General features: G+C 32.2%; 5 protein-coding genes across 6 annotated transcripts; 3 read left to right on the top strand and 2 right to left on the bottom strand.

Moving 5' to 3' along the window:
• The first annotated feature begins 20,515 nt into the window (after positions 1 to 20,515).
• LOC115707982 (aspartic proteinase Asp1) lies at positions 20,516 to 23,549 on the top strand. 2 transcript variants are annotated; one of them, XM_030636109.2, is made up of 9 exons: positions 20,516 to 20,940; positions 21,125 to 21,242; positions 21,656 to 21,882; positions 21,979 to 22,206; positions 22,300 to 22,438; positions 22,524 to 22,718; positions 22,799 to 22,871; positions 22,957 to 23,044; positions 23,155 to 23,549. In XM_030636109.2, exons 1-9 carry the CDS (start codon positions 20,777 to 20,779, stop codon positions 23,258 to 23,260), a joined length of 1,338 nt encoding a protein of 445 aa, XP_030491969.2. In that variant the 5' UTR covers positions 20,516 to 20,776; the 3' UTR covers positions 23,261 to 23,549. The 2 variants fall into 2 exon arrangements, with proteins under 2 accessions (XP_030491969.2, XP_030491977.2); XM_030636117.2 differs by having other exon boundaries at positions 22,957 to 23,079; positions 23,202 to 23,549.
• Positions 23,300 to 32,655, bottom strand: LOC115707973 (kinesin-like protein KIN-7C, mitochondrial). The gene is made up of 26 exons (XM_030636098.2): positions 32,136 to 32,655; positions 31,924 to 32,021; positions 31,713 to 31,802; positions 31,500 to 31,552; positions 31,282 to 31,347; positions 31,147 to 31,200; positions 30,808 to 30,867; positions 30,458 to 30,536; positions 30,096 to 30,163; positions 29,190 to 29,252; positions 28,910 to 29,014; positions 28,528 to 28,632; positions 28,288 to 28,395; positions 28,044 to 28,190; positions 27,665 to 27,847; positions 27,379 to 27,549; positions 26,973 to 27,209; positions 26,330 to 26,470; positions 26,119 to 26,241; positions 25,859 to 25,909; positions 25,701 to 25,748; positions 25,341 to 25,619; positions 24,474 to 25,202; positions 23,985 to 24,074; positions 23,767 to 23,845; positions 23,300 to 23,650 (listed from the first exon to the last, which is right to left on the bottom strand). Exons 1-25 carry the CDS (start codon positions 32,441 to 32,443, stop codon positions 23,825 to 23,827), a joined length of 3,477 nt encoding a protein of 1,158 aa, XP_030491958.1. The 5' UTR covers positions 32,444 to 32,655; the 3' UTR covers positions 23,300 to 23,650; positions 23,767 to 23,824.
• An 8,300-nt stretch (positions 32,656 to 40,955) lies between these two features.
• LOC115707998 (replication factor C subunit 3) lies at positions 40,956 to 43,765 on the top strand. The gene is made up of 9 exons (XM_030636144.2): positions 40,956 to 41,331; positions 41,578 to 41,794; positions 42,032 to 42,111; positions 42,214 to 42,373; positions 42,682 to 42,763; positions 42,979 to 43,108; positions 43,203 to 43,266; positions 43,351 to 43,419; positions 43,534 to 43,765. The coding sequence occupies exons 1-9, from the start codon at positions 41,139 to 41,141 to the stop codon at positions 43,628 to 43,630; spliced, it is 1,092 nt and encodes a 363-aa protein (XP_030492004.2). The 5' UTR covers positions 40,956 to 41,138; the 3' UTR covers positions 43,631 to 43,765.
• A 206-nt stretch (positions 43,766 to 43,971) lies between these two features.
• Positions 43,972 to 53,616, bottom strand: LOC115707991 (protein CELLULOSE SYNTHASE INTERACTIVE 3). The gene is made up of 8 exons (XM_030636132.2): positions 53,461 to 53,616; positions 52,906 to 53,073; positions 52,597 to 52,696; positions 49,238 to 52,307; positions 45,513 to 48,057; positions 44,835 to 45,289; positions 44,636 to 44,752; positions 43,972 to 44,556 (listed from the first exon to the last, which is right to left on the bottom strand). The coding sequence occupies exons 3-8, from the start codon at positions 52,656 to 52,658 to the stop codon at positions 44,395 to 44,397; spliced, it is 6,411 nt and encodes a 2,136-aa protein (XP_030491992.2). The 5' UTR covers positions 52,659 to 52,696; positions 52,906 to 53,073; positions 53,461 to 53,616; the 3' UTR covers positions 43,972 to 44,394.
• A 34,031-nt stretch (positions 53,617 to 87,647) lies between these two features.
• On the top strand, positions 87,648 to 88,055 carry LOC133031691 (uncharacterized). Its single transcript, XM_061105222.1, has one exon. It carries the CDS (start codon positions 87,648 to 87,650, stop codon positions 88,053 to 88,055), a length of 408 nt encoding a protein of 135 aa, XP_060961205.1.
• Positions 88,056 to 116,518: the final 28,463 nt, after the last annotated feature.

Here is a 116,518-nt window from a genome sequence, read left to right as displayed (position 1 = left end):
AGCAGGTGCAGGTTTGGCTTCAGACTTTGGTTCCTCCTTCTTCAATTGGGGACAATCTTTCTTGAGGTGCCCCATTGATCCACACTGAAAACAAGCTCTCCGGTTGCAAGTCCCGGGATGATGTTTCTTACAGCGCGGGCACTCAGGATAGGAGTAAGTCTGACGTCTCCCTCTATTCTGGTTTCCTCAAAACCTTTTACCTTGCCCTGAACTCCCCGAAGATGGTAAAGTTCTCTTCTTTTGCTCAAGAGTAGAATCACAACTCTCTTTTCCAGGGCCAGAAATAGGGAGAGTAGTGGTCCCACCGACACTAGGAGTCTCTCGGGTTTCTTGCAAGAACTTAACTGCTCCTTCAGCTCGAAGAGCCTTGTCAACCATTTTAGCATAGGTTGTAGTGTCATTAGTAGTGATAACCAAATCATGCTTAATCTTGGCATTCAACCCTGCCAAGTACTTCTCCTTTTTACTGAAATCCGTTGGTACAATCCCATAGGCCAATTTAGCCAAACGATCAAATTTAGTTGTATATTCAGTCACTGACATCTTCTCGCCTTGTAACAATTCCATAAATTCCTTCCGCTTTGCACTACGGACCGCCTCATTGTAATATTTAGCATTAAACAAATCCCAGAATTCCTCCCAGGTCATTCTGGCAACATCCTTGGTGAGGGATACCATCTCTCACCACACCAAGGCATCCTCCTGGAATTGAAATGTGGCGCATGCCACTCTGTCATTTCCGACCACTCCCATGAAATTCAATATTCTTTTGATAACGGTCAACCACTGTTCAGCTTTAAGTACATCAGGACCTCCCAGAAACACTGAAGGTGCTTGCTTCCTGAACCTCTCATATAAAGGCTCCATACGGTTACCAGCAACGTACTGCTCAGCTGGCACCGCAGGAGCTGCAGGAACCGCAACAGGCGGTGTTGGGTTTTGTGCCCTAAATAAAACTCATTTCATATAATCAGATTTACTTATTAATAAAGATCATAAATAACATTTTATGTTGCATGGTTCACATGATTTATTTCATGATTATATGTATATAATGTATGAATTCTTTTTAAGTCCAGAACATATGAGTTTGTTAAAGATTATAGTGTTGTCAGCACAGTGGAATATAATCTTTATTATATGTTCAAAAGTTTATTCCCTGATTTGTTAGAACACTGGATTTAGACTGATATGGTATAATCAGCGATAGGTATTCGTACACCTTGGAAAAGTGTTATGTCCTTTCCAGGACATTGGCAAAGTTTACCAGTATCGGATGTATGGAGTATACATCGGAAGGGACCGATATTGAACTTTGATTAGATATATTAAAACTTACAGTAATATCTATTCAATTCAATATCACCTGTTGATCCTAGATCAAATGATCTTAATCCTGATATGGTTAGGTTCAATCTCAAGAGTGTTATCCGTGTTCTTTGATTTGTTAGTTAAGCCTACTTTTGGGTCAGGGTGATACGTACATTTTGGGAACACGGTAGTGCAATTGAGTGGGAGCGCTAACATAAATATGGAATCTATAGCTTCTGTCTGGCAAATAGAAGTAAAGGATGATTTCCTTCGAGCTTAACCAAACGAATATAAATGGTAGAGATCTCATTTCACTTAGCTGAAATATCTTTTATACAGGGTTAAGTGTTTTAAGGATAAAATACATTGTAGGGTGTTATGGTAATTTAATCCCTTTACAGTGTAAATCATCTATATAGAGTATCATTGATCACATTAGGGTTATAACAATGGATAACTAATGACGTGTCTATATCGTGGAACACATAGAGCGTTCTATATGACTGAGAGTGCAATTCCAAGTTCTAAGTGTGGATTCAATGAGGAATTAATAAGTTAAGGAATTTACTTGGTAAATTCGGTTCGACTTATTGGAAGCTCGATTATATAGACCCATGGTCCCCATACTAGTTGAGACCATACTGCTTGTAAGACTCAGTTAATTGATTGTAATTAATCAATTATAATTCTAAAAGTTATACTATGTCTACTTTATGAATTCTCACAGTTTAAGGATGAAATCGTAAAGAAAAGGGTTTCTAGGTTTAATTATTAATTAAGAGACTTTGTATGTCTAATTAATAATTATATTAAATGAAAATATTATTTAATAATCTATTTTAGTTATTAAATAATTAGTTTTGGCATTTAAATGATTAGAATTAGAAAAATGGCATTTTTGGAGAAATAGAAATAAAATTGAGGAAACTGTAAAATCCAAGTGAGGCCCATTTCACCCTATGGCCGGCCACCTCTTTGTGTGTTTCCCAATTATTATTTTCAATTTTAATTGCCATGTAATTGCTAATCAAAGCCTAGCAAAAATAGGAAAGTGGTGGATCACACTAAATAAGGCAGTTAATTGATTGCACAGTAATTAAGGAAACTGTTTTATTTGGAAAGTTGTGCTCTCCCTTCTCCCTATATAAAGCAACCCTTGTTCTCTTCTCTTGTATGCTTAAGACCACGAAATTAAGAGAAAAAAAGAGAGAAAATTTCGAAATCCTTGTGAGATGAGTAGTGCCCACACACATCAAGTGGTACCTCAATCATAGTATGTAAGACTATGGAAATTCTGCATCAAAGAAGGAGAAAAGAAGATCCAGGTTCAGATCTTGGTGATGCTCTGCTACAGAAAGGAATCAAGGGCTAGAGATCTGAACGGAAGGAGTCATATTATCTCGCTGCACCTACTGTAAGGTTTTCTAACTTTATATGTGTTTATTTTTATTGTTTTAGAATTCATATTAGGTTGTTAATCCAACATACATGATAGTAAATAGATCCTGGTAAAATAATTTCCAACAGGCGGTTGCGGGGTAAATTCTGCAGGAGCATCTCGCTGCTTGAGTTTTCGAATCTCATCTTCTTGTTGCTCAATTCTGGCTTGCATTTCAGCAAACTTTTGCTCCCAATCAACCGGGGCCTGAGGTGGATCCTCTTGACCACCTCTCGGTGCACGACCGCAGCCTCTACCACGTCCACGGGGGTTTTGGGATTTCTACCACCCCGACCACCTCCGGTCTCAACCAATTCACCATACCTTCTAACGTTTTGCTGGGTGTCCATTAGTTAGGACTTAGCCTGCGAACCTATTAGGCTAAAATTAGTCTAAGTTTCGGGTCATATTTTCGGTTAGTTTTTACTCTTTGTTTCTAGTTTTAGGGCTATTTTACGCTTAATTCTTTTGTTTAGGTCCTCGGGTGTTTAAAGAAAGTATGTACAAGAATTGAGGACAAGTGGTGAAGGAATTGAGAAGAAAAACCAAGAAAATGTGTGCTGCCTAATCCCATCGCGACGAGAAATGTCCCAGTCGCGACGGGGATTGGCAGAAAGAATTTCGAGACAAAGATGTTTAACCCCGTCGCGACGGGGGCATTGCCAGTCGCGACGGGGACCCCAGTGATGGGATTTTTGGGCAGTTTTGTAATTTCACGAATTTTAAAGATGAGACTTGGTTTAAATAGAGAGAGCTCGTGAAAATTAGGGATTATTCAGATTTGGAGCCCTAGAAACAAAGGAGGAGGCTAGAAGAGCGGCTTGTGGCGACCCGGATCAATTGCTTCAACTAGTTCTTTCTCTTCTCTTTAATTTTTCTATGCTATTTTCTGTTTCAATGTTAATTATGGATTTGATTATGGATGTTTTGAACTAAACTCCTATTTAGGGAGGATGATGCATGTTGTTTTAAGTTTTTCCTAGTTAATGAATGATTGCCATTCCTCCATCTTGATTGTGAAATTATCTATATCTGTGCTTAATTCCATGTGTAAGATTGATCACATTTTACATGTTTTATGATCTTAATTCAAAATCTAAAAAGTGAGAATTGAGAATGCTAAAATTGGATAATCTAGGTTTTGATGTGAAACGAAAGTATTTGCATAGCCTTTGTGACATTTAGATTATTGCTTAATGCTGATTTCATGTTAGTTTAATTAAGAGATTAATTAAAGAGCATGTGATTTAGAACCTAGAAGATCTGAAAAGAGCTAGGTTAATTTATAATCTGTCATTCACTTCAAGAAAAGGATAGCAATTAGGCATTAATAATTGGGTAAACAAACAACAGAATTCTCCTCCCTATTATCTCATCTTGCTCAACTTTCAACTGTGTTATTTAAGTTTTCTGAATTACTTTCATTCTTTTTAAATCATAAATACTTTTGATTTGCCAAATAGAATTATAAGTATAGTTTAGTAGTAATTAATCCAATTTCCTGTGGTTCGACCTCACTTGCGTGAGTATACTACTTGATTGCGTGCACTTGCGTAGTATTTAATAATTTTCGCAACAAGTTTTTGGCGTCGTTGCTGGGGAATTGTATAAAGATTGATATTACATAAAATTATACTAACTTCTACTTTGGTTAATTCTTTTTGCTTATTTCTAATCTCATTCTTTTAGAATAAATTTTGTAATATTATTAAAAATTAAATTTTGTTCTAATTTGGTTTTTCTTTTTAGTTTTAGTATTAATTTTGTTGTTTCAAATTTTTATCTTTTTAGTACTAATTTAGTTTTATTTTTTAATTTTACTACTGTTTTACTTATGAGTTTAACCTGCAAGATAAATCCAGATGCTATATCTTGAGGATTTTGCTCAACAACACAATGAACCATTCTATTCTGCTTGGAGGAGATTTAAAGAGCTTGGAGAGAGATGTTATCCCACTTTCTCAAGTGGATGTTTTACGTGGCTCTTTTATAATGGACTTAATGATGAAACAAGAAGTTGGGTTAATTATGGAGCAGAGGTCACTGGAGCGCCTCTATTAATGAGAGGCTATGACGTAATAGATCCATTGAATAATATGGCAGATTTTGATTACGACTGGCATTGGGATCCATCACTTCAGGGTTGGAGTCACCAATACCCACCTTATTGCCCAAATTCATCCCAACAAACTGAAAAAGAGGAGCAACTACTATCACTTCTACAATCACTTTCAGGAGAGATTAATCGCTTAACTGACATGGTGAGATCCTTATGTGATAATTCAATGACTCATGATTCAGAATGTAATAACTCCAATGATGAAAGTTATGAGAGTTGTTGGTACAATGAAGAAGGGTCATTATTTGAATACAAGGAAGATAATGAGCCTACAATTGAAGATCAAGATCCTTGTGAAGAGGAAATCATTGAATATGAAATCACAAGTGAGGGTATGGATAGCCAAGTGGAGAGTGAGCAACAAGAAGAAGAGTTGTCAGATGAAAGTGTAGAAACTGTGACATTGGAGGATGAAGAAGAACATGGCATCATTGATTCGACTTCATCAATGATATTGACTGATAAACCACCAATGAATCCATATATTTCATCAACATCATATTATATCCTCTACGAGCTACGAAAGGCTTCTCCCCAAGCACATCATCCAAAGTCTTATGTTGTTGGTGCTAATTTTAGTTCAAACTCATCACTTGCAAAGCTTGAAGGCAAGTACAACAACAATTTTCAAGTTGTCTTCCATGACGCTTATTACGGGCGTCAACCGCTTGTTGATGTGGCGCTCAGGTAAGTATCTCTCAACCACAATTTTATTTTAACACATTGGGGACAGTGTGCATCATTAGTTTGGGGGGAGAGATTTAATTTTTTTCAGTTTCGCTGGGCATCCATTAGTTAGGACTTAGCCTGCGAACCCACAAGGCATGTAGGTTAGACAGTGGTCAAAATATTTTTCCAATACCGAATTTAGGGTTTTAAAACATCTATTAATCATATATGCAATATATCTTAAAACAGTTTGCAAAAAGTAAAGCTTACATAACCGTGAGTTGAGCTCGACACTGGCCTTGATTGTACATATCTTGACGGTCTTCAATGAACAACCTGGTGGCTCTAATACCAAACTGTAACGCCCGTATTTATAATTTACTAAACTCAAAAGATAATTTTAATATATTATAACTTTATAAACATATGGGTCGGGATCCCGAGTATCAAAATACGATTTAAAAGTATTTTACTAATACAATATCCACTAGTAATATTTTTTTTAAAACAACAGGAAACTAAACTATACTTCAAAATATAATAAGACCCAGACCCTCCAAGTTGCACTACCGCGATATGTACAATCATTGCCAAGCTCCATCTCACTGTTCCTCCAGCTTAGCTTTTCCCTTACCTACACAAGGTAGCAAACTGATGAGTCAACAGACTCAGTAAGATATGCAAAACATGTATATAAGCAATGCTAAACTGGCTTAATGCTTAAGCCGCCCTGAGCCCAACAATGAGCTCACCAAATGATTAAGAACGTTCTTAAGGGAAGTACGACCTCTGTACCATATGCACCAAAGTACCAACTCTGTACTCGTGTTGGTAGAGTCATCAATGTACTACTGGGAATTACTAAGTGTTGTACCACATGCACGACGTACCCCCTGGTACTCGTGTTGGTAACACCGTAACCCCATCGATATCCTACACTATACTAACACCCTTAAAATCTCATAAACAATTAGTGTTAGTAGTGTAAATAATTAAAACAAGCATATATTCATATATACATTCTTATGCTATCTTACCTCGTTCCGTGCTCAAGTGTGCCGGTCAGCCTGAGTGGAAACGCAGCTCGACGCTTTACGGGGCCCTAAACCATAACGTTCAGAATTCGATGAGAGACACGCTAAACACTTATTGGGGATTTAAAATCAGAAATAAGGATAACCCTATCGATAAAAAGGATGCTAACACCTTAAATTACACGGAAACAAGAAAAACTAAGGTTCTGGAAAAAGCTCCAACCGGCAGACCGGTTCCCAACCGGAAGTCCGGTTCTTGGCACCAACCGGTCAACCGGTTGCTACAGGCCCCCAGGAATCGGAATTCCGGTTCTGAGCTGGGAACCCAAAAATTACTCCCCTTAATTCAATTCAATCCCGAATTTGCCCATAGCTTCCAGAAAACCTGTATGCACTATAATACACCAAACACAAGCAAAAGAATGCAACAATTTACACAAAATCTCATTCCACCATTAGAGCTCCAACTTGAGCTCTTAAACTCCAATTCTACCCAAACCTCACAATAACCAATCAATTCAGCTCTAATCACTCAAAATAATCAACATCTAACTCCAAAAAAGAAAATCAAATCAATTACATACTCACAGCCCCTAAACTTCCAAAAATCACATATCAAACTCAAAATAAAATCAAGGAACATTCAAGAGAACAAGCTAAAATGTCCTACCTTGAATTGGAGCTTTACATGAAGTTTGTGGTCGAGGATGAGATGAGTGAGAAGGCAGAGGAGATAAGATGAGTGAGAAGGCAGAGGAGATAACCAATCAATTCAGCTCTAATCACTCAAAATAATCAACATCTAACTCCAGAAAATAAAATCAAATCAATTACATACTCACAGCCCCTAAACTTCTAAAAATCACATATCAAACTCAAATAAAATCAAGGAACATTCAAGAGAACAAGCTGAAATGTCCTACCTTGAATTGGAGCTTTACAAGAAGTTTGTGGTCTAGGATGAGATGAGTGAGAAGGCAGAGGAGATAAGGGTAATGGAATATGTAAGGGCATGGTGGATTCGGATGAAGTGGATTTGGAAGAGGAGGCTGTGATGGATGGGGTGCGAGGAGAATAAGGGGCTGTTGTATGTCGTGAGTTTGGAACAGGAGAAGATGAAGCAGGTTCTTCTTGAAAGGAGGGTGAGTAACCAACCACGACATCTGTCACAACACCAGTAGCAGAATCGGACGTTACACTAGGAAGATATGGGAGCCATTGAGGATATTGAGTGGAGGTGATTGGTTGATCTGTATGGGCAGATGGATAAGTGAAACCACTGGCAAAAAAAAAACTCATCTTCATTGAAAGAGACACTACTTGCGACATAGACACGACCCGGAGAGTGGAAACACAGATAGCCTTTTTGACTTGGACTATATCCAAGAAAGACGCATTTGGCTGACCGAAACTGCAATTTGTTAGAGTTGTATGGACGGAGATAGGGATAACACGCACACCCGAAGGTCTTGAGGAACTTATAGTTAGGGGAGAGACCAAAAAGTTTCTGCATAGGACATTTATATTGTAGAACCGGTGTGGGTAGGTGATTGATTAGGAAGGTGGCTGTTTGGAAGGCTTCCCACTAGAAGCGTTGAGGCATACTAGAGTGTGCTAGAAGTGTTAGACCAGTCTCGACAATGTGTCGATGTTTATGCTCAGCTTTTCCATTTTGTTGATGAGTGTGAGGGCAAGGGTGTCTGAATCTAATTCCTATGGACTTGAGGTAAGGCTCAAACTTTCGATATTCTCCACCCCAATCTGTTTGGACAATTTTGATAGTGGTGTTTAGTTGTTTTTCAATTTGAGTTTGAAAAATTTTGAATGCTGGTAAGGCCTCATCTTTTGTTTTGAGTGGAAATATCCATGTATAACGGCTAAAATCATCTATGAAGTGTATGTAGTAGCGATAGCCATGTCTAGATATATTGGGGGATGGTCCCCATATATCTGAATGAATGAGTTCTAGAGGCTGCTTTGATTCCCTAAGGGAAAAGATATATGCTTTGTGATGAGCTTTACCAAGTTGGCAACTAGAGCAAAATTATATAGTAGAGGGTAAAGATTTTTTTTTCATTAATTAGAACATGTTTGAGTACATTAAGGGAAGGATGGCCTAGCCTAGAATGCCACAATCTTGACTCATTGACAGACACTTGAAAATAGGACTGGACTTACTCAAAACTAGAACAGACATTGGTATTGTTATTGGTTGACGAGACACTAGTTGGAGTGTGACTTGACGAGCATGCTACTGGTGCTGTGACTTGATAGAGTCTGTTGCTAACCTTCCCTTGAAGAAGAACCTTCTTCGAATCCATGTCCTTTAAAACACAAGAATCAGCACAAAATTTGGCGTAAGCATTGTTATCTTTGGTGAGCTGGGAAACACTTAAAAGATTATTAGCAATATCAGGCACACACAGAATATTGTTAAGTTTGACAGATAACTCTTCCTTGATTTCCTCTACCTCGGCCGCGACCACGACCGCGAAAGTTGGTGGATCTGCCAGAACTGGAGGGAACAAATGGTTTTTTGTTGCGAGCAGCAAAGTTTGCAGTGGGATTGGCAAGATCTGTGTTTGGAGCAGTGTTGGCTCTGAAGAAGATATTGAACCTCTGATAGAGTAAGTTGATCAGCTCTTGATGTAAGATTAATGAATACAGAGTCATACTCAGCTCTAAGACCACCGAGAATATAGAGTATGAGATCGTCATCACTGAAAGTTTGTCCAGCAGAGTTGAGACTAGCTGCTATGGCCTTCATTTTGAGGATGTAGTCGTGAATAGACATGGATCCTTTCTTGAGAGACTGAAGTTGATATCTCAACTGGAGGAGACGTGCTCGAGATTGAGTGGTAAACAGGTTCTCTAAGAGAGACCAAAGCTCATAGGAAAAATGACTACGCAGGACATGACCTAACATAGCCTCAGAGATAGATTTGAGCAGCCAACTTAATATTGCTTGGTCAGTTCTAATCCAAATAGTGTATAAGGGATTTACCTGCCTCTATATTTCTTGATTAGGAACAGGATGCATCTCGACGAACTGAGGAGGGCATGGTCTTGTGCCAAATAGGAAACCTTCGAGATCGTGAGCACACACAGCAGGAACCACATGTGACCGCCAGTAAGGGTAGTTATCTCTGTCAAGGCGAGTGGCTATAGGAGCAAAAGGCTGATGCAGAGGCGCCGGTAACGCTGGTACAGCTGCTGGAATGGGCGTTGCGTGGACTGGAGCTGGAGGTGGAGCATCGACGGCCGCTGGTCTGTCGTTGTTGACTGAAGAGTCACCTTTTGAAGCTGTAGAAGCCATTGGCTCTGATACCAAGAGAAAAAGAGTATAGCAGCAAAAACAAATAAAAGAGAGAGAGAAATTCTTTTTCTGTAGAATTTTGTATTGAATTTTTGAATGGATTGTACAGTGTGTACAACGGATATATATAGTACAATGACCCTAAAGAATATCAGGAATAATAAGGTATATTCTTTCCTATTCTAATTGGCTACAGAAAAGAGAATCCAATGCAATTGGTAATTCTAGAATGACCTAATATCACCTACTGCCAGCTCATAATTACAAAGTGATAAACATGTGACAATTCAATATTTCCAACAATATCACTATTGGTCCAACTAAATATCAGGTCTCATATAGTTTAATATAATAATTTGTAAGGAGTATCAAAATTCACTAGTCAATTACAAAGCGATATATCTAGAAAGTACTAAGCAACACTAATTCTCAATAAAAATGCTCATGTATAATATATGCTCAAAGATACAAATTTCCCAAGGTTCTACTCCAAGGTCATTCTCTTTTGAAACAATTATTTCATCTATGTACTCAATTATGACAAAATTTCCAAAAGTAAAGGGAACCTAACATATAAATTATCTATAATTAAAACACACCCTCCAAAAAGAAAAAGAAAACGATAAATAAATGCAATTTTTGTGAAATTTAGGAAAGAAAATGTGGAAAAAGTATGCTTTACTATTTTAATTTTAATTTTTTTTTTTTTTTTGAAATCATATGCTTTACTAATTAATAATAACCATGAAAGTCTTTCATATGTAACTAGATAAAGGAAAATAACTGAATGGTGGTTGGTTCTTATGACAAAAATAATTAAGGAAAGAATTCATTTGAGAAAATGGTATTAATTTTGAAAAAGTTACTATATATTGTAGGTTAATTGTTTTTTATTTTCTTTTACAACGGCTAATTTTAGAATTATTGTAGATTATAATAATTATTTTAAGAGTAAAATTCAACAATAAAGATTAGTAAAATTTATATCATTATTAGAAAATGAAAATGTACAAGAATAATTGTCCTAATGTTAAAAAACTCCTTAGAAAGTTTTGTTTTAAATCAGACCTAGCTATATGGAGCTGTTACATGTGTAAGAACTTCTTAGAAGGAAAAAAATGACAAAATTATGAAAATATTAGTTAAAATATAAAAATAAAAATAATTGGTAGGATAGGATGGCATGAATATGGTTAATTTAATGAAAAGAAAATGCATAGTCTTAATATTTGAGAGCTTAACACTACATAAGATGATATCTCAAATTTTTAACTTGAAGTATCTTATTGATTAATCTCTCAAAAAGATTACAAAATAATCAAAAAACAAGCATACAAAATATACACAAAACTATTATTAGTACAAGAAATCCAACTAATTGAAAACATATTAGAAATTTACATGATTTGAATGCAAGATCCTTCAATTAGATGGTCTATTTTGATGGAGGATCAATATTTAAGTTGACAATCTTAAAACAAATGAACTTTTATTATATTTATCGATAAAAAATAGTAAATACTATTTCGGATCTTGTATTTTGTAAATTTTATTGATTGGATAATTTATTTTGTTAAATGATAAATTCAACTTTGTGGTTTTTAAAATAGTACTAAATAATACCTTGAATTATTTTTATCAAAATAAAATTTAATAATAATCTGATGTAGAAGTATTATGATAAAACTGGTTATGTTTTTTGTATCTGTTCGTGTTATGAATTGTCTTCAAATTAGTTATATTAAAAAGATTGTCGAAAATTGAACTCAAGGTCATATTTATATTAATTTAAAAAATACAAAATCTATTTTATCATTTAACAAAACAGAATATCTAATCAATAATTCTTCTAAAATACAAGATTTAAAATTGTCTTAATCCTAAAAAATATGGTCTGTTAGACTTTTATTTGGGCTTACATTAAATTTTATTGGTTTTATTAAAACTTGGGTTGATTGGATAGTTCTTTGCTGTGGTAGCCCATATTGTTGGTGATCAATTGTTAATGGGCTTAGCATCTGTGTGTAAAGTCTAGGTGAAGCAGAAGTGTGGGCTTTTCTAGTTGACTGAAGCCTTTGATGAGCGAGCCCGGCCAACTAGGGTTTTGTAGCTAAGTCCCCTCCCTAACTCTATAAATACATATTGTCTCATCACAATTGTATACCTTTTGATAATCAGATAAAATAAACTGCTTCTGATTTAGAGATCTAGGGAGGAAGACTTAGTTGATAGTATTGCACTATCAAATTGGAATAACTGTTGTGGATCAAACAGAGATAATTGCTATGGATTAATCAGGTACACATACCTAATTATTATATATTACTATTGTGTTCTATGTTATATACAAATAGATCTTGGGTTTATTATTAATTTTTCTAACATGTGGTATCAGATTGCCTATTGTATATGATTTAGAACCTATAATTTTTATAACAATTAATATGTATATGTTACCTTTTTTTTTTTTCCAATTACATATTAATTTCGTTATTATTTTATGTTGAATTTTTTATTTTTCGATCTTAAAAGTTTAGGGGTTTTATTCCTCATTAAATTCTCTTGCTTTTGATATATTACTTGCATAAAATCATTGAGTAAATTAGGAGAATTTTAAGATTAAACTTTTAGGGTTTATATATTTTCTTTATGAAATTAATTTTGTGTTTTTCAATTCTATTGATTATAATCTGAAATTAATTGTACATATCTCATCAATCATTGATTTAAAATGTTTCTAAAAGTTTAATTTCCGAATTGGATCAAATTTTCGGGTTACTTTGCTTCTTTAGTTTTTAGATTAGTTTTAATTTAGATCTACTTAAGTTTATGTGTTGTTGCATGAAATTAATACCATAGATCTATTAGAAATCGTAAACCAATCAAAATCCCTCTTTTTCCCGTCCATTTCGTCACTTTTTTGGCCGAAATTTCGTCCCGACCCGCTCGGGTCTGAACCGGGTCGCACAAAATCCATTTTTTCAGCCATGGAGGTTGCTGGAGGTTGAAGACAACCTGCTGGGACGAAGCCCACTCGCGAGCTTGTGAGAGTGAGAGAGAGTGAGGTAGTTTCGTGACTCCGTTTTCGACGATTCTTTTTTTTCAACATTATTAGAATTTGATTTCTGAATTTTTGGTGATTTTTAATTAATTTTTTGACGCCGTTTAATAATTATTATTATTTTAATGATAATTATGCAGTTAAAAAATTATTAAAAATATTTTTTGATGATTTTTCGAAATCTGTCGATCATAGAAAATTTTTTGGGTTTCTTCTCGTTCCGTATGACATAGTCACTCTCTTATTTGATTTATCTTGACTATGTAATCTCCACCAATATTCTTTATTTCACATTTTTCCATTATTTGTTGTTCTAAAATTTTAAAACTTGATTGTTTGATGTAAAAATAATGTGTTATGGTGGACACTTTATTTTTTATTATCAATATATTACAAGCAATTTATATATAACTTTTTAGAAATTTGGTTGAAAATTATTAAATTTTTAATGATTATTTTATCACCAAATTTCATATGTTATAGAAAATATTTATTTTGGTTGGCTATATGTGTAATTACTTGCCCAAAGGTAGTAGTTATATATATTAGTTCACATTCCATGAAGTGAGTTAATATTAAATGTGTATATTTTAATTATTTGCCCAAAGGTAATAATTTAAATATATAAATTTATTATTATTTTTTGCTTGAATTAATACATATTTTTAAGAAATTTATTTGCCCAAAGGTAATAAAATTCTTAAATGATATGTATTTTTTCTTTGTTGTTAACTTCATGAAGGTAGATCATGTGTGTGTTATATTCTCACCCCAAAGGGGAGTTTATAATGACCAGTTGACTCTATAATATTTTTTAATGCATTGCTCATATTGCTTATTCAAGTTTTAATTTTTGGATTTTTTGGTCTCCTTTCTGAGAACATTAATAACGTTTTCATCTGAATTCTGAATGCTTCCAACTTTAAGACATGGAAACGAGATGTGAAAATTACTTTAGGCATAATAGATTTGGACTTATGCTTTCGAGAAGAAAAATCTGCTGATCTTATTCTAATATCAGAATTGTTGCCAAAAAAAAAAAAAAAAAATTCTTCATGCACATTGGAAAAATTCACATCATCTTAGTCTCATTTCTATGAACCGTTTAATTCCTGAACATCTTTTGGTGGTTTGCCAAACACCACAAATGCTAATGAATATTTCAAAGAAGTGGAAAACTATTTAACACTAGTGAAATCATTGCAGTTGGACATCTTTTGGATGCTATGACAATTATTCAGTATGATAAATCAACGGAGTGACAGGTTTCATTTTCAAAATTACTAAAGTTCAGTACAAGTTGAAAGATTATAATATTCCTCTTCCCGACTTTTACACTATTCTTCAAGTTCTTCATGCACTTCCTGCCTCTTTCAGCCTTATCAAGACAACCTAAACACTTATAGTAAAATATAAAGTGTTAGTAACCTTATTTCTCAGTATAAAGTTAAGCAAAGCAAGCTGTAAAATGAGAAGAATGAGTCTTCTCACTTTGTTTCTCAACTCAAGCCCAGCAAAGGATAAAGAAAATATGAAAAGAAGCAACCACAACCAGGGGCTAAGGGATCTCAGAAGATAAGTGAGAGGGAGTCAAAGCTTAAAGTGGCACTTATGTTAGAGTTGATGTTATCTATATTGGCACACTTATTCTTGAATTACAGCTTAGTGTTCAGATTGTTTTGAACAGTACTTTCTTGATTCTTACTTTTAAAGTAATTCAGTTTCGCTTCCGCTTCCGCTTTTAGTTAAACAATGATTTTCTTTTCGTTTTGCCAATTATAGTGTTGACATTATGCAAACTGTTTTTACTCTGATATTCTTTTCAAATTATCATTGACTTCCTTAGCTTCCTTTTTCAATGCTGTGAATATTGTGGGTAAGAAATCTTATATTAAAATAACATCCTTATTATTATGGCACGATATATTGGGACATATTTCTAAACAAAAATGATCGATTCCTTCTAGCTAAAATTCTTCCTCCTGTTGATGTTTCTGGTTGGGATACTTGTGTTGATTGTACTCGTGGAAAATTGACTAAAACAAGAAAGAAGACTGCAAACCGCAGTCAATCTTTATTGGAAATTATCCACACTGACATCAGTGGTCCTTATTCCACCACGTTGTGCAGAAACAAGTATTTTATCACTTTTATCAATGATTTTTCTCGTTATGGATTCACCTATTTAATTAAAGAAAAATCTGACGCCCTTGATAAATTCAAAATTTTTCGAAATGAGGTTGAGAAACAATTAGGAAGATTCATCAAAGTTGTTCATTCTGATTGTGGAGGAGAATATTATGGTCGTTATACAGAATCTGGACAACACATGGGGCCTTTTGCAGAGTACTTACAAGAAAATGGTATAGTTGTTCAATACACTATGCCTGGTTCACCTGAGCAAAATGGCGTTGCTGAAAGGAGAAATCGCACTCTCATGGATATGGTTAGAAGTATGATGCGTAGATCAAATCTTCCAGAGTTTTTTATGGGGTGAAGCACTTATGACTGCAACTTATATTTTAAATCGTGTTCCGAGTAAATCTGTTCCCAAAACCCCTTATTAAGTTGTGGACTGGGCGGAAGCCTAGTCTGAATCATCTTCGTGTATGGGGTTGTCCAGCTGAAGTAAAGATTTATGATCCTAATTTGAAAAAGTTAGATCCGAGAACAAATCGCTGTTATTTCATTGGTTATCCAATGCGCTCGAAAGGCTATTGCTTTTACTGTCCTACTCGTGGTACGTGAATTGTTGAATCTCAGACTGCTAAATTTTGATGTTGCTGAAAATATTCATTCACCATCTCTTGAAATGGGGGAGTCATCTAAAGGAATTTTTATTCCTATGTCTTTTTCAAGAGATGATAATAATAGCAGTCTTATTCTTACTCTAGTTGATAACGCTCACATTGCTGATGAATATATTGCTCCTACTATTTAAGATGACGAGGGTCCTACTATTGATGAGGAACCTATTATTGAAGAAGGTTTTGTTGTTGATGAGGGTCTTGTTATCAGAGAAATCTAATTGTGGAATATGTCATTCAAAATGATGGTCAATAAATAGAGGTTATTCCAGAAGTACCTCCTATATGGAGATCTCAAAGACAAAAGATGTCAATAAGATGTGATGATAATTTTATTTACCTTGGAGAAGGTGAATGTAATCTTGGTCATTTTGTGGAACCTCTCACTTATAGTGAAGCACCTAATTGTCCACATTCTTCATAATGGATAGAAGCTATGAATGATGAGATTAAGTTCATGGACAAAAATAATGTATATGAGGAAGTTAGTTTTATTACCTGATGGTTTCAAACCAATAGGTTGCAAATGAATTTTTTTAAGAACTAAAAGGGATAAAAAGGGACAGATTGAAAGGTTTAAAGCGTGTTTAGTGGCTAAAGGCTTTACTCAAAGAGAAGGTATTGATTACACTGAAACTTTCTCACCTGTTTCCACTAAAGATTCATTCAGAATTATTATGGCCTTAGTTGCGCATTTTGATTTAGTTGCATCAAATGGATGTTAAAACTATTGTTCTGAATGGAGAATTGAGTGAGCAAATTTTTTATGTCTCAATCTGAAGGCTTCGAGGAAAATGGAAATGACAACTTGGTTTGCAAGTTAAAACGATCCATTTATGGTCTCAAACAGGCATCTCACCAGTGGTACTTGAAGTTTGATAAGGTTGTGTCACTGTTGGGTTTCATCGAGAACAAGTTTGACTAGTGTATTTATATGAAGATCAGTGGGAGACATCATATTTTTCTTGTTCTTTATGTAGATGATATTTTACTTGCCAGCAGTGATTTGTCATTACTAAATGAGACCAAAAATTTTCTGTCTTCCAATTTTGATATGAAAGATCTTGGAGATGCATCCTATGTTTTGGGGATTGCGATCCATCGTGACAAAAATCGAAAAGTTCTTGGCTTATCTCAAGAAGCTTACATTAATCGTGTGCTCAAAAGGTTCAACATGGATTTGTGTAAAGTTGGTTCTGTTCCTATTCTGAAAGGGGACAAGTTCACTAAACAGCAATGTCCCAAGAACAACTTAGAAAGAGAAGCAATGAAGAATGTCCCATATGCAAGTGCAGTAGGGAGTTTGATGTATGCTTAGGTTTGCACTAGACCTGATATTGCTTTCATGGTCGATGTTCTTAGGAGATATATATCTGATCCTGGCCATGATCATTGGGTTGCAGCTAATAAAGTTTTGAGATATTTGCATAGAAGGAAGAGTTTTATGCTTGTGTATAAGCATGTCAACAATCTTTAAGTTGTTGGTTATTCAGATTCAGATTTTGGTGGTTATGTAGATGATTTAAAGTCAACTTCTGGCTATATTTTCACTTTTGTTGGTGCTGCTATTTCTTGAAAAAGTGTTAAATAGACTTTAATCGTATCATCTACTATATATGTTGAATTTGACGTATGTTATGGTGCATCTTTGCAAGCTCTATGGTTAAAGAATTTTTGTTTTTATAGATACGACTAGTTGATCCTATTTCCTCTCCTATACTAATCTATTGTGATAATAGTATTGTTGTTTTCTTTTCAAAGAATAATGAGATTAGTAGTGCTTCTAAATATAAGGAAATAAAGTATCTCACTATTAAAGACTTGGTTAAGAAAGGAGACATTGTGATAGAATATTGAAAGACCGAGTTGATGTTTGCAGATCCTCTAACCAAAGGATTAAGTGCCATATTGTTTGATAAACATGTTTTTGATATAGGCATTTTATAATCTTTTGTTCCTTTGGGTTAGTGGGAGTTTCTTGCTTTATCTTTTGAGATTACATTTATATGTAATTTACTTGTTGATGTTATGAACTACTTTGTGGGCCAATACTTTTTTTATTATTGGATGTTTATGCTTTCAGTTAGGCTTTGTTATATTCTCGAGAATAATTGAATTGAAAGCATGTAGTTCATATCTTGTTGTGATCATTGTATTTTAAGTATATTTGCTTAATAACAATGATATGTTGTTGGCTTAATTTTTTAAGCAAGTTTAGTGACACTTACTTATGTTAAGTGGTGTATGATGAATTTCACTGGCTTATTTATTAAGCATCACGGTATCAGTGAAATTGAGGACTGATAAGGATATTATGTTATTTTAAATTGATCACATGTTGAACATAATTCCTTACCACACTACTAGACTTATTGACCATGTCGATTTAATACTTTGGTATTTGTGATTATGAATGTCTTTTGTTGAGTTAAAAACAATATGACTGTCATAGTTCATTATCAAAGGTTAAATTGGACCGGTATGTTGAGATGCTATCAGAGAACTATCATTTTTTAAAGTGGCCACAAATGTTTTCTTGTTGTTCAACCCATGAGTCGTTTTCAAATAAAATTATTTTGATATATAATATATATGTATTAAAATCAATGTAGCCCAAGTGGGAGAATGTTAGACTTTTATTTGGGCTTACATTAAATTTTATTGGTTTTATTAAAACTTGGGTTGATTGGATAGTTCTTTGCTGTGGTAGCCCATATTGTTGGTGATCAATTGTTAATGGGCTTAGCATCTGTGTGTAAAGTCTAGGTGAAGCAGAAGTGTGGGCTTTTCTAGTTGACTGAAGCCTTTGATGAGCAGGCCCAGCCCAACTAGGGTTTTGTAGCTAAGTCCCCTCCCTAACTCTATAAATACATATTGTCTCATCACAATTGTATACCTTTTGATAATAAAATAAACTGCTTCTGATTTAGAGATCTAGGGAGGAAGACTTAGTTGATAGTATTGCACTATCAAATTGGAATAACTGCTGTGGATCAAACAGAGATAATTGTTATGGATTAATCAGGTACACATACCTAATTATTATATATTACTATTGTGTTCTATGTTATATACAAATAGATCTTGGGTTTATTATTAATTTTTCTAACATGATCACCTCATCTATCAATGTTTACACTACCAACAACACAATGACAACTTTAAAGCTCCATTTAGAAAGTTATTATGTAATTAAAATTGAGTATAATTAAAAGTAATTAATAGATTTAGCATATTTATTTAAACACAAAAATCACTTCTCATATATCCTTATAAGAGTGTATTTGATTTTGAATAGTCATCCTACAATTGGAATTGAGTATAGATTGCCGACAACTATTTCCAAACACACACTAATAATTGTATCAATGAAAATTATTTTAATATTTTAAAATAAAATAAGTAAAATTGCAATTATATATTAGTAATGTCTAACAACATTATAAAGTGGAGTTTTGGGAATGGTTGGAAATATTCTTGGAAAAATTAATTGTATGATCCTTAAAAAAAAACGTTTTTTTTTAGTAATGATGTATGTTGTAATTTTTTTAATCTATAAATTTTTCATAAAATTTAAATGGTTTACAATGCTAAAAAAAAGAAAAAATAGTCTCACATGTAATGAAATATTTCAACTCATATTTTCGACACTATAAAATTATTTGATTTTTTTTACAAATTTATAAATAATTCTAGATAATTATAATGTATAGAGAAAAATAAATTAAGAAAATTCTCGTAGATGTCGGAAAATATATAAATAATGTGCAAAAAACAATCCTTTTAAAAACTATACTATAAAATTATCCATAATTATTAAATTAAAATATATAGTTCCTACCTTAAAAAAAATAGGGGAGTTACTCTATATACTGTTTTTTTAACTTTTTTTTTCAAATTTACGGTTTGGATTTCTAAAGTGGTTTCTCCGATGATTTTTATGTGGGTTTCTATACGATTTTTTTGTTGCGATTTAGGTTGCAACGACAGTTGCAATAACGATTTCTATGTAGAATTCTGTAAAAATATATATAAAAAAAAATTGTTTTAGTGTATAAAAATTAAAAAAAAAAAAAAGCCTAAAAAAATATGCAGTGATCAATATTTGATTACACCAAATATAATATGACACTAGTTGTTTTTTTTTTTTTTTTTTTTTAAAGAAAACTTCATTAAACTAGAAAACAACTTAACATTTCTCTATTTTCTAGCAAAAGGGGTAATATAGACCTTTGCCCACACGCATTTGACTGGTCGACTCACTACACAACTCTCCCTATTTTTTTTTTTTCTTTTATGTAAGACTCCCTAATTTTCAATCGACCCATTTCCTCTTCTTTTCTACTTAAAAAAAACATTAAATATATAAAATATTTTTTAAAATTTTAAAAAATTTAACTAGCTAAAAATAGAATTTAAACAATTTGTTATATGTGAGATTTTTTATTTTATTTTGTAAATATGTAAAATAAAATATTTTAACTCTATTTTTAGTGTATTAATTTTTTTTTAATTTTTTAAAAATTTATAAACTATATTAAATAACTACAACGTAGACCACTATAAAAAAAAATTAAACTACAAAATTCTAAGCCGAAACAAAAAAAGAGTGCATCACAAAATATCTATCGTAGAATTTTTTTTATCATTTTTATTTATTTTTTATTTTTATTTTTCTGAAAAAATTATTTTTTCTTTCTAAAACACACATGTGTATTATGCCACGTGTGATTTTTGCTGATGTAGAACTAGAATAAACCAAAAGCACCACTTAAAACTTACAATTCTTCTTAACTTAGTCACTCACACTCCAGCTCACCAATCCATTTTCATCTGTCATTTTTTTTTTCTATTTTTTATCATTATTCTTTTACAATTTTTGGGATTAATAAATTTCCATTTTCCATTTGGAAATTACACAGAAAGCTTCTCAGGGATTCTTCCCTATAAAAGGACTGAATCCCCTCCACCCGAGTTTTTCAACTTTGACCATTATTGAAAAACCAAAGATTACTCAAAAAATGAATAGAATCAGATTCATTGTCCTCTTTTTTCTGTCTCTCTCTGCTGATTTTTTTCGACTCTCTTTCTCAGCTGCCAAACATCAACCACCCACAAAGAAAAACTCAGTTTCATCAAGAACTTCTGTTATCCTACCTGTTCAGGGCAATGTTTATCCACTTGGGTATGTGTTCTTTTGTTTCAATTTCTGCTATTTTCCTTTTTGTAATGTTTTTTTATGAGTAAAGTTTTAAACTTTTCATGTTTTTCTAACATGGGTATTGTTCTTTTTGGTTTGAACTTTATTGTAATGAAATGATTAAAAAAGTGACCTTTATTTGAATATATGAATATTGGGGTTTTGACAGGTACTATTCTGTTTCACTAAAGATAGGGAATCCACCCAAAGTGTTTGATTTTGATATTGATTCTGGTAGTGACCTCACTTGGGTCCAATGTGATGCACCTTGTACTGGTTGCACAAAGGTATGAACCAATTAACTATCTAACCCCTTTTTTCTTTTCCCCATTTTTAAGTGATATTTGTTAAGAGTTTTCTTTATAGAGAAAATGGAATGTAATGTTTTTAAGGATTAACCCAAGTGAGAAAAAACTCAATTGAGGGGAAAAGGGCAATGCTTTTCAAGGAAATCTATTTAGGGAGTGAAGTCATGTTGATTTTTGAATGTGTGTATAGAATAAAAGAATGAAGTTTTAAGTTTTTTATTCTTTTACCCATTTTTAAGTAATGTTTTTTTGCATTGCTTTTTCAAGGAAAACTATTTGAGGAGTTGATTTTTGAATGTGTGTATAGAATAAGAGAATGAACTTATTTAAGTATTTTGTTCATTTTGTAAAGTTTGATCTGAAAGGGGGTGGATTTTATCTGCATTTTGTAGCCTCGTGATAGCCTTTATAAGCCGAAGAACAATGTGTTGCGCTGCGCAGATCCAATTTGCTCGGCTGTTCAATATCCGGGGAATCAACCCTGCAACTCGCCAACCGAACAATGTGACTACAAAGTAGACTATGCTGATCATGGATCATCTTTGGGTGTGTTGGTCATGGATAGCTTTCCTCTCAAATTCTCAAATGGCTCAACTCTTGGCCCTCGTTTGGCTTTCGGGTAAGGACTATGAACAACAGTTACTATGAAATTTTGTGTTAGTTTTTGAATTTGAAAGAATAATGGAATTTTCTGTTACTGTTGTGCTCATATCAGGTGTGGATATGATCAGGAGTATCATGGCACACCACCTCCAACCGCTGGTGTTATCGGCCTTGGCAATGGCAAAGCCGGTATCTTGTCACAGCTTACTCAAATGGGTCTGACTAGAAATGTAGTTGGCCATTGTTTAAGCGAGCGCGGAGGAGGTTATCTCTTCTTTGGGGACGATTTTGTTCCTTCTTCAGGAATCTCATGGATACCAATATTAGCCAAACCTTCAGAGTGAGTAAATTCTAAGCTCCCAAACAGAACTTAATTGCAACATAATAAGAATTAGTTTCATAAGAAACAACACTGAATTGTTTGTATTTTCAGAGACTACTACTTATCAGGACCAGCAGAGCTTTACTTCGGTGGAAAGCTAACAGGACTAAAAGGCCTCGATGTGATTTTCGACAGTGGAAGCTCATACACCTACTTGAACTCCCAATCTTATGACGCCGTAGTTAGCCTGGTAAGCGAGCAGACAGCCGGGGCATAAGTTGATTTTGTATATTTTTTGGTGTTTTAGGAAAATTAAGTAGCAAAGCATGTTTCAGGTCACAAAGAGTTTAATTGGAAAGCCTCTCAAGAATGCAACCGATGATCGTTCCTTGCCTCTTTGCTGGAGAGGCAACAAAGCCTTCAAAACCGTTCAAGACGCTAAGACCTTCTTCACACCCCTCGTGCTAAGCTTTACCAACGCAAAAAAGGCTCAGCTGCAAATGCCACCAGAGTCTTATCTCATAGTCTCGGTGAGAATCTCCGACCATGTTTTAACTTTTAAAATCCCTTCTGTTCTGACCTTAACTCACTGGTTCTTTTTCCCTCTCAGAAATATGGAAATGTATGCTTGGGAATCTTGAATGGCTCTGAGGTTGGATTGGGCAACCTAAACATCATTGGAGGTAAGAAAAATTCCATCACTAGAGATCAAAAAACTACTCATTTCGGCTTCTTTCTTACAGGTACATCATTTTACATATTTTGCAGATATTTCGATGCAAGGAAAAATGGTGATTTACGACAACGAAAAGAAACAAATCGGATGGGGACCTGCAAATTGTGACAGGCTTCCCAAGTTCTGATCTTGAACCCTTTTCAATTATTATTATTGTAAGTTATTTTCAACATTTTCATTTGGTACTTTTCTCATCTTTATTATTTTTTGTCCCCTGTTTTTAAAAACAGTGTGGAAGGTGAATATGTTGAAGATATTCTCAAGCCATCATGTGCAGCTAATAATTTTGGGATAGCAGCAGAGAGCAACTGCCCTTCAGGTCTTCTTTTCGAATAAACAACTAAGTAGTTCTACAGAGGAAGAAGAGAAGGCAAATAAAGTCTAAATGAGTTCATCAAAATACATGTCAATAGATCAATAGAGTCAATACTTTTTGATAGGTTATATTAAGGTTGTGATATGAAGTAATATAACCTACATTACATATTATGAGTTTGATAATTATATATATATACGAATACACAATGAAATGATCATAATTTTTTTGTTACAAGGAAGTTTCATGTACAACAAAGCATTCTAATCTGTCAATGCTCAAATGGGATTTTCCTTTTTCTTGCAAAAATTACAGTTTCCTTGGTCATTTTTAGAAACAAATTGTTTCTTTCTAATTTCTAGTCACATTTCCTCGACTGTACAAAATGATGAAGAAGTGGTTAACAAAACCTGCAAAACCAACAAGTAAAGCTCATAAGAGATTTATATTTATGTGCATAAATCACCACATACCCTTTTAAGAGGTCTATTGCAATGTAGAAATTTTATTGGCAATTAAGACTAACCTTGCAATGTTAGAACTGTCAGTGGAGTAATTTTTGTACGGTGGTCAACCTCAGCATGCTACAATACACTATTTAGGCACTGCAGAAACGAAGATAAACGGTTAGTAGTCGTCATGGAATCGGTAAAGGCAATTGAGCATAGATTCACAAATGGTGCAGAAGCAGTAACAATAAGCTTGTAAGAAAAGAACCGAAAAATAAACCATAAGAGAAACTACCTTTGCGTGGCAAATCTTTGTTATAGCCTCCACATGGAAGTTCTGTAGTTCTTCAAGAGTTGTCACGTCCAGACCAGCAATATCTTCACCCTGGAGAACGAGTTTATGATTGAATTAGTAACCATATTGCATACATAAAAGAACTACATTGTAAAACCTTATTTCTACCAACTTTATTTGAATGAAAAACACCAAAATTCAAATAATATCACGCAAACATATAAAAGAGGCTCAGGACATTTACAGCATCTAAACAATGAAAAAAAAAAACACAGTAGATAGAAATAACTAAACTACTTTGAAAAACTAGTTTCCTAACAATATATGTGCACTGACAGATTATTGACCTTTGGTTTCGGTTATTAAGTCAAAGCCACAAAAACCAACTAGTTAGCATATTCTATATAGCTGAAGAAACATGACGCTACACAACATTAATTATCAAATTAGATCTGGCTCAGTACGAAATGGGGTTCGCTTTGTGCATACCTTCAATCTGGAAATATGGCTTTCTAGCTGCTTGCATTTTCTCCTTTCTTTCTGATACTTGGCTCTCAAATCTTCTAAACCTGCAGACTTTTTGCCGACTTCATCGTACATATCAGAATGGCCATTAGATGGTACAAATCCATTTCTAACTCTTGCTTGTGATGTATCAGCTGAATGAATCACTTCAGATGACTCTTCATCATTATTGTTAGGTTTTCTCAACTTTGCAACAAGAACCCACATATTTGCAAGCTCAGTTTCTAAATCTTCCTCGTGACGTTTCGCGTCATCAAGCCTCCTCCTTAGATCATCTTCTACTTTATCTCTTTCAGATAGGGCTGTTTTAAGTGCAGCTTCCATTTGGCATCTTGCATCAAGTTCTTTCTCCAACTCCTCGAAAATAACATCATCGTCTGGTCTTCTAGCGTAGGAATCAGTTCGACCTCTATTCAAACTATTTTGCTTGAGATTATTTGATGCTGGATTCTGGCAACAAGCTGATCGGCATCGAAGCTCTTGTGCAGCAGTAAGCTCGCCAGTCACCTTTGCATTTTCATATGAAAGCTTGGTTACTTCCTCGGCCAAGTTTCTGAGTTCAACTGCTGCAGCTGCAGCCAACTCTTTTGCATATGCCGCTTCCTCTACTAATTTCTTATTCTGAACTTCAAGCTCATCCTTTTCTTCAGTTAATCGCACACGATCTTGCTTTAGGTCCTCAATCTCTGCAGCCTGTTATAAAGCCACAGATTAGCAAACTCAACTGACTGAGCTGACCGCAAGGGACCACACATTTATAATAATGAAATAAGATAGAATATTAAGTTCTACTGTTACGAAAAAGAATTAATTGAAGAGATTTTGAATAACCTGAACATAAACTTGGGAATTATAAAATGTACTGTTGTTGCAGTCTTTGTCCTCGAGGGATAAAACTCTGTTCAAGCTCATGACACTAGTTGGTGTATTTTCATCGGCATAAGCTTCTCCGCATGAAGCAATTCTATTTTCTCCGAGCTCTGTTTCATTAGCTGAGGTAAGACCATTGCCAGCAATGATTCTTAAACCACTTGTACTTTTATCTGATAACGAATTGAGTTGCTGCCTAAGCAGAAGAATAGTCTCTTGCATCTCCACATTCTCTGATAGCTGATAAAAGTAAGAAGACAAGATAAACAATCCGCAACTCAAAGAAAAAAGGAAAACGGACCTTGCAGATTTATGCCTAACCTTCAATTGTAGTTGCTCCTGAAGTATCCTATTATCAGCAGATTTGATCTTGAATGATCAATCAAGAGAGAGACATTGACTTAGTAAACGATTTTTGCATTTCTTATATTTTATTGGGTTATCATTTAAATAGCTATAAAGTAAACATGAGAACAAACCTCCAGCTCAAATGTCTTTTCGTTTAGCTGTGTAGTAAGCTTGGACAGAGTCTACACAAAAGAAAGGAATACATCAGGAAGAACAACAATATTTACCAATTCCATTTCCAAAGAAGAAATCATGGAAAACCAGTCTTGATTGATCCATAATGTTCAGCAACAATACAAAGACTAAAATACAAGGCATTGAACTAAAAGAAAATTCTTACAGACAAAGCAAAAAGGTGCAATTGTTCAAGTGAAATTCCAATAGAAATTACCTGTGACAACTCAATGCTGTCTGTGTGTGGAATCATCTCAAATGATCCAATCATTCTCTGCTCCAAAATTCGTATTTGAAACTTCTTTTCACTGATTTCATCCTTTAACTTCTGCATTTTTTCCTAATGGCGAAGACGAACTTTATAATTAAGTAGGGAGGTGGGGAAATTAGATTGATACTTGAAAACAACACATCAAACAGCAGCTCACCCTAATTTGTGAATCATCAGGATTGTTAGCTGCTTGATCTGACAGTCTTTTCAGAGAACTTGTAGACAAAGCCACCTCTCCAGCTAACATTTTCACTTGTTCACGTAAAAGGTCCATTTGATCCGTAATAGTAGTACCACTCTGCAAGGTCATTATCAATAATGGTGGTAGTTAATTTTCATACATCAAACTCTGTAAAATAGTAAAGACCATGAAATACAATTCTTACAAGAGAGGAAAGCACACATACACACACACACACATATATATATATAAAATCTTTACTATCAAACTCCCATAGAGCCACTAAAATCTTTATTATCAAACTCCCATAGAGCCACCCCATACTTGACTCTATCCCCTAAAGACTCTAAACACTCCTGTAGATACCTTAGTGTTATGATTCTTATGTTTAAGAAACAAAATGATAAAATGTCCTAACAGAACTAAAGAAACCGAAGTTATCTTGTGATGTCAACAGAAACAAGTATTCTATGACAGCCTTAGACAACAGAATCGAAACATAACATTCTATAAAAAGCCAATTTATGTACTTGTATTAACCAATGGATTTAAGTTCTTGCTTGTATTCCTTCTAGAGAATATCCATAGCACCGAAAATAGCATACAGAATTTAACTTACCGGAGGAAGACAACGACCGCCGCTTGCTGCACTAAACAAGTCACCTGCCTGTGTCTTTCCTGGCAACGAGTCAACAACGGTAGGATCATCTCCCTTGTTACTGACTGATTTTCTTTTTCCATCTTTCATATCACTAAACATTACTCTCTGGGAAGATTTAGAGCAAGATGCAGGTGACCCACTAGCTGAGCTCTCACTATCAGCTGTTGATGATAATCCAATCGTATTTTCGGGTTTCTATACATAATATTTGAGATTAATCAGGGTATATATATTACTTGCCAAAAAATTAATCTAATTGCCAATGCATGATATGATACCGGTAAGTAGCAAGTTCAAACCATTAACAATAAGCACATTAAGTATAATCAGCCCTAAACAAATATATTAGAGTAAAAGTAGGTACTTTAAGTTTAAACCAGCTAAGCATCCCACGCTTTTTGTTCCTTCTGTAATCTTTGACCAACTCATCTAAACTAGTCACTTCATCTCTCACTTCCAAAGGAATCTCAGACCCATAGCTTCCAGCATCATCATCTACTGCGTAGTCTCGCTTTTTATCTGGTAAATATGCCAGCTGCATTGTGAAAGGATCAGCTGTATGTCTCAAGATGAAGCTACTAATTTAGGACTCTGAATGTGTTGCAAACTCATAAGCAAAGTTCTTAACTGCTGGATAAACTATCACATACCTCATCTTCCCCAAATGAATGTCTCCGTCTATGGCCAGGCCGCTCAGATATACTTGCTGGGATTACATTCTTTGTTGAAACTAATATCAGTTTAGTCAGTCGCTGAATTCTTCCCATTAGAGCTGCCTTGGCTTCTTCCTCTTCTTCCAGTCTTGACTTTAGTTTAGACTGACCAGCTTCCAGCTTCGCCAACATAAAAGAGAACAATTAGCGGGGGGAAAAGTCCACAAAGCATACCAAATACTTCTTCAAGGGGGTAGCAAAATAAAATTGTAGGACTGAATATTTCTACTAATATTAAGACACCTTGGAACTTGTACTATCTTTAGATATATCGGCTAATAATTCTAAAGGAGTTATCATAGTAGATCCCACAAACCTGAAGCTTCAAAGTAACCAGATCTTCTTGAGTAGATCCCGCATTATTTGGATTCTCCATCATGCCACGTCTTAATTGCTGAAGCTCCTCCTTTAAGCTGGAAATTTCTCTTTGATACTTTTTAATGAGAGACTTCTCATCAATAATCTGTAGGGGGAACATAAAAGAATGAGAAAATGAGTTAACAGTCTCAGAGCAAATTGCCAAAACAAGTTACCAAGAACATAAAAAACCTGACATTCACCTTATTTTGAGAAGCCTTTATTTCTACATGTTTGCTACGATGTGCAAACTTCAATGTGTTGTGTGTCTCCTCAGTATTGCTAGAGGCGGGAGTCACAGTGCAAATAAGCTACAATGACAACAATACATTCTCCCAAATAAGCAATACAATTATCTAGCCAGAAACGTATGACAGTTGAAGAAAGCCCCTACAGTGATGAATAAGAAGACAAGACAATATGAAATATGGCAATGAACTTACAGAAATCCGTCCATGACCACTAAGGGAAGACTGCAGTAGACGGGTGAGCTTTGAATCTCGATATGGAATATGGGTTGCTTTACCATCAGTTAGTTTGGAGATCACCTGTAAACAAGTGAATCAATGACAATGACCCAAAGAAGAACAGCTAAAATTTCATAAACTCCCCTCCCCCAATTAACCTCAATTTCTTCTAAATCCTTCTATTCCTTTCCAGCCATATGGCCCAACATATTGCAATTACTACTACCTAAGCCTACCCAGAGAGGATTAACATCAGAATCAAGCAAACAATCCAGCATATTTTAAGGATGAACATGAAGGCTAATTATGAAGAAAGATGTAGTTAGGCTACCAATCTACAGAGAGATATTGATCTTACAGTTCCAAGTGTCAGTAAACTTTTGTTGATGTATGAACCTTCCTTTCTACGCAATCCAGTTGTTTCAGTTTTAGAACTTTCAGAACCTGCAAGATCAATTAAGTGCTGCAACGACAATCCAAATTAGAATAGAACTTGGGTAACCCAATGAAAATTTCAGAACTAAAGTAATATCATATATGATAACAATATAACAGCAACACAACAACAATTATATTGTTATTGCTGCTGCTGCTATTAGTATATTATGCTTTCAAGTAGAAAGGCAAATGAAATTTACCAATTGGGACAACGTCACATCTTCTTCATTGTGATTTTCCCCACGTGGACTGCTTTCAACAGTCTGCAAGATAAAATATGAATTTAGCATACAAGATCTAGTGCCTTGATCAACAAAATATAATCAGCCAAAAACCACACTAAATCAAGGCTTTGGATGAAAATGTTAAATTTAAAAATAATGTACAAAAGACATCACCAGCTTAAAGGAAAAAAAAGGTGCATATCATGACAATCATCAACCCAAAGAGGTTTGTCACAAAAAGTCAGCAGGCAACATAAAGCAAAATACATACTGGAGAAAATCTAGTTGCAAAGGGCATATTCATATTAAATCTTTGAGGCCAAAACAAGCTGTTCAGACCAAGAGCTCGAGTCTCACATGGGCTTCTGAAGGTAGATTCATGTATGTAAAAGTGAGGATAAAATAAATGGCTATTTTACTAAGTTAGTGGCCGAGTATTTACAGTAAGTTCTTCAGACCAAGAAAGTTCACATGGCTTCTAAGGGTAGATTTTGGTACATATAAATATGATGATTACTTTAAAAAGTTATTTTACTAGGTGGTTGGGTATTTAGAAGAATATTCATCTCTCCAAATTCCCAAAGTGTCAAAATGCTCTAACTGCTTCATCTATGTGTCTTCAGTTATCTTTTTGGTTCAGAACAAATTCTATTGTTCAACCATAGCTGTTGCACAATGTACTAAAATAATAGCTACCACGATGTTCTAATTAATAAAAACAATTAAATATGGCACATTCTAAAGGAGCTAAAAGAAAAAACTAAAAACTAAACCATTTTCTTAATAAAGAATACATAAATAAAGCATATAACAACAAGAAGCTATTAAAGAAATTCTTATCCACGAAGCCCAGGTTTTTCATTATAATTTAAACATGATTACCAAGGTGAATATAGTGTGGCTCCGACTACTTAGCAGATTGAAGTTATTAGAACCCACATGCCTGTGCTCTGCACATAAATGGGAGTGATAAAAAATGTTAAAAAAGGTTGCATACAGATAGTGACAGACACACCAAAACAAAATCTAAAAGAACTAATATTACAAACAAAGGGATGTTGAGAAATGTGACAACAGTCGAGAAAGAAAGGAAAATAAAAATCAAGTTCGTATTCAAACACATTATAAATGTGTTTCAGACAAATTTCAATGCATAATATGTTGCCAAACTTTAAAAATAAAGAATATTCTGTTTTATAAAGATAACAACAATAAAATAAAATAAAAACTAAAAGGTGGCATACCTTCTCCAGTTGCTATAAGTGATAGGGCATGAGCTGGTGAAAGAACAACCTCTTCTTTTATTCCTTCAACATAAGTACCCTACCGAAAGATTAACAGTATATGAATTAGAAATTGGAAATACCGAACTTGAAATTAGACATTAAGATGACGCAGGTCATAAAATGAAAATAAAGTTTGTAACCAAAGTAAATGACAGCAAATCAACAATCCATGAACATGGTAGAGCTTATATAACAGTCTGAGCAAATAATGGAAAACTACATCAAAAAATTAATGTCACAATACTTATAGACATACATAAAATATTTTTGCACTATGTCCTGTTAAAGAAAATAATAATAATAAGCACCTGAGCATCTTCTCGAATTCGGAGATTTTGTCCAGTAGGATCAAGCAAATCGTTAATGACCTGAACATAACAAGTGAACCAAGGAAGGAAAACATATCAGTTTAGTATAACTATAGATTCAACGCAACTTAAGTACTGGAAAAAAATGTCAACAAAAAAGTGGAATGATACACGAATTTGAAACAAGTAAACATTGATTAAAACCAGCTTCACATTCTTTCACTATAGCTTCTGTATAAACTCAAGCATTTTAATCCAAAACCAAACCAAATTCTTGTAACAAACATAAAGCCCCAAGTCATCACAATGATGATCATAACAAAGTTAGGAAAGACTGACCTCATTGTAAATTTCCAAATATGAAACACGAAGAAGAAACTCTCGCCCAGGAGTCTGAAAATACAAAAGGCCAGAAAAATGTTATTCAATCAATGAAACATAAAACGAGAAGTAACCGATAAATTAATCCCCTACCTCTTGTATGATTCCAAAAACATCCTTCACTGCTAATGGAATGACACCAGGTGACTTTTGTTCTCCCTGAATAACAAGACAAGATATTTAATCTTTGTTATCATAGTCCTAATCATTCCTTGTTCAATAAAAACAGGGCAAGAAAATAGAAGAACCAACATCGATGCACACAGAAAGAAAAAAAAAAAACCACAAATAAGATGATCTCAGTCACTTACATGCATAGTGTGAGTCTTCCCACTACTGGTAACACCATATGCAAATACAGTACCTGCATAAATAGCAAATCACCAAGTTGAAATCATTTTCATATGTTTGTATGTTATGTATGAACTTAAGTAGCATAACATAACCAGATTTTATGTGGGAAAGGAAACATTATAGCCCACACGAAAACGGGATTCACATTAGTAAAATTAAATAAAAGTTACCATTAACCCCTTCCATGGCACCACAAACAACTTGCTGAGCAGCAACATCATAAACATGGCGAGTTGTTGTAGCTGGACCAAACACCTTATCTGCACCACTCCCAATTCTCAGTAATGGAAAAAAAAAAAAAAAAAAAGTTACGAACTTTATCTGACTGTCTTAATCAAAAACCCATAAAATTATATATTTCAGCATAAGAAAAAGACTAACCAAATCCATAAGCAATAGAAGGATTATACTCATTCCTCACTGTATTATCCCCATCTGCATACCAAGCAATCTCATCTCCTTTATTAATCTCCCGAGCACTGTTCAACCAATCACATTTACACAAAATCAAAAAAGAACAATCACATTCATCACACCAACTAAACAACTACTCAACCAACAGTTTCCAGTACAAAAATCCAAACAGAGTTTACCTAAGAGGTCGAAACCGAACAGTAACGGTAACATTCTCCTTAGCCTTACTAACATCAGGTCGGTCAATGGCGTGGATCGGAGCAGTAGGAGTATGAGCAGAAGCCGAGGCCGTGGGTGAAACAGAAAGCCGAGACGGAATAGGAGGAGAAGGCTGCTTAGACGAGGTAGAAGGAGTAGTCGGACGTCCGGCGGGTTTTGAGGTCGGCGCCGGTGATTTGCGGGAGGAGCGAAAGGTTGAGGTAGCAGTAGTGGTGGTGGAGGAAGGCCTTTGGGACCTGGAGGAGGAAGAGGTGGTAGCTCCGAACATGGGTAGAGAGAGAGAGAAGAGAGAGAAAGAGAAGGGTTTTGGGAAGAAGAAGAAACAGTCTTCTTCTCTCTCAGCTCAGCTATCTCTCCCTCCAAAAACAATACCAATTTTTTTATTTATTTATTTCAATTTCAATTTTTATTTTTATTTTTATTTTTGAATTTATTTATTTTAATTTTTTTGATTCTCTGAATTTTGTCTGCGCCTGCCTATGCCTTTATTTATTTTTATTTTTTAATATAAAGACCTCTGCCTTTTTTCTTGCGATTCTCTCCCTGGGTTTGTGTAATGACCAAATTGACCTTTTTTATTAGTTTTTAGTAGAATAAGGCATTATATCGCATTGCAATTGTCTAGCAATACTTTCTAAAAGTTATTATATAAAATTATGGGAACCGATACTTAGTTTGACCAATAGTAATATTGACATATAGGAGGGTATTAAGTACTACTAGTACTCTTTAGCATTTCTCGTAGATAATTGTAGTTAGCTTTTAGTTTATAATTGTCATAAATTTAATAATTTTTTAGCGATATAAATACCTAATGTTAGTTTAATTTTAATTTTGTCAATAGTTTCATTAATACATATTCTATTTTGAGTTTATTATTAAAAGATTTTAAAGTAACTTATACTATATATTTTAGTCTAGACTTAATAATTTATTATCAGGCTCTTACATGTATTTTGTGTAAGAGATTAACAAAGTCTATATTTAATGAAATTGGATAAAATTTATATTTTTACTAATATTATGTACTTATATTGCTAAAAAAATTATTGAATTTATTAATTCACTTTAAATACTTATATCACTATTTATTTTTATTATTATTATTATTATTATTATTATTATTATTATTATTATTATTATTATTATTATTTTAAGAGTGATAATAGCATTACTACTTTACTTTCTCTAGTGTATTTTTTTCTCAACTGTATAAAATTTCAATTTATGCCATAATTGTATTAAATTTTCTTATGCATTAAAGAAGGTAATATAATCCTAGTCATTTAGTCCAAAAATACAACATTGTTGTAAGAATAATCCAACAAGAGAAGAAAAAACAAAAAGAGCACCGCTTGAAGAGAGTCTAAGAACACCACTACATGATGGCAAGACCAATTCTTTTTTAAATTGCAAAAATTAGGCAAAATAACAAAGGCTTAAAGCATGATTGGTATTGTTTTCTGTTTTTTGTTTTCAAAAAATTAATTTTAGAAATGAGAACAAAAAATAGTTTTTGAAATTTTTAAAAACAAGTCATGTTTGGTTAGTGTTTTTTAAAAACAATATTGACCAAAAGTGAATTGGTTTTTAAAACAGAAAAAATTCTTGTTTTTTGTAACTTTGTTTTCTGAAAACTGTTTTCAAAAAATAAGGCCAAACAAGCCAAATTGTTTTTAAAAAATAATTTTCTGTTTTTAAAAACAGTTTTTTAATTATGATGTCAAACATGCACTTATTTACTCAATTATTTGATATTCATGATATTTTGCCTAATTTTATTATTTTTTTGATCTTTAGAATTCTAAATGAAACAACTCATATGCTAGCTATTTAGGCTGCTTTGTCAAATTTTACTAATTTTTTTGGTTTGAGAATGGTAGAACCCTTTGCTTCTATTAAAGTTAATTATTCTATTAAAAAAAAAATAGTACTATTCTATTAGAGAAATAAATTTTCCTCCTAACAGCATCACCAAGGAGGCTTCAAATTTGGTGATGCCGTGCAATTACTCCTCCAAGGTACCTGCAAACATTACATTAAATTGCCGTGTGTGCTACAGTGCACGGCATATATGCTGTGCACTGTTCACACGGCATACTTTTTTTTTGTTTTGTTTTTATATATATATAATTAATTTTTGTATATGTCTATATTATTAATTATATTTATTTTAAAAGTGGTACACTGATGTAATTCTATTTGTTTCAAAATTTGAGACTTTTTTTTATAGTAGCGTACATTATACTTATTTAAGACATCCAGCAAAATTTTAAAAAATTTGAATAAATTTAACACGCCGAAAATAAGGTTCAAACTGTCTATTACACGGGTAACTCTTTTTTTTTATATATATATATAATATATTATTAATTGAATTTATAAAATTATAATGTATTTTTTTAAAAGTAGTATATTTACTTGTTTTCGCATTTGAGAGATTTTTTTAGTCTATTTTTTTTTTATGGTTGTGTATATTACAATTACTTAAGATATTTTGTAAAATGTTAAAAAATTTAGAAAAATATTACAAGCGAAAAATAAAATTCAAACTATCTGTTACACGTGTGACTATTTTATTTAGAAGGGTGCATTTTAGTTTGTGGTGGTTTTAGTTAATTAATATAATATTATTTTTTTATTTTATTAAAAAATTAATATAATAATAAGGAATAATTTTTTAGTGTAATTTTTAGTGTTGTGGTTGGAGTGAAGATAGTTTTTAACATCAAATTTGGTGATAGTGTGACACCAAATTTGATGAGCTCCTTGGAGATGCTCTAAGCTAAACCCACATGAAAAGTAAATGGAGAAGTATCTCTTGTAATGCTATACAAACCCTATATAAGAGGTAAAGTCTTTAATAAAAATATTTTCTTACAAAATAAGCATTGCTTATTTATTCCAATCTCTTTCTATACTCTAAGCTCTTTAATTTAAGAGTAAGAGATTTTAGTATATCCTTGGCTTGGCCAACCAAGATGATTGTAGTTTGGCTATTTCTTTTACTCTAAATTCATTCATTTTATTTAAGAGTAATAAGAGATTTTAGTATCTTGGCTTGGTCAACCAAGGTGTTACTTTGACTATTTCTTTACTCTTTTCATTAGGAGTAAGAGATTTTATAGTATCCTTAGTTTGGCCAAGGTGATAGTTTGGCTATTCCACCATAATGGAGTTTTAATCTTTATATCGAAATAATGCCTTAAATTAGGCACATTTTTAGAATATAATTAGAGTAGTATTATGTTATAATAGTATTTTAAAAAATGTGTCAAATTTGATACATTTTAAAAGTTATACAAAATTTGATATAGTGTCACTAATTAATATAAATTATTAACTATTATAAAACTTTACATTATTATTTATCATATTCAATTTTTATACAGTTTTAATAAAATATTAAATAACCACTAATAATAAATATTTTTTATTTAATTTACATTTTTTTACATATTAATTTACATGTTTTATATGGAGTAATTGAAAATAATAGGTGTTGGAGATGATTATCTTATGTGATTCTTAGTTTTGTTCCTTCAAAAATAAAAAAAAATTAAAAAAAAAATATATATTTACAAGTATTAAATTAATTAACGAAGATAGTATCTTAAACAAGAGAGAGTACACCCCGCCAATTTTCTATTTGTTAAAATTATTTTCAAATATCTTTTGTTTGGGAGTAGGATTTTAAATATGTTTATACTATTATTGGACAAAAATGTGTTCATCATAGTTGATTTGGTGTGATTTTCTCACTACTTAAATGGCAAAATTGTCCTTGCTCAACTATTATTATTATTGTATAAAATTTCAAATTTTGGAATTATTTTCAAATATGTTCATCATTGTGATTCTCATTGTCTTTTAAATGTCCAAACTACCCTTTCTCAATTATTTTATTTTATTTTTATCAAAAACAAAATTATTCTATCATTTTAGGGTAAGTAGTAAAAGTAGTACCTACTACCTACTACCTTCTATCTTATAAAATGTCAAGCTTTGGAATTATTATGTTCATCATAATTCTTTTTTATTATAATTATTATTTTGTCAAATATATATTCATCATCTTTGATTCGGTTCAATTTTCTTATTCTTTTTTAAATGTCCAAATTGCCCTTGCTCAATTAATTTTTGTTTTTTATTATTTGGTAGTAATAGTAGTCACATTATATTCTCCAAGGTATTATATTGTATAATATTTCAATTTGTTGAAATTGCTTTCAAATATGTTCATCATATTTTTTTTTATAGTTAATGTTATTTTGAATTCTGTATTTTATAATTACTGATTAGAATGAATAAGACTTAAATTCAATTTTTGATAATTTTTTTTTAATAAAACTAATTTGAAGATAATTTTTAGCACATTTATATTAAGTTTTATTTAAAAAAAATAATAGTTTATTAATTTTTAGAATATTATAACTTGTCATTTTACAAAATAGATTATCAATAGTAATTTTTGTAAAACAAAAATCTATAATGGTATTTATTTTTTTATTTTTAATTATTATATTATATTTGGTTTGGTACGATTCTCACTATTATTATTATTATTATTATTATTATTATTATTATTATTATTATTATTATTATTATTATTATTATTATTATTATTATTTTGGGTAGTACCTTCTATTGTATAAAATGTCAATTTTTGGACTTATTTCCAAATATGTATCAGAATAAGATGCTGAAAAATACTTTTATAACATTTATATACATGTCAACTAGATCTATATGCATAATTTATTTTGTATTTATTTTTAATCCAACCAAACTCATATTTTTTACATATGACTCTCAAGATATTTTAGCAATCAAAATTTGTAGGTATTGAAGAATATTTGTTTTATCTCATTTAATATTTGTTATAGTATCAGACAAAAAAAATGTATTTTTTTTTATAGTAAATATTAAATAATACAAAATAAATGTATCACAACTCACAAGTTTCAGAGGTCCCAGAGAGAAAAAAAATAGTATTTTTAAACTTTTTGGTAAAGATTTATATGTGAAAATATGAATGTTACAAGAATATAATTGAATATATATTATGAATTTAATTCACCCTACAAAAATAGTTAGCTTATACAATTATTAATAAATAATATATTAGGATTTTTTTCATTTTACATTTTAAAATAATCTTTTTTATATTTTTATGAAAATTAAATACCGACGGAATAACTTAAAATTGTAATCAAAATTCACGTAGCAACTCACATAAAAATTATCGTAGCAACTCACATAAAAATTATCGTAGCAACTCACACCGTAATTTTTTTTTAAAAAATAATATATGAGATAATTCTCTTAATATATTTGAGTTTTAATATATAGTAATTTTTAATTTAATTATTTTTATTTGTTTATATTTTGAATTTTAAAATTAATATTTGAATTTTTTAAAAGGATATAATTGCCTTTTTAAAAAAGAAAGATATAGCATTTGAAAATTTAGAACTACAAATAAATTGAGAAATACATATTGTAATGTAGAGTTAATCATCAAAAAATAATAGTAGCTTTTCAAAAATGAAAGTGTAATTTGTGTGTGTAATGTTTTTATTTATTTATTTTTGAGGAAATTTGTGTAAGGTTTTGGTCATTATTATTATTTATCATAATTATATTAGAGTTACAATAATCAATGTACATATTAATAAGTGAATTGAATAGGAATAGTTAAAAAGGAGAGAGAGAAGTATTTGATTTCATGGAAGTTTGGGTAGTTGGTTTAATTGGTACTTTAAATTCAACTTTTTGATTTTTCAGAAAAATAAATTGTTAGTTTCAATAATGTGTGTCATGGCAACTTGTTTGTTTCATTATTATTATTAGTTTTCTTTTTGGATAATGAGTGTCACCTTTTAGGTATTTAGTACCATTAATTATTGACAAATAATTAAGGATATTATAACAAAAAAGAGCATGGCACACATTAGCTTTTTTTTTTTAAAAAAAAAAATGAAGTACAGGTATCCATTAAAAAAACAGAAAATAAAAAATATATAAATATTATTAAACTACTAATTTGAACGAGTGAATTATCACTTTTTTATATATTTAAGAAAAATTATTTTATATATTATTTTTTATTTTTACAGTTTGCATTATTTCAATATTTGTGAATTACTATGTGAATTTCCGTAAAAATATAAAAAAATTACTTTAAAATATTAAAATAAAAAAAATCATATGTTCAATTATACTGATAATAATATTTATTAAAAAACAAATTATATCAATAACAATATAATAACTATTTTTTATAGCAATTTTCTATGTAATATGTTGTTGTATATAAGTCTAAATTAAACATTTCATGGTTTTTCTTTCAAAACAAAAAATAACAAATAAAAATTTCATGGTTTTGAAAAAAATGTTACACATGATTTTATTTACATCGAGATGAATTATGATATTTAATTTGGAAGTTAGCAATTTTTATTTTTCTGTCAAAAAATTTGAGAAAATTGGTCATTTATTGTACCTGTTTTGTTTCATTTTGAAAGAAAAACAAATCATATGTTAAAGAAAAAACAATTAAGTACAACAAAACTACTATGTAATGATGCTTTATAAATGATTAACAATTTTTTATAATTTTTATTAAAGTAAAAAATAAATGAAATTCGATATTAAATTATACCAATAATAATATTACACCTCATAATGATACTCGGTAACATGTCTTTTAAGTGTGATTTTACGGCAATAGGGACTATTGTGGTTTTGCTATTGTAATGGAAGTCATTTTTAAGGCTATTTTGACTGCTTTCAATGAGCATTGGCTAATGGTTTATTCTCATAATTCTTTAAAGGCCAGCTTTGTTATGGAAAAATCAAGGTTTTTGTGGATAGTGCCTTTAAAGATGGGAATGATGAAATGTTATATGGTTTGTTATAGAGTTTTTCAATGATGGGAATGATGAAATGTTGGAATGAAGGAAGAAATCTCTAAATTCTAAATTGGTGGTTGTTGTTGTACCTTTTTCTAATGTGCATTCTAACTATTCTGTTTTCAACTGTATTGTCATATGGATTCTAGTTTTCAATGATGCTACCCACACTATTGGATGTCAAAAAGGGTGGCTGTAGAGATATTGATGGACTATTGCGAACTTATTGACCATTGCAGCACTACTATTGAGGTGGGGTTTTATACTTGGTTAGCCATTTTTTATAATTTTTATTAAAATAAAATATATGGAATCTGATATCGAATTGCACCAATAGTAATACAGTAGAATATCTATCTAAGAATACACTTGGACTAAGAAAATTATATTATAATTGAGAGGTTATAACTAAATAGAATTATACTACAAAAAAAAAATTAAATACTCAAAAATATCAATGTAATAATAATAATAATAAATAATCATTAGTACTATATCATAATAAAATTATTTTAGAGTAAATATAATGTTTATACATGTATTATAGTTTGGAATAAAATTATTAATTTTACGTAAATAAATTTATAAAATACATGTATATATTTTAGGGGCTTTTTCATTTATACACTTCAAAACAATTTTTTTTTTTTGTATTTTTACGAAATTCTACATAGAAACCCCTATTGCAATTAGCGTTGCAACCTAAATTGCAACAAAAAATCGTACAGAAACCCCTATTGCAACTAGCGCTGCAACCACTTTAGAAACCCAAACCGTAAATTTGAAAAAAAAAAAAGTTAAAAAATAAATATATGGGGTAATTCTTGTATATTTTATTAAAATGTAATTATTTTAATACTTTGTTAATACGACAATTTAGAGGTTATTCTTATTTATAATGGATATAAATTGGGACTTGATTTTTTTTTATATAACAAATTAAAGGTTATTCTTGAATAGAGTATTCTTAAATAAAAGTTCTACTGTATTCAGGGCCGACCCTGAAAATATATGGGACCAAGATGAATTAAATTTTGGAGTCCTAAAAAATATATAAAAAAAATATCAAAAGAAAAGTATTATGGGATTTGAACCATGACCTAGGACATTATGCCATCCACCTCAACCAACTAAACTATGAATATTTGTTGCTTATAATACACTTAAATTTTACTTAAATAATAGCCTAATAATATTTTTTTTTATTTTTTTATTTTGGGCCCCCGAAAAGTGCAGGCCTTAAGCACGGGCCTAGCCCGCCTATGACTAGGACCGACCCTGACTATATTATACCTTACAAGGGTGTTAGGTACTTTAAGTACATAATTTTTTTTAATCATAGGGAAACGTGCCTTATAGTTTAGCCAATGAAGTTTTATTTTTCAAAATTAGGGTTATGTGCATTTGTTTTTCTTTGTGCTTATTTAAGTTGAGACTGGCCATTTTCTTTGTAATTGCTTAAAAAGATAGTAAAAATATAAAAAAATTAATTAAGATTTTTGTTCTTCAAACTTTGACATGAATCGAATCGTGTTTCTTGAATTTTTCAAGTCGTTAAAAATTCCCTTAAATTATTAAAAATATTAGATTTAAGAACTCTCATCTAATTTTACTAACAAAAGTCTAACATTGATGAAAGTCCATGAGGTATAATTTAACACATGTGAAAATTCAAGGACACAGTTTAGTACACATTAAAGTTGAGGAGTACGATTCAATACACAAAGAATTGTCACATTAGTAAAATTGAACGAAACTGGACAAAAATCTTTGCATCTAACAATTTCATTTTCAATAGTTTGTTAGAAATTTTTAATAATTAGAAAAATACAAGGGCATAATTTAATACATTTGAAAATTTAGAGACAAAAATGCTAATTAGACACATTTGGGGGTCAAAAATCCTAAAAAATAAAAGAAAGAAAAAGCTCCTCAAGTGGGAGTTTGGTTTTGGCGCCATAACTCACTCTCTCACTCTCACTCCTAACGACGCTTCCGTAGAAAAAGCTCAGACCTTTGGACTCACCACCGGCCACCACCACCGCCACCATGACCGAATTCATTTCTCTGATGGACATCGACGATGAAAGCACCGGAGGCGGAGACACCTCTAAACCCGTTTCCACACCCATCATCAATAACCCCAAAAACGTCGCCACCGCCAAAGCAGCGCCTTGGGTCGAGAAGTACCGACCTCAGTCCCTCGCCGACGTCGCCGCTCACCGCGACATTGTTGACACCAGTCAGTTCTTTCTCCCCCTTTCCCCCTCATCATTTTTCTTTTTCTCCACTTAGGGTTTTGTTTTGTTTTAATTTTTCTTTTCTTTTCAATTTTCTGTTTGGTTCTCGGGAATTTGTTTACATTTCTCATATGGGTATTTACTTAATTTGTTTTGCATCATGTTCATGCGCAAACCCATTTGTGAATTTAATCAATTCTTCTTCTTATTTTTGAAGTTTTAATTTTTATTTTGGTGTGTTTGAATAGTTGATAGATTGACCAATGAGAATAGATTGCCGCATCTTCTACTGTACGGACCTCCGGGCACAGGAAAAACTTCTACCATTCTTGCTGTGGCTCGCAAGCTTTACGGGGCTCAGTTTCATAACATGATTTTGGAGCTGAATGCATCTGATGATAGGGGAATTGATGTTGTGAGGCAACAGATCCAAGATTTTGCTAGCACTCAAAGCTTCTCCTTTGGGTATTTTTCTGTATTTTGATACTATTATTCTCTTTTCCAGCTATGTTGAAAATGGTAACATTTAATTGCAATGGTAGCTTAAATGGTTAGTATATGGTTTGCTCCCACAAGTCCGAGGAGTGTTTTGCGAAACAAAACCTATTGGATAGGCAGGGAGCTTAGTTTGAAAAAAATTGTAAAACATTTACAATTTTTTAAATGATTCATAACTGATGTTGTAATGGTTTTGGTTGACAGTGCAAAGGCATCGGTAAAATTGGTATTGCTGGATGAGGCAGATGCAATGACAAAGGACGCTCAATTCGCTTTGCGAAGAGGTATTGTATTGTTCTCTGTATGATATCAAGTTCTTGTCATTTCTGGAAAGAAATACACCTAAAGTTGCTTTGTTTGTCTGTCAATTATTGTTTGTGGTGCAGTGATTGAGAAATACACAAAGAACACAAGGTTTGCTCTTATCGGTAATAATGTCAACAAAATTATTCCTGCACTACAGTCACGATGTACTCGTTTTAGATTTGCTCCTCTTGATTCTGTTCATGTCACTGAACGACTCAAACATGTAATAAAGGCTGAAGGGTAAGTTTTATATCCCTTCAATTATGTATTTTCTTTATCTTGTGATTTTTCTGATAACTCAGAGTGGGGTTTAGTTTGTGTGACATTATTTTGGACTGTTGTTTGCAATTCTATTACCAATATAAATACTTTGTCTGTGAAGTGTGGCATAGCTTTATTTTGAGAAAACTACCTTTGTTGTTCCTGTAAATTCTTTTGGGAGCTCCCACATTCTCCCACCCATTGTTCATTTTCTTCTTTGGTTTTTTGTTATTGAGATGATAACTGAAAACTGAAAAGCTTCTTTGACAACTTTTTCACTGAACTAGGCTTGATGTATCGGAGAATGGCTTGGCAGCACTTGTACGGCTTAGCAATGGTGACATGAGAAAGGCTTTGAACATCTTGCAGGTTATTTAGATCTCTGCTCTAGTTTGTTCACGTGTTTCTACTTGTTATCGAAGGAAGTTTGTTAATCTGCAAATATTAATGCATTTAAATTTCCAAACAAAAGTCTCTAATTTAAAAGACTAAAATGCTTGAAACTTTGAATTATGTTTTCTTTTTGTTGTTGAATTGATATTGAATGACAAGTTCCTTTTCTTTTTCTTACTGAATGTGCACAGTCAACACATATGGCTTCACAGAAGATAACAGAAGAAGAAGTATACCTTTGCACTGGAAACCCATTGCCCAAAGACATTGAGAAAATATCTCATGCTCTTCTAAATGAATCCTTTTCAAAGAGTTTCAAAGGTACATATAACCTTTTCTTGTTACTTTGAATACCTAATCCGTTACAACTAACTTTTCTGAGCTGTTTTTCACATTGCATCCTTTTTTTTTTCAGAAATATCTGATATGAAAGGAAGGAAAGGATTGGCCTTAATAGATATCGTACGAGAAGTAACTATGTAAGTTCTATTGCATGGATACTAAATGCCCTATTCTGATAATTTAACTACCCCATTTATTTAATCAAGGTGTTGTTTGAACAGGTTTGTCTTCAAGATAAAGATGCCTGCTAAAGTTCGCGTTCAGTTGATTAACGATTTAGCAGATATAGAGTATGTTAACACTTACCTTCCTTTCTCTATGCATTATTTTTTCAGTTCGTGATTGCAATAGTTGATGATCCAAACCGGTTTTTAATCACTAGAGCCGATTATCTGTGTGCGCAGATACAGATTGACTTTTGGGTGCAACGACAAGTTGCAACTTGGATCGCTTATTGCTTCATTCACGAAAGCTCGGTCTTCTCTAGTGGCGGCTGCATAGTAATATTTCTGTGTCTAATTTTGTCAACTTAATTTCTAGGCACTGATTCAAAATGTGGTTATTGTGTAAACAGATGTTTTATTTGGGATACCCCACTTTGTCAATTAAAGTTTTGGGTGATGTGCTTTTGGAATAGGGAAATGGCTTCAAGAAAGAGTGAACCTTTTTTTGTTGATGTTTTCAATTAGAGTGAATTTTAGTATGTAAAGCTCAATTTGGCAAACCTCATATAAATTATCAAATTTTAAGAGTAAATTAAGGTAAAGAAGAGAGGTTGTTGAATTTTGGGACCTCTGTATTTTAAAATTTGGAGGAATTATAAAAATAAATATTGGGTAAAATGACAAAACAATGCTCATGAGTAAGCTACTTGAAAAAAGTGCCAAGAACAAAATACATATACAAACCTATTTAAAAAGGGCATAACTTTATGCCAAAAAAGAAAGCTTGATTATGGGATTTTGAAATGTCTATTCTTCCTAGCAATTTAAAAAACTTACACCTAGAACAAAGACTGAACTGTACAAACTCCTAATCAGCTTTTCTTTTTTAAGTTCACTATATTTTGGGAATGCCTTTTTCCACTCTTTATACCTCTGCAACTTGAAAAATATAATTTACACTTACAACTCAAGCAGCTTTTCTTCATCTTCCAGACTACAAAAATGGATATCTAGAAGACATCAATAACTATAAGCATACCAAGTTTGTCCTTCCTATTTGGACACTCAACCTTAGTCTACATTCGATAACGACCTTAATCTTTACGTTCCTTCGTCTGCGTTTCTGTTGGACCATTCAATCTCGATTTCTAGTGTTCTAGAAGATCCATCTTTGTTTCCATCATGATTAAGGCTGAATAATCCGCTGTATACTCCTTCAGTAACAACTTTGTCTATTTGGATGGTCACTTTCCCTAGAGTACTCTGAAAAATAGCCACAATTGTCGAGATTAGGATGACAAGAACATTAAAGTAACAATCCTAAACACAGAATACTAATTACCTTTCCGAAAGTGTTTTTGCTTTTGCAAACAATGTGAAGCTTTTGTCCTTTCGGAGGTACATCGAATCCCCACGTAAACCCTTCTTCCCACTCGGGACAACTACTATGGTTCACAACCTGATTAAATTATCGACATGTTAGCATGAAATACAATCACCGATATATAATGAGGGCCTCTTCCAGTTTATTAAATATTTACCTTAGTTTGTCGAGCAGGACCGTTGCCTATTGTCAATCGACAAAAAGCATTTGTACTTCCCATAGCCTGCTTCAAGTTGTTACCCCGTCGAATTGTAACTGTCAAGCAACCGGGTAAGCAATGCAATAAACTGTCTGCTCTGTCATGGAAACTTGGTGGGCAAGTCTTCATGAGCATTTGCAGGATGGGAATGGCTTCGGCGGCAACCATGGCTTGAGACTTTGCTATATCTATTGGCATGGTTGACCAAGAATGCTTTAGCAAGCACAGGGTGTCCAGTACAGACTCCTGAGCTGCATCGCTACCTGATTTTAAAACCCCAATCAGATGAGGAATGCAAAGGGTAGCTGCTTCGGAGATATGGAGCTTCGGAAAGTTGGCAAATATGACATTCAAGGTTCTCAAGACCTCTTCATTGATGGTTGCTGAGGACCACAATTCCCTTTCAAGTGCAGCTGTAAAATAAAGACATAATGGGATATCAAAATTAAGATAAAACGAGAAGATGAAGATCCTGCTTTTATTGTAAACTTCCAATCAAGATGAAAAATTTGTTTGCCTATAGGGCTTCCAACAAGATCCTTATTTGATAAACAATTTATTGTGTGACATTTCAAGATGCAAATGAAAGAAGAGGATCTTTAAAAGAAAGGAAATAAGGAGTGCCATTATAGCTACCTGTCAAAGATCTGATGAGCTCGTTTGAAACATACTCTTGGAGTGTGTGATTAGAAAATAAAAACTTGATTAGCAAGGCTGCCTGAGCAGAAACTTCTGGATTCGGTGACAGCAGGAATTCCTGAATGACCAAAATGCCACCTGCTTCTGCAACAGCTCGCCTATTGGTTCTACTATGCATGACGAAGTTTTGCAACGCACAAATTGCAACCATTTTCATATCCTCTGTTGGTTGGTCTTCAAGCAAACTTATTAATGCACGACAAGCAGAAACAGAATCACTAGCTCTTGCAAGCACCTCATGCTGTGAAAGGTCTCCAAGAGCTAGAGCAACAAGAAGTTTACCAGGTTGCGATCTGGTCTGTGGGTCTAATAAATATTGTGATAAAGGTGCTATAGCATACTTGGAAACCTTCATCTGTCGTATCTTCACATTATTAAATAAACCTTCTAGTAATCTCCCACATTCTTCTTCGAACTGATGAGATCTTAACAGGTCCAGTAGAGCATCTATAGCACCAGCTTCAGTCATTTGTATGGCACTTAAGGCATCACTCCTTTCATGAACAGTTAATGCATCAAGTGACACTGTAATAGTGCTCTCAACTGTTGAGAGCAACATTTTCACAAGAACTACCACAGGAACCTTATAATAGTACTCGGCGTTGGATCGTAAGACATTAGAAAGAACCAAAGCAGCTGATTCCCACAATGCATGAGGTGGCTGAGGATCATCCTGAATGAGTAATTTAGCAAGCTCGAAAATTCCTCCAGCATCAGCAACTGCCTTTGGCCAAGTCATAGAGATTTTTTCCAATGCCTTGATTGCAGTCTGCTGTAAGTTCAAAATACCAATTCCCGCTAGCTGCACAAGAGGCACAACTGCATTCTTTGTGGTAATATCTTGCTGAAAATGTTCCTGTGCAAGAAGATGAGATAATAATTCTGTTCCAAGCTGCTGGATGGCTTGGGAAGGTGATTCGAGAAAGGAAAGAAGAGGTTCGATGACTTCGCTAGGTGTGAGATTTAAAGTTGCAAGGCTTTGTGGCTTCTCTAAAATATTTACAAGTGCCTGCAAGGCACTGTGCTGTCCCCACAAACTGAATTCTGAACGAAGTAAAACCAGAAACAAAGGTTCTACTATTTTTGCGGCTGCTGAACTTCTGGCGATCGCATTACTATTTGTCAGAATGCGGAAAAGTTCTGCAATAGAAGAACATAATGAATTGGGTGCAACAGGTAACAACTCAAGACAACTATCGATGATACCAGCATCAACCATTTCCAATTTGCGTGGGGTCCGGTCTTTCCCCAGCTTAATGAGAGAACAGATGCTAGCCTCAATTAGCTGATAGCTCTTATCAGAAACCAAGCCAACAAGAAGATCCACAATATCATAAGCTGATGCAAGCTCCACCATTTGTTCATCATCCAACAGTTTCTCAAAAGCACAAACTCCAGCTTCGACAGCTGAACTAGAATCAGATTGCATCAGTGAAATAAAGGGTTCGATGAATTCAGAAACAATGAGATTAGCTCTTATTTTGCTATTGCTAAACAGAACAAAGCAGAACTGTGCAGCATTTCTTTTCAACTCTAACGATGAAGCAGAGGACAAAATTTTGTATAGACTCTCAAGTGAGTTTGCTTCCACATCAGTTAAAAAAAGAGCTTTCGAAGAATTTCCTGACGTCAAAGAAATCAAGGCAACGAGAGCAGCCTCCTGCTCACTCTCAGACGCAGCATTAAGCATCTCAATTAATGGTTGAACAGCCTGTCTTGCAAGCTCAGACTCTCTGATGCTCTCAGCATCAAAAAGTTCGTGGAGTGCTCTTGCAGCACTGAATCTGGCATTTCTTGACCCAAGACGCAGAACAGCTATAAGTTGATTTAAGGAGCTGGCTGATGCTTCGTAGCGAATTAGATCAGGGTTGCTAAACAATATTCTGAATAATTCAGTTATAATGGTTTCTGTTGAGTCTTGAGGGCTCAGAGACAAGTACTTTGTCAGAGCATCCAAAGCTCCAGCTTCAGCCATAATTAATTTGTTTGTATCACTTCCATCTGCAATGCAAGTCAAAAGTTGGACAGCAATTGGAGGAGCAGCAGGCCGATCTGGCATTGGTGTCAAGAGATCCACTAAAAGAGGTATAGCTTTACGTGCAGTGGACCCAAACTTGACATCTTCAATAACAAAAAGTTGCTCCAAAACAACTTGTTCAGGATTTCTTACTAGAGAAAACTCATCTGATAAAGCAACAAGATTTGGCATATCTGACTCTATGAAACCAATTAGGGATATCAACCCGGAAACAGCACCTGAATTTGCAATCGCAAGATTAATTCCCTTGATACCATTACAAACAAGACTGGCCATTGAATGGGCAGCAAAGAATTTGTCGATAACCTCATCAGATCTAAGCAGTAGAGCAAGTGACGGTATTATGCGCATTGTTGTGGAAGATAAAGCAACATTTTCATCTTGGAACAAAATAGCAAGAAGTAGGACACTAATCCATATGCCTTCTGTGTCCTCGTATTCAGCCTGTATGTAAATAGTTATCAATTTTAGATGATAAAATAACCCAAACATGCCAATATAGCTAGACAGAAGATGAATGTTCATTCAGCATCAGATACTATTTTCTAATATGAAACAAAGAAAACACTAAAATTTTGACTTTAAAGTGATAAGATACTGTACTGGATGCCGAGTATACTTTGGACTAAAAACATTGCTAATTGCTTATAGTTGCTGGAAACTGATTACTACTAAACTTTAATAGCGACTGGTTGTACATGACTAAAAGAAAAGGGAGTCAAAAGACCTTTTCACAGTAAATAGTAAGCTATCCAGTACAATTAAGTCTAGTTTATCCATTGTCCAGAATCGCAAGCAGAGAAGTCGGTAGCTTTGTTGATGAAATTAGTAAAGTGTGCATTTTTTTTTTCTTCTATTTATTGGATATGCTTGATTTGTACATGACTACATTGCATGGTAGCATATACACATGAAAGTTCAAAGGGAATTTTGATTATCTTCTTCATGTTCATAAACAGCAAAACATAGTTTTTCATATTAGCAGATCATACAAAAATTTCACCGAGTTTGTTACAATTGGATGACAAAAAGAAAAAATAACCATACTATAAAACTATAACCAAATAAATACAATAGAGAAAGAGAGTAAGAAATAACAATAAGAAAGAAGAAAAAAAGAATAGTATGAGTTTCCTTCGCAACTTTTTTCACTAAAAAGAAAAAAAATCTTACTTAATCAAGCAAACGAAAAAGGGGGTTGAATTCTTTGTTTTTTTCTTTTGAAAAATGGACAAAGAGACCACTCGTTTGGCCTCCCCTCGATATATATTGCAAGCCTCACTTAAGGCGGAGGAAAACCATAGTAAACAAAACAGGAAGTAAAAATAAAAAATGAAAAAAACTGTAGAAAAAACTGTGACAGCAGTCACAAAATCCCAGGTTGATATTAATTTGTATCAATTTGATATTAAAAAATAAAAAACAAATATACATAAATTGACGATTTCACCAAAAGTCAACAATAATTTTTGTAATTCTCCTTCATGAAAAAAACAGCCCATTTATAATAAGTTTTCTTTCTTTTTGTCACTTTGCTTTATCTTTAATTACATCACTTTTAAAGGGTCTGTCCTCCAGCATACTAATAGAAACAAAATATGAAAAAAAAAATTCAGTGTCATACCTGAGGATTGGAAGAGTAACTCACAAGCTTGTCAGCAAGAGCTTCAAGTCCACCAGCTTCCATAATAAGCACTCTGTTATTTGTATGAAAAGAGCCTATTAGAGATAGCAGCCACAAGGCAGCAGTAGCCCCCAATACAGTGGCTGCATCAGGAACATCAAAGGCATACCCTTCCTGGTCTGCCATTTTTTCCATGAATGCTTTAGGAGTTCTGACTTCAATTTCTAAAGAGGAGCAGCTATTACTTTTCTTCATCATTTCAACTAAAGAGAATACAAGGGATTTAACATATCCCAACTCATCAAGTTCTTCCATGCATTGTTGTTTATGCTCTTTTACAGCACAAATAAGCAATGCAGCTCCTCCAACACTAACTTCTAAACTTGATGAGTTTATTATCCTATCAGCCAGTGAACTCATAGATCCAGATCTAGCAACTAGTAAATCAGCAAGCACAACTGGATGATCACTGCAGAGCCTTGAAAGAATTTCTATGGCCTTATCCTGCAGAGTAGGAGGCCCCTCAACTAGGCAGCGAACTATAGATTCTAGGCTTGAGGGAACTTCTGCAAGGGAAGACCAAGGGGGGTATGTAAAGTTAACACCTTGTTTTGACCTAGCCAAAAGTGCCATGACTTCTAAAGCATCGGCAGCATCATTCCCATTCATATCCATTGAATTTAAGGAGTCAACAAGTCCAATAACAACAAGACGACATTGGCTGTATCCTGGCAGCACATCTCCTATTGCAAAATGCATTAGTAGTTGATGAAGAGCACGTGATGCATTTTTCTTACCTTCTGAAGTTCCATCTCTTAATACTCTTGTCAATGCGGACACAACATCTTCTGTCAAGGCTTCTGCACCGATTTGTGGGTCACACAGAAAGTTGGCCAGAGCAGCAACTGCAGTTTCAGCAGTGTCAATGGAAGACGTTTTAGCAAGCTTGATTAAAGGCTTGACATCCCCTTTTGTGATATAAGACACTTTGTTTGTTGAGCTTCCCTTTGTTGGACGGGACAGAGCACTTAATGCTCGAGCAGACTGTGTAGCAACAACTTGAGTATTGCTGGTCAAAAGCTTCATGCAAGGATTCACAATATCATCTGTTGCGAGACTATCACAGATATCTTGTCTTGTGCTAAATAGATCAGCAAGAACAGAAGCTGCACACTCTTGTGTCTCTTCATTAGATGAATTGAGAACTTGGACAAGAGATCTCAACCCTTTATTGGGTGCAGAACCCACTTGCACAAGGTCCTTATGTGATGCCATTATGAGAACGTGACCCAAAACTCTAATAATGTTAGCTTTTGAGCTTGGAGTGTCGCCGAGGAGCAGTGCTAGTAGTTGATTGATGGTGGCAGAATCTGCTGTTCGAACAAGCTTAGTAAGTGCAAGTGTTGAGGCCTCTCGCCCTCTTGATCCACCACTTCTCAAGAGCCATAAAAATGCTTGGATTGCACCAGCACTTTCAACACAAGCACGTATATCTTCACTGTGACAACACAAGTTCCACAAAACATGTGCAGCATCCTCCTTTGCCTTCTGAGAACCTGTCTCTAGTAGCTGCACCAATGGAGGAATCCCACCCGCAGCAGTGATAGCCCATTTGCTGTCATCAACCTGATCAGTTATGATTGCCAGCAATTCAACAGCATACTCTCGATGTTGCTCGCTTGACAGGCCTAACAGTGACATAAGCAATTGAATTCCTTCCCTCTTTCCTATGGCTTCCCAGATGCCAACAGCATCACCGCACAAGCTTGTCAAAAAGAGTATCAAATGTTCTTGCACATCAGTAGCAGCCATTGTTATAAGTCCAATAAGAACCTTCTTGGCTTCTGCATGGCTAATCCATTTTGAAAGATAATTGTTTCCATATAAACTAGCTAAGGCCTCAAGAACACGGTCTTGAACCAGCTTATTATCACGAGGCTTGAGTAGCATCACTAGAATATCTTCTAATTGTCTTGTATTAAATGGCTCCTGATCCAAACCGGATTTCATTTCAAACACCATTAGAGTGTATGCTAGAGCTCCAATAATATCAGAAACTGGAGCTGTTAGAAGAGGGGATTGAGAAAGCTCTCCAAGATATAAAACCAGAGAAGACATCCCACCACAAATATTTGCTAAAGCTCGTGTAGCATGCTCCTGTAGGGCATGACCATACTCCCCTTGTATACACTCTTTGGACGGAGCAACTATAGCTTCAATGAGAATCGGAATACCATTTGCATCAACAACAACTTTCTTGGCTCTGGCTGATTTGGACAAAAGGGCTTCCAACGCATCTGCAGCACTTGCACGTACAGAAATATCATTTTCCCGACAAACAAGCTGAAGCAAAACTTTTACTGCTCCAGAGTCTATTACTTTTGTGATGCTATCACTGAAAGCCAACATAAGACGGGCCAACAGAGAAGCTGCATTAGACTGAGCAGCAGCATTATCAGAAGACAGAAGACTCACAATTATATCCACTCGTCCAGCCTCAAATGTTTCTCTCCAATTACCATCCTTGTCACCGCAAAGATTTCTCAAAGCCCCAGTTACAAATCCTTCTACAACTTTGTCCTGGTTTTTCTTCGGATTGAGTTGATCCCATAACGTTGGTACAACTCCTTCAGTAACAAATATTTTCATACCAACATGATCATCGGAAAGCCCGCCAGAGGAAACTTCATAAATAGCCTCTGCCGCAGCTTTTCTGGCTTCAGTAGATTCAGACTTCAATAGCGATAGTAAAGGTGGAATGCACCCTCCTAGAAGTACCTTAAGACGTAAATCTTCATCTTTGCACAAAACACTTAGGGTTGCAGCAACGTTAACTTTAGCCACATGGGTCCCTCTCCTGAGAATGCTAACAAACAATGGCATTGCCTGGGCATGAGAACCAATAATTACCCTAGCATCCTTTCTAGTTCTAGCAATCTCTAATAATTTTGCTGTGATAAGTTCTTTCTCATGAGGTGAAGACATGCTGGCATGTAGTTGCTCAACAAACTGAGCAACTGTTGCCATGGTAGATTCTGCATCATCCATTTCTGCTATTTCATCTAAATCCCTGTATATAATATATAAGTCTAAATCAGGATTCCAATCTTAGTGCATCAAAAGATTATATATACAAATTATACCAGATTTGACTTCTAAACTAAGAAACCCATAAAAAAGATATTGAATTCTAAAAAATTAAAAATAATTTATGAAAAACAGTGCTAATCAGTTCTCTTTTCCAGTTAATTAGTATTTCTCATTTTACACGAAAAAAAATTGCAAATTTATCACTGACCAGTCCAGTAATACCAGAAAAAGACACCAAATTTAGAAGCTACAGACTGAAAATTACTGACCTAAACCGAGAAGTAGATGAGGGTACTGCCTCTTGGCGTTTTGGAGTGGGAGACTTTGACATTTGCAATATAAGCCCACCTTGAATTTCACCTTGGCTTCCTGAATCAAAATTACCCATAAATCTTCACTAAATTAGCCAAAGAAAAAAGAAGATGATTACATTCATACATTGCCCTCAACCAAAAAAAACCCCAATTCATAATTCACTCCAGAGATTCCACACCCAAATATCCAAAACTCTTCACATTGCCATTGCAACCCCCAACCTTCATTTCTTTAATAAATTAAAAAAAGAAGAAGAGAAGTACCTCGCCTGGCAATGCAAATGCCGAAGAACTCCCTTAAATTTGAGTTCCAACTAACTTAAAGCACAGAACTTTAGCCAGAAAACCATCATTACCAGAATTCCTCAACCCAATTATCCACCATAGCTGCTTTAAGTGTCACTTACTGATAATACAAAGCTCCAAAAAGCTCTAAACAAAAAACAAATAATAACCAAAGATCAAACTACAATCACTACCAGATCTTTCAACAAATATAACAAAACACTATAATATAATCAAATTCACTAATAAATATGATTAATTTCTTTTTAAACATCCAAATGTGATTAATTAAAAACTAATAAACTACTAATTATAGAGATTTAAAAAAAGGAAAAAGAAAAAAAAAAGTACAGAGATCAGATCAGAGCAGAGGATCATCATCATATTTCACAAAAATCTAGGGCAACAGAAAACGTCCTTTTCTTAAAATGTCAAATGAAATTAACAATTGAAAAATCGAACACACACAAAATTGCTCTGAATCACCATGATTTAAATTTAAATCAGAATAAGAAAAAAGGTTGGAAAATTCACCAAGTGAGAATGTAGCTTAGGAAGAAATGGGAGCTACGTCAATGGTGGCTGAACCAGAGAGAGTGAAGCGGAGGAGAGAGAGAGAGAGAGAGAGAGAGAGAGAGAGAGAGAGAGAGAAAGTGAGTCTGAGTCTTTTCATTTCCTTTTCCATCTCTCTATTCACAATTTGGTTTTTTTTTTCTCTTTCAATTTTTTTTTACTATTTTTTTTTTTTTTGAATAATTTTTTACTTTTTTTAGTTAGTAAAAAATAATGGGTAACTCAATAATAGAGAGGGAGAGTTTGGAAACACTCCTATAATGGGTAAAACTCAATAAAAAAGTTTTTTTTTAAATGGTTGGATTATGTTTGAAAATTTAATTTTGATTATAAGAGAAAGATATAAGAAAAAAATATATTGATGATTAAAAAAAAAATCAACTTGAATCAATTTTTTTTCATCGTTAATTTTTTATTACAATTATTTAGTTAATTTTTATATCTTAAAGCACATATCATAATAGTTTATAATGTCGAAAATAGGTTTAAATTTTTTTAAACATGTATGATAAACTGGAAATAAGAAATTTTATTTTCGGTACTATGAACTATTCGAAATTTTTAAAATATATCTACGGGAATAATATTATAATTATAATAAATATAACTATTAAAAAAAATTAGAAAACTAATATTGATACATGTGATTTAGAGTGTAAAAATTGACTAAGAATATTGTTATAAAATGTTATAATTAACAGTCTTTTCTTCTCTATTCAATTCTTTCTATATCAAACATAAAAAAAATACTTTTTTTTTATCTTTTAGATACTTTTTTTATATATTTTCCCTCTTTTCTTTACACCAAAATTTAAGCTAACATAGCCTAAATTTTTCTATTTTTTTTTTTATAATTTATACTGTTAAAAATAATATTTAAACACTTAATTATAATAATTCATATTAAAATCGTCACAAATGTAATAAAAAAAGTTATGAGTGTCCTAACTAACTAGAACTGTAAAAAGAAAATAGAGTAAAAAAGTAATTTTTTAGGGGTGTACACTATACTATATATATTTATATATACTTCAATTTTTTTTTTTATATATATTTTTACGGAATTCTACATTGAAATTTTTATTGTACTAGCGCTGCAACCTAAATTGTAACAAAAAAATTGTATAGAAACCATTATTGCAACTAGCGTTGTAACCACTTTAGAAACTCAAATCATAAATTTAAAAAAAAAATAATATTTAAGATAATTTTTCTAAAAAAAATAATAATTATTTAGATTTTGTTAAAATGTTTAATAATATATAAATTTCTTATTGGCTTTGGAGAAATTTGGGTGTGATTTGGTCCAAATCTGGAAGAGAGACAATACAGACAAATATTTACAATAATTATTATTATTATTATTAACTAATACTATTATTTGGTCAAAATTTTAACCCTATTTTTTGGGATTGATGTTTTCTTGTTTTTTTATCTTTTTTGTTTTTTTATAACCGTAAAAATTATGTATATAAAAACATAAAAATAAAAATCATTCACATGTTGAAATTGATTTTGGATATTTATTCATAAATATTTTTGATATAGTAATTAAAATAATGTGACATTGTCACATGTGTTGCTATTTTCTATACATAAAATTATTATTGCTGTAATTTCAAGATGGACCACATTATATATGATGATGGAAAATAATGTCAACTAAATTTAGTATATTGGAAAATAATACAATATGCAAGTCTTAATTATATAATTATTATCCCTTCAAAAAAATTTTATATAATTATTATTATTATTATTTATTTTTAATGTCATCAATGTGCATGTGTAGACTTTCAATTATTATCACCCATTCCTCATAAATTCACTAATACTTAAATTTTATAAATTAATGTGCAAAATTTATTACAATTATAAATATCAATATAAAATACTATTAAGATGTATTCCAAAATTTTAAACAATAATCTAAACCTAATCACTAGACAAAAGTCTCCTTTTTAGGGATCTTTCTTTTCAAGTAAAGGGTTAATACCAAAAAAAAAAAAAATATAGATTTCTTTGTTAAGATTTTATAGTAGGTATGTATGGGATTATATTAAAATATATATAATAAAAAATGTAATTTTACTTTTCACAATTTTAATAAAATTGTGAGACAGTTTGTAACAGACTATACTCTAATTAAGTGTAAAAAAATATAAGGAAACTATGTGAAATAGTATAACGGAAACTAATTAATAGAATAGTATAAGGGAAACTAAATAATAGATATTTAATAATAATATGTAAATATACCTCGTGTTGTGTGGTCTAGTGATAAGGAAGTTTTTATTAGCCTTCTCTCTTTGCTTAGGCCAAAGATTCGACTCTCACTCAGCTCTTCAATTGTGAGGGATTATGTTTGACCCTTGAAGATTGACTTACTGTGTGGTGGACTATCTTTGAGATAGGAATCCTTTTGTAAAGTATAAGTACCGATGATCTAAGTAAAGTAGGATGATAAGTAAACTGGTTTGCATGTGATTCTCTATTTTTCTAATAAAAAAAAAATTACATATAGATATATTTTTATATATAAAAAAATATAAATATAACTAGACTGAATTGAGTAATTAAATAACTAAATTTTTGATTAGTTTAGATATTGCCCATAAAAAATATCCTATACATTATAGTTTTACCCTTGAATTTATATTAAACCCTAACTACACATTGAAACAAAATATTAAGCTTAAGTATTATTTTTCACACAATAGTAATAAGCATCATACATTAATAAATGCAATTTTGTGTAAACTCACACCATAGTATTTTTTTGATGTTAGTATAATAAATTATAATAAAATGAATAATAATTGTGATACCTTTAAATTGCATACATTGTATATACAAAATGATATGTAATTAATTTTAATCACACAATCAAAAATAATGTGATACTATACATAATTATCCATAATAAAAATGAAACTATTAAGTGTAAAAAGTGTGTACAATTTTAATGCATCTCCACCATTATTATCATATTTATAAAGTTAAAATTCTATAAATAAATAATCAATTATTAATTGAGGTGTCTTCATTAGAAAAGAGTGAAGAAAAGGTTAAAAAGAATCAATATCTAATAATAATAATTAAAAAAAAATGTATAAGTGAACACCCTTAACAAAATCACTTAAATATATATATATATAGAGATTTATATTTATATATTTGTATATATTATATAATTATGGCATATATTTTCAACTAGATTCATGAATGCTTTAATTAGCTCTGACCCAAAGAAGACCATTGTCTTAGATTTAAATGAGGAAAAATTAAGGTGTCATAAACTCAATTGAGAAGTAAAAAAATTAAATTAAAATATAAAGTGGTCAATTAAAGCATCTTCAACTACATATATTAATGTGATTTTATTTCAAAAACCACCTCACACAACACTTTTATTTCATTTTAATTACTCATAATAATTAATTAAACATAATTCCATTCACCAAGCCAAGATCTAAAAGCTTTTTTACTCTATTTTTTTATTTATTTATATTATTATTATATATTTTATTGTAGATATTAGAGAATCTTTTAAATAAATAAATAAATAAATTATAAAAAAGGAATGCATGTTTGTCAGTAAAATTTTCTAAAGAGTAATAAAATATAAAAATGCATGTGTTGTTGACGTATTGGTGGGAGAAGTGTCTATGCATAAGATCTTTATTAATTAAACTATTATTATTATATAAATGAGAGATTTATTGTGTATATATTAAATATTATAATAAATAACAAAATATATCATATATTAGAGGGATTATTTCAAAAAAAAAAAAATCAAAAAAAATTACAAAAATACAATTACGGCTGTACGAAAATTTTAAATATTTTTACCGTTTTTAAAATTGTATTTATTGATTTTTTATTATTTTATTTATATTATTTCTTATTATTTTTATGTGATTGCTTTTGTATTATTTTTATAAACACTGTAAAAATATAACAAAAAATCTTTTAAGTTTAAAAATTTACAAAAAATAATAATTTATGTAAATTCTTCAAATCTTAACCAAGAGTGAAAGTGGAAACCCAAAGGTAGAAAATTAAATTTATACTAAGTGACAATTAATCTTGGATTAATATGATATTAATTTATTAATCTAGAGTTTAGATTATTATTATTTAAATAAATTTGACAAGTCCAGAAGAAAATGGATTAAGAAAGACAGATGTTCCTAAAGAGATCTGTAAGAAAATATTATTTATTAATTAATTTTGTTTTTCTTTCGGATCCATTTGCATTGCATGTGAACAAGGACACTTCTATTTATTTATTTATTCTATTAGATTGATATATTGTATCTGACAAAATGGAAAAAAAAAATAGAAGAAATTTATTATTTTAATCCAGAAGTATTTTATTATTTAGACAAAAAAAAAAGGAAAAAAATATATATTAGAACTATGCCACCATCTTAATTAATTACTAAAATATATATATATATTTTTTTTTTTTGAAAAACTATACCATCAAGTTTTTTTTTTCTTTTCTTTCAAGACAACTTTTCAAAGGTTTAGTTATATTTTTATTTTCATGTAATAATAAAAAATATTATAAAAAAAATAAATTATATTACACATGGTAAATTGAGGTCAAAATTGTATATGAGTGAATTGTGAATATTAAGTAAAAAACTCTATATTTATAATGTAAATCATTTTGCATTTTAAATATCAAAATTAGAGATGAGTTAGAGTTACTTAAAGCTTGATATATGGTTAGGCTTCTAGTTCTATTTTTAGCTTTTTAGGAAACTCTTTCTAAAATTGAGTTTTGTTAAATAAGTTTTTTAGAGCTCATTTTTTTTCTTTAATTGAAAGGATTTTCATTCAAAAAGCCAATATAATTAAACAAAGATTAGTCCAAACAACTAAAGACCACTAGCCAAGTCCAACAACCAAATTTTAGCATGGTCAATGAACAAGAAAACTTAAGGGAATAAGCTAACTCATCCATTTAGTTTAATTTTTTTTCACGATCCACTTACAACCTATAGTATTGTAGCCAAGTAGTAAGTATGTTACATGCCAGGTTTTGTTAGTCACAAGAGATTCCATTTCATCATCAATGACCTCTTACCACAAGTCAGCATCTAGGGAAGACAAAACTTCTTGGAGGTTAGATTTTCTCTAAGGTGTAGGCACAATAGTTTGAACTAAAGTCTTTTGCTACTCTAGCTCTCTTGCTTCTTCTAGGTTCTATCCTAGTACTCTCAATATGTTCATTATTCCCAATCGTAAGAATATCTCTAGTAGATGCGCTTCTACTATTTCTCAATTCAAAAGGAAATCTATGTTCATAAAAATTAGTATCATTAGATCCCACTATTACATGTACATTAAGATCATAGAATTTATACGCTTTGCTATTCATCGCATATCCAATAAATACACATTCATATGCTCTACTAGCTAGCTTAATTTTCTTAGGATCAATAATTCTAACATAAGCTAAACAACCCATGTTCTAAAATAAGACACATCCATATGCCTATTTTTCAAGATCTCATAAGGTAAAATTTTACTTTTAGATTTAGGAACTCTATTATGAACATAGCAAACAGTTAATAAAATTTCTCTCCATCAATGAGATGCAACACCAGAATTCAACAAAATAGCCACAACTAATTCAATAAATGTTCTATTTTTTCCAACTTTACCGTTCATTTTAGGTAAATATGGCGCCCAAACCGCCCGCACAGTAAAAAAATGCGATTTGAAATTTTTTACAGTGCGGTCGCGATTTGAATTTTTCCTAAACCGCGTGGTGCAGTTTGTGGTTTGCAGTTTTGAATGCGGTTCAAACCGCACCGCACCGTACATTATAAAAATACAATTTTTTATATTTATTTAGGTCGAATATGTGAATGTTCAACTCAAAGCCCACTAATTATTGTATTGTTGAAATTTTTTTTTTTCATATTTATTTTCAAGCCTTATGGTGTTTTTGAAAAGTGTTGCTCAAGATTTGTTGTATTTGTAATAGTTTAATTATTTGGTGATAGTCCAAACCGCAAAAACCGCACCGCGCTGTACTATTTTTTGTATTGCGGTTTCTACAATTTTTTAGTTTCACGGTGCGGGTGCAGTTCAGAAAATTAGAAAAATGTATGTGCGGGTTGGTTTTAAAAAAAAAGGTCAAAAACCGCACCATTCGTACTGCGAACACCCCTACTTTTTAGTTCCAACATCTTGAGTATCATATTGCTTTTGCAATCCTTCTCAAATTTCGTTTGTTGATTTATTCGAGTTATAATAATCATGAAGATTATCGGAAAAACCTTTAAGAATAAAATTATTACAAAGAAAGTCATTTTCAACTTAAGAGTCCAAATCTTTCTGTTGCTTCTCACATTCAGTCTCTTTGTCATTGTCGGTGGAAGGTTTAGAGACGTTGACTACATTAGTTATTAATAATAAGGTAAATAGTAACATAAGTACTTAAATTTTCAAGTTTGTAAGTGACATAAATCTAATATTTATTTTTAGCGGCATAATTATTAATGTTTATAAAACTGTAATTTTTCTTTAATTTTGTCATTACAAACTTTATTATTGTCTTAAACAAGATACATATAAGGCTCAGATTTTAGATCATTTAATCTTGACAGAAACATGTAGTATCAACTACTTTCAAATATTCTTTTTAATAAATTCAAAACGAAATTTCTACAATTTTATCATTGTAATAATTTTTGGGGTGAATAATGAATTGATTTGGAAATATTCGCTTTATTGGTTATATTTTATGTATGTATTAATGCTAAATTTTGGCTTCAAAGTTAAAGAATGATAGAAAATTACAATAATAGATACTTTTTGTTTACCATTAATTTGTTAAAATAAGATAAGAAAGAGAAGTTGTTCCCAAATGGTTGAACAAAGAAGTGGCCCACATACCTGAAAGACCGAAAAGCCAAGACAAAATGTCATGTACTAAACTATACACAACAGACAAACCCATCATTAATTATTATTACTTTAAAAAACAAATGTATAAACTAATTTGTAGACACACTTAATATTTTCATAAAATTCCATTATTTCCATAATTATTACTTATCACTATTTGTTGACTCTATTCACTTTGACAGTTTGTTACTTTGTTGAATAGACTCAATAATCTATGGATTTTTTTTTTTTTTAAGAAAATAGTTTTATCAAAACCTGTTAAAAGTAAATTAGTGGAAAATCACAAAAAAAAAAAAAAAATACAGTGGAGTTTTTTCAATTTTACACTTCAAAATATATATATATATTTTTTTTTTTTTTTTACATTTTTTACGAAATTTTACATAAAAACTCCTATTGCAACTAGCGCTGCAACCACTTTAGAAACCCAAACCGTAAATTTAAAAAAAAAAGTTAAAAAAATAATATATGAAATAATTCCCCTATTATCTATCAAATTTATTATCTTTTACATCATTCAATAAATAATATTTATATCTTTTAATTACTCATTGCATAATAATAATTTAGTCAATATTATTGAGAAAATTGTAGTATACATTTTTACGGTTAGAGTAATTTTAGATTAAATTAAAATATGTTATTCTTTTATGTGTGTATGTATTGTAATTTCAGTCATGAAATAAACTTAGTCTATATTTTTTTTTCTTTCTAACATTGCATAAAAATGCAACCACTTTAGAAACCCAAACTGTAAATTTAAAAAAAAAAGTTAAAAAAATAATATATGAAATAATTCCCCTATTATCTATCAAATTTATTATCTTTTACATCATTCAATAAATAATATTTATATCTTTTAATTACTCATTGCATAATAATAATTTAGTCAATATTATTGAGAAAATTGTAGTATACATTTTTACGGTTAGAGTAATTTTAGATTAAATTAAAATATGTTATTCTTTTATGTGTGTATGTATTGTAATTTCAGTCATGAAATAAACTTAGTCTATATTTTTTTTTCTTTCTAACATTGCATAAAAATATTATAATTATGTCAATATTAAAAACAAAAAACAATTCACACACACACTACAAAAATTTGTGCCAAACCATATAAATATGGTTGCTAAATATATATAGATTAATTATGTAATTTTTAACAATTATGTAAGTATAGTTTTCTGTTTTTTATTTATATATTTATTTTACATATTAAACTATATCCTTAAAAGATAGTAGCATTAAAGAATGATAAAACTTCCAAATTCACCAAGCCTAGGATTCCTTCTAATAAAATGGCCTAAAGTTTGAGAAAGAAAAAACAAAAATATTAAAGAAGTAAATAAATCCAAAGATGTTCATTATATAATAAAGTCCAAAGAAACTTAAAAACTATTTCAGAGCAAGTAAATTGTCTTCTATCAATAAATGGATTTCTTTTTTTAATTTTCTTAAAAATATCATGAGACATCACTTTATATAATTTTTGGGTATTAATATGTGATTATCCCTCATCTTATGGAACAACTATATAATAATTAATTGATAATTAATTGCATATTATTATTATTACTCTTATTATATAATGTGAAGAAATTGTGTTCTTATGATAATGTTGAATTTGATTATGCATGATGGTGTGTCGGTTGTTTGGGTAGACAATGAAGATGTAATTTTTGATGGGATCGATGGTCCAACTATATATGGCCCACTGGGCTACTGGCCCAACGTATGCCCATCTAAAGCCCACCTCAGTCTAACCTACTAATTATAGGGGTAATTTCATAAATATAGGAAAAATAAAGCTAGTTTAGATAAATATAGTAAAAAAATTTAATATAAAAAAATATAGTATTTAAAATAAAAACTTAACATATATGAGATTGAATTACCATAAAAGATATTAAAATTTCGTTCATATATTTTTTTTTTTAAAAAATAAAACAAATGAAACTACAGTGATCGCCGGTGCCGAAAAAGGCACCGGAGTTTGTTGTCGGCGACGGAAAAATTGTCAGAGTTGCTGCCGGCATCGGGAAGGTCGCCGAAATTATTGTCGGCCCCGGAAAAGTCATAGGAATTAGCATTATAGCCAGAAAAATTACAGAAAAAATCACCAAAAAACTAGTTTGTTTATCAAGAAACTAGTTTCTCGGTAATTTTTTCGGCGACAATGCCAATTCCGACGAATTTTCTAGAGTTTGTTGTCAGTATCGGAAAATTCGTCGGAGTAGCTGTAGGTGTCGAAAAAGTCGTCGGAGTTGCTGCCAACACCATAAAAGTCGTCAGAATTGGCATTGTTGTCGGAAAAATCACTGGAAAAATTACTGGTTTCTTCACAGTTTCTTGGTAATTTTTTCGGTGACTATGCCAATTCCGATGACTTTTTTGAAGTTTGTTATCGGTGCTGGAAAAATCGCCGGAGTAGTTGTCAATGTTAGAATAGTCGTCAGAATTGGCATTGTCACTGGAAAAATTACTAAGAAAGTGGTTTCTTCATCAAGAAACCGGTTTTTTCATCAAGAAACCAGTTTCTTGGCAATTTTTTCAGTAGTTTTTTCAGCGACAATGCTAATTTCAATGAATTTTTTAGCGTCGGCAGCAACTCCGACAACTTTTCCGACACCGACAGCTACTCCGGTGATTTTTTTCGACACTGACAGTAAATTTTGACGACTTTTCTGGCATCAGTGACAAATAAAACTACCTAAACAAATAAAAACATCAATTATGGGATTCAAAAATCTAATTTTCATATATATGGCATATCAAATACCATAAAAAGACTTAAAAATAAAAAACTACCATATAAATTGGTTAAACTTAAAAGTGTTATATTTAACATAAGAACTTTTAAAATCTTATAGTAAGTGTAATTTCCTCCTATAGGAGTAGTCTTACTATTATGGTAAATATAGATTGAGCATTTTGACACTGCAGGAATTTTGGTACAACCAAGATATGATGGTTCAAATTAATATGACAATATGAAAGATATAAATTTAAAAATAACACGACAAGATAAGCTCGAAAAAACTGAATGTAAGTATAAATAAATTAAACTGAAAACAAGATGTAATAACCTAATAGTTATAGTAATAAATATTTATTTCTTAATTATATATACATAAAATTAATAGTAAATATTCATATTTGTTTTATTATGGTGGTGGATAACTATTCTTGAAAAAATATATAAAAGTAAGAGAAATTTGTGGTGAAAACCGTATGTTTCAATTGTTTTTTTTTTTTTTGAGGTACCGTATGTTTCAATTGTTATCACACCTAATTTTTTAATTTTTTGTGGCGAAGTTCACTTTAAGTGTCATTATTTTTGTAACAATAACTATTATTTAATGTGAATCATCAATCACCTTTTTGCATATTTATTGTAAAATCCACTTTGTACTTCTAAGCAGTTTTGAATCTTTTCAATTAATATATTAAAATTAGTATTTTGTAAAATAAAATAAAATATCAAATTACAGCGGAGTAGGTGAGGATGGTCGAAGAAGTGTTCTCGTAGCCTCCATTCCTAAGGTGGTGGTGTTAAAAATTGAAATAATCTTTGTTATTATCAAAGAGTATAAAACTAAAAACTCATTATATAGGTTATTATCAAAATTAGTACAATTGATTATTTTTCTAAATTAGTATAATGGCTCTACACTTACAAAATGCAATGAAAATTTCATTCCACTACAACAATTTTCACTATTACTGGTGGAATTAATACCGACGGAAGTAAACTACCGGTATTAATAAGAGTATTACCGACAGAATAGGTCATCTACCGGTAATAGTTATTAAAATTAAATTAAAAATATTTATTTAATAAAAAATATTAATACCAGCAGATATATATTAATACTGGTAGAATACTTTAGTGGGTCAGCCAGTATTACTGTGTTAGCGTATAAAGGACAAAATTTTAAACCGGCAGAATCCACCGCTATTAATCTGCCAATATTAATATTATCACCGACGAAAATATATTTTGGTCGCTAATAATAGTATTAGCAACCCATTATTATCGGAAGAATCCGCCAATAATATTTAATACCAATAATTTTTAACAATAGTACTGGCGGAAGTTTCTACCGGTACAAGTCTTAAATATTGTAGTGTTCTTGACAACATAACAAAATATGAAAACAGAGTTACAAGAAGTAAACTCCATAGCATCAGTGGGAAGGTTACAAGTTCTTTTAACATAAAAAAATTTGATAAAATCAAAAGCATTAATAAACTAACAATTTCAAGAAAAATAGGAAAAGTAGAACATTTCTAGCCCAGGAAACTTCATGCTTAGTGCATTTGAACCAAGCTAATTTTGATAAAAAGAGCTTTGTTCATGTCTTCAAACCGACGGAGACCCAAACCTCCGCATACTTGAGATGATAAATAGAAGACCAACTTTTAAGTGTAAGAAACTGTGATAATATTATCACTACAATTAAGAGTGTTAATTACGACCTCTTAACAGTTGAAATAATTAGTTTCACCCAAAGGTTAGTGTTTTTCTCCAAATTTAGTCTTATCAACATGAGTGGAACTCACCAAATAGAATTTTACATGGATAATTTCACTTTACCATGCTAAAATCACCAACTTCTATCAAAACAATCCTTCTCATAATACATATTAGAAATTTATATATTTCTTTTCTTTTTTACTAAAAATATCCCTCTCATTATCTTCTCCTTCTCTTTTTCTTCCTCCTCTCTCCATACTTTGAATTTTGACCAATCAGGACCAGAACCTGGGACTTTTTAAATATTTGATATAAGCTTTTGTTGGGGTTTGGACTTAGGCCTGCTTTGATTTAAGGTATAGAGCCCGTTTGGTGAAGAAATGGGTCATGGATGAGCTTCATTAGAGAGAGGTACAATCAGGCTTACACACAAAGACTCATGATCATTCCAATGTCATGTAATATGAGCTGCTAAGTTGATCATGGATTTCTTACAAAATACTGTGAAATGGGAAAAAATTTACAAAATATTGTGATACAAATTTTTTTATATTTTTACTGTACTAATTTTATAAAAACATTGTGTTTATAATTTCAAAATTATAAAAAACTATATTTCAGTAAAATAATAATAAAAAAAAAAAACTCGAAAACAACCCTATAACAACCTAGAAAATAACATGAAAATTTTAAAACAACAAAAATATAACTACAAAGCAACAGAAAAATAACAAAATATTAGCCTATTTGTAATAAGAAAAATAATATCAACTCTTTGATATGTTTTTGTATTACAATTTTTTTTTTACTTAATTTTGACAATTCAATTTATCATTTTGTATTATTAATTTTTTTAATGAAATTTTGTTGTTACAACTTTGTTCTTTTAATTTTTTTTTCAAACTAGTGATAGTTAAAAAATAACTATAAACTAAAAAAAAACATAAAAATAAGTTTTTTAAAGCCTGCAAAAGACCTGCCTCGAGTACTAAGCATCAACATCAGTGGATACAAATGTATAAATTTCCTATTTTAAAATGTTCAATTAATGCATAAATTCTAAAAAAAGTTTATCTTATCTTTACACTTCCTTCTCTCACATCTTGAATCAATTTCCCCATAGTTATCTAGATAATTATACTATTAGAAATGTCACTTTTGCCAGTGCAGTTCGCTACTATGCTAGTAAAAATAATTTATACCAGCGCACAAAAATGTCAAAATTTTATCAGTGTACATTTGTAGTGGTAAAAGTCTAACTTTTAATGTGCTAGAAAAAATTATATTTGCCAGTGCTTTTCATTTAGCGTTGGCAAAAGTTTTAATACCAATATTGATTTACCAATCCCTTTTGCCAACATAGAAAGTAAATTTTATTTTGCTAGCACAATACTAAATTTTTACTAGCGGATAAATATACTGATAAAAATGATATTTTTCTTGTAAAAGTATTAAGTATCCAAACCTAATGAAAACTCTAAAAGAAAGATATATTGGTTAATGTCCACAAAGATAAATGAGAGATTTTAAGTTTTTAAATACCAATGTGAAACTATATATCATAATATAAATACACGTATTGCATTAATGTAATTTGATAAAGATAACCAATAAATTATTACATATTTTACATCTCAAAGACCACCCTTTTAGATTTTTGAAAGAAACATTGGCTTTTTCTATGGGAAAGAAATCATCTGTCCCCAATTTCCTATCCCATTCCTGTCCCTCCAATTATTAACTGCCACCTATTTTTTTTTCCCACATCATTTGCTTACTTTTTTCTAAACGTTTGCTCTGTTATTTAGTTCCGTTTATTTCTTAATCTTCCCACCCACAACCTTTTCTTCATTAATTACAATATTTTATGGTTTAAAAAAAAATATTTACAATATATCTTCACAAAATTCAAAATCGTTTCAACTTCCCTTATTTATATCCTACACTCTTAAAAAACTCAATTATTTGAGCTACCCAAATTAATATACAACATTCTTAAAAAAAAAAATAACACTATCAACATAATTATATAAGAATTAATATTAAAAATATCAATAATTTGTATCTAAAATTAAATATATATATATTTATATATATATGGGTGCACTTTTAATGGTATTACCCATAAATGGGTAATATTAGAAAATTTTGAGTTTTTATAATTAATTTTTCTATTTAATTAGAAAAATTTCTCATTTTTACATTATATGGGCTGAAATTTCTCATTTTTACATTATATTGGCAAAAAAGTGATAAAAAAAATTGAATTCGACTTAAATATTTTACATATAAATATATTTTTATATAGTGTAAAAAAGATGTATTTTTTTGATATTTTTTTTAATTAAGTAGCTGAATTAATCATAGAAATTCAAATTTCTCTTTTATTATTCGCTATCGGACCAAGATCTAATAGTTTAATATTTTTAAAATTAATATTTATAGTTAAATTTGTTTATTACTCATTGGTAATACCCATTAAGAAGTATTTATATATATATATATATATTATATTTTGGTTTTATTTTAAAACATATAAAGACTGGACATAAATTTTTGTAAATCGCTCAACTCAAATAATTCGCTCAAATGAAACTGAGATAACCCGACGAAAAATACAAACCGAAAAATCCGATGAAAATATTGTTAGATAAATTAATATAAACCCCAAGATCAATTTGTATATAACATAGAACACAATAATAAGATATAATAATTAGGTATGTGTACCTGATTGATCCATAGCAATTATCTCTGTTTGATCCACAGCAGTTACTCCACTTTGATAGTACAATACTATCAACTAAGTCTTCCTCCCTAGATCTCTAAATCAGAAGCAGTTTATTTATCTGATTATCAAAAAGTATACAATTGTGATGAGACAATATGTATTTATAGAGTTAGGGAGGGGACTTAGCTACAAAACCCTAGTTGGACTGGGCCTGCTCATCAAAGGCTTCAATCAACTAAAAAAGCCCACACTTCTGCTTCACCTAGACTTTACACACAGATGCTAAGCCCATTAACAATTGATCACCAACAACATGGGCTAACACAGCAAAGAACTATCCAATCAACCCAAGTTTTAATAAAACCAATAAAATTTAATGTAAGCCCAAATAAAAGTCTAACATTCTCCCACTTGGGCTACATTGATTTTAATACATATATATTATATTAAAATAATTTTGTTTGAAAACGACTCATGGGTTGAACAACAGGAAAACATTTGTGGCCACTTTAAAAAATGATAGTTCTCTGATAGCATCTCAACATACCGGTCCAATTTAACCTTTGATAATGAACTATGACAGTCATATTGTTTTTAACTCAACAAAAGACATTCATAATCACAAATACCAAAGTATTAAATCGACATGGTCAATAAGTCTAGTAGTGTGGTAAGGAATTATGTTCAACATGTGATCAATTTAAAATAACATAATATCCTTATCAGTCCTCAATTTCACTGATACCGTGATGCTTAATAAATAAGCCAGTGAAATTAAACATACACTACTTAATAAATAAGTAAGTGTCACTAAACTTGCTTAAAACATTAAGCCAACAAAATATCATTGTCTTTTAGTAAATATACTTAAAATACAATGATCACAACAAGATATGAACTACATGCTTTCAATTCAATTATTCTCGAGAATATAACAAAGCCTAACTGAAAGCATAAACATCCAATAATAAAAATTATTGGCCCACAAAGTAGTTCATAACATCAACAAGTAAACTACATATAAATGTAATCTCAAAAGATAAAACAAGAAACTCCCACTAACCCAAAGGAGCAAAAGATTATAAAATGCCTATATCAAAAACATGTTTATCAAACAATATGGCACTTAATCCTTTGGTTAGAGGATCTGCAAACATCAACTTGGTCTTTCAATATTCTATCACAATGTCTCCTTTCTTAACCAAGTCTTTAATAGTGAGATACTTTATTTCCTTAATTTTGGAAGCACTACTAATCTCATTATTCTTTGAAAAGAAAACAACAATACTATTATCACAATAGATTAGTATAGGAGAGGAAATAGGATCAACTAGTCGTATCTCTAAAATCAAATTCTTTAACCATAAAGCTTGCAAAGATGCCCCATAACATGCAACAAACTTAGCATACATAGTAGATGATGTGATCAAAGTCTGTTTAACACTCTTCCAAGAAATAGCAGCACCAGCCAAGGTGAAAATATAGCCAGAAGTTGACTTTAAATCATCTACACAACCACCAAAATCTGAATCTGAATAACCAACAACTCGAAGATTGTCAACATGCGTATACACAAGCATAAAACTCTTCGTTCTTTGCAAATATCTCAAAACTTTCTTGGCTGCAACCCAACGATCATGGTCGGGATCAGATAAATATCTCCCAAGAACATCGACCATGAAAGCAATGTCAGGTCTAGTGCAAACCTAAGCATACATCAAACTCCCTACTATATTTGCATATGGGATATTCTTCATTGCTTTTCTTTTTAAGTCGTTCTTGGGACAATGTTGCTTAGTGAATTTGTCCCTTTCAGAATAGGAACGAAACCAGCTTTACACAAATCCATGTTGAACCTTTTGAGCACACGAGTAACGTAAGCTTCTTGAGGTAAGCCAAGAACTTTTCGATTCCTGTCACGATGGATCTCAATCCCCAAAACATAGGATGCCTCTCCAAGATCTTTCATATCAAAATTGGAAGACAGAAATTTTTTGGTCTCATTTAGTAATGACAAATCACTGTTGGCAAGTAAAATATCGTCTACATAAAGAACAAGAAAGATATGATGACTCCCACTGATCTTCATATAAATACACTAGTCAAACTTGTTCTCGATGAAACCCAACAATGTTACAACCTTATCAAACTTCAAGTACCACTGGTGAGATGCTTGCTTGAGACAATAAATAGATCATTTCAATTTGCAAACTAAATTGTCATTTCTATTTTCCTCGAAGCCTTTAGGTTGAGACATATAAACTTGCTCACTCAATCCATTCAGAACAACAGTTTTAACGTCCATCTGATGCAACTCTAAATCAAAATGCGCAACTAAGGCCATAATAATTTTGAATGAATCTTTAGTGGAAACAGGTGAGAACGTTTCAGTGTAATCAATACCTTCTCTTTGAGTAAAGCCTTTAGCCACTAAACGCACTTTAAACCTTTCAATCTGTCCCCTTTTTATCCCTTTTAGTTTTTAAAATCTACTTACAACCTATTGGTTTAAAACCATCAAGTAATAGAACAAACTCCCATACATTATTTTTGTCCATGAACTTAAACTCATCATCTATAGCTTTTATCTATTTTGAAGAATGCGGACTATTAAGTGCTTCACTAAAAGTGACAAGATCCACAAAATGATCAGTATCATATTCTCCTTCTCCAAGGTAAATAAAATTATCATCACACGTTATTGACATCTTTTGTCTTTGAGATCTCCATATAGGAGGTACTTCTGGAATATCCTCTATTTGTTGACCATCATTTTGAATGGCATATTCCACAATTAGATTTCTCTGATAACATGACCCTCATCAACAACAAAACCTTCTTCAATAATAGGTTCCTCATCAATAATAGGACCCTCGTCATCTTAGATATTAGGAGCAATATATTCATCAGTAATGGGAGTGTTATCAACTAGAGTAAGAATAAGACTACCATTATTATCATCTCTTGAAAAAGACATAGGAATAAAAATTCCTTTAGATGACTCCCCCGTTTCAAGAGATGTTGAAGGAATATTTTCAACAACATCAAATTCTAAAAATTTAGCAGTCTGAGATTCAACAATTCGCGTACCACGAGTAGGATAGCAAAAGCAATAGCGTTTTGAGCGCATTGGATAACCAATGAAATAACAGCGATTTCTTCTCGGATCTAACTTTTTCAAATTAGGATCATAAATCTGTACTTCAGCTGGACAACCCCATACACGAAGATGATTTAGACTAGGCTTCCGCCCAGTCCACAACTCAAAAGGGTCTTATGAACAGATTTACTGGGAACATGACTTAAAATATAAGTTGCAGTCATAAGTGCTTCACCCCATAAAAACTCTGGAAGATTTGTTCTACTCATCATGCTTCTCACCATATCCATGAGAGTGCGATTTCTCCTTTCAGCAACGCCATTTTGCTCAGGTGAACCAGGCATAGTGTATTGAGCAACTATACCATTTTCTTGTAAGTACTCTGCAAAAAGCCCCATGTGTTGTCCAGATTCTGTATAACGACCATAATATTCTCCTCCACGATCAGAATGAACAACTTTAATGACTCTTCCTAATTGTTTCTCAACCTCATTTCGAAAAATTTTGAATTTATCAAGGGCGTCAGATTTTTCTTTAATTAAATAGGTGAATCCATAACGAGAAAAATCATTGATAAAAGTGATAAATACTTGTTTCTGCACAACGTGGTGGAATAAGGTCCACTAATGTCAGTGTGGATAATCTCTTATAAAGAGTGACTATAGATAGCAGTCTACTTTCTTATTTTAGTCAATTTTTCACAATTACAATCAGCACAAGTATTCCAACCAGAAACATCAACAGGAGGAAGAATTTTAGCTAGAAGGAATCGATCATTTTTTTGTTTAGAAATATGACCCGATATATCGTGCCATAATAATAAGGATGTTATCTTAATATAAGATTTCTTACCCACAATATTCACAGCATTGAAAAAGTAAGCTAAGGAAGTCAATGATAATTTGAAAAGAATATCAGAGTAAAAACAGTTTCCAATTATTCGGAGTCAAACATAATGTTAACACTATAATTGGTAAAACGAAAAGAAAATCATTGTTTAACTAAACACGGAAGCGAAACTGAATTACTTTAAAAGTAAGAATCAAGAAATTACTGTTCAAAATAATCTGAACACTAAACTGTAATTCAAGAATAAGTGTGCCAACATAGATAGCATCAACTCCAACATAAGTGCCACTTTAAGCTTTGACTCCCTCTCACTTATTTGCTTGAGATCCCTTAGCCTCTGGTTGTGGTTGTTTCTTTTCATATTTTCTTTATCCTTTGTTAGGCTTGAGGTGAGAAACAAAGTGAGAAGACTCATTCTTTTCAATTTGTTATCTTGCTTGTTTCAGCTACACACTGAGAAATAAGGTCACTAACACTCCATGCTTTATTATAAGTGTTTAGGCAGTCTTGATAAAGCTAAAAGAGGTAGGGAGTTCATGAAGAACTTAAAGAATGGTGTAAAAGCCGGGAAGAGGAATATTATGTTCTTTCAACTCGGACTGAACATGAATAATTTTCAGAATAAAACCTCGCACTCCTTTGATTTTTCATACTTAATGGTTGCCATTTCATCCATAAGATGTCCAGCTTTAGCGATTTCACTAGTGTGAAATAGTTTTTCTACTACTTTGAAAAACTCATTAGTATTTGAGGTGTTTGGCAAACCATCAAAAGATATTCAGGAATTAAACGGTTCATAGCAATGAGACTAAGATGATTTGAATTTTTCCAATGTGCATGAAGAATTTTTTGGGCAACAATTCTGATATTAGAATAAGATCAGCAGATTTTTCTTCTCGAAGGCATAAGTCCAAATCTATTATGCCTAAAGTAATTTTCACATCTCGTTTCCATGTCTTAAAGTTGGAAGCATTCAGAATTCAGATGAAAACGTTATTGTTGTTCGCAGAAAGGAGACCGAAAAATCCAAAAATTAAAACTTGAATAAGCAATATGAGCAATGCATTAGAAAATATTGTAGAGTCAACTGGTCATTATAAACTTCCCTTTGGGGTGAGAATATAACACACACATGATCTACTTTATGAAGTTAACAACAAAGAAAAAATACATATCATTTAAGAATTTTATTACCTTTGGGCAAATAAATTTCTTAAAAATATGTATTAATTCAAGCAAAAAATAATAATAAATTTATATATTTAAATTATTACCTTTGGGCAAATAATTAAAATATATACATTTAATATTAACTCACTTCATGGAATGTGAACTAATATATGTAAATACTATATTTGGGCAAGTAATTACACATATAGTCAACCAAAAGATATAATATTTTCTTCAACATGTGAAATTTGGTGATAAAACAATCATTGAAAATGAATAATTTTCAACCAAATTTCCAAAAGAGATATATAATTGCTTTTATTATATTGATAACCAAAAAATAAAGTGTCCACCATAACACATTATTTTTGTATCAAACAATCAAGTTTTATAACTTTAGAACAACAAATAATTAAAAGATGTGAATATAAGAAAATTGGTGGAGACTACATAGTCAAGATAAATTAAACAAGAGAGTGACTATGTCATATGGAACGAGAAGAAACCCAAAAAATTTCTATGATTGACAGATTTCGAAAAAATCATAAAAAAAATATTTTTAATAATTTTTTAACTACATAATTATCATTAAAATAATAATAATTATTAAAAGAAGTCAAAAAATTAATTAAAAATCATAGAAAAATCAGAAATTTAATTTTAAGCACGCTGGAAAAAAAAACGTCGAAAAACAACACCCGACGGTGCCGCACGCGCCCCCACGCGCGGGCTGTGCGAGTGGGCATCGCTGGCTGTTGGTTGTCTTCAACCTCAAGCCGGATCTTCAGGTGGGTCGCGCGACCCGGTTCGGCCCCAGGCGGGTCTGGACGAAATCCGGCCAAAAAACACCACGAAAACTTCGGCAAATCGAGGGGTTTTGATCGGGAATCAATTTCTACTCTTAAAATCGGTTCAATTCGGTTTGGAAAGGACTAAAACCGAGCATATTTTACTGATTATAATCCGAAAAAAAAATAAAAACAAACTATCAACCCGATTCTACAATGTATGTCATACAATTCGAAAAATTAAACGTGTAGAAACATTGTAAATTAGTTGGTAATGAGATTTGCACCATCAATTTTAGTGTATAAACTATAGAATCAAAAATCCCAAATTGAATTTCATAAAGAAAAAATACATAAACCCTAAAAGTTAAATCTTAAAATTCTCCTAATTTACTCAGTGATTTTATGCAAGTAATATATCAAAAGAAAGAGAATTTAATGAGGAATAAAACCCCTAAACTTTTAAGATCGAAAAATAAAAAATTCAACATAAAATAATAACGAAATTAATATGTAATTGAAAAAAAAAAGTAACATATACATATTAATTGTTATAAAAATTATAGGTTCTAAATCATATACAATTGGCAATCTGATACCACATGTTAGATAAATTAATATAAACCCCAAGATCAATTTGTATATAACATAGAACACAATAATAAGATATAATAATTAGGTATGTGTACCTGATTGATCCATAGCAATTATCTCTGTTTGATCCACAGCAGTTACTCCACTTTGATAGTACAATACTATCAACTAAGTCTTCCTCCCTAGATCTCTAAATCAGAAGCAGTTTATTTATCTGATTATCAAAAAGTATACAATTGTGATGAGACAATATGTATTTATAGAGTTAGGGAGGGGACTTAGCTACAAAACCCTAGTTGGACTGGGCCTGCTCATCAAAGGCTTCAGTCAACTAGAAAAGCCCACACTTCTGCTTCACCTAGACTTTACACACAGATGCTAAGCCCATTAACAATTGATCACCAACAACATGGGCTAACACAGCAAAGAACTATCCAATCAACCCAAGTTTTAATAAAACCAATAAAATTTAATGTAAGCCCAAATAAAAGTCTAACAAATATAACCTGCCCAATCTTTATATTGGGTTGGTTGAAAATAATAACAACCCGTCTAATCAACCGGAACTAACCCAAATAATCCGATTAAGAGGATTTTTATATATTTATATATCATATAATTTATATGACTATTTAAAAAATATAAAGTTCAAACTAATATGTTTTTTTATGGTGGTTGATTTGAACTATATTTGACTCATTATTACAATTAACTAAAATATAACAATTGAATGTAAAATTAAAAAAAAAAAAAATATTAATGGTCGGTTTGGACGGGTTAATCCGACCAAACCACTAATTTTATTGGGCGGGTTAGTACTATTTTCTTTTTTCTTAATTGGATGGGTTGCACATAGATTTTTGTAAGCCGATCTTTAATTGGGTTGAATGAAATATAACATGAACCGATCAAACCAACTAACGTACACCCCATATATGAATTATTCAAAATAATAAAAATAAAAGTTTTGATTTGAGAAGTAATACTTTTTTCAAAAAAAAAAAAAATAATTAACATAATGGCAAATTAACTATTGTTGGATTATATTATTTAAGAAAATATAGAAAACTATAGCACACAGTTTTATGTAAGCCATTTTCATTTAATTTTTTTTAGTACAATTATTTTTCATTTAATCGAATGAGAATAGATTTAATTAGGTGAAAGTATTTATTTTTTATTTATTTATTTATTTGATGTAAAAGTGAAAGCATTAATAGTGGAAAGTGATTTTGGGGAATAGAGATAGATAAAAAAAGTGAGGGAGAGTTTAAAAAGTTAACAGATGAGTGAGAGAGCAGAAAATTAACATCTGACATTTATTTATTGGAGGGACAGAGATAGGACAGGAAAAATTGGGACAGACGATTTTTTTCCTTTTCTATGAGTCAAGGGTCGTTACCAATAGATCAACACCAATAGAACCAATATTAGGAAACAAAAATAGAGTTTAAAAGAGAAAAAAGACTTTTAGATGCAAAATTGAGGATTAATTTATCTTGAGAAAGTCATTAATATTTGAAGGTTAGATTAAAAGGCAAATGATAGAAATTTAACATATTCATTTCGATTTTGAGTCAAATACTTCATGCTAGGTCATTGTTGTTTCTTGTATTCTTGGCAAACTCTTCAAAAAGTTCAAATAAGTTATTCCATACTCTTGGAAGGGTTTCCATAGACATGTCGACATAAAGAAGTTTGACCCCATAAAACATCATTTGCAAGAACAAAAATCTTAAAGAAGAATAGTTTTGAGATTTGCAACTGGAATCCCTTAAATTGCCAAAAAAAAACATTAGATTTGTAGGTGTATATATATTTAATAGAACTGTTAAGTTTAACAGAAGAAAAAAAATATCGTTAAATCAAAATTTATTGTCAAATAACACTTCTAATTTAGGAAAATTCTTACACTCCTTTTAGGGGCCCACCAATATGTCCAATATCAAAAAATATAATTGGTGACAATTATTAAATGAAGAATTTTTGTAGTAGAGGTGCTGTTGGGAAGTGAAATTGGGGTGGACTTATAGAACCTTTATCTTCATCTTCTTCACTCCAAGCCGCCGACGGTTCCCTCTCCCCTTCTCCCTCAGCTCCGGCACCACCGACGACTCTCTCCCTTAGCCCCAGTCCAACGGGAGATTCCCTCTCCAACCTTCAGTCCCTCAAATAAAAGTATACATTCAAAGATGGAAATTCGATCTTGAATCAAGGTATGCATTCAAGATAAAAATTCCAGATGATCAACACAAAAGGAAAGAAAAAACAGGATTAATTTCGACAAAGAAAGACCACTTGTTACTGCCATTTGACTCTCTTTTAGTCCCATGAATCCACTTATAATCAAAACTCTTTGTTTAATAAATCATGGTTGATGAAACAAAGTATTAAAATATAAATATATATATTTTTTACCGAATCGAATATAAATAAGTTCTTACTTTCTCTGTCTCGGTATTCATAAATTAATATAAATAAATCATGAATATTTTGTTTAATCCCGCTATTCATAATATCTCAAATATTTGTCTCGCTAAGAAATATGTTGTAAATTTACCGATGTGACTCTAACGGTCATCCATTGCATTTTTTGTCATCACCGAACAAAAATTATAAAAATTGCATAATTCATATTTAATATAAATAATACTTCTAGAGTTTAATAAAATCTCTGAAATTAAAAAATTATAACTCTAATACTCATTTCTAAAAATGAGACCCACAACATAATAAAATCATAAATAATTATAAAAATGTCATTAATTAATGCTAATTGCCTTTACTAATCCATATTCTAACATGCGATGGGTTATGGTAACTTTGATGCGCTACACGCACACATAGGTCGAGTCACTCCTCTAATACTTCTCTTGTTATTAAATGCAATACATGCGAGATGAATTTTAAGGATAATAATACATTCTTGTCAAGCGGTGGCAAAGAATGAACATTAAACAAATTAAATTAATATTCCATAAATAATTAAATTAGTTAATTTTTTCTTTGTGAGGAAATTATAAGTGACTAATGAATTTATAGATGAGAATAAAGTAAAATATGTTATTTTTAAACAATGTGGAACTTTTCTTTTTTAATACTCACGTCCTAATTGTGGGATGTACTGAGAAATACCATTCTGCCTTGCCCGACCTCCTCGCCCATGAATTCCTCAGAGAGGGCTGGGCGGATGAGGAAGGTCGAAGAAGTGTTCTCGTAGCCTCCATTCCTACGGTGGTAGTGCTGAAAATTGAAATACTCTTTGTTATTATCAAAGAGTGTTAGGAGTATTGAACCTCCTTGACATTGAAGTATGAGTAACGATGCACACCAGTAACAGAGAAAGAAAGGAAAGAGAAAGGGAAGAGAAAGAATGGTGTAAAGATATGATGAAAGAGTTCTTAGTTTGTTATTGATACAGTTGAGATATATATACAAGATGTACTGATACAAGAGCCAAGAATAGATCTAACAGACTTGTAACAGAATGATAACTAACCTACAACTGTATGACAGTTGGTAGTTAACAAACATGATGAGAAATTACAACTGTACCCCTTAACACTCCCCCGCAAACTCAGCATTGGAGGCATCCAAAATGGTGAGTTTGGCTCTGAACTTGCAGAAGCTTTGATTTGAGATAGCTTTGGTGAGTCCATCAGCTAATTGGTCTGTAGCAGGAACATGCTTGACAACAATTTGGTGACTTTGAACTTTCTCACGCACAAAATAGAGGTCCAACTCAATGTGTTTGGTGCGAGCATGAAGCACTGGATTTGCAGTGAGCAAAACCGTGCTTAAGTTGTCACACCATACAGTTGGTGGATGAGAAAGATGAATGTGGAGTTCTGAAAACAGAGATTGAAGCCATGCAATTTCAGCAACAACATTGGCAAGACTTCGATACTCTGCTTCAGTACTGGACCGTGAGATTGTGTGTTGCTTCTGAGATTTCCAAGTGATTAAGTTCTGTCCTAGGAATACAGCAAACCCTGATGTTGATCTTCTGTCATCAATGTCAGAAGCCCAATCAGCATCACAGTAGGCTGTTAATTCAAGTTGGGAAGATTTGGTGAGATGCAAGCCATAGTGTAGAGTACCAGCCACATATCGGAGGATTCTTTTAACAGTTAACCAGTGAGATTGAAGAGGTTTTTGCATGAATTGGCAAACTTTATTCACACTGTAAGACAACTCGGGTCTTGTGATCGTAAGATATTGGAGTGCTCCTACTATTGATCTGTACATCTGAGAATCGGCAAAATGTTCACTTCCATGTGCAGAGAGTTTTTGTCCACTAATCATTGGTGTGGCAATGGGATTGGCATCTTGCATATCTGCTCTATGCAACAGATCTTTGGCATATTTCGATTGAGTCAGAACAAGACCATTGCTGTTGTGGGTAACCTCTATGCCAAGGAAATACTTAAGCTCTCCCAGGTCCTTGAGAGAAAAAGTATTGTGAAGATGAGTAATTATATCAGTCACTGTTTTGTGATTACTTCTAGTAATCAGTATGTCATCGACATACACAAGAACTAGAGTAATGGAAGATGAGTCATGAAGAATAAAGAGTGAATGATCAGATTTGGAGGACAAGAACCCAAAAGTGATGAGACACTGGTGCAGCCTTTCGAACCATGCCCTTGGAGCCTGCTTAAGACCATATAGAGCTTTGTGAAGCTTGCAAACTAGATTAGGTTGAGTAGTGATTTCAAACCCAGGTGGTTGTGTCATGTAAACCTCTTCATGTAAAATGCCATTGAGAAAGGCATTGTTGACATCTAAATGTCTCATAGGCCAATTGTTGTTGATTGCTAAGGTGAGAACAACTCTTATACTGACCGGTTTGACTACAGGGCTGAATGTTTCAGTGTAGTCAAATCCAGGTTGTTGGTGGAAACCCTTAGCAACTAGCCTTGCTTTGTACTTGTTTAGAGAACCATCTGGATTTTCTTTGATTCTTAGGATCCATTTACATCCAATAGGTTCTTTTCCTGGTGGTAATGGTACAACAGTATAGGTGTGATTTCGAGCAAGAGCTAGAACTTCTTGTGACATAGCTTGTCTCCACTTTTCATATTGCATAGCTGACTTGAATGTCTTTGGTATTTTCTCAGACAAGTAGGTCTTTGGTTTATGGATACCAGCTTTGGCCCTTGTGGTCATTTTGTGAGTGTTGGTGACAGTGGGATTACTGGTTGTGGTTGAGGGTGTGTTGGGTTGAGTGTTGGTGGACTGTATAGGTGAGACAGGGAGCTGTGAAGCAGGTTCAGTGGATTGATTTTCCATAGACACATGTTGATTTTCAGGCATGACAGAGTGAGAACGAGGGATGGATTGCTGAACATGCAAGTTGGGATTGAGTTCACTGCTGGTTTGGATTGCAGACACAGTAGGGATGTTTGCTGGTGTAACAGGGCAGATGTTTATTGTAGACACAGGATCAGGTGTGTTATGGGTGATGTTGTCATGTGTGACAGTAGGAATAAGAGCAGATGGTGTGTATTCAATTTGCTCATTAGGTGACCCAGACTGTGTGTGAGCATAAGGAAACTCAAATTCCTGAAAAATAACATCCCTTGAGATGTAGATTCTTCCTGAGTTATCTAGACATTTGAAACCTTTGTGATTAATGGTGTAGCCAAGGAAAGTGCATGGTGATGATCTAAACATGAGTTTGTGTTTGTTGTATGGTCGAATATTTGGAAAACATTGACACCCAAATGTTTTGAAGGTAGTGTAATCTGGTTTAATGTTGAATAAGACTTCTATAGGTGATCTGTTTTGGAGAGTAGGTGTTGGAAGTCTGTTATGAATGTATACAGCAGTTCTAAAAGCTTCATCCCAAAATTTTAAGGGCATAGAAGCTTGTGCAAGAAGTGTTAGACCATTTTCCACTATATGCCTATGTTTTCTTTCAGCTAGGCCATTTTGTTCATGTGTAGTAGGATAAAGATGTCTAAGCACTATCCCATGTTGGTTTAGGTAAGATGTAAAAGATCTGTATTCTCCCCCCCAATCACTTTGCAAAACTTTTATTTTCTTACCAAGTTGAAGTTCGGCTTCAGCTTTGAATAATTGAAAGGTTTTTAGAGCATCAGATTTATTTTTGAGTAAGTAAATCCAAGTGAATCTAGTGCAAGCATCTAGGAAGTGTATGTAATATTTGTATCCATTGGTGGATGTGATATAATATGGACCCCATAAGTCAGTAACAACTAGTTGCAGGGGTTCATTATACACAGATTCAGAGTGTTTGGGAAAAGGAAGCTTATGAATCTTTCCTAGACAGCAAGCATTACAAGGGGAAAACTGTTCTTTATTGCAAACAGGTATATTACAGCTTTGTAGGACAGCTTTTACAACTTTTTCACTGGGATGCCCTAGTCGATTGTGCCACAATTGGTAGTGAGAATTGGTGTTGGAAGGACTGTCTTTATTTTCTGCTAAGGAGACAAAGGCTTGAGCAGGACCAGTTTGGGAAATGGCTGTGATTTCTGTGTTGGGAATGACACTTGAGGGTTGAAGTTGGACCTGTAATTCTTCAAAAGAATACAGGCCATTCTTGTGAACACCAGTCAGGAGTGTGTTGTGGGTCACCTGAACCTTAACATGACAAACATCAGGGTAAACACAAAATACACATTGTTATCTCTGCCAAACTTAGAGACACTGAGTAGGTTTTCGCTAATTTTTGGTACATGAAGCAGGTTGTTTAGGATTAAAGGTTGATTGGAGTTAGAAAGAAAATAAGATTGACCAATGGATTCAATAGACAAACCTGTGCCATCTCCAACATAAAGATTGTCTGCCCCATTGTAGCTGGTTCTTGTCATGAGATTCTGAGCATCGGGAGTGCAATGATTTGTTGCGCCTGAGTCGGGATACCAATTTGAGTCTTGATTTGTGGATTGATGAGCTATGTTGGCCTGTGGTTTGGATTGATGATTGGAGTTATTGTTGGCCCCTGTGAAACTCTTATCAAATCTGTAATAGCAGTCAATTACAGTGTGGCCAAGTCGAAGACAGAGTTGGCATTGGACTCGAGATGGTGGAGCTGGGAACCTGCCTCCTCTTCCACTGAATTGAGTCCCACGATTGTTGGAATTTGATTGTTGAAACTGAGATCCACTTTCTCGAGAGCTGGTGTTTCCATAGCCTCCCCTGCTATTGTTGAAATTGCTGCGATTTGGCATAGAGTACCTCGGATTGCGATTGAAATGTGCCAGATTTGCTTCAAGATCCTGATCAGGAGCATAGTCAGTGTCGACTTGGGCAAGATTAACACTGATCTCATGTTCTTGATCAGTTTTCTCGATTCTTGATTCAGAGGCTAGGAGTAATGCTTCTATCTCAGCAACTGTGTACCCTTCGATCCTTGTATTTGTGGAGATTATGAATGTATCGTATTCACTGGGGAGACCTTTGAAAATGGCAGAAATGTGATCACGATCATTCAAAGTTTCTCCAACACTGGCCAGTAGATCCACAGTTTGTTTCACCTTCAATAGATACTCATTCAAAGACATGGAACCTTTTCGAATGTTTTGCAGCTTAGTGCGAAACTTCAGGATTTTGGATGAAACACGAAGGGTGAAGTATTTTTCAGCGAGCTCCAGATCTGTCTAGCAGTATTGCATCCCACCATCCTTGTTAGTAAGCTTTCTGTCATGGACGAGAGAAGCCATGAAACGAGGAGTTGGTCTTGTACATCCCATTCGACGAATGCCTGGTTGAAAATGCCATTGTTACCATCTGCATCAATGAGATATTGTGGAGGAGGAGGATTTTGAATGAACTTTAGTAGTCGATTTCCACGTATAGCAGCTAGAACCTGTTGTTTCCAAAGAAGAAAGTTGTGATCGTTAAGTTTTATGGAAATTGAATGATTAAAGTACACTGGAGAGTTCTCATCTGTATCTCTGGTTCGACTTCGATTGCCAATCTGACTAACACCATTGTTGTTGTTTTCTGCTGTTGGAGCTCTTGTTGCAGCTGTTCCAGGACCTGTTGTTGCCATGTTCGCCACCAATGGAGGCCACGGCTCTGATACCATGTTAGGAGTATTGAACCTCCTTGACATTGAAGTATGAGTAACGATGCACACCAGTAACAGAGAAAGAAAGGAAAGAGAAAGGGAAGAGAAAGAATGGTGTAAAGATATGATGAAAGAGTTCTTAGTTTGTTATTGATACAGTTGAGATATATATACAAGATGTACTGATACAAGAGCCAAGAATAGATCTAACAGACTTGTAACAAAATGATAACTAACCTACAACTGTATGACAGTTGGTAGTTAACAAACATGATGAGAAATTACAACTGTACCCCTTAACAAAGAGTATAAAACTAAAAACTAAAAATTAAAATTACTTTGATTTAAAAAAAAAAAAAACTAAAAACTAAAAGCTCATTACATAGGTTATTATCAAAATTAGTACAATTGATTAGTTTTCTAAATTAGTATAATGGCTCTACACTTATAAGATGCAATAAAAATTTCATTCACGACAACATAACAAAGTAAGAAAACAAAGAAGAGGTTACAAGTTCTCTTAACATACAAAAATTTAAATTTGATAAAATCAAAAATATTTCTAATCCAACGAACTTCATGCTTAGTGCATTCGAACTTAGAAAATTTTGTTAAGAAGAGTTTTGTTCATGTCTTCAAACCGACGGAGACCCAAACCACACATCTTTTGAGATGGCAAATAGAAGACCGGGTTTTAAGTGTAAGAAACTTTAGTAATATTATCACTACAACCAAGAGTACTAATTACAACTTCTTAACATTTGAGATAATTAGTTTTACTCAAAGTTTAGTGTTTTTTCCCAAATTCAATCTTATCAATATGAGTGGAACTCACCAAATAAAATTTTACATGGAAAATTTCTCTTTACCATGCTAAAATCACCAACTCCTATGAAAACGTACAATCCTTCTCATAATACATATTATATATTTATTTTCTTTTTTTACTAAAAATATCCCTCTCATTATCTTCTCCTTCTCTTTTTCTTCCTTCTCCTCTTGCCATACTCTGAATTTTGATTCCGACTCTGGACCAGGACCCGGGACTTCGAACTAGGAGGCGTTTGGTTGGGAGGAATTAAAATATAAGAATAGAAATGGGAATGGGAATATGAATAGAATGGAATAAAATTTAAAATGCTTAAAAAGATATTGATAAAAGAATAATTAAATTTTTTTTCTTGTTACATTGGAATGGTCATTCCTTTCTTTTTAAAATAGAATAATCATTCCACCAAAATGGTGGAAAGAGCATTCCATTGGAATGTCATTCCAATACTATAAAATGCAACCAAACAAAAGAATGAAATGAAAATTGTTTCCTTTCTATTCTATTCCATTTCATTACATCCAACCAAACGCAACCTTAGGTCTGTTTTTAAAATTTTATATAAGCTTCTGTTGAGGTTTGGACTTAGGCCTGCTTTGATTTAAGGTATAGAGCCCGTTTGGTGAAGAAATGGGTCATGGATGGGCTTCATTAGAGAGAGATACAATCTGGCTTACACACAAAAGCTCATGATTATTCTAATGTGATGTAATATGAGCTGCTAAGTTGACAATGGACTTCTTACAAAAATACTGTAAAATGAGAAAAAAATTATAAAATATAGTGATATAGAATTTTATACATTTTTATTACATTAATTTTATAACAATAATGTGTTTAAGGTTTTAAAATTGTAAAAATATTGTATTTCAATAAAATAAAAAAAATAATTAAAAATAACCCTATAACAATTTAGCAAACAACCTAAAAACAACTATAAAATAATAAAAATATAACTACAAAGTAATAGAAAAATAACAAAATATTGACTTAATTACAATAAGCAAAATAATGTCAACTCATCAATATATTTTTGTATTACAATTTTTTTTTACATAGTTTTAACAATTTAATTTATCTTTTTATACCGTTGCATTATTTTTTTTTTTTCATAGAATTTGTTTTTACAACTTTGTTTTTTCAATTTTTTTTTTCTTTTTGAATTAGTGATAGTTAAAAAATAACTATAAACTGAAAAACAATATAATAAGGACAATTTACACTAATGTATACATTATATAATTTTATTACAATATATGTGCATAATAATTTATTTTCATATAATCATACATTTTATCTATTATGAAGAAAATTATTTTCAATTTATTATACAATGAAATTTGAATTAATATGCTTACATTACCTTATAATTTTTCCCCTAAACTAACTTATACTTAACATAATTTGTTATTTATGACATTTTTTTGTTTTCCCCATAATACCCCTAATTACATGTACCCACCCCAACCCTCTCTTCTCATCAATCCCTTCCCCACCCGAACTCCTATCTTCACCACCACCAAAATTTTTTTTTCTTCTCTTCACTCATTAATACACTAGAACCTACAACCTTCCACACTACAAGGCACCACACTAGAGATCCCCCACACTAATCCACCACGTTAGAACCTAGAACACTACAAGCTCCATTAATGGGTAAGTAATTAATTTTTTTTAAAATATTATTTGTTGTTGTTACATTTAATTAAGAATGTTGTTTTTGTTGCTTGATCTGTCTATTGTTGCTGTTATTTTGGTATTTTTTCTGTTAAAATGTTTGCTGCATGTGAAAATTGGAATTTTGCTAGTTTTGTGCATTTTTTGCCGTCGGGCCCGATGGGATCCGATGCTGGGCCGATGGGGGCCCGATGTGTGAAAAAATATGGTTGGCAGGGGTAATGGCCCGATGGGTCCGATGGTCCATCAAGATGGTCTGATGGTCGGACCCGAGGCTATTTTTCCTTTTTTTTTTTTTTTAATTTTGTGATCCTGGCCCATCCTGGCCCGATGGTACCCAAGTGGGTCCGATGGTCGGACGCCTCATCGGGCCTTATGTCTATTTTTAATTTTTTAATTTTTTTGAACATGGGTCCGACGGTCCACCATGTGGGTCCGATGGTCGGACCAATCGGACCCCATCGGACCCGACGTGTTTTTTTATTTTTTTTTTTATTATTTATTATTTTATGATTAATATATTTTGTATTGAATTATTAATATTTGTGTGACTAATTAATGTTTATTTTAGTTAATATTTTTATTTTATTTATTATTGAGTTATGAATTTAATAAATTATTGTTTTATCAATTGTTAATTTTTTTATTTGTTTTATCAACAAATGTTGAGATTTTTGTTGTAAATTATAACTGTATTTTTTTAAATGTATGTGACAGGTTCAACTGTAAATGCGTGTGTTATGTATAATGGTGTTTGGGAGTTTGATGGTAGAGATTGGGTTTATAAACGGGGCGACAATTTGACATTTGACATTGATCCGAACCTAAGCTACTCAAGTTTGGTTGATGTTTTGTACGAAGAACTGGATGTCGACAAAGTGGAGTATGACTTGAAATTGGAAGTACATTACAAGTACAAGAAAGGCTTTGAGTATTGCCCTGAAGTTATTGGAAATGATAAGCGTGCAAGGTACTTTTTATCTACACTTGCGAAGAAGCCAGATGAATTTACTCCTTTGTTTGTGACTTTGTTAAAGAAGAATGTTCGCGTCGATCCTAGTCCCACACCAAGTTCTGTTAAGGATAATCGTAGCGAGGTTGGGAGTTTTGTTCCAGAAACAGATCCAGAGGTGTTGGTGGCGGATGTATTACCTGAATTAAACAATATGATGCCGAGTGCTGCTATTGTAGCACAAATGCCGTTCATCGATGGTTTTTTTAATGGTCCAGACCCTGAATGTTATGTTGAGGGCAATGATGGCGTAAGAGACGACCAAGGTACAGAGGCCCCTGCTGCTGTACCTTTGAACTTGACTCCACTATCTTACCAAATACCACCGAGGCCAGCGACACGGAAAAGAATGCCCCGTAGAGAAAATTGCCAAACACCTGGTACTAGTAGTAGTTGTCCAGGCGAAACCAGTCATGCTAGAGGAACTACAGACAGTACAGGTCCTAATAATGGTAGAGAGACCAATGATATTAGTGGTCCTACTGATGCTCGAGGTACCAATGTGACTGGATGGAGCGATCCATTTTCTTCTTCGACAAGTTACGGTAAATTCAAGGAGAAAATGTATACAAGAGAAGACATCGAGGATCATAGTCATTATATATCTACGGGTGGCACACCAAGCGGGGAGTTACATGTGGGAAAGTTTTTTAGAGACAAAGAGCATTTAAAGATGGTTGTTGGCCTGTATGCAATGAAGAAAGGGTTTGACTACTACGTTAGGAAGTCCGGTACTGATATTTGGTACGTCACATGTAAGGATACAGATTGTGGGTGGAGATTAAGAGCGAAGAAGAACGTACTTTCTAACATGTTTGAGGTGAGTACATTTCATAATGTACATACATGTTCCCTTGATCTTCGAGGAAAAGATAACCGTCAAGCATCACCTGTAATAGTTGCCCATCTAATTAAGGATAAGTTCGCAACTGACGGCTCGGATCAGTTGCCCTCTGATATAAGAAAAAGTATGCACAAGGATTACGGGATCCAAATGAGTTACGAAAAGGCATGGAGGTGCAGAGAGAAGACACTACACCTAGCTCGGGGTACACCTGAAGATTCGTACTCGAAATTACCTAGTTACTTGCACATGCTACAGTTGCGGAATCCAGGTACCATCACAGATTTTGTGGTAGAAGATGGTCGCTTCAAGTATTGTTTCTTCTCTCTGGGTCCTTCTATTCGGGGGTTTAGGTTTTGTCGACCTGTTGTATGCGTTGATGGGTCTTTCTTGAAGACTAGGTATGGTGGGCAAATGTTGTGTGCAGTGGCTTTGGATGCAGGGAGTCATATCTTTCCGATAGCTTTTGCTATAGTTGACAGTGAAAACCACAATCCTGGACCTATTTTATGAGAAAATTGAAAGACACGATTGGTGATGTTGAGAACTTAGCTTTTGTTTCGGATAGGCATCAAAGCATTGTTCGTGCTTTGGATATCGTGTTCCCTGATGCACACCACGGTGCATGCTACCACCACATTATTATGAACGTCAACCACAAGTTCAAGACTGACGTCTTCACGAATCACATTTACACGTCTGCCTACACGTATTCAAGATCAGAGTTTCACAGAGAATTCGAGAACATTCGGGCCATGAATCCAGCGGTTGCACAATATCTTGAGGAAATTGAATTTGAAAAATGGGTCCGGTCGTACTTTCCAGGGGTACGTTACAATGTAATGACGAGCAACTGGGCTGAGAGCTTCAACAACACAACTAAGGATGCAAGAGGCTTCCCGATCACTGCTGCTGTAGCATTCCTGAGGTCCAAAGTCCAGAAGTGGTTTGCTTCACGAAAAGAAAAAGCTGACAAGTGGACGAAACCCCTAGCACCAGAAATGGAGGAGGACTTGACATTGCATTTTGAAAAAGGTCGGTATTTGAACGTTGACTCATGCGGGCCTTACACGTTGTAGGTTCACCCTGGAGGAACAGTTATGACCAGTGGCGTAGTGGACTTGCAGGAACATACTTCCACTTGCGGCTTGTTCCAGTGCATGAAGTTTCCTTGTCCTCATGCATGTGCTGCATCTCAGGAGCGAAGTATTAGCGCGTACACACTATGCTCGCCATATTACACGACTGAATATTGGAGGAAGACATATGAAGGAACAATTATGCCAGTTGGTGACGAGGATGATTGGGAATTGCCTGATGACATCAAGAACATGACAGTTGGAGTGCCTGTTGAGAAGCAACCTGTAGGGCGACCCAAGAAGCAAAAGGTTGAAAGAATTAAGAATAACCGAACTGCTTGTAACGGTGAAAGGATTATCAAATCACGAAATTGTAGCAAGTGCGGTGCCAAGGGGCACAACCGAAGCACTTGCAACTACCGAGGTTAAAAATGTTATTTTAGTTTATTTGTATCGTGATATGTTGGACTATTATGTATTGTTATTGAATTAATGTTGGACTATTTTAAATATTCGAATTTGTGATATTTTATGTTTACACAATTATTATAATTTGTTGCATGAAAGAAAGGCGTAAAATTTGTATGAACTCTTAAAAAAAACATAAACATACCAATAAAAAAAACCAGTTACATTGTTATCTTAATAAATGTTGGAAATTATTTTACCAGGATCTTAGATTTACTCACAAGTATGTTTATTAACACCCTAAATATGAACTCTCTAAAACGATGAAATAAACACATATAAAGTTTAGGAAACCTTACATTGGGTGCAGCGGAATAATATGACTCCTTCCGTTCAGATATCTAGCCCTTGATTCCTTTCTGTAGCAGAGCATTATCAATATCTGAACCTGGAACTCTTTCTCTGAATCTTTGATGCTGAAACCTCCTTCTTGCTAAAAGTCTTTCTTCACGATCTTCCTCACTATGGTTGAGGTATCACTTGCTGTGTGTGGGCACTACTCATACACTAAGTATTTTGAAATTTGAGGAAGAAGAAAGAGAGAGTGGGTTCGACCAAAGATAGGGAGAGAGAGAGGCTCAGTTTTTTCTGAATCAGAAGTGTCAGAAGAAAAGTGTAATTTTCCTGAAGCCTTCACTATCTATTTATAGCATTCCACTAGGGTTAGGTTTGAATTATTTGGCATTAAAATAATGAAAATATCAGAGAGAAAAACCCTACAAAAGTGGCCGGCCCAAAAAGTGGCCGGCCCTACATAGTGGAATTGGGCCTCACTTTTTGCAATTTTGCAGTTTTATCTTTTCTGCATCTGATTTTCTCAAAAACGCCAATTTTCTAATTCAACCATTTAAATGCCAATTCTAACTATTTAATAACTATAAATAATTATTAAATAATATTGTCATTTATCATATTAATTAATTGAACCATACAAAGTATCATAATTAACAAATATGTCCCTATAAACTCTTTCTTTACAATTTTGCCCTTACTTAGTGAAAAATTCACAAATAGACATAGTCTAATTTGAGAATTATAATTGATTAATCAAAACCAATTACATGAGTCTTACAAGCAATATTATCTCAACTAGTGCGGGGACCATGAGTCTATATAACCGAGCTTCCAATAAGTAGATCAAGAATTTAGCACTAAAATTCACTAACTTATTAATTCTTCGTTGAATCCACGCATAGAACTTAGAATTGCACTCTCAGTTATATAGAATTCTCTATATGTTCCACCATATAGACACATCATTAGTTATCCATTGTTATAATCCTAATGTGATCAATGATCCTCTATATGAATGATCTACACTGTAAAGGGATTAGATTACCGTAACACCCTACTATGTATTTTATCCTTAAAACACTTGACCCCGTATAAATGATATTTCAGCTTATGTGAAATGAGTACTCCACCATTTATGTTTGTTTGGTCAAGCTCGAAGGAGATCATCCTTTGCTTACTATTCGCCAGATAGAAGCTATAGATTCCATGTTTATGATAGCGCTCCCACTCAATTGCACTACCGTGTTCCCAAAATGTACGTATCACCCTGACCTAAAAGTAGGCTTAACTAACAAATCAAAGAACACGAATAGCCTTTCAAGATTGAGCCTAATCATAACAGGATTAAGAACATTTGATCTAGGATCAACGAGGCGATATTGACTTGAATAGATATTACAGTAAGTTTAATAAATCTAAGTCAAAGTTCAATATCGGTCCCTTCCGATGCATACTCCATGCATCCAACCTGAGCTTTACTTTAACCAATGCTCTGGAAAGAACATAGCGCTTCTCCAAATGCAAGTAAACTCTGTTGTAGATTATCATATCAGTAAAACCCTATGTCTGATAAATCTAGGAAACTTTATTCACATAGTCATGTTTACTTTCCAATGTGTTGACGGCACAATAAACAGGATCAAGTATGTGAAAAGGGTTTCAGATGAATTTATACATTATGTACATATAATCATGAAATAAATCATGTGAACCATGCAACATTAAATGTTATTTCTGATCTATATTAATAAGTAAATCTGATTATATTGAAATGAGTTTTATTTAGGGCATAAAACCCAACAAACTCCCACTTGCACTAATATAAAACAAAAAGTGCGTTTCAAATAATCTCAACACCTTGATATACAAATCAAGTGTAGTAGTAGTAAACTCCTCGTAATAGGATCTGAAAGGTTGAATTAACCACAACCTTTTCTCCACCATTACTCTTCCTTAATCACAAAATCATTGATAATGTGAAATTCCTCTCTATATGTCTACTCTCTTGGGATACTGGATTCTATATCTTTGGCAACTACTTTTGGTTAATCAGGAAATTAACACTAGTAGTTAAGGCAATTTGGAATGATGCCAAAAATGTATAGAACTTTCCTTAGACTGAATAAGTACCTTTCTTGCAACTTTAACATTCAGTCCCTTCCTGGTAGACCTAGAGACTTCAGATAGGTTTTTACACTTCTCCAAAATCACTATTCCACCCCCAGAGTAATCACCATCTTATCAGAAAGATTTTCTAGCACAAAGGCAAATTTCGAAATCTGATATGGTGTAGTCTAAGAGTTTTAAACACACCCTTATAGACTAACATATAGTTCCTCTTCTTAATCTTAAGATTTACTTGATTGTCTTCCAATGTTCTTCTCCTGGATTAATCTGATACCTACTCATTACTCCCACTCAACAACAAGTGTCTGGTCTAAGGCATACAAAAGCATATCTAAGACCTCTCAGTGTTGATTTAAGAAATTCTTTCATGGCTTTATCTTTTCTGGAATAGTTGAGACTTTTCCTTAGATAAATAAAATCTATGTCTAAAAAGTTGTGAAGCTTCTATAGATTGCCATTAGAAAGAAAATGCTTCAGCATCTCACTAAAGTAAGTTGCTTGCATTAGAGTAAGTAATTACCAGGTATACCACAACCCATAGGTTTAGATAAATTCAAACCTATAATACTAGGAACAAGAAGTTTTGTTAAGTCCATTGAATGGACTTATAAACGAAAATTTCCTTTTATGTCCTTGTAATAGAAAACTTTAGGTTATTCCATGTGAATGGATTAAACCATAGTTCTATTGGCTTTCTTCTTAGTTTCTTATCTTGACAATCCATTACTTGTTTAAACTCACAATGGATTTTAATCACTAGTGTCTCCCAAGTCATGAGAAGGTGAGTTCCTAGAAACTCTCCCACTACGACAAGGTACCGTGAATTATGTCTAAGAAAACTAAATGGTATTAACCTCTTTGGTTGTGACAAGACAACAGAGGCAGTGGGATCATCATATGTCAAATAAGATGATAGAACACTTTTGGAATCAAGAATTAAATATCTCCTTTATTTGCTACTTTATTTTCAGACTTAGTCATTATCTTAGAAAAGTAGTATTCGTTTGAACAAACATTTTCTTATCTATTGACTATGGGATGGTCCACCCCTAATCACTTAGAATAGCTAACAAACCATGGTAAACAATTCTAGCTTTTCTTAAGATTTTGATTAGATCATCCATGAATCTAGTAATGATTTACATTAAGTACCCAACCATTACATCATTCTGAAATTGTATTACCATAGAAGGAATTAGGCAACGACTAGTAACTAATCATTAATATGTAACTCGAAATTTCTGGGGAGGTAAGTTTGGATATAATTCAAAAATCAATTTAATGATCTTTGAACTGCATATCTACTAACTATTTCTCCACCCCTATCAGTTCGCAAGATCTTTAACCACTTACCTTAATGGTTTTAACCATTGCTAGAAATTAATGAAATTTTTCAAACATTTCAAATTTCTTTGCTAAAAGGTATAATCTAGAGTTATCGTTTTAAGAATACAACGAAAAACTCATATCCACCCCTGAATGTACATCCATCTGCGAATGAGATGAACTACTTTCAGTGGATATAGGCATATTAACTCTTTGCAGAGATTGATCTTGTCAAATCCACTATGAACAAGATACAAATGCCATAGATTAAAAAAAATGTTGTAGTGTCTTTTGATGACATAGGTTTAGTTACATAAAAGAGTTCTTAGAATAGTGCAAGTGGATCCTGGTCACAGAATACCTAACTCATATTCCATACAGGTTTAATCCATTAATAGAAGATGGATATTAAACACGTGAAAGTGTAACTGTATTGTATCCTTGAATTAGAAATATAAGAAAATTTCTGTTTGGAATCTAAAATTAAAGTCAAAGACTTAAATTTATACCAAATATTATGAGTAATTCTATCTTGGACCACCATTACTAATTTAACTCTAAGTCAGATTTGCCCATACAAGTAGGAGATTTCTAAGATTGAGGATTTATATCAATTGGGAATAGAATTTGGGGATTATAATCATATGCGTCATTTAATTTCTTAAGAGAAAATATAATGACATGAAATGATTTATAGACCATTCATCCAGTGATATATTATTGAGCTAATTCGAAATGAATAAGCTAAGAGGAATTAGGATAATTTCGTTTATAAATAAGAATCCAACGATGCTTCGATTAGCGAAAGAAAAAGTAATCTTATTTTTGTAATCTTCTTGTTTCATATTGTAAAAATACTAGTCTAAGGTGTCATCAATTGATGAACAGCTAGATGTTGCATATACAATATTTATCTTTCGAGATCTTACACTATTATGTATGTCTAATGGTGAAAATCCATTAGGGATTTATCTCATTAGAAAAACAAACATGTTAGACCAACAATGAAGATTCGAAATTAAACTACAATTTAATAACAGAAAATAACATGGTTCAATATAAATTCATACACAATTCAGAAGTTATTAAACATATAGCAAGTAGGAATGACCAGTGAAAATACTAAAACATACAATCCTAAATAATTTCCAAGGTTTTCAACAAACTGATACAAAGGTCCCTAAGAGGGCGAGAGTCAAAGTATCATTCATTGAATAGAGTTGTCAGCTCATCTAAAATAGAAACCATTCTAGCAACCTTTTATTCAATCAAAATAAGAATCCAACGTTGTCCCAGTAGGCGAGAGTCAAGGTTATTCTCATTTTATGAGCTTCCACCATTGTTTCATGTTTCATAAGTTTATCTCTAAGTAGTCACCGTAGGGGAGAGTCTAATAGAGACGAAAACTTACAAAACACTTATCAAATGAGATTTTACGGTGTTAAATGCGTTCAACGAATAACCATCCATCGGGGACGAAGTCTAGCGTCTCGAGGTTATATTGAAAACATTTAACTTTTGTAAGACCAACAATGGAGATCGAATATCTTAATAATAATCAAGCTCATTATTTAAAGTGAGTTGTATTTTCTTTGATTCTCTTTATTTAATCTATTTATTTTAAATATATATATTTATTAATTAAAATTTCCAATTTAGAATGAAAAATTCTAAATATAAATTTTAATTTGATATTTATAAATTTTACTTAGATGGATATGAAAATAACATGAATTATTTCCATCTTAGTAATAATTTCCAATAAATATTTAGAAAAATATTCAATTTAAGTTGTTACAAAATTAATTTAAATTAATTTACAACTCAAATTTAATTTTCTATAAATATATATTGCATTTCGAAAAATTAAAGTATCCAAGTACACAATTTTCGAAAATGCATGTTAAAATAAAAAATTAATCCTGGAAAAATTATTCTAATTTAATGTTGGCCCAAAATTAATTAATAAAATTAATTTACAACAAAAAATATAATTTTCCTATTTAATTAAATATATAAGAAAAATTTCAAATATTTAAGTATGATGATGAAAATCAACTTAAACATTAATTTTCTATTTAATTAAATACACTAGAAAAATACTTCAAGCAAAAATATCATCTATCTAGATTTTCCTTTGACTAATTAATTCAATTTCTAATAATATACTTTAATTCAATTTATTTTAAATTAATCAATAAATGAAAAAATCATTGATTTAAGTTGATCCAAGAATTAATTAAAATAAATAATTAATTTACAACTTAATCTATTTTTCAAATAAAATTCGAAATTCCAACATTTAAGAAATGCAATTTCGAAATTTGATTAATAAAATAAAAAAAAATATATTTTGAAAATTATTTAAATTTAGTTGAAAAAATAAATTGCAACTAAAAATAATTTTCTATTTAATTAAGTGTCATGAAAAAGAAATATTTAAGTGTCATGATGAAAATCAACTTAGATATTTAATTTTCAAATTAATTAAATGTATTAAATTCAAGAAATAAATAATTAAGTGTAGAGAAGGCTTAATTATTAATCTCTAGTTTAATACTAGGAAAAAATAAATTGTACCAAAATTAATTATTTAAATAATTAATTTCACAATGTATAATATTTTCCTATTTAATATTAGAAATAATAAGTAGTCTAGAAATAACTATCTAGAAAATATCTTATTTGACTAAGTATCTTTTCCACAGAATTTAAAAAAAAAATATCTAATTTAAGTTGTATTAGAAAAAATCTAGAACTTAAATATTTTCAAATTTAAATTTAATTAAATATCAAAAATTAAGTTGTAACCACTTAATTTAAAAATATTCCATTTTAAATTAATATTCGAAAAGATATTAACTTAAAAAATATCTAAAATATTCCATTTTAAGTTAATATTCGAAAAGATATTAACTTAAAAAATATCTAAAGAATCTTAATAACCAATGCCTAAAATTCCTCAACTTAATTTTTGAAATTTGAAATTCAAAAGATATTCAGAATTAAGTTGATTAGTTATAGATAACTAAATATCAACTTAAATAGGAATATTTAATGAAAAGTTTAAATTAAGCTTCAGAAAGAATCTAGATGGTTATAATTCTATATTTAATTAAATACAAGAAAATACATATAGTTTAGCTTAGAATAAAAATTCTTTAAACTATATTTTTCTTAAATTAATTTCAAAATAAATGAAATTAATTATGTTGCTAATCAATTTTATTAGGTTAAACTAGTTTAATTAACCTAGTACAGTTGTTCAAATCAGGCAAATGGGCCTTCACAATTGGGGTGGTTCATGTGAGGGGGTGCTGGGTTCAGTATGTCGTACCCACTACTATGGCTCCCAACTCTCACACAAGGCCCAAAAGAGAGGAATTTAACCTTAAAATGAACAACTGTTATTAATTGAATAGGCCCAAAAACTAAATGGGCCTAAATAAAATCTATCAAGAACTATGATAATTTATTTAGCAACAACAACCTATATGCATCTATAATGAAATTAAACACATAGGCTCACACAGGCACACTTTGGATGGGTCTTATCATGTTGCTAGGTCATACACAGATGAAAGAAGATTGTAAATATACCTGTTACAAATTATTTACTTGACCAAGGGAGCCATCAGATCATTAAATCTGGCAAAAAGTAACCATGGCTATTTGCAATCAAGTAATAATAGGTTTTGAAAACTTACACACAAGCTAAAACACATACTCCTGCAACAAGGTTAGCTGGACAGTTGGATGTAGGATTTATTTAATTTTAAATTAAATAATTAATTTTGAAATAAATAATTAATTAATTAAATAAAATATTTATTTTCAAAAATTTAAAATAAAATAAAAAATTTCGAAAATTTTAAAAAAATTTAGATTTAAAATTAAACCTACAATTTTGAAAAATTAGGTTTCAACCAACCTAAATATCATTTCAAAATTTGCTAATTACTTTTAAAATTTAAATGTTATTTTATAAACAAAAATTAAATAAAAAATTAAAAAAGATAAATGAATATCTTTTTCAGATTTTAAATGTAATTTAAATAAATAAAATAACAAAATTTAAAAGTTAGCAAAATATCTTACATCCTTTTAAAATTACATGATTATAGTTATCTTATTTTAAATTTAAATAAGGTCAAATTATTTTAAAAAAATAAATTTAAAAAATTTAAAATCTGACCTTAAATTTAAAAATAAGATAAGATATAATCAAATTTAAAAATAAGATAGGTTATTAAGCAAAAAAGATAGATACTAACTATTTTTAAATTCAAATTACACTAATATCTTGAATTAAATTTAAAAAATATTAAATTAATTCATAATGATAATTAGAATTGAATTAGGAATAATAATAGTATAAATATAGAATTACACAAAAAATCGGAAGTTAATTCCATGAAAAAGCATGAAAAATCGAAGAAAAACGAAAAAATTGCGAGCTGGACAGTTTTCGCGATCGCAGGAAAATTTCAGCACAACTCCGATTTTTTCGAATCTTCAAAAAATCATAACTAATTCAAATTAAATCGAAATTGAGTTCTGTAAAAAAAGTAACTTGCTTAATTTTTTTTCATACTATCCAATAAAAATAAATCCAGAAACAGATATTCAATTATTTTTAACGATAATTCACAAACACCAATCAATCATCAAATAACACTCAATACAACATGATACCATCCAAAAACAAACAAACAATTGTTTTAAAGTCCAAATTTCTTGCAAGTAAATCCATTACCATGGCTCTGATACCAGTTGTTGGAAATTATTTTACACGGATCTTAGATCTACTCACAAGTATGTTTATTAACACCCTAAATATGAACTTTCTAAAACGATGAAATAAACACATATAAAGTTTAGGAAACCTTACATTCGGTGCAGCGGAATAATATGACTCCTTCCGTTCAGATATCTAGCCCTTGATTCCTTTCTGTAGCAGAGCATTATCAATATCTGAACCTGGAACTCTTTCTCTGAATCTTTGATGCTGAAACCTCCTTCTTGCTGAAAGTCTTTCTTCACGATCTTCCTCACTATGGTTGAGGTATCACTTGCTGTGTGTGGGCAGTACTCATACACTAAGTATTTTGAAATTTGAGGAAGAAGAAAGAGAGAGTGGGTTCGGCCAAAGATAGGGAGAGAGAGAGGCTCAGTTTTTTCTGAATCAGAAGTGTCAGAAGAAAAGTGTAATTTTCCTGAAGCCTTCACTATCTATTTATAGCATTCCACTAGGGTTAGGTTTGAATTATTTGGCATTAAAATAATGAAAATATCAGAGGGAAAAACCCTACAAAAGTGGCCAGCCCTACATAGTGGATTTGGGCCTCACTTTTTGCAATTTTGCAGTTTTATCTTTTCTGCATCTGATTTTCTCAAAAACGCCAATTTTCTAATTCAACCATTTCAATGCCAATTCTAACTATTTAATAACTATAAATAATTATTAAATAATATTGTCATTTATCATATTAATTAATTGAACCATACAAAGTATCATAATTAACAAATATGCCCCTATAAACTCTTTCTTTACAATTTTGCCCTTACTTAGTGAAAAATTCACAAATAGACATAGTCTAATTTGAGAATTATAATTGATTAATCAAAACCAATTACATGAGTCTTACAAGCAATATTATCTCAACTAGTGCGGGGACCATGAGTCTATATAACCGAGCTTCCAATAAGTAGATCAAGAATTTAGCACTAAAATTCACTAACTTATTAATTCTTCGTTGAATCCATGCATAGAACTTAGAATTGCACTCTCAGTTATATAGAATTCTCTATATGTTCCACCATATAGACACATCATTAGTTATCCATTGTTATAATCCTAATGTGATCAATGATGCTCTATATGAATGATCTACATTGTAAAGGGATTAGATTACCGTAATACCCTACTATGTATTTTATCCTTAAAACACTTGACCCCGTATAAATGATATTTCAGCTTATGTGAAATGAGTACTCCACCATTTATGTTCGTTTGGTCAAGCTCGAAGGAGATCATCCTTTGCTTACTATTTGCCAGATAGAAGCTATAGATTCCATGTTTATGATAGCGCTCCCACTCAATTGCACTACCGTGTTCCCAAAATGTACGTATCACCCTGACCTAAAAGTAGGCTTAACTAACAAATCAAAGAACACGAATAGCCTTTCAAGATTGAGCCTAATCATAACAGGATTAAGAACATTTGATCTAGGATCAACTAGGCGATATTGCCTTGAATAGATATTACGGTAAGTTTAATAAATCTAAGTCAAAGTTCAATATCGGTCCCTTCCGATGCATACTCCATGCAGCCAACCTGAGCTTTACTTTAACCAATGCTCTGGAAAGAACATAGCACCTCTCCAAATGCAAGTAAACTCTGTTGTAGATTATCATATCAGTAAAACCCTATGTCTGATAAATATAGGAAACTTTATTCACATAGTCATGTTTACTTTCCAATGTGTTGACGACACAATAAACAGGATCAAGTATGTGAAAAGGGTTTCAGATGAATTTATACATTATGTACATATAATCATGAAATAAATCATGTGAACCATGCAACATTAAATGTTATTTCTGATCTATATTAATAAGTAAATCTGATTATATTGAAATGAGTTTTATTTAGGGCATAAAACCCAACAATAAATACCAAATAAAAAACACATTTGTTCATGCTAAATTCTGGTAAAACAAATCTACACACCACCGCTCTCTAAATTTCTTCATATTCTCATCGTGCACATTATCAAACGTAGTCTCCAACATACTATGCTCAATGTGCTCTATCACGTACATCCCGCAGTTACCGTTGTATGAGACAATAAAAAGTAAATAAATAAAAGTATGCAAATTAAATTCAAGTTAAATAACAAAAAAATCAATTGTAATTAAGTTACCTTGTCTTTGTCTGTGGAACAACGGCCCGATCCATGACTTTTGAAGTGAAATTTCTGACCTGGCTCTCTGAGGCGGTAAGTTGAGGCACGAGGATCATGTCATGAGTCTCGAATAGGCCAGCCTGCAGCAGCAAATTTGGTAGTAATTTTTCCCACATTGCCAGGTGACGCTTCAATTCGTTCGGGGAAATCGATCCGAGGCTCGAGTCAAATATGTTCAACAACCAATGATCGAGATCTACCTCTAGTGCCACCCAATGCTTTGCTCCATCGAAGTAGAGGGCCATATATATTCTCTCCTTGTTCTTCCAACTGGCCAAGAATTGACTTTCATCCCCTCGAATCAAATCTAATATGCTCTCGTCCCACTGATAGTTAGCCTGCTCATCACCCGCAGCTTCCCACCGAGCAATAACTCCTGCTGGGAAAATACACGGCATGATGACATCTATTTGGGTAGGCCTCGGGATAAAAGTGTTGCCGCCTCCTCATCAAATGGAATGCCACATCCAAATGCTAAAACATGAAAATTAAATATGTCAGAGATTAAATAAAAAAGAGTTAGATAAAGTCTTTAAAAGCAAAAGCAGTAAAAAAGTCTTAAAAACTTACATCGTTCCCAAGCCAAAACTTCGGAGTATGTAGTTCGAGGAACCAAGACGAATGGTATCGACCGGTGAAGCACTCTCTCGGGTAATTGTTCCCAATCTGGCCGAGTACCCAATTGTGAAAAGTCTTGAGCAGCTTCCGATCAACAACTCTAAGTGGGTCTGCATTCACGAGTGTCGAAGTAGCCCTAGCCTTCTTCTTCATTTCAGTGTACTCAGCGAACCACCTAGGCCGCCTTCTCTTACTCCGGTTCTCCATGACTTCTGGAGCTGTCTCTAACACCTGCACCTCAGAATCCTCAGTATCCCCGATGCTGGTGATATTCGTCTTCTTAGGTGTACAGAACACGTCATCATCATCCGGTTGGTAATCATTTGGGAGAATGAAGTCATCTTCCGGTGTCCGAGCCTCCTCTTCCGGTTGTGGGTGTGGGTGTGGCTGTGGCTGTGGCTGTGAATCTGCTGCCGGCCTTCCAGGATCTTGCAAGAGTCATTATGGTCTTCAACTGATCCATAATCACTGCTTGTCCTCTTAGCAGAGCGGCCTGCCCCCTCTCCACAGTCTCCAACCTTGCCAAAATGGCAGGGTATACTGGATCGCGAGCCTCTGAGGTGCTGGGAATAGAAGCTGACGGGGGAACAGGAGGACCCTGTGATGCTGCAAGTGGGTCAATGCCACACTGATCTGGAACTGAAGCTGCAGATGGGTCAACACCAGACCCATCAGGAACTGAAGCTGGAGATGGGTCAACACCAGACCCATCTGGAACTGCAGGCAGTGCACGTGGAGGAGATGGTGGAGGTGGTGTAGAGTCTTTAAATATTCGGGCTGCCTCCGCTCGTTCTTCCAATGTGGAGGCAAGCTTTTCGGCCTGGCTTCGCAAAGCATCCTGTGTTGGTTGCCCATCCTCACCCAACACAAGTTCCTCCAAGTCAACAAATAACGGAGGCTGACCCCCGGTTATGTAACTCACAAACTCAATCTCGTTTGGCCGAGGACATAGCATGGAGTACACTGTCAACTGAAAAATATAACAAATATATTAATATAATATATGGAAATTAACATGAATTCAACATAAAGCGTAACAAACTTACATTTTTAGCAAATAATCTGGTCACTTCATCCTTCCCGAGTGTAGTGTTCGGCTTACTCTCCAAGTTGACCATTCTCGGAAAGCGATGTGACCTCCTCACTGCATACTCGTTGCCCAGCTGTAATATAGCCTCGTATGCCCAATACTGCAACGTTGCAGTATAGCCGTAGGCTGAGTATTTTGCCTCCTTCTGAGTGACTCCCTTCTCAATCTTTTTAAACATCTTATTCTTCACATCCAAGTAATCCTTGTTACAAGTTTCCATCAGCTTGGTGTAAGAAATCTTTCCCCAGGGGTACTCGTAGAAGAATGGAAGGTTATCAACCATTTTTATCACAAAAGGAGGAACGGCAGTCTTCTCCTCTTTACCAGTGAGGACGCCCATAACAAACAAGGCCATCCCCAACTTGTAGACATCATCAGCTTCTGTGCAGCTCTCAAAAACTCTGCGCAGTTGGCCGAAGCTGATTGAAGAACTACCGTTGAAATATTCCATAATCAACCGGTCAGAGCTTCCATTTTGTTTGATGTCTTCCTCAATAGGGCCGGGCAACAAGTTTAACTCGGTGAGCAAGCTGAACTCCACCCTCCCAAATCTACATCTCTTCCTTCCCACATAGAAATGCACCTCGTCCGGCTTCTCAGATTTTATTTTATGAAGCATCAATTGATGAAAAAATCTCCTGAAAATTGTATGGGCTCTCTCTCGAAAAACTGTTTGAAAGGGGATTCCCTCACCCTATCCAATAGGTTGAATTCTTCAAATTTAGCCTTAATCTTCGGGTAGTAGTAACTACCTCCGCGCCATGTGACATGGCCTGTGTAATGGTCCGACACTGGAATTATAAGATGTGCAGTTCCCTAAAAAAAAAAACCAACAACGATAAATAATTAATAATAAAACCATAACCAATAATTAATGAAACAATAAAAAATAAAACAATAATTCATAATTAATAATTAATAATTAAACAATAATCAATAAAACAATAAAAATTAAAAAAAAATAATTAATAATTTATACTAAAACAATAATTCATAAGTAATAAAACAATAAAAGATAAAACAATAATTAATAATTAATAAAACAATAATTAATTATTAATAAAACAATAAAAAATAAAAAAATAATTAAAAATTATGAAAACAATAAAAAATAATACAATAATTAATAATAAAACAATCATTAATAAAAAAACAATAATTAATAAAACAATAAAAAAAACAATAATATAACAATAATTAATAATTAATAAAATAATAAAAATAATACAATAATTAATCATTAATAATAAAACAATAATCAATAAATAATAAAAAATTAATTAGACAATAAAAATTAATACAAAAATTAATAACTAATAATAAAACAATAATTAATAAATAATACAAATTAATAATTAGTAAAAAAATAATAATTAATAAAACAATACAAATTAATACAATATTTAATAATTAATAATAAACATTAATTAATAATTAACAAAAATTAATAATTAATAACTAATAATTAGTAAAAAATTAATAAATAATAAAACAATAAAAAATAATACAATAATTAATCATTAATAATAAATAAATAATAAAAAATTAATAAGACAATAAAAATTAATACAAAAATTAATAATTAATAATAAAACAATAATTAATAAATAATAAAAATTAATAATTAATAATTAATAATTAGTACAAAAATAATAATTAATAAAACAATACAAATTAATACAATAATTAATAATTAATAATAAAATATTAATTAATAATTAATAAAAATACAATAATTAATAATTAATAAAAAAATAATAATTATTAAAACAAAAAAAATTAATACAATAATTAATTAATAATAAAAAAAATACAATAATTGATTATTAATAATAAAATAATTATTAATTAAACAATACTTAATAATTCAATACAAATAAAATAATACATAAAACAATTACTAATATTTAAAAAAACGAAAAAAAAAATTCAACTTGCATACCCATCGGGCCTACAATCGGCCCCATCGGGCCTACATACAATCGGCCCATCGGGCCATCGGGCCATCGGGCCTACACCTGCCCCATCGGACCCCTAACCTACAAAAATACCCCAATCAGACCCTTCAAAGCAGACCATCGGGCCTGCATGAAATCGGCCCATCGGGCCATCGGGGGTCCCATCGGGCCATCGGACCCGATCCTTTATTTAACAAATTCAGATCCATACATCGAGCCATAGCATCAGACCCATCGGGGGTCCATCAGACCATTGTCTTCCCAAACCGATTTTCCCAAATCCAAGATCTTAGCCTAAATCAACCCCTAAATCTAACAAATCCGTTCAAATCAAACCCTAAAATCAATACTCTAAGTCATAATCACTCAAAACAATAACAAAAATAAAAAAAGGGGTCGGTCGAACATACCTTGGCCATTTCCGTTTTGGTCGTACGCGGTGGAGGGTGGCGGGACGTTCGTACGCGGTGGAGGGGGGCTGGAGATTTGGTCGTGCGCGGTGGAGAGGGGGCTGGGGCTTCGGTCGTACGAGGTGGAGAGGGGTCGGGTTGCTCCTCCGTGCGTTTGGGCGAAATGAAGAATTGGGTTTGAGAGAACAGGGGACGAAGAGAGAGAGAGTGACTTTTCAAATGAGGGGGGTAAAATTGAGTTTTAGTAAAATCTATCCCACTTTACAAATTATGTCTACTATTGTATTAGGTGTCCAATTTTATTATTTATTAAGTATACAATTTCAAATTTCCCTATATAAATGGTAAGTATTTGATTATTTGATTTATGAGGGGAATTTGAATTTCCATACTTACAATACCCTAAAAGTTTATCCCTAAATGCATAGTTATTAAAATTGGTCATATATGACCACATTACTAATTTCTCAAAAATACCCCTCACCTTTAAAATTCTTAATCTCATCGGCCTCTCTCTTCCTCTCTCTTAACTCACTCTCGCTCAACCCACCCGATCCCAACCCCAACCCAATTTCTAGATATGATTCCTTCTCTCTCTATCTCCAAAATTCTTCACTCACTGTCATTCCATTAACATTAATCTAGTATTTTGAGTTAACAACTTGGAATTGTTTATTCAAGTTTTTTTTTTTTTTATTAATATGTTAAGTCTTCAATTCCTAAATGCTAAACCAACCCTCTTCTTCTCTTTGTTTTCTTCATTATTCTTTTGCTTTAAAATAGATAATCTAAACAACCTCTCTCTTCCTCTCTCTCAACTCACTCTCGCTTAACCCACCCGATCCCAACCCCAGCTGACGGTGACGGCGGACCCAATCGACCCACGGTGACGGACCCAATCGACGGCGCAGAGCTTTTCGACCCTATCAGTCCAATCGGACCTCCACGAATCGGACCATCGGACCCATGCAACTTGACCATCGGACCCAACCCGTCGGACCCATACATCGGGACCATCGGACCCAACCCGTCGGACCCCATGCAACGTGACCATCAGACCCATGCATCAGGACCATCGGACCCAACTCGTCGGATCCCATCACCCTCTTCTTCCCTAATGGTTTCTCAGATCCGATCTTCTTCATCATCATATTTGATCTGCAAAAGTATAGTAAAGAGGAAAATAATAAATCACCATATCATATTAATTAATATATATACATATATAACGTATAAAAGTATATTTATATATATATATATGAATAATTATTTACCTAGACAGTATCGACAATATCATCTTTAGCTTCACTACAAAAGTCAGTATTTTATTTGCAAGTATTATTAATAATATTATTATTATTATTGTCTGATAATAATAATTCATTATTATTATTTTTGGGTTGATATTGATCATGATGATCATGACACAATTCATTGTTCCTTGCAAATCTCCCACGTACTCGAACTCTCCTGTCAGCTAGGGTTGGGGTTGGGATCGGGTGGTTGAGCGAGAGTGAGTTGAGAGAGAGGCTGATGAGATTAGGGATTTTAAATGTGATGGGTATTTTTGAGAAATTAGTAATGTGGTCATATATGATCAATTTTAATAATTATGCATTTAGGGATAAAATTTTAGGGTATTGTAAGTATGGAAATTCAAATTTCCCATTTATTATCACTCATTATTATAGTTAGGGATATTGGCGGCTAAACCACCTGAACTTTACGGTTTGTAACACTTAACCACAAAAACTAAAATTTTGGCGGCTAAACTACCAAAACCCTGGTTCCGTTTTGCTCTGCACACCTCCGTCCAAAAATCACAGTTAAGTGCCACGGTGGACTGTCCACGTGTACACACTTGTACACGTGGCAAGTTTCTAGTGGTCCATATAATATTAATTTTAAAAAATAATTATAAATATTAAAAAAATTAAAAAATCAGAAAAAAAAAATTAAATTTACTTTTTTTTTCCTTTCCTTTTCTTTTTTTCTTCTTCTTCTTTCTTTTACCTACAGAACTCCAGTCCAGCCCTCTCCGACCCCCTTTGCCCCTTGTGCGGCGTAGACCAACTCCGACGACCACCCCCGACCACCCTCGAGATCGTCGCTGTCGAGACCGTTGTCGTCGAAATGGCGGTCGAAGGAGTTGAGATCGTCCCCGTCGAGACCGTACGTGTCGAAGGAAGCCATAGCTTTCTCTCTCTCTTCGTGGTGGTCCAAACTTAGAACTAAAGATTTGTTATCTTTGATATCGTTAGCCCTTAATCTTTTAGCTCGAGAAGATGAATTAGCACTGAGATAGTTTTGGATAGCTGTGTAGACCTCATTGCGTTTGAAACGGTCACCAGTGTATTAATGGAAAGTGGAAAGTGATTTGGATATATGGGTAAAAGAAACCCACAATTTTGTTGGTATGCTTTTTCAAGATGACGACGAAGATTGAACGGAAAGTATTGTTGAATTATTGCATAAACAAACATTATGCTTGCCAAACTGAGCCCACTTGTGACCATATTTCTCCCATGAATACCATTTTTTTCATTTCTTCTTTTTCACTAAAAACTTTCTTTTTGTTTTTTTTTTCCTTTTATTTTTGTTTTCTTGGTAAGAAAGATTATATTTTTTTGTTTTCTTGGACAACAGCGACGATCTCGGGGGTGGTCGCCGGGGTTGGTCGACGTCGCACAAGGGGCACAAGGGGACCGTAAAGGGATGGGAGTTCTGTGAGGGCTGGAAGTTCTGGAGAAAAGAAGAAGAAAAAAAAAAAGGAAAAAGAAAAAAAAAGTAAAAAAAATATTTTTAATTTTTTTTTTCTGAATTTTTAATTTTTTTTTAATATTTATTATTATTTTTTAAAATTAATATTACGTGGACCACTAAAAACTTGCCACGTGTACAAGTCTGTACACGTGGACAGTCCACCGTGGCACTTAACTGTGATTTTTGGACGGAGGTGTGCAGAGCAAAACGGAACGAGGGTTTAGGTAGTTTAGCCGCCAAAATTTCAGTTTTTGTGATTAAGTGTTACAAACCGTAAAGTTCAGGTGGTTTAGCCGTCAATATCCCTTATAGTTATTGAATGATGATATATTAATAATTATATATTTTTATATAATTTTAAATAATTTTAAAAATCAACCATTATTACAAATATTGAAAGTTTGTATTTAGATTAAATCACTATTTAATTCTTCCCTATAAAACTATTATCCGAATACAATATACTCAAATTTTAAACATTTATGTTTATAAAAATTATAATAAGAAGATTAGTTTTTTTTTTTATTTATTTATATACAAGTGTTTTCTTTTGATTTGTATTTTTTTTATCATTATTTGTGTTATAAATGTATGTAAATTTTTTTATTTATATTTTGTTGATATATTATCACATTTTTATTTATTGTAAAATATATGATTCTCAATATTGATTTTTCCATAAATAATTTTTTGTCCATTAGGTAAATTATATGCATATATACTTATCTACAATTTATATTTTATTTTTTCTAATTAAATAATGTTTGAAGTTTAAAAAGTTATGTTTGTTTATTATTTTTTGATGTAAGAATTGTTTTTTAATAGATAAATTCGTTAACTAACTCATTAGAAAATAATCAACATATTGAAACAATAGAAAAAAAATATATTTATTTTAGTATAGTATAAATATTAGTTATGTCTATTTTTATGTTTACAATTATAATAAACATACCAATAATATAAAATATTTTGTATCTATATATGTGTTTATTTTATTTTCTATTAATTAAACATATTAATTTAATAAACTAAATAACAATATTCACATGAGTTTATTATATTACTCTATGTGTGTTATGTTTATTTTTTTAATAATTTTTTAGAAAATAAATAATATACATAAAAAAAATTGCTTATTTTTTTTTTGTTTTTTTGTGTTAGTTTATTTTTTTTTAATTAAATAATATTTGGAGTTTATAAAGTTATGTTTGTTTATTTATTTTTTGATGTAAGAATTGTATTTCAATAGAAAATTCGTTAACTAACTCATTAGAAAATAATGAATATATAGAAACAATAGAAAGAAAATATATTTATTTTAGTATAGTATAAATTGGCTATGTCTATTTTTATATTTACAATTATAATAAACATACTAATAATATAAAATACTTTGTATATATATGTTTATTTTGTTTTCTATTTATTAAACATACTAATTTAATAAACAAAATAATAATATTAACACATGTTTATTATATCACTCTATGTGTGTCATGTTTACTTTTAGTAATTTCAAACATTGATTTATATTTATATACATTAATGTTTATAATTTTTATATTGTATTTTATTGAAAAAAAAACTTATTAAATTATAATAATTCATACTAAAATAGATAACAAACATTTGTTCTTTAATAAAATAAATATTTGATTTGTTTATTTTTATAAAACTATTTATTATTTATTTAATTAATTTTACGGAGTTATTTATTTTGAATTTTAATAAACATATTTTATTATTAATAATTTTTTAAATATTAATATAATAAACATAAGGATAAGATATTATAAAATAATATTACAAATATTAATTACATTAATCTATTTATGGTAATTAGTTTAATTATTAATGATTTATATTATTTAATAATTAAAATGTATGGTTTTATGTATGTAATAAGTTTTCAAAATGTATAAGTTTTTCAAATAATTTTTTTTTTCACATTTTTTGTAATTATTTTGTTTTTGTTGTACATTTATGAAAAAGCTCATATAAAAATAAGATTTTTAAAGCCTACAAAAGACCTATCACGAGTACTAAGCATCAACATCAGTAGATACAAGTGCATAAATTTCCCATTTCAAAATGTTCAATGCATAAATTCTAGAAAAATTTGCCTTATCTTTACACTTCTTTCTCTCACATCTTGAATCAATTCCCTATAGCTATCTAAATAAGTAATAAGTATCCACACCTAATGGAAACTCTAAAAGAAAGATGTATCGGTTAATGTCCAGAAAGATAAATGAGAGATCTTAAACTTTTAAAGACCAATGTGAAACTAGGCATGGCAAATTGAAGCTTTTTCGCGGATCGGGTCGGGGCCCCGACCCGACGGGGCAGTCCCGCCCCGACACAATCGGGTCTCTAATCGGGTCTTTGCCCTGCCCCGCCCCGCCCCGATTAAATTTTTTCGGGTCGGGGCTGACCCGATTCGATAATTTAAAAAAAAAAAAAAAAAAAAACAAAATCTTACTGTATTGATTACTGAAATTTTGTTTATTTTTCATTGGGTTCTTATTAATTGCAGATGACATTGCTTTGAAATATTGTATTGATATTTGATACCCTTTTGGCCCTTATCATGAATTGATGTCTTTGGTTGTGTGGATTGTTAATATATGATTCTTAAGACAAACTAATCTTACTGTACATTATAGCTATGAAAACACATCAAAGGGGGATCAAATTTGTCGAGGGAAACAATAATATAAGAAACCATGACAAAAGATTAATTTCCTAACACTTATAGATTACAGTGCAATCATTATTAAAAACAAACAAGCATTGTAACATATCATCATCAACAGCAAAGTTACCCACATATACTTTGTCTATTCTGTTTCGAGCAGCAATATTGTTCATGTGTTTATGTTTGATAGCATATTACTCAAACCGATTTCATGTGTGTACATCAATTGTGTGTTGACAACACAGTACATGTGTTTATTTTTAATTGTGTATTGCTCTAACTCTACTGTAATCTATATAAAGCCAACATATTCTTTTTTCCATCGACTTACATGGTAAAAGTAATTTTTGGATTTACTCGGTTAGTAAAAAATGTTTCTTAAGGAATATAAAAAAAAAAAAAGAGAATATAAATTTTTTAAAAAAACTCCTAATGTTAAATTTGATAAATTTTAAAATAATTATAAAATATAATTAAATACTTTAATTGATTCAATAAAACTTCTTATAAAATTTTAGGAAAATATTTTTCTCTTAACTTATAAGGTCACTTATAAAATAAAATTTGAAGAAGTAAATTTGCAAAAAAAAAAAAAAAAAAAAAAAAAAAAAAAAAAAAAAAATCGGGTCTGACCCGACCCGACCCAGTAATCGGGGCGGGGCGGGGCGGGGCAATAGCTTGTCGGGGCGGGGCGGGTCAGAAGCGGGGCGGGGCAGACCCGCCCCATTTGCCATTCCTATGTGAAACTATATATCATAGTATAAATACATGTATCGCATTAATGTAATTTGATAATGATAACCAAAAAATTGTTACATATTTTACATCTCCAAGACCATCCTTTTAGATTTTTGAAAGAAATAACATTGGCTTTCTCTATGACTCAAGGGCCGTAACCAATAGATCAACGCCAATAGAACCAATTAGGAATTAAAAATGGAAATTAAAAGAGAAAAAGATTTACGAGGTTTTTACAAAAATACTAAATTTTGAGCAAAAGTTTACAATTTTGCTATGGGGCGAAATTTTTTACAAAAATATATTTTTTTTTATAAAAGTACCGTAAAAAAACAAAACAGAACAATTAAAATAACAGTGAAATAACTAAAAAACAACCGTAGAGCAACCGTGAATACTTAACACATTATACAGTAAATTTGAAAAAAAATTCCACTCCACAATAAAAAAGTAAAAAAAAAGTAAAAAAGTTGAAAATTTTGATATAAAAACTCCAAGATTTATAGATGCAAAATTTGAGGATCAATTTACCTTGAGAAAGCTATTAATATTTGAAGGTTAGATCAAAAGGCAAATGATAGAAATTTAACATATCCATTTCGATTTTGAGTCAAATACTTCATGCGAGGCCGATGTTGTTTCCAGTATTCTTGGCAGAAGGGCTTCCAGAGACATGTCGACATAAAGAAATTAGACATGATTTACAAGACCAAATAATTAGATTTGTAGGTATATATATATATATTTAACAGAACTGTTAGTTTAAAGGAAGAAAAAAAATACTTTTAAACTCACTTTTAATATATATTGTATTTAATTATGTATTATTTTGTGATTATTATTATTAGTGATACTTTTTTATTTATAGTAACCGAAATTAAAAGTGTAGAAAGCTATATTAAATTGGATTATGGCTTGTTTTGTTAAGTTAAATATCTATTCTTTTAATTCATTAGTGATTTAGTTACACGATCTATCAAATATCTATTCTTATGGTAATATATATATTTTTTCGTTTAATTAGGTTAATTAAATTTAATAAATATAACTTTATAGTTTCTTTTTTTTTTTTTGACAAACCTAAAATTTTATTGAAAAGAAAAGAAATACAAAGTTTTGAGACCAAGAAAGAAGGTAAAGAACCATTCCAGATATACTCACTGTCTAATCCTAGACATGCCTTAGCACAAACATGAGCAACTTTGTTTAGCTCACGAGGTACATGAACAATGAGCAGATTAGGACTGAACAACAATGAGTCCTTAATACAATTAATAATATCATTAAGAACAGAACTATGACAATTAGTTGTATAAATTTTGTCAACAACACTCTTACAATCTGATTGAAGAACAGTGACAGGAAGCTTTGTCGCCTGCAATCAGGAGAGAGCAGTCAAAATGGCTTTAGCTTCAGCAACTTCAAGGGGAACTATTCCCACAATGGGAACAATCAAACCGGCCTTTATATTGTCACAATCATCCCTAACCACTATTCCCAGACTATATTTCATTGCAGTGTTGCTAATACCAGCATCAATATTAATTTTCCAGCATCCAGACGGAAGAGAGGATACTTGTTCATCACCTACTGCAGCACAAATATCTATTTTACAATAACCAGTGTTAGAAGCATGCTCATATTCCCATAAATAATTAGCGGCTTCATCATAAAGTTACCAAGAAGGCAAAAAAAATTTATTATGAAGGAGACAATTCTTCTAATTCCATAAACAAGGCAGAATAAAACAACTACATTATATTTGTCATAGAGTTAACTTTATAGTTTCTTAATTTTTAATTTTTTAAAAGATTAACCTAAATTGAATAGAAATAGGATTTGGTTGTCAAATATGTATAGAGATACACAAATTTTCTAATTAAGTTTAATTAATAATAGAATGAATGATTAATTAATATGATTTTTTTTTTGAGAATCAAACTGGGCATATCTTCCTAATGATCTTCTTCACTTGGTTTTTGAAAAAATTGAATCAGTCAAAGATGCTATCACATTTGGTGCTATTTAGTGGCATAAAATGGTTATGAATAATAGGAGTAACTTAATCAAAATGATGCCTCATAATACGGTACCCAAACTTTTGGTACCCAATTATAAAAAACAAATTCGTACTAAAGATAGTAATTCATGAATAGTTTATACTATAACAAATTCATCATCATCATCACATCACATTAATGTCAAAAAGAAATCAAAATTGTAATCACTTCCTATCTATAATAAACCTTTTTCGAGATCATCCTTAGGATGGTTAGCCGTTCTTGAGATAAATTTAGCTGTAACACTCTATAAGCCGATACATTTTAGGAATCAAAAAACAAGTATAATGAATATTCATCTTCCTCCACTATTTCCTCCAAAGGATATATCGCGGGTTTATTATTTCTCCTGTATTTATCAATTCAAATTTATTACTAATATTAGGTGTTTAATTGTTATTTAAATTAAACAAACGGTAAAAATGTTGAAAATTTCTCAACAATTGAAATGTATATATGTATTTTTGTGGTAAAATTTTCAAATGAATTATAGCTTTCTAATTAAATTTTGATTAATTGAGTTATTTTTCATATATGTATTTTTCAAACTCCATTACTATTAGCTCTTTTTAATTTCAGACAAAAACAAAACAATAATATATAACAACATTAATGTGTGTTTGTAGAAATAAGAATGTTTTTTTTATTAATGGGAACCTTATTAGAGAGCAAACACAAAACACATTAACACAACAGAGATGTAGTGCTAACAAATTCCAAACTCTAGTCTGAAACTACAACATACCTTACTCTAATTTCCTCTGGACTTCTTTTGAGCTCTGCAGCAATTCTTTGAATCCAATTCTCAGTTATAATCATTCCCTGAGGACCACCAAATCCTCAAAAGGCAGTGTTACTAGTAAAACACAATGTAATATCTCATCCATATTAAGTTCAATTCATTTCAATACACAACTTCATTAACAACTTTCTATCTATTAACATAAAACAAAAATGAAGAAGAAAGAAACAAGAAAGAATTATTAGTCCCACCGGCTGCAAAAACTCCACGCACACTGGTCACAGTGCTCCCTGGCTTGGTGGCTGTTTGTGGTGTTCCAAAAGCGAATACATATCTCCGCTGTCCCTCCTCTAGATGCAAGAAGGCCACTCTGGTGAGGTGACCAAGCAATGGCCTTAACAACTGCTGTATGTTCTGTCAATTTTAGAATTGGTTGTTGGCTGTGCTAATTCCACACCAATACCTTTCCGATAACAAAAGCCCAAACAAGTTAGCAAATTGTGTAGAGATACAAGAGACCAAAAACTTAGCCATGACTTGAGATGTACCAGCTTACCTGATTATCATTGTGTTATTCCGAAATTAAATACAGTAAAATTGGAACGAATTACCGATAGAATAATCTGGCTGAGTCGCGGACAATGTCGCTCTCTTTAAGACATTTCGCGGCTCTGCCCGAAGTGTGCACGACAGTCTAGCAACCACGGCGTCCCCAGGATAAAACAGCCTCTGTATAAGTACGATACGTTTTGCACCGAACTATATCGCTCTGTAACACCCTACTGTTTGCTCTCAGAAAAATCGTAAAGAAAGAAAAGATTTTTTTTTTAATATTGAAAAGATGTATTCTTACGTTGTTCTGATACGACTTATATAGAAGTCGATCCAAGAAAAAACGATAAGAAAACGGTAATGTTATCGTTCGTGGGAGGAGTTGGATCGTGAGAGGAAAAGGCGGATCATTGACTGATCGCGTTTTACCTCTTCTGATCACGTGTTAAAATTAATTAATAAATAAATAAATAAAAATAAATCTTTATTTAATTAAATAATTTTTCTTTAAAAAATAAAGTGACACCTCACCCGCCAACCCAACCCGGCTCGGATCGATCGGTCGGACGGCGGTGCGCGCGTGTGGTGGTCCAGTGTATGAGTCCTCACCCATGCGCGCAAAACTGGGTACCCCTTGGGGCCCAAACCCATATCTCAAACTTGCACTAGATATACACTTAAAATGTAGTGTTTCTATCCCATGTGGGACTCCTACTCACACACTTCACTTTTTCTATTTTTACATAATTTCATACAAAGTTCCAACAATCCCCCACTTGAAATTTTTAAAAATATTTTCTCGAGCAACCTCAACAACTATAAGACAGTGCTTCAGCAAAGATATCTTTCGATTTGAATCTTGCATAGTGAATACGATTTAGATTTTACTAGAGTGACTCGAAGTCTTGAACTCTATCTCTAACGTCGTACCACGCACCAATCTTTCAAGGGTGTATTCAAATAAGCCCGTGCGTTAATGGCCATGCACGTCTATCCCAGTATAGTGAACGCTCTAGAAATTTTGCCCCAAATTTCATAGGAAGCGGTCCCACTCCCACATTCACATAGGTGAGTCTATCAAGAGTACTCCTGTAGCTCGGTACTCCACTCCACATAGAGTATAGATCTCATTAAGAGTTTCTATTAACTCATCCTCTTATCGCTTCAGGACTTCATGCTTCTCGTATAACTATAGCATGATCAACACATATCAACTCATAATTTGTTATTACCCGTTGAACCTAATTCTTGAGATCTCCAGTCATTAGGTTGGGTTACTATTATGAGTGACTCATTTTTCTAACCCATGCGCGCAAAACTGGGTACCCCTTGGGGCCAAACCCATATCTCAAACTTGCACTAGATATACACTTAAAATGTAGTGTTTCTATCCTATGTGGAACTCCTACTCACACACTTCACTTTTTCTATTTTTACATAATTTCATACAAAGTTCCAACAATTGCTACCTGAAGCGAGTTCCCTGTCATCATGAGACCACTTAAGCCCACATACCTATAAGAATTCGATAACCAAACACGTTAAGTTAGTTAATTGTGAAAAATCTTTCCCACAACGAGAATGTTTTGTATAGTTATTGCACACACCTTAGACTTATGGCCAACAAGCTTGCTGATGTAGTCACTGGAGACCCGAAGATCATGTTGAAATATGTTCCTGTCTCTGCTTCCAGAAGCTAAAATGCGTGAGTTGTTCCATGCCAAAACACCTGTTCTTCTTTGATGGCCGCCCAATGTTCGTACCCTTTTGCATTGTGTTCCGTCCCAAACCTGTAATAGAAATTTAAAATTTTCAAATTAACTTATGATCGATCAAGATGGGTTGAGATACAAGGCTATATTTCTTGGTGATAATGAATCAATATCTGTTCAAGTTTCATCAAATTCTACTCAATGTGATAGTAATTGCATATACTTCGTTCATGACAAAAATACTGGTGGATTTGGTGATACAATCTTAAAACTCGTTCTTTCGTACGTCGTTTTAATATTGATAAGAAACACTTTAGGAAAATGGGTGGCAAAATATCGATTTGGATTGTACCTGCCATACGCAATGCATAGTGCAACCAGGCCACAATGTATATGTGTTTATCAATTCAAATTTATTACTAATATTAAGCGTTTAATTGTTATTTAAATTAAATAAATGGTAAAAATATTGAAGATTTATCTACCATTGAAATGTATTTATGTATTTTTATGGTAAAATCTTCAAATTAATTATAGCTTTCTAATTAAATTTTGATTAATTAAGTTATTTTTTTATATGTATCTTGTATTAGTTATGACTTAACACAGAGATATCACAAAGAAAGTCCATTCATCATTCCATTAAGGACTGCAATTGTTTTTTTAATCTCTGCATAACAAAAATACATCTACACAATTTTATCATTTTTAGTATTTTAACAATTTAATCATACTTTTATCTTTCAAAATGAAATTAAAGCAAAGTGATGTGAAGATCAAAGAAAAGAAGAAGAAATAGTTTTAAAGCCTCTACAGGTATGGGCTGACTGAGAGCACTCCCAATAGTTTGTCTACTCTATCATTAAAAATACTTCACTAAAACTTTACTTTTTTTATTTTACCTTACACATTTACGTTACACCATACATCGACTTTTTTATATTTTTCTCTATATCATTTCAATATTATATCATCACATATATTTTATTAATAATAATAAAAGAAGAATAAAAAGAAGAATAAAAAATTAATTAAAGAAACAAAAAAAAAGAGAAAGAAAAAATATAAAAGTTTCTTAACGAACCCCACATTGACTTGGGGGATGATACTGAGAGGCCGTACGACAAGTTTCGGGTTATACTAACCTCCTACACCATGACCAACAAGAAACATGCGCTGCTATGGACGATGCTTTCGCCCATCAGAGAGGCAAATTTCAAGAGTGGATGGATCGACAAACCGCGATCCTCCAAGCCCAACAGGTAGAGCTGAACTGTCGAAATAAGGAAGCTAACAACCTGATCAGGTCGTTCAACGAGAGAGTTGGATCTTAAGTTGAAGAGTCCTTCCTCGTTAGGGATCCCCGTCAGGGAAAACGTCCCTGTGTTCTAGAGGGAACTCAGCGCCCAAGGGAGCATGGGTAGGCCTCAAAGCCAAGAGGGCCAACTGTATCCAGACAAGGCCATCCTATCAATCCAATGATGACCAGATCATGCCTGAACAATCATATAGCAGGGTTGACCAATTTCAAAACCTGCCCAAAGACCACTACTACGAAATGCTCAATTTGTGTCAGTCAACGCGTCTCACCAAAATAGTTGACTGAAACAAAAATTTATGTGACCTTATATTAACTTATAACAATAGAGTATAATACAGTTTATAATGGCGTAAGGTGTATATACGTTACACTTGATGGGAATGAGAATGTCAAACTTAAACAAAATATTTGATGAATTAAATTTTAATGACCAACACTTGGGTTTCATGATACTCCATCAATTTAAACTCTCTCCATTTCTTCTCCTTCCAATTTAAACTCACTTAACCAACACCCTATATAACCCATATAAGTACTATTTACTATTAGTCCCTATTTTAATGAATGCTTCCCTAATAAATTATTTTTGGTACAATAATTGGAGAAATGACACAATACAAATAAATACAACATTGGACACTGTTTGGGTTGATTGAAAGTGATTGGAGTCCAAAGCTTAAGTTATTTTTTTTTTCTTTTTGGATTTGGACTTTTACTTCTTTTTTCTATTACTCACTTTTATTAACTCTTTACACACTTGAAAAACTCACACATAACTAAAGTAAATTTGTTATTTTCAATAAGTGAATTTTAAAAGTTTTTATGATAAATATGGCACATTTAAGTTTGACCAATTTATATGGTATTTTTTTGTTTTTAGGTCTTTTTATGGTATTTGATATGCTATATATGTAATTAGGTTTTCAAATCCCATATTTAATATTTTTATTTGTTTAGGAATTTTTATTTGTCATTGATGCCGGAAAAATCACCGGAGTTTGCTGTCGGCGCCGGAAAAATTGTCGGAGTTGCTGTCGGCACCG

The sequence above is a fragment of the Cannabis sativa genome, chromosome X (genome assembly GCF_029168945.1).
Source record: "Cannabis sativa cultivar Pink pepper isolate KNU-18-1 chromosome X, ASM2916894v1, whole genome shotgun sequence".
Classification (NCBI taxonomy): Eukaryota; Viridiplantae; Streptophyta; class Magnoliopsida; order Rosales; family Cannabaceae; genus Cannabis; species Cannabis sativa.
Note: the sequence above shows the minus strand (reverse complement) of the source record. Positions and strands in the feature narration are given on the sequence as shown.

What these genes read in the sequence shown, in the direction of transcription:
- LOC115707982 (XM_030636109.2), top strand. Translation starts at nt 20,777, where the DNA reads ATGAATAGAATCAGATTCATTGTCCTCTTTTTTCTGTCTCTCTCTGCT. An exon ending in GGCAATGTTTATCCACTTGG is followed by an intron (nt 20,941 to 21,124) that starts GTATGTGTTCTT and finishes GGGTTTTGACAG; the next exon opens with GTACTATTCTGTTTCACTAA. An exon ending in CTTGTACTGGTTGCACAAAG is followed by an intron (nt 21,243 to 21,655) that starts GTATGAACCAAT and finishes TGCATTTTGTAG; the next exon opens with CCTCGTGATAGCCTTTATAA.
- LOC115707973 (XM_030636098.2), bottom strand. Translation starts at nt 32,443, where the DNA reads ATGTTCGGAGCTACCACCTCTTCCTCCTCCAGGTCCCAAAGGCCTTCC. An exon ending in ACTTATAGCAACTGGAGAAG is followed by an intron (nt 30,164 to 30,457) that starts GTATGCCACCTT and finishes ATTTATGTGCAG; the next exon opens with AGCACAGGCATGTGGGTTCT. An exon ending in ATTCCCAAGTTTATGTTCAG is followed by an intron (nt 25,203 to 25,340) that starts GTTATTCAAAAT and finishes GCTTTATAACAG; the next exon opens with GCTGCAGAGATTGAGGACCT.
- LOC115707998 (XM_030636144.2), top strand. Translation starts at nt 41,139, where the DNA reads ATGACCGAATTCATTTCTCTGATGGACATCGACGATGAAAGCACCGGA. An exon ending in CCGCGACATTGTTGACACCA is followed by an intron (nt 41,332 to 41,577) that starts GTCAGTTCTTTC and finishes GTGTTTGAATAG; the next exon opens with TTGATAGATTGACCAATGAG. An exon ending in ACTCAAAGCTTCTCCTTTGG is followed by an intron (nt 41,795 to 42,031) that starts GTATTTTTCTGT and finishes TTTGGTTGACAG; the next exon opens with TGCAAAGGCATCGGTAAAAT.
- LOC115707991 (XM_030636132.2), bottom strand. Translation starts at nt 52,658, where the DNA reads ATGTCAAAGTCTCCCACTCCAAAACGCCAAGAGGCAGTACCCTCATCT. An exon ending in TCATCTACTTCTCGGTTTAG is followed by an intron (nt 52,308 to 52,596) that starts GTCAGTAATTTT and finishes TATTATATACAG; the next exon opens with GGATTTAGATGAAATAGCAG. An exon ending in GCTCATCAGATCTTTGACAG is followed by an intron (nt 45,290 to 45,512) that starts GTAGCTATAATG and finishes TTTATTTTACAG; the next exon opens with CTGCACTTGAAAGGGAATTG.
- LOC133031691 (XM_061105222.1), top strand. Translation starts at nt 87,648, where the DNA reads ATGACCAGTGGCGTAGTGGACTTGCAGGAACATACTTCCACTTGCGGC.